The sequence below is a fragment of the Parasteatoda tepidariorum genome, chromosome 1 (genome assembly GCF_982258835.1).
Source record: "Parasteatoda tepidariorum strain Cologne lab strain chromosome 1, Ptep-v5.0, whole genome shotgun sequence".
Taxonomy (NCBI): domain Eukaryota; kingdom Metazoa; phylum Arthropoda; class Arachnida; order Araneae; family Theridiidae; genus Parasteatoda; species Parasteatoda tepidariorum.
Genome location: NC_141755.1, coordinates 32254302 through 32358079, shown reverse-complemented (window position 1 = coordinate 32358079; position 103778 = coordinate 32254302). Strand labels below are relative to the sequence as shown.

Below are 103778 nucleotides of genomic sequence, written 5' to 3'. Positions count from 1 at the left end.
CGGGCTGCTTCGCTCGATCTCGATGAGTCTTCTAGAGCTTTGGTGGATGAGCCCTACGTCATCGTAAAGCAGCGCTTCTCCACTGTGTATAAAATTCTTCTCAAAATGCTCCTTTCGAAGATTAGATTCGTTCTTTATTTGTTACAGTCTAAGTTCCACTACCATACGTAACTATAAGCCTGATAACTGTTTTATAGATCTTTAACTTGATTTCGTAAATTTGAAGTTTGATATTGAGTAAGTATTGGCATAAGTAAAAACATTTATTTCTTTTTAGTATCCTGGAGACGAGCACAGTACATAATTGATTGAAAGTTTGATATCCTTAAAACGTTCTGGAGGTTAGCCGCAATCTGGAAAATATGGTTCAAATAATTTAGGTAGGTTGTTCAAGTTCATTCACGTCGCACTAGAGTGGCACAATGGGCTATTGGCGACGCTCTGGGAAGCATCCCTGAGGATGATCCGAAGACATGCCATCACAATTTTGATCCTCTGCAGAGGGGATGGCATCCCCGCTTCGGTAGCCCGACGACCTGCACGCGAAATCGAGCACTCTACGGTAGAACAGTTTAACGAGGGCCAATACCGCACATCCTCGGTCTCAACGCAGACTAAAATAAGTGGTCACCCACCAACACACTGACCGCAGACAGTGATGCTTGACTTCGGTGATCTGCTTGGAGCCGTGTCTTAAAGATCAGTCCACTGCGGGACATAATTTAGGTAGGAGAGTGGCTGAAGGTTAGGGACACTTGAAAGCAATTTCACTTCCTGCTCATTTCGCGAACTTAGAGAAGCTGAATTTTTAAGTTTTAGTTTCTATATAACTATTATTCAGACGATATTCCTCAAATTTTGGATTTTATCATTTAAAATTAGATTGATTACATTTGTGTAAAAGTTTTTAAACCTTACAATTCGAAATTTTTCGTCCATTAAATTATATAAAAAATAATTATAATCTTTGGTTTTGATTCCCTTCAAAATTTCTGAAGATATGGCGAAATACTTAAAAACGAAATTAAAGACATTTTCCAGATTGTGGCTACCCCTTATTTCTAAGTGAGTGTCTAAAATTCAATTTATTAAAAAAGGTGTGTTTATCCAGATAAAATCTAATTCTGAAACAAAACCGTTTTCATTATTTAATTGACATATTGCTAGTTAGACCCTTGTGCCATTGAGTCTTAGATCAAAAGTTGCGTAACTGTTAGCGTGTATTTTTTTTTTCGGGCACTGTACTTATATGATGTTTTATAAATGTTTTCAATTAATTACTCACTAATGTTTCTTCAGATGTATTACATCTCCTACCCACTTTCTCCTGACGTTATTGGTCACGATTCGCTCTCCAACCTAAACCACTGGGACCATATTTTCCCGCCAGTGACTAACCTCCATAGTTTGAAGTACAGCTGTAGCCAGGGGATGGAATATAGGGGTTCAATTACCCCCAAAATGTTTAATTTTATTCTAATAGAAATATAAATTTTTCCTTAAGATTTTTAGAAGTAATACTTATTATTTATTTTTTAAATAATAATAAGTATATTTAATAAAATTATTATTTGTTAATTATCTATTAAATTATATCAATTTTGAGAGAAGGTTTATAATTTACTTCAAAAAACGTCTCTCTTCTTATTCAGGAAGAAACAAAAATTCAGAAACAATGTAACATCTGACTTTCTGCTCGTCCATTTCATGTACGGAAACGCGTGCCTTACTTTTTTCCCCCTTAGAAACCTGCGAGGGACGACAACATTCCTCAATTTTAAGAAAAAGGGGAGAGGTTCCTGCTATAACACGAATTTAAAAAAAACTTGAATTTTCGTCATTTTCCTTGAAAGTTGCTCTTTACTATAAACAGTTTGTAAAGAAGTAAACCTGTGGTGATAGGTTTTATACCACCTTCTGAAAGGGATAAGTACCCTAATATCACTATACTTCACATTCATAATCAGCTAATATAATTAAATACTTCACATAATATCGGTACTTATTTCGAAGGTACTACAAAGAAAGAGTAAAGTTTGCCTAGTTAGTTTGAAAGTTGGTATAAATCGTTTAATCCATTTTACTGTCAAAAGGTCAAGTATATTAAACAAAGCTGCAAGTTCTCCAAATTTATTGATAACAAATGATTTTATTTATTAAGTTATTTTCGAAGGTCGTATATGTAAAATTATATTTATTTTACTAAAAACTAATTAAAAATGTATTTTTGCAATAGATGTTTAAGTGTTAAAAGTATTGAAAATATTCCTTTAAGAAGTAGTTTTTTTTAAAACTTTTTAATAGTTTTTGAAAATTATTGCTCTTGTCCTTATTATTTTTTTTTAATTACCTTTTTTTTCAAATTATTTTTAAATGTAATTATCTTTTTTTAATACCTGTTTTTAATTTTTTTAAAAACTTTTATTTTATTACAGATTACAAAAAAGGAGAAAAAGAATTAGTAGTGCATCTTAGTTCCGATAATTTTTAACATGTAAATTTAACCTTAGATGCGATTATAATTGAAACAATTATTTTTAAAAAAACACTGTTTTCAGTTAATATTTTTCCTTTTTTCGTAGATATTTTTCTTGTAGTAAGTTATTTATTGTAATTTTTTCCAGTTACTTAGAAATCTAAAAGGAAAATAAATAGAGGTGTTAAGACTTATAAAAGTATATATATAATATAGTGATATTTCCCCCGAAAAAAGAAGGTGAAGAATCTAAATCCACCGGAAATAAAGTATGTTCAGAAAAATATGTTTTGTGTCCGATTTCGTAATTTAAATTACCTTCCGCAGTCTGCACTATTTAATAAGCATGTTTCAGGTTAGACCCTTGAACAATTCGGTTCATGTCCTAACTTGAAAATTCAATCTTTGGGTGTAAAGTTATGATTTTTATTATTCATTTATTTTACACCATCTACAAATGGTGCAGTCACATAGGAAAACCATCCAAAGTCAGTAGAAGGAAAAGCAAATTATAAGTAACATACAAAGACAAAACTCAGTCGACGCACCATTTTATTTATATTGCATTTTCACACAATTTACGTTTACTATCTTTTTTAACTTTATGCAACATTCCTCTATGTTACTAACCAAACTGCATTGATTTATTCACTATTAAACTTTTGGAATTATTATAATTTTTTTCCATAAAAGAAGGGTGAGGGGGATCATTGAAGATAGTTAATTGGCGTCTTATCTCTCGATTTCTGATGATATTGGCGATACAGATGATACAGTGAAGTCTATTCTACAAAACACTATCATTACCAGGGACTCTGAGGTTCTGTTGAGCTTTGAATTGTGATGAATGTGATAAAAATGCACATTACGATTTCATAAATGTGGAACGATAGTTAGTTAACAGATATACAAATCAAACAGTAATGCAATTAACAGAATAAAAGAATATTAAGAGGATCCATAAAATAATTTAATTTAATAAAATCTAATGTACAAAAATAATTTAAAATTTGCTATGTTCTAGCAGGAAATGGATCAACCCAAGGTTTTAATTTTTGTGTCACTTTTTCAGCAAGGCTTCTGTATATTTGTACCTATAAAAAAAGAATATTTTTTTAAAAAATTTCAGACAAATTTTTCTAAAAATAGAGTTATTTTAAATCATGAAATACATCTTTCAACTTCGAATCAATATTTTTTTCCGTAATTTTTAAGTAGGAATATTTTTTACAAATAGAAAAAGTTTTCTTATAATCAACAGGGAATCTAAAATAAAGATAAACACTAAGAACTTCAAACTAGTGCCCATGCTTTAAAAAAAAAAGCTTAAGCTTACTGACATTCACGATATTTTTTTATACATTATTTTCAAGAATTAATTTAATCAACGTATAAATCATTAGACCACAATGTATTCATTTTTATTTTTAAGTTCATCTAAAGTAATTTTCTCAAATATATATAAAATTAAAGGCAATAGTTTCACTAAAAATTTATTAACTGATTTAGTCCGAGCAAATATTACTGTAGATACAAGGGGAAAAATACTCGTTTTATTAGAACCTCACAGCTTAGATAAAGAGTTTTTGACTTAAAAAATACATTTTTGCAGAATGACAGAGCTTTGATTTTTTAAATAAGTGTTTTTCTTTTAAATGTTTACAAATATCAGCGTTCAAATATAATTTTGTGGATCAGTACAGGATACTTAAATTTTAAATCCCAAATTATCAAATACGTTTGCATATCACCATGCAAAAATAATGGTTCATTCAAGTATAACTTAAAAAAAAAATTTCAAGCAGTAAATCAAAAGAAAGAAAAAAAGTGAAATGAAACTTACCACACTATTATCAGGATCAGATACAACAATAGGCTGCCCATTATCACTAGTTTTGCGGATCGAAGCATTAAGTGGCACATCAGCTTAAAGAAAAATACTTTTTAATAACTTTTTATTACAGATATATGGTGAGACCTGTCAGGAGCGACTATTCTCTGTTCCACAGCAAAATGGTCGTAATGGTTAGAAGTTACCTCCATAGACTTCAAAATGTTATCAAAAATACATGATTTTTAGCAAATGATTTTAATTTTAGTCAATGTCATTTTCTTGGTGTAGAAATGCCACTTCTGTGGCGTCATGAAAACCGGATCTATGAATAAAATTTAGCGTTAATAAAAATGATCCCTACTGATATAATTATGAGTATAAACAAATTTACCAATTATGAATGATGGAACTATTTTAAATAAATGAACAATTATGTTTTTTGTTTAAGTTGAATTTTATGCCATAAAAATTAGTTAGCTTTAAAAAATGAGAAGTTTGTTTGTTTGAGATGTTTAGTTTTTTGTTAAATTAATTTTTAAAAAATTTAACTTTGAACTTTTTTTAACAAATTTTTTTCGAGATTCCTTATTTGAACGTTTCCGCTTTTAGTGCAGAGGTTTTCCCAGTTGCTAAAAGGTTTATCATAAAGGTTTTCTTCAACACAAAGTATATGGGAAAAATGCTGTGCCTCCCAAAAATGGTCGCAAATAGAGGAAGTCGCTACCTGGAGGTTTCAGTAGATTTCACTAGATATAGAAATTAAAGACAAACAGATCAGAAATAAACGTTTTAAAAGTGGCACTGAATTTTTTTTTTTTGCTTTGTCTTAATTTGAAAATTAAATTTTAGTTAAGAGTTAAGTTTATGGCTTACTTTATGAAGAAAAATGTAAAAAAATTCCGTTTTTTCTTTTCTTTCAAAAGCAATACTAATTTATAATGTAAATAGATTTACAATATAAATTATTCATTTAAAAATAACTACATTCTTATAATTTGAGCAAAATTTATTTTAGCAGTTTATCATTTATTAATTTGAATCTTGGTACTTAATCATTTAACTAATGACAAAAATTTTTAGTCATCACACAATTTAACACTTAAAATAGCCGAACAGAACATCAGAAAGATTTATGGGTCATAGATATCCGATTTCTGACCTATAATTGCAGATTAATTTGTAAAAAGCGTTTTAATATAAAAACTATAAATTTTTTCTTCTTTTTTTTCCCTTTCTACATATATCTGTTTTTTAAAGGGGTGAATTTGAAAATTGCAAGCGACTTATTTTAGAGGAGCTCTTTTACTTAACTGAAAATAAGTGACTCATTAAGTATTCTATAAAATAACGAATGAGCTATAATTTTTTGGTTATCGAAAAAAAGCTGCTTTTCAATTGGATTAGAGAATGAAAAAAAGGTTATATTTAATAACTGAATGTGTGAAGTATTTATTAACTGAAAAACAAACCATTTTCAAGATCACAAATATTTAGTTTGTGTTGATAATTGTTTAATGATAACTATGCAAGAGCACAGTGCTTTCATTTTCCTAAGCATAAAGAGCTACAATTGTGCTGAAAACTTTAAAGACAGCAATTACTGAGTAAATTTGCTTATATAACCTTAAAAAAATAATTTAATATAAATTTATGTAACATAAATTTGAAATGTAGTAACGATTATTCTAAATATTTCTGATTTTATTGAAGTGATAAATTTTATATATCAATTTAGAAAGATAAAACATTTACCTAATACTTCAATGTCAAGTTCAGAAGCTAGTTTTGAAGCTCCATCCTGACCAAAAATGTGAGTTATTTCGCCACACTTTGGGCAAATGAAAGAACTCATATTTTGAACAATTCCAAGAACAGGAATATCCACTTTCTGAAACATGGCAGCACCCTTTCTAGCATCCAGTAAAGCTATATCTTGAGGTGTTGTAACAATCACGGCACCTAACAATAATGCAATGCAATATGAAAAAATATTCAAAGAAATTAAATTTATAATTGTCATAAATGTAACCAAACATTTTATTAAGTACAATAAAAGTTTTTAAAGAAAAAGTTTTTAACTTTTGCTAAGAGCAAATGCATTTCTAATAAGAGAGTAAAATTTTGAAGAAGAATTTAAATAGAACAGTATTTTTTAATACATTAATAATATATTAAAAGAGAAATGAAAATTAATAATTTTTTTTTATTTAATTTAAAAATGACTACAAAATGTTAGAAATAAGTAGATTTTGTTTTTAAAACATCATAAGAAATCTAATAATCATTTCTTTTTAAAGTGCAATAAAAGTTTTTATAGAAAAAGCTTTTAATTTTTACTTTTGAGAACAAACACATTTAAACAAAAATGCAAAAAAATTGCTTGGAATTTTAATTAACTCCAAACATATAGCCACCACACAGAAATTCTGAAACTATACTTTTGTTGTATATTTGTAGATCTATTTCTGTTATTACTTATTAGAATAAGAGTTTAATATATTTTCCTTTAATGATATGAAATAGAAAATAGAAAGTGACTTTTACGTTAATTAATAAATATAGAAAAATCAAATTGCTGTCAGGTAGTGGGTAAAGTTTTCTTTTTTGTTTACTTTAGAATATTTATTAACTTGCTTTTTTGTAATCAAAATAAATCTTGTTAATGCATGCATAATTAGTTTCAAGTAAATATCAATATTTATATGTTGAATTATAAGCTATTACAAGTTAAATATTTAATTAACATAAAAATTCAACAGATGCCCACCTTCAGTGAATTTTTTTCACAGCAACGACAAAATTTTTTTATTAATGAAATAAAAAGCAAAATGGAAACATTTTGCTGATATATTATACATTATATTTTCCCCAAAGAATGAAATGAGATTGCATATTATTTGTATAACTATTAAGAATTGGAGATTTTAAGAAAATTAAATAATGACTTAAAATTTAATAGGTTTGTCTAGAGGTGAAAACAAAGAAATTGTCTCCTAACTTGAAAAAAAAAATTACTGAAAGCAGAGGATAATAAAATTAATTTCCTGCATAAAGATAAAGAGCTGAAAGTTTTTTTTATACCTGATACTGGAACTGTTTGAGCAATAGAGATTTGGGTGTCACCAGTACCAGGAGGCATATCAACTATTAAATAATCTAGAGGACCCCAAGAAACCTATATTTTTGGAATATCATTATCAATAGGACAGATCATTTGAAATAAAAGAAAGCAACAAAATTTAAAATATTTTACAATTAAGTAATAGGAATTCATTTTGAGCTTCTTTGAGTCAGGAGACACCAATTTTTAAAAGCGTGTTGTGAATAATTATTAGAAAATACCGAATAGTAAAATAAAATTTTCAATTGATGTTAGGTTTATGAGAAACTAAAAATAAAATTACAAAATTATTGAATAGCAACAACTTAATGGTTTATTAGTTTAAAGTTTTGACGTTCTGAAGTTTATACTTGCATTAGTTGTATGCTTACAGATCTATTAAATGCTATAGGTAGATGAGAGAAATTCAGAAAAGAAATTAAAATTTCTAAAATATTTCACATTTTTATTCTTTTTGCAAGAGTTATCTGAGACCTTTTTTGAGTAAAATCAGTAATATAAAACTTACAATTTATTTTACAAATTCGTAATTTATTTTTGCTGAGATTTCAAACTTTTACTGAGGGTGGTTAAATAATGGGGCACACATTGCATTGCAATAAGCATTGGTTAGTTGGAAGTCAATTGATAATAGCAACTATTAACAGCTATTGTATGATAAACATACACAAAGATAAGTGTAGCTGATTTTTGATAATTAAGGTGCTCTTCTAAAGTATAATTTTTAGTAATTCATGAAAAAAAATATATTCTTGCCTGACGAAAAAGTTTCTGAATTGCTGACATGACCATAGGTCCTCTCCAAACAATAGGTGACTTCTCCTCCACCAAAAATCCCATACTCATACTAAAAAGGACAAAACCGTTTTTAATCAAGATAAATGAGCCATAATTATTTACATTTAAATCCATAAGATTTATCAAAAAATAACAAAAACATTATATAACAAAAAGAATGCATTACATTAGAAAATTTGGTTTAGAGAAAATTTCATTACTGGTTGATTTCGGCAAGTAAGTAAATGTTGCAGTAAAATCAGAGTGATAAGTACAAAACCATATAGTTAAGACTTTAAATTAAAAGCAATAAACATTATACATTTATTAAAATCATTAATTTTTATATGTTCTTCTATTTATTTTACTTGAAAATTCCTAAATTTTAAATTGTTTTGCATTTATGCTAATTTTACACATTTTAGGAGAGAAATAAGTCTGAAAATAGGTTAGCTTAGAAACCTCTTTTAATGGTTTTGAATGATTATAGTACTTTAGCACAATTTTTTTTTTTTAAACTATCTTATGCATTCATTTTCTAAGCCTTTATCATTATCTATTACTCTATTCAAAATATCTCCATCTGCAAGATAGATCTGAAAATAACCAATTGCTACATGGCAAGTCAACAAAAAAGAGTGGCGATTTAAATTAAATAAGAAACCCGCCAATTTTCCCCATCATTTTCTTTCTTTTTCTGAAAATTGTTTAATGATAAAAATACATCAATGCAGAAAGAGACCCAGGAAAGCTAAATTTTCATTAAATGTCCAATTGCTTCATTTAAAATGCTGATCCTTCAGAATCCATCAATTTGTGATGGAAAGATTAATTAATAATTTACATATTTAAAAATTGTAAGGAATACATTAAATGTATTTTGCCTCCCCAAGTATTTTTTAAAGTCAGTATGTTTAACTAAATTTTGTCACATATTTATATTATTTTTATTGTTGAATTAACTTTCCATAGCCATAAATCATTTCTATTATGAGTTAAAGTGGTTATTAAATTAAAAGGATCTACTAATATCAGTCATCAACTCATTAGGTTTGAGGAAAAAGTGGCAATTAGATTATTAGAGTCAACTGGCCACTAGCTACTAAGTAATAATTTAAATTTTAAAGTGTGCTTTAAGATAGGAAGCAGTTAACACTTCATTTGCTTCTAAAAGATTGGACAGAGTTACATAATCTGTTAATTTTCTGATCCCTTTTAATAATTCACAGAATTCCATAATTATAACTTTTATTGCAACTTTGAAAATCGCATTATTGAGGGAGAATTACTTTGTTATAAGGAAAATATTCTGAATGTTATTTAATATTTAGATTAAAAATTTCACTATAAAGAGAAATTTGCTGTAGGGAGATTTTACTATATATTCAAATACAATAAGCAGGGTTGCCACAGAAAAAAAATGAACAAAATAGTTGCTTTTAGTAGCCTAAAGCATGAAAATAGTTGCCTAATAAGAACAAAAATTCATCAAAAATATGACTAAAATTTTGTTAATGACTTAATAGTCATATACCATCATCCATTCAGTCAAGTTGGTGGCAAATATGATAATTTTCATATAAATGTTTATATATATATATATATGAAAAGTGATTACTGAAATTCAAAATTCATGCATTGTAATACCGTATTTTTTTTTTTAAAAAAAATAAAAAAAATTATGCAGAATTTTTTAGCAATAATCATTGAAAAGGGTGATCGAGAAATGAAATAGACTTACAATGGAATTTGTGCAGATTGAACGAATTAAAAAGTGAAGACTGAAATTTGCAATTCAAAATTTTTAAAATTTTTTAAGAAAAAAAAGGTTCAGTGTGTTCAGGAACTATCTAGCTGGGTGCAGATTTTTCATCAATTTATGCTTGGAAAAAAAAAACATCTCTAGGAGTACAGAAAAGTCTCCCAATAGTCTCCTTTTCTTGAAAATAGTTGCTTTTTTAGCCTTTTCAGGCAAAAAAAAGTTGCCATAGTCGCCTCATGCCAAAAATAGTTGCATTTTAGTCGCCTGTGGCAACCCTGAATAAGGAATTTATTCAAAAGTTTGACCTACTGTTATTTTTTGCTTTTATCTTCAAAATTATTATTGGGTATTATAATAAATACTTATTAATTACAGATTTTTTTCAAAAACTTTTGTAACAGCTAATAAAAAATCTATACAAACAAAGTGGATCTCAGTTGGAGAAAGATATACATCTGATTGTGAGAAATCATCTTTGTTGTGAATTTCTATGTGAAATCCTTTATAGTTTCAGTTAATTTCTTTTGCTTTTTAAAATTGAGTAATCAAGTTTATCAAGTAAAAATTGAGTTATACTTGAAAAAATTCAGTTTATGGGGTTAAAAATCAAGAAAAATCAACATGAAGATAAAGATAAAAGAATCAGGATTGCACATAAAAATTAAGTTTTAGTAATAATCATAGCTGCCAACAATGATAGGAAAAAATCCAGTAGATTTTACGAAACAATATAAATTTCATGATAATTGTTGCAAAATGTACTAAATATTTTACACATAGGGAATTTGATAGCAATCAAAATAGAAATACTGCAATAGTTTCCAGTTATGATTAACATTAAATGAACTTGAAATGTTATGAATTATGTTTATTTGTAATTTTGAATAGTAATAGGCATTTAATTCATCAAAGATTTTTATAAATGAGGCTCACTTCATTACGTATTAGTAACACTTATTTAAATATTCAAGCAAGATGCACAAATTTTATTTCAATAGGGATTTTTTAAGGAAATCTACTCTAGTTTAGGAAATTTTCTGAAATGCAAAAAAAACAAGGAGAATTTTTAATAAACCAGTAGACAAGGAGAATCTGGCAAAATCCGGTAGAGTTGGCAGCTATGAATAATCAATTAAGAAGGAAATGATTGTTTATATAATAATTCAATAAAATTTTGAAAATTAAAGGGGTATTATAAAACTGACATAGCTCAACATTTATATTTTACATTAAAGAGCTGAAAACTTTCTGTCTCTTTTTTGTAATAGAACAGGGTGTAGGAGAACTGTATGATTATACATTTAAGCCTGATAACTGAATGTGAACCTGTACAGATTATTACGAAAAAAAAATGCTACAATGTCATAAGAAACAAATCCTAAAAATTTAATGAGGAAAAACACAAATTGTATTTCAAATAAAGGTTTAATAATAATAACTGATAATAGCATAATAATATATATAGCATAGACATTTATTCCAATTTCATTTCAGTTGTAGACTAATCTGTAACATAAAATAAATTTTATTTTGATAAACATTCCTAAAAGGAACACACGTGTGACAATCAAGCTAAAGCAAGAATACCACAAGCAACACTATTTAAATAAAGTTACCAAATTTATTTATTTTGAAAAGTTATATATTTAAAGGAATTTTCACTTGGAATTTGTAAGAACCAAATGAAGGAACAAACAATTATTAGATGAAAATTAATTTAATTTCTTACCTCTCTTTACTTTAGTTTAATAAAAAAATAAATTGCTTAAAAATATTGCTTTATAGGATAATAAGCTAAAAGGAGATATACAAGATCATATTTCTTTATCTATTGATGACTATTTTTGGATTGAAAACACTAATAATTTGTAAAAGATATTGGAAAGTTAAAAAAACAACACATTTTAGTTAAAATGCTAATATATGTGGGGCCAAGGATATAAAATTTGAAAAGAATTAAATCTTAAACATCTGATGAAAATATAATAATAAATTTTAAAAAATAAATTTAATAGAAAGAAGCAAGATACCCACACACAGCTTTAAAAAAAAGGAAAAATGTCTGGATTTTTTTTTATTTTAAAGTATATAAAAGTTAAAAGAAGAGAAATTAACAGTTACAGGGAAATTCATGCCTCAACACTTTGGCACCAATACTGTTAAGTGTACAAGGAAATTGAAAATTTTTTCAAGGATGGAGGAATTTCTCAGACCTCAGCTGACTTGAATGAGTAAAGATCTACAAATACCATGGCCAACAGCTATTACACCATTAGATTACATTATTAGAAAACATCAACAAAAACAATTACTCCATTAAAAATCATTAAAATCAAATTACTGATTCATTTAGACAAAATGATTTATCACAACATTAAAACAAATAATTAAATATAACAGAGTCGATAAAACTAGGTAACAGATAGAATTTATGAAATGATTTCTTACCATTTTATTCCATAGTTTATTAGAGGCTTCATCAAGTTATCTAAAAAAAGCAAAGTTATCTTAATTCATGTTTAAAGTAACTATACTTTTATGTTACATTCGGACAAGAACAAACAATTTAAATTAACTAGCAATTATGAAGTAAATATTAAAAATCATTGCTATTTTATTACTTCAGGGTCCTAAGAAATAAACATTACCTAAATTCTAAAAATATGTTTTACGAGAATTTTTTTTAAACGCTAAATATGAAATCGTATTGAACATTTAAATAACTAATTGTAGTTCAGGTTTAAAGTATACTTTTTGTTAATTCCGGGAGTCCATTTAAATTCATCATAAGTGGAATGGATGGACCATATACATCTGCATCAAGTAATCCAACAAGTTTGTCCTGAGGAAAGAAATGGCACTATAATATATGTAAACAAATAACAGGGAGAAAATTGCATTACAATATAAAACATTAACTAAAGAGACAAAACAAAGCTATTTTAATTGTTTTATAAATCACAGATAAAGCAAGAATGAAAAATAAGGTGAAAGTTTAAGAGATCATTAAGTTTTTTTCTTTTTTTAAATAATAAAAAAAACCCATCATTGTAGGTAATGGGTTATTCTCCACAAATAGGCTGTTTTCAGGTATTGACAACAACAAGAAAAAAAATTCTGCAGTATTTGTAAATTTTTTTTGGAATAAGATATGGGGAAGGTGCTAGACAAGAAAAACATAGCAAACACGGCCAATACTAAAAGGATAATTTTTTTATATTTTTTATTAAAGTGAAGAAATGATAACATGGTGATGGAACAATAACTTCAGTTAGCAAGTAAGCATCTAGTAATAACTTAATGTTTAAAATTATAATTTTAATGAATGAATTAATTTTCTCACAGTGCAGGAATTCATAGCTAAAAATAAAATTAAAATAACAATATTCTTAAACTATCCCATAAAAAGAGATTAGAACACTTATTAATGCATAAATTACAAATGTGCCATTCTCTCAGAATGAGGGAATAAGTTATGAATGAGAAAATAAGCATTATTTGCGTCTGAAGTTTATTCCTAAAAATAAAAATAACGCTGTATATTCTTTAATTATTCTATTAGAGGAAATTAAAAGACTTATTAATACAATTTTAGAAAATAAATTAACTTCATAAACTTAAATGAGGGAATGAGAATGTCATCTTAACACATATACAATTTACTCATTTAGTTTCTTTTTACACACTGGAGAACTATAGAGCTTTGATGTGACTTGTGGTTTTGATAAACTAACATTGGTTAAACCTAGTTTTGGTCATCAAAAATAGAAGCGCAGAAGGTTCTTTTGACTTTAACTGATTAGGACAGGCATTCCCCAATTTAATATATTAAACAGCACCAGCCCAACAAAGGTGGGGATAAGGCAAAGCATTTGCCTGAGTGGTAACATAAAAAAACTTTAACACAAAAATGATGCATGTTATTTTCAGAGTGATATGTCTGTTCTTTATCTAATGAGAAGTAATAAAATGAATAACATATGGTTATTTTGTCCATCCTATGCCGCCCCCGATGCCACAATATATATATATATATATATATATATATATATATATATATATATATATATATATATATATATATATGGTAGGCCAAAACTCATGGTACATGCCTTAGGGGGGTGATCGAAGAAGACAACTAGACATGCACAAATCCCCATACAAGCCATGGTTGGAACACAAGTCGTAAAGCATTAGAGCACGCAACATGTTGTATCACGACATGATGGGAAACAAAACAGATAGAGATTTAATAAAAAGAAACAAATAAAATGAAGAAATACCTTTTATTTAACAAAATGAAATTGAACTCCAAGTTCCCCATCACGGGAACTGCTCAAAATCGGGGCAGCCAACATTAACACAGACTTCACACAGTCAAAGGTGTGACCGCCGTACATTGGCAAAACATGAGGCATCTCTATTATGGTGTCAGCAGCTATGGAAATCAAGACAGTAAGGTCTTCAGCAGAATCTATAAAACCATCGTCGTAGATTAGGCTCTTTATATGACGACCCCAGAAGAAAAGTCAGCGTTCTTAAGTGTGTTACAAATTGCATTAGAACCATGGATTGTATGGTGATTTGATCTTGTCTAGTTGTCATTTATATTCCCTGTATCGTATGTACCATGAGTTTTGGGACACCCTGTATACATATATATGACCTAAAATTATTATTTCAAGCTAAATTTTTAAAATTATTTATCCATTTTTTTTCTAAACAACATCACTGATTGAGAAGAGACCATATAGGTATGGTGCAGGACCCACATCAAATGTGTTATCCTGTGACAGCATTGAAAATGGTGCTTTATTTCTATTTTAGTTACAAAAATTGTACATGCTTTAAGGCAGCAGTATGGTATTGAATCCCTTTAAATTATTTCACGGGCATATTTTACTCATAAATTATAGAAAAGATATTTCAACATAGAAATTTCATTGAAAAAACTAACTATTTTTAAAACACAACTGAAAAAAAATATTGAAAAAGCTCACAATTTCCAAATACAAGTACAGGGCCTCAAGAGGCACAAGGTGAAAGCCAATGCCTTGGACCTTTTGCACTTGGGCCAACCCTGAGATTAAACATAGATTTTTCTTCCATTCTTACTTTATCTATAACATATATATTAGATAAAGAGGCAAAACAAATTACCTTTTGATTGATACTAATAGCAAGAGCTAAGTTTACTGAAATTAAAGAAAAATAATTAAAAGAATAAAACAAATAAAGAAAAAGTATTTTAAAACATTGCTATTGGAACATTATTAAGTATTATGTTAAAGAAAGAATTATTTCCAAAGAAAATTATACACTCAAACACATATTCAAGAAAATTATTTATATAAAGTAAGATTTTTTATACAGTTGAACCTTGATCTATTGTCCATGTCTATTGTATTGTATTCTACCTGATCTATTGTATTGTTCAGAAAGTCTTACTACATTTAAAAAAAAAAAAAAAAAAAAAAAAAAAAATTGAAATTATTTCATTTTGAGATGAAAAGCTGTATCTCCTGAATGCTAAAATGAAGAAAATGATGATTTGTTACAGCTTGAGGAAAACTTTTCATGTTCGTGTATCGGTTGATGAAAAGGAAAAAACTTTGTTGTTTAATGTAGAGGTTGCAGAAGCAGAAGAAGTGATAAGATCACAACCAATTCCAACATTGCCTTTGGAACAATGAGAAACGCTTTGCATTGTCTCAAACTTACAGAAAATAAACAGCAATTTGTTACAAATGTCAAAAACTTATTGCTTCTGTTAAGAAAAGAGAGCATTCAAATAAATAAATTTTAAATAAATAAATGTCTTTTTTGATTTTTCTATTACATCCTAAATGTTTCCGCATAAATTTTTCAATTTAACTTCTTCATACCTATTGTACAGTTATTAATTTCAAGATCATATTTCATGCAGACATCTGTCCTTTTCTTGTATGTATCGCTCGTAATGAATGGTTTTTTGAGAAACGATCGATTGATGTTCTACTGTATTTAAAACTATTGAGTAAATGTGTTATCATAATCATTAGCTGCTATCATATATTTAGTGTTGCTTACTACCTAAATATTTTAGTGTTTCTTAAAATAAGAAGTAAGTTCTAAAATGCTGTTTTACATTTTTAAAAAAAATATTGTTTTTTATTAAATATATGAGATATTTAATAAGTCATAGAATTACGATTAATAGGTCAGAGTGAATACAACAATAACCTGATGATATTGAAGACTGAATTGTGTTTAATTTGCAGTTTTTCGGAGATCAAATAACCAGTTTTAATATGACTTTTAACTCTCATAAGATTTTTTTTCTCTCATCCTTAATTTTTTAATTACTTTTGATCTAATATTTAGATTTTCACATACTAGGACTCAATCTTAATGGCTCAAGAGGGTGACCTCAAATATGCTAATCAATAAGTGCAGACGATATTTTAAGTTAGGAAATCAGGCACAAAAACTTACTTTCTCTGAATAAACATAAATTTTTTTTGGTGATGGATTTGGATTATTAACCTCCAAAGTACAAAGCCGTAATCTAGGAAATATGGGACATATAGTTCATTCAGGGGAGCAATCCAAATTTTGAACCTGTTAATGTTAATTTTACTTTTTGCGTATTTCGCTATACTTTGAGAAATTTTCAAGCGAATTCTTGTAAATTGAAAAAATTTTACACGCAATTATAAAGTCTGTTTAATGAAAGATAATTCCACGCACAAAATAACTATTAGTAAATATTAATTATTTTTATTTAAGAATGGTAAAAAATTTTTTTAACTGTAAGGTATACAATTTTTTGCATCATTAAAAATAATGTAATTTTTTATAGCAAAATACAAAATTTGAGCGAAATTAGTTGAATAGTTTCTGAAAAATTGAATTTTAAAAAAGTCAGATACTTAAAAATAAACAGTAAATAAAATAATAAATTATCAGGACAACAAAATTAGAGAAAAAGTTTACCAGCAGTTGTTGATTTGCCAACACCTCCCTTACCAGAAGCAACAGTAATTATATCTTTCACGCCAGCAACTGGAAACTTTTTAAATGCCCCTTTTGCTTGAGGTGTTGAATTTGTCTGTAAAATGTTCAATTAGTTTAATTCATTTCAATTAATTTTTAAACAATTCTGAAAAATTCTTTATGAATTGCACACAAAGAATTATAAGGTTTTAATTGGTATTCCAAGGCTAAAAAATATTTTACTTAACTTAGAGTAATAAATTAACTTAAAAATTCTTAAAATTTACATCATTTTTACTATCAAGAATGAAAAAAAAAACATTTTATACGAAGATATTCTTATATTAAATATAGACTCAAGATAATTGAAAGCATTTATTATCAGGTTGTTTTTATCAATTTAAAAGAAAAGTTTATGACATTTTTATTTTTGTTGTTAGGAACAGGCATATTTATAAAATATAGGTTATGCTTATATTTAAACTTTTACTCAATTGTTGAAACCCACATAAATCATTCTGGAGTAATTTTTTAAATATGTTATAGAAAAAAAAGCTGAATTAAATTACGTGCATGTAGAAGATTATTATATGTATAGCAAAGAAAAAGAAAGTATAGAATTAAAACACACATAAAAAAGAAAACTTTTAAATATTCAAAAATGCTAATTATTATAATTCAAATTATACTAATTATGTATAAAAAACATAAAAGTTCAGAGTTCCTACTTAATGTGATGTTAACTCCTACCATTTCATTAAAATAAGACTTTAACTTAAATAAATGTAATTTTTTAAGACCAAACTATATAAGCAGAATGTACATGCATAAAAAATAAATAAATTATTAATAAACTTGATAAAAAATCATAATTTATGTTTTAAGATTTAGTTAGTTTAAAAATAAATGGGAAAATAGCTAAGAAAATGTCTGAGTCTCCTTAAAATTTAAATTGTCAGTTTAAAAGGCTATAATAAAATTATATATTGTTAGTTTTTTTTCAATTTCTAACTAATTAGTTTTTTTAGGAACTAATTAATTTAAAATAACAATAGAGGCCCCCAATAGGGGATTTGCTTTATATAAACATTTGTAAGGAAATAAAATTCACAGCCAATTTTTTGAATGCAAAAATTACAATATAGTTTTTACTTATTTTATTAATTGGATATTTTCTGTCATTAATGATGAAGGTATTGTAATTTATTTAACGTAAATGATATTTAACAATTTTTCAATATAACTGTAAAAATAATTTATTAGTTCCTAGACAATTAAGCTCTTAAATCAATAATGATGTTGCTCTTTAATTCTAATATCACTCACTGAATAAAATGCCAAATATTGCACATTGTAACAATAAGTAGGAAGCTTTATTCTTAACACCATTGCAAATGTAATGAGTTCTTCATAACAGGTGAGGGGATGCAAACAATTTTGATTAAACGCTTAAATTTAAATAATATTCAAGTTTTCGTCGTTTTTCAAAAACATTCTAGCTCAAGAGCAATCAAACGCGAAATCGTACTGTAGATAGATTAAAACCGTTTAAAATGTTTCAGTTTAAAACGTTTAAACATATGAAATATCTGTATTTAATTTCATTTTTACGAATTTAATCGGAAAAATCAGTTTCAACGTATTACTCTGATCAAAAGTTTCAAGATCAAGTTGTGCATTTCGCACGCGACTCTTATTTCGATAGGAATAGCAATTCTGTTTGTAAACAAATAAGGACGTGAGGAAATCAAATGACAGAAGATAAAATTCGCCTTGACATTGCGCTCAAAATACTTAAAATGGCGAATTATAAAATGATTAATATGTGTCTTAAGAAAGAAAACTCGAAGAATCAGTAAATTGTTGGGATTGAAAAATTACAAAAAATACTGTAAATTGTATATGTAAATTGATTAGTTTTACTAAAACAATGTATTAATTTTATACCTTTAAAAAAAAACTTTTTTTTAAAAAGTTTTTAAAACTGATTTATTGTTAGTAACTATTGTCAGAAAATGTTGAGGCTTTATCTTATGTTTGTTTATTTTTACTTTTGATTACAATTGCATTATGAGCTCTAGGTTTGTGATAAAATGATATGTAATCTAGCAGATAAGATTATGTAGGTGGATAGTTAATGGAATGCGAAAAGAATTGTTCTGTTTAATTTCGAGTTCTAATGCATTTCATTTGTTTTGAGATTAGATTTACTTAATTCCACATCAATTTAACTTAAATTATTTGCCTTTACAAATGTCTTCAAAGGCTGAAAATGAAAATCTTTTATCTTTAGAATTAATAAAAGGCGTGGACAAAAATGGAATATCATTTACAGCTTATGTATTATGCAATGCTACTCAGAAATTAATTCTTCAATCTCAAAGCTCAGTTGATTTAACTGGGTTTGAGATAGTTTATAAAAAAATTGGTGATCTCACTGATCAGGAACATCAAGATGTCTTAGAATATTTTGAAAAATCCTACCTGAAAGCACCCTTAAATAAAAATACTACAAAAAATGAATAATTATATAGTAAAGAGATAGAAGTGTTAAATTTTATTTATTTTATTTAATGAAATGTGATTCTCAGTCATATTACTTAGTCAGCATTACTTCTAATTAATTACTATTATCATTTAAAAAAAGAAAAATTGTGTTATTTTTCTGTAATATCCCTATTAAGATGAAACTAATTTTGATACTGACACTGATAAGTATCGTTGGGGTTTACAAGTGTAAGTATTATTCTCTTTATTTATTTGCTACAGGATTGGCAGGTTTTTGACATGTGACAGTTTTTGACAGTTTAAACCATGGTTTAATCCGTCACGTCAAAAACCTCACTGTCGAAAATGTCAAAAACCTATATTCATATGTGAAATTTAATTAATGCATAAAATTTATATATTTTTTTATAAAGGATAGTGTTTCTAAATGTGTTCTAGAAAAAATAAATTTTAAATTTTGAAGAGACACTTATATTTTGAATAGTAACCAAAATCTTGTACTTTTGAAAGCTCACATCTTTTGTAATATTATGTATTCATTTTCATGTGTTATTGAAAATCTGCAGTGATATTATTAAGAAACTTATTTATAACCAAATTTAGTGTATAGTATAGATTATACTAAAAATTAGACATTTTTAAAGATAAACATTAGCAGTTTTGTACATTAGACATCTTTTAAAGAAAAATCTTTTTAATATTCTTTTAAATCTTCTTAATAATCTTTTTAACATAAGACATTACAAATTTAAGTGCTTTCTGTTAAATACACAGAGTAGTTAGTGTCGATTTACAGTATATTCAGCTTATTCATTTACTATGCTGAAAATTTAGTTTATCCAAATACTTGTGAATTTCATTTTGCTGAATACTATATAGTTTTGTTGAATATCTAAATATTCAGCTGTTGAATAATTACTTCTTGCTTTCAAGATATGCATTATTTGTATTCTTAATACAAGAGGAGAAAAAGAAAATTAAGAGGTAAAAATTGTTTTAAAATGATAAGTGTAATAATTATAAATAAATATAATAAACAATATGAATTATGTTTATCAATATTCACAAATATAACTACCTTTAAATTCAAATTAACATACTGGATAATAAAGATATTCGGTATAACATTAAAAAAAAATTTTTATACACTTGTATCAAGTTTGTATTTATACAACATAACTTGTAAGTTCCTTATAAACATTAGTTATATGTTCCTTATATGTCAAAAATGCATAGTAATAAACTTTTAATCTTCTTAAGTATCAAAAAAAAAATTTTTTTTTTTTCAAAATATAAATATTTAAAAAAATTTTGTGCAAAATTTTTCTGCACATGCATTTGAATATAAATTTTTGAGATTTTAAATCTGTTATTTTACCTTAATTTTAATTAAAAAATATTTTATAACCTGCTGATTACCTATAGTATAATTAAATTTCAATATAATGCATGGCAACTGTTGGTAGTTTTGAAGTTTATATATTTTCTTGGCAAACTTCAGTTTTTGACATTTTTGACAGGTTTTTGACGGTTTAAACCAGTATTATACCCTTGTCATGTCAAAAACCACTTTTTGACGTCAAAAACCCAACCCTGATTTGCTAAGAAATATTTTTATTTGTTTCATATTGAGTAATATTTATTTATAATGGCTAAAAGAAGTAGACGAGTACTGGTTGATTTTTTTTATTGATTTATGAATATCAATAATTTACCAGCTATTTTTATATTTTTTTACTTATTTTAATTTTTGAAGTGATTTGTTATTTATGGTAAAAACATATTGATAATTGTAAACATAATAATCACTTTTTATCTTCTCTTTTTATAAATTTAGAAAATGATTTTAATTTCAGTTGATTAAACAAGCTTTCAACAGTTTGCAAACTATATTTTGATTAAATCTAGTTTAAACATTGCAATATCTAGGTAATCTTTAGAAGTGTCGTACGAGTGGCCTTCATTTATTGCAATGCTTAATAGTTTTTTTTAAATTTAATTTTAGAAGATTTCCATATATTTATATATATATATATATTATTTCATTCCAAAATTAATTATATATATATATTTGAGATACTTGAAAACTTGTTATAGTTTAATTTTATTAAAACTATAGAAGCTGCCAAAATATCAATTTCTTTCATTCTCTCTTTTTCTTTTTTTATTTGGAAATATCATACAATACGTTTTAAATATTAAACCTAGTTTGCTGTACTTTAATTTAAGACAATTTGATATTGTTCTTATCACATAATTACATTGTTATCAATATAAATTGATATAAAATTTATACTCACTGTGGACCCCCAAAAATCTGAAAAATATTTTTCCTTGGTAAAAGGTTCTACATCTAGAGTATTTGAACTTTTATTTTTAGAATCATATGGTATAATATAGTCTCCAACAATTCCCAGGATCGCTAATCTACTTTACAAGTCTCAGCACCTATTTAAAAATTTTCTATTTACCATCTATTTACATTCCATTAAAATGGATAAATTCAGAATAACTATTTTTTAGCTGAAGAGCTTAGTGGAAGAAAATGTTAAGCATCACTTTGTTAATACTTATCTTTCCAAGTTTAAGTTATTGCGTTTAACTATATTTATTTCCCGAGTCCTTTTAATAAAACTGTTTTTGATTGAATATTTTTAAAAGCTTACTCTATTTTTTTTCTATAGAATCTAAGGCTCAGTTTTCTCTAAAATTTCCCTTCACCTGTTTTCTTTTATTAAGATATTCAATTTTTTAAATTATTTAATTTTACTGAAAATTGAGATTTTATTTTATTTACCCAACACTTGTTGAATATTTATAAATATTTTTTTTGTAGGTGCTTCACTTGCCTCTCTAAAATTTGGAGTACTGGCTGATTGGGGTGGACTGCCAATGTTCCCTTACAAAACATTTGTTGAATTGTCTGTTGGACGAGAAATGGATTACTTTGCCAGTACATTTGGAATGGATGCTATATTAGCTTTAGGAGATAATTTTTATTTTGATGGAGTGAAAGATGTTGCTGATCCAAGATTTAAGGTAATATGTCCTTGGAAATATTTCCTATAAAAAATGACCTTAATGCATGCATCAAAAATGACTGTAAGAATTACGTCTTGTCTTACAGATCGTCTTACTTAATTATTTGTAAGGGATTTTTCCCTTAAATTATGCTGTTGGAGCACATTGTTTTATTTTCTCAGTTAGTAGTGTCATCTGTTGATGAACTTCGTAACTGATTCTGAGAGTTAGTAAAATAAGGTTTCTAGTTTCTCTTGCAGAGCACAGCAAACAGTAGATTTTTATCTCCTTTTTTTTTTTTTTTTTTGAAATGATTTTTCAACTCATCAGTCATTTTTGAAATATAAAAAAGTATTAAAACTACTGAAATTTTATGACATTGCTTTTTGCGTACTAATGGATATTAAGGTCTATTGACCTGACTGTGTACCGATAAAACTGAAATCTGCTGCGGTGCAAATGATGAAGGAAAGAATTATTTAGAAATCATTAAGAATTGTTATCATTGAGCTAGTTGCTATTTTTTTACTGAACTTTTAAAGACGTAGAAATCACATTGTACTGACTACCGAGATAAATAAGTTTAGTTGTTTATACACAATATAAAAAGAAAATTGTTAAAATCTCAAAACTGTTTCTTAGCTTCAATTTTTACAGAATAAATTAGCACACCTTATAAAAGAATATATTTTAATAATTTAGAATGGCACAAACTGTTCAAAATGTATAGCATATTAATGTTATATACTAGCATTGAATGTAATTTATTTTTGATGGATATTTCATGAATTAAAGTGCTATAATTAAGGCAGACCACATACTGAAGATGCAGGCAGTAAGTAAGAGACATAAGTGAGGCATATTCCCATACATTTGCATTAGCTTGCACACATCCCCTGTGCACATTTTAATGCAAAAATATAAGAATTTGCCACATGTATGCCTCTTTTTTTATTTCTTGACTCCTCAGTGGCCTGCCTAACTCTATAGGTTTTGAAGCAATGCAAACCAGTTTTTTTTTTCCATTTTATTGTGTAGAGTATACAAGGAAAAATCATTTCCACAAATTTTTTAATTTCCGAAAATTTTAGAGTGATTAATAAATTTATTATTTTTTAATTCTGACCTTTTGAATGCATCTTTTACAGGAAACATTTGAATTAGCATTCAACTATAAGTCTCTTCACATGCCTTGGCTAGTAATTGCGGGTAATCATGATCATTACGGAAATGTTTCAGCACAAATAGCTTATTCTGCTCTGTCCGATCGATGGTAATTGCATTTATGTTATGATAATTGCATGGTCTTACGTTATTGCAAATATCTTGCAAAACCTCTTATTTTCAGTTTCTGAGTGCAGTGAAACCTATTAAGTTGACCACCTGTCAAAGTTTACATTTTTGCTAGGAGCCGAACATATACTATGCACTAAACTATGCTATATACTAAACAATACCGTAAAACTGTACAAAAAGAGAGCAGAAGCTTTGTAACCTCACAACCTGTCTCTGTTTTATTTTGATTGTTTCAAAACACTTTATAAGTTGACAACTATTAACATTCATAAAAAATACATTATTCTTATATTATGTACATTATCCATATAATATATGTTAGAATAACATGTTGAGAAAAGAAAAAAAAATTACTCACTTTCCTCGATAAGTTGACCATCTAATTAGGTTAGTTTTTGAAACAATGCACCATAATTGGTAAACTCACATAGGTTTCACAGAAGTATATGTTCTTATCATTTATTATTATTGAATAACAGACTATATGCCCCAAAATGACCAATGATTTGAAAATTTGAATAAAAGAAAGTAAAAGAGAAACGATTTGCTGATTTAGTTTGTTCTGTTTCAAAGTTTGCAGTATTTTGCATTTTATAACCTGGTTGTAAACAGAATGCAGCAAATCATAGATTTTTATCTTCATTTTTTTTTAAAAAGTTGATTTTTCAAATGTTTGGTCATTTTTGGAATTCCAGGTACATTTTTATGATTTATAATTATTGAATATGTCCCTATGATTGGTACAGTAAAACTCTGCTAAATGAAACCAGTATCTGTTCAGATTACAAAGTGATTTAATGACCAACTGGAAATGCAGTTATATGTATATAGAAAAGAAAGAAATGAGGGTTAAATGAAAATAAATGATTGTGCTATTGTATCTTGAATTTTTTGTTCAGAAGCAGTTGATTCAAACTTGCTCATTGAATTGTAGGATGGTCATTTTATGTGAGATGTTTCCTACATTAGGTAATCTTTTCTTAATTTTGATGCTAGAAGAGATTTTCAAACTTCAATTTAATATAATAGAATCAAATAATTAACCTTTTCTATCTTCTCTATTGCTTAATATTGTTTGCTTACTTGTCAAAAATATCATAACTAAGTCTGAATTTCTTTACTTCATAAAGCCTTCAATGTTCAAACACATTCATTAATATTATTTTATTTTATATATCATGTCCATGAATAATACTTTTTCATTTAACATAAATATGATTCCATTGGTTTCCTCAACATGTTTAGTTATGCACACAGAAAAAGATTTTTTATTTCTAAAATTTTCAAAATTTTTTAAAGATCTTATTATAAATAATAGAATGTTTAGCATAGTTTTTATGGTTTGTAACTATAAATCGGATAACGTTTGTTCTCATTTGCGATAATGATAATGAATATCGTGATGTTTTTGTTAAAATTTGTTACATTTGTTGCCCTTAAGGAAATTCTTTTTGTTCTGTTGTAGGTATTTTCCTCATTTATATTATATGAAGAGATTTCTTATACCATACTCTAATATTACCATGGAGTTAATCATGATTGACACAGTTATTTTGTGTGGAAACACAGATCCAGAGTATCCAGAGAAACAACCTGCTCTTGATTCATTTGGCTATGAAAGAAATAAGCATTGGCTGTGGTTAGAGGAGACTTTAAAAACATCAAAGTACTTATTTCATTCATTAATATTTTTCTCATTGTTAAATCATTTTAACCCGGTTTCTCATAATAATTTTTTAAGCTAATTATTAGTGATATTTTAAGCATATTTTCTTATCTGGGTATGTATTTTGTCTACTTTAAGAACTCCCCTTGCCATTCGTTTGGAGTGGTTGCAGTTTCTATAGTTATGAGGTTTAACCATTTCAAGTCAGGGTGTTGGGTCATTATTTAAGGCAGGTTTTTACTCTGGTCGGTAAGAGAAAGGGAATTGGGGAAGAAAGAAGCTCCCACTTTTGAAATGTGCTTTTTCTTGTTTCCATAGCAGTTTTTTCTATAGACAAAATATATTACTACTATATGGCTGAAAAAACATTTCAGTCAGTGGTAAAACTCTCATATTAACAAAAATAAGGAAAAGGATTGAGGTAGAATACCTTAGTTAAAATGCTGATATTGTGTAAGAGGTATATTTATAATCAAATTTGTAAAATGTAGATTCTATGCACGGGAAAACCCAAAATCTTGCATAAAATTTTAATTTTTTAAAAAAATCTCAGAAATTCTATTCTTACTTTGAAGAAACCCACTACAACTATTGCTTTTGAAGCAATGACTAAGTATTTTTACTAGCAGAGTGATAAGTCGTTTTGTTCAAAGAGGTCATAGTTCTAAAGGCTAAGCTGTTTTCAAATCTGTTAGTAAACTGATGCATAAGAAATCATTTGTTGATTTTAATAATAACTTTTCGTTTTCGCAATTTTTTTAAAAAGAATTCCCAATTCAGTAGGGGGAAAATGTCATTGTGTTAATAGAGTGATTTTATGCAGTATAAATATTATTTTGCTCTGAATTTTTTTTTTGTCAGTGATGATACACAGTGACTTTGTGTTGCAGAAATCATATGGTTTTACATAACACTTTACAGGGTGCGTAGCGTTTGTAATAGGTACTTAAAGGTGCTTTTTTGGGGATTTCGTTTTTAAAAAGTGCTTTTTTTTCCCAAATAATTTTTTCCCCCTTCAGTAATATCTGGTGGATCCCATGCATTTCACGAAAAATGGGGTGTTTGCTACATAATCATTCACGCGGACTTCATGTCGTACCCACGTTATGATTTGCGCATGCACGCACACTTGAAACCGAAACCCGAGTGCTCCAATTCGGATGGAGAATATCAGATCCTTATGAAATGTTTTTCTTTTTAATTTATTTTAATTTTATTATTGTTTATTTTATTTTACTTCTAACACTTTTTTGACTTAGGGGGTACGGGTACTTTTGTTCTGAGTTCAGGGTCAAGTTGAATTCACTCGATGATGTGGGAAAGTACTGATTGTTTCGATTTATGTCTGTTTCTTTTTGGGTTTTTTTAACGCTAAAACTGTTTATAAAAAGTTTTTGTTTTTCAATGATATCACTGATTGAATATGAATTTTTTGAGTGCTTGAAAATTTTTGTAAAGTGCTTGAAAAGTTTTTAAAAAATGCTTATTTTTGATTCAAAGATTTGGCTACGCACCTTGCTTTATAATATCTCATTAAATATTTTAAAGTTTAATACTATATAAGTTTTTGTTGTTTTATTAAATCTAAATTATTATACTTTTGTTAAAGAAAATACAAATCATTGATATCAATTAAAACCAATATTTTTTGCCAAGTTTAATAATTAAAATCAAACGACTCAGTGCAAATTCTACATATTAGCAAATAAAAAAAAATTAACGATTTTTCCTGGTTTTTTTCCTTAATAAAATATAATTGTAGCTTATATCTTGAAAAAAAAAACTATTTATTTGTATTTTTTGCTCTATTCAAATAATTTATTTATATTTTTTCATAAATCCTTGAGATATCGTTTTTCTTGAAAGATTTTTTTCTTTCTTTCAAATTGGTACTTCCACAATTAATGTTGTTATAATGTATAGGATTTTTAAGATTTTAATGAAATAGATTTAAAAATGTTTGTAATATTTTATCATGCAAATTATTAGATTTCAAATTATTTTCTAAGCTAGGAAGCAGGGGCTGTACATAGATCATTAAAGGATCTTAGCCAGCCCTCTACTGTGTAGAATTATAAAATTTGACTGTACCTATATATTAATACGAAAAACTAATTTTGTGTTAAAATTTTTGTAGATCAAACTATCTTCTTGTTGCTGGCCACTATCCTGTTTATTCCATTGGGACACATGGGCCAACCGATTGTTTAGTTAGTAATCTTAAACCTCTTCTTGAAAAATACAATGTTACAGTTTATTTGAGTGGTCATGATCATAGTATCCAAGTAAGTTATTAAAATTGTATACAAATAATTTCACATTAAATTTTTTGCCTTAACCAATGGACATAATCTTGAGCAAAAGTGTTGTAACCTTGACTGAAGGTGTTTCTTTGGAAGAAACATTTTTAGTCTATTTTCTAAGAGAGTATAAGCTAAATTGGTTAAAATAATTTGGTTAATATTTTGGTAATTATCATAGTTAAAGAATTCACCAGAAGAAAGTTCTGAGTGATAATTTTTGAAAAATTGAAGATCTTATTTTAGTCTTATTTAACTATATAACATTAACTCAGGGTTGTATTAAAGAGAGGCTAACAGTATCAGATCCTGGAAATGTTAAAGAATAAAACTGATTTTTTTAATTTTTTTTAATAATTGCATTCGATTTTTTAAATGGAAATTTCTTAACTTCTAGATTTCTTAATTTCTAACTATTTCTTAACTTTATTTCTTATTCTTCTAAGAAAAGAAAATGAAGTTTACATTTAATTTAAAGTATCCTTCAACAGGAACATTTTTGATAAATTTTCACAGCTGGCTTTTCGTAATTTTTCTATATTTTCAATTATCATATTTTGTTTTAAGTCTCAGGAGTTTGGACTTCACTATCTATAAAGACATAAAACAGGCTTGGATAGCTTGGTTGGTAGGGTGTTGGGCCCATGTCCAACAGGTTGTGAGTTCGAGTGCACATTAAATCTGTCCGGTCCTCCATGTTCCTATAATAAACCAATACCTCTAGGGGTGCTGAATTGGGAAGTGATAGCTCTCTGCAGGGTATCCGCGCACCTGGAAAGTCATGAAATGTCATGATTTTAACTATTTTTTTAAAGAAAATCATGGAAAGTCATGGATTTAGGTCCCTGAAAAATCTAATTTTTAAAATGGAATCTAAAAATAACCCTCCATTTCATGGTGTTCTGAATATCTGAATTTGTAATAAAATCCCCACTCACAGTCATATTTTATTAAAATATAAAATGTTTTTATCATGGTCTTTAAAAGTTATGGTGTTCTTTCAAAAAATGAAAGAAAAAACATCATTTCTAGAGCAAATTATCTTTTAAATTTCTGTGATTTCCGAATTTTTGTTATTATTTTTTTATTTTATCAATTTAAAATTCTAGCTAAAGCAAGCCAGTCATTAGCAAATTTTTTTTATTCTGAAATGAGAACAGAAAAATCAGAAGTATTTCTTCAGGGTGGCCACCCACCTGGAAAACCTGGAATTATCAGGGAATTTTTTTATACTGGAAAAAACCTGGAAATATCAGGGAAATTTGGATAAAAACCTGGAAAAATCAGGGAATTTTAAAGAAAAGATGGAAATTTTTTCTTTGATAATTTTTTTAATTTCACTTTTTTAAATTATTTACTAATTTTCTTAATTTAAATTATTTCATCCATTATATTCACTTTTTTTAACGGAAATGTATCGCCAAACAGTTGAAATATCATCAATTTAGCTATACTTTGCTTGCATCAAAATTTGCTCCATTACAGCTGTTAAACTAGAATGTCACATAAAATTCTCCTACTGTTGCTAAACGAATGCAGAAACCTTTGACCGCTATGGGACTGTGCAATTTAGGAAAGATTCTGGTGTAGGTGGAAAAAGATTTAGGATATTAGCTTCTATTTTTAAATGCTGTCTTTGGGCTGAATCCATTTATGGCTCAAGTTTGTTCCGATGCTTTGGTGTTAATTTTTTTTTCTATTTTGACAAAATGTTTTTGTATTTTTAACTTTATAAAATTCTCCAAAAATTAGTTGGTTATAATTTGATAATAGATTTTATATTGCACTCTTTTTCTGAAATTTTTTCTACTCCCATTCAAGGAAATCTGTGAATTATTTTTTCTCAGCAAGCCAACCAATCACACATTTTTTTACCATCGCTGACAGCAATGTTTGTCGATAAATCGTTACAATTGTTGCATTAATGCTAATTTTTTCTATTTCATTTTAACCTTTTATAACATATTTTTAAAAAATGGTTTTTTTAAGAACCAACTATATATTAATATTTAATTTTACTCTTTTGTTGGTCAATATTTTGTACCAAAACATTTGAAAAATAAATAAAAAATCTTGCCAAATTGTCAAAATAACATTTTGAATAAAATATTTTATAATATAGACACTTTTCTTGTACACATCCTACACTTAATAAGAAAAAAGAAACGAAAACCTGGAAATTTTAAGATTTTTATCTGGAAAACCTGGAAAAATCAGGGAAATTTGAAATCTGATTTGAGTGGCCACCCTGTTCTTTCCTTTCTGATGAACAAGAAAAGTATCTTCTTGTTCTTTATCTTTAAATAGTATCTTTAGAATACAATTCCTATCTTTAGAAGTATCTTTATCTTTATATACAATTCTATCTTTAGAATACAATTCTGCAAAAAAAAAAAAAAAAAAAAAAATTATTTGCTTTTGTATTTTTTCAGCTATTTTATTGCTTCAACTCTTTATTTACTCTGTTTTTTTAAATTTAAAATCTTTAAATATGAATATGCAAAGTATAACAGTTCTGGTTATACCTATCATTTCAATTTATGATGTTATAATGCGTTTTTGAATTTCTTGTTGTGTTAACTTCGTTAAGTCATGAAAAATTCTAGGAATTCATCATGAATTTAAAAATCTAAAATTTAGCAGATACCCTGTCTCTGGTTCAGGACAAAATTGTGATCTGTGGATGAATAAGTGGGTCCACTCTATTAACAGGCTGTGAAAGTCATATTCTTGGTTATAGCTGGCACCACTGAAAAACAAGAAATACACTCTTTGCCTTAAATTCACTCGGTCAAGTAAGCTTGCTCTGACACAGCCTTCCGAGTTGAATTTTGCAGCCTCTTAGAGAGCGCTTCATACCATGCATGTAGCAACTCTGATCTTTTCACCTTTCAATGTTACTTATCCATTAAGTTTTTAATTACTGTCATCTATTGTAACTTTCTTCAAAATTTTGTTTTTCATTTACACTTTCTTTATTCGTTTTTTTTTTTTTTAACTAATGTGATGCAGCTATGTATTATGTGAGCTAGACCTGTGGCCAGACGTGGACTATACGGTTAAGGGTTTTGCAAACCTAGAAACGTGTCCATGTCTGGAAGAAAAGAAAAAAAAGTAAGCTTGCTGGTATTTGGCAAGTGGCATTAGAAACAGCAACACTTATAAAACAATTACAATTTTATGGAAGTTGGTATTGCAACACTAGAACAAGTTCTAGAGTTCAAAACATTAATTTTTGTTTCCAAATTTATCACTTTTTCCTGCAAATGATAACCAACATTCCCACAAATGACCTTCATTTTTGATAATGTATAATAAAACTGTTGCAGCTTTAAAGTGTTTTTTTTAAAATTTATTTTGATCTATAATTCTTGACTCAATTCAGCTCAATCTAATTTTACTGTAATAGTTTAAATTTCGTTCTGAGTTGTAGTATTTTAAAGCTAAATTGCAATAAAATATGTTTATTTTGGCAATTAAACTGAATAAAAATAGTTCTACATAATAAATACCTAATTTCTTTTTTTTTAGTTTAAGTTATTGAGGATTCAACTACTATACTCTGCCTCATTTTCTTACGAGGGGAAAGGAAACACAATTGCATGTTTATACTTGTAAGTTTTAGTTTAGCTGTAAGGTCGGTTGGTGGATTTGTATTTTCCATTTTAGAATGGTTGTTTATATTGGACTTTTGAATGTTCTTATCCCTAAAAATTTTTTTTTTTTGAAATGAATTTTTTTTATAAAGTTAGAAAATTTCAATTACTTGAACTTTCAGGTTTGTCAAATTCCCAGAAAGCTCAAATAGCCGAAATTTTCGAAGCTTATAAAAAAAAATTTATGAATTTTTTTCTTTCAGAAAAAATCGATGGGAACATTAAAAAATATATCGTTAATATCTTCATTCTGAACAACGATTTTTGTATGGTAAATGTGCATCGCCCACCCAACCTTATTGCTAAACTAAAACTGCACAAGTAAAATACATATAATAAAATAAATAATTTGTGTGTCTATATACCAGATTGGGGATATACCATAAGCTCTAAAAATGCAACATTCAACATGAAACTAATTTAGTGCAATTTTAAACAAATTATGAAGCCTGCTTTTTTTTATTTAGAGACATATAAAGAATGATATTTTCTCATTGGCTTAGTGGAAGCCGTTGTTTTTTTTAAAAAAAACTATAGACGAGCCAGTTTTGTAAAATATTTTAAAGATAACATGAGTGACGTTTAGCTTATAGCTCTATCAAGAAATGTGAAATTTTTCCTTTCCCATCATAAGAAAATGAGGCAGAGAAAAATGTTGAATTCGCAATAACATAAACTAAAAAAAAGAGAAATTATTAGTATTGTGCCTATGTTTTTATTGATCATTTGGAATAATTTTATCTTTTTTTCATTTTAATATTTGTATTTCTTGTTATACTAGCTCTATTTGAACCAGGGTTAGGAGCCCATACAAAGTAACAGCTTATCTGAGTATGAGATTTCAAACATATGGGTTTCAAAGTCTAAGTTATTCTATTCTTGAATAATTTCTTCCTTTTATAAAAATAATTTACAAGTATATAACATTGTTGCATTCAATGATTTTGTGTTTGTTAATTTTAAGCACATTCAAGTAAAAAATGGTGGAAAAGTGATGGATTACGTCGTAACTGGAAGTGCTAACTTCATCGATCCCTCCAGAAAGAATCTGCATAAAATCCCACCCAATAGTTTACAGTTTCATTGGGGAGATCCTTTCTCTTTAGGAGCATTTACTTACATTGATGCAACTCCTTCAACTGTGAATATATCATTTTATCTTACATCTGGAAAACTCCTTCATAGCTTTACCAAAGAACCTAGATGGACATGATTTTGCTCAATTTTAAACATTGTTTAAATGCACATCATAATTCTAAGAAACAAGCTGGATGCTATTTTAACCAGTGATATTTTCTTAAATTCAAATAATATCTAAATGCACAATTACTTTACTTAATTTTTTTATATTGTTCAGAACATTGTATTATATACGTATATAGATATATTTTTTAAATAATTCTGAGTTTCATTGTACAATTTATACCTTTTTTAAAGAATTAATAAATAAAATTTTGATTCTATTTAAATGTGCATGACTAAATTTTTATTAAAATGGTTTGAATTTATTAACACTAGTTACATCCTTAGATGATTTAAGACAACTTCGTTCACTTTGGCTTTGAAATTATACATCATCTAACAAATTAGTTTTTTTTTTTTTATATATCTTAACTTTTCCCACTTCTTTAGTTCTAAATATTTAAATTTTTAGGGATTAATTATATTTTTATTAAATCAATTAAGATGGTATAATTACATGAATGAACATTTTACTAATGGTTCAGAAATTTATTAAAGCAAATACATTTCTATTGTTTGATTACAATGTCCTGTGTATATAAATTTTTTATAGAAATATTTTTAAAAGTAATAATGGTCATGTACATAAATGAAAAAAATTTTGCTGAAATGTTTCTTTTAGCTGTAAAAAAAAAAAACAAAAAACATTCATTTGTAAAAAAAAAGTAGTAGGTTACGTACAGTGCAAAAAAAAAAAGAGACCATCTTGAATAACTTTTGATCTAATGATCGGATCTTCACATTCTAAGACTTAAACTTAATGATTTGAGGGGACATAAATGCTAATTAATTAACGTTTTTGTGTCTTATTACGTAGCTTAAAATATCGTCTGCACTAATTAATTTGCTTACTTGAGGTCACTCCCTTAAAATATTGATGGAGTCCTAGAACGTGAAGATCCGATCATTTGATCAAAAGTTATTCAGGAAGGTTCTTTTTTGTCGCTCTGAACATATTTGTAAAGATAATGACACTTAAAATTCTAAATTAATGACCTTCAATAGGTTTAATATTTTTTTTCTTACCAAACCCAATCAAATTGTATGTGATTTTTTGATGCTAAGATTATGAGGACATTGGAATTGTAGAAAATATTAAAAATTATAATTGAAAGGATAGGCTGACGGGATGCACTTTTAAAAAAACATGAAATTATTTTCAAAAGAACTGAGTTGTCATACATAAAGAAAGTATGGCATGGCCTTCTTTTAAGGCATTGGCAACATTTAATAAATTTATATTTTTATCGCTTGTGTGATTGACTGCTTTATTTTGATTTCTTTACACATCAATTTTTGAGCCTCCTTTTAAATTAAAATGTATTTAAATGGAATAGTATGCTGTATATCAATATGTACGTAACTGGAATAAGGCATTGCAAAATTTAAATGTGTTTTTGTAGAGATAAGATTTTGTTCGTAAGTTATGATTATTTGTCAAATAAGGATCAATTTAAAGATTTTAAGCTTTAGTTACACACATCTTCTCTCATATCCAAGTAAAACTTCTCAAAATTCATCTTCACAAAATAGCACACATCAGTAATTTTCTAGTACTTATTCTGGATTTATAATTAATGGTCAAAAATAAATGTTGACAGAGAAAAAGTACACCGACAATGAGCTAAAGTTGTTTATTTTCTAAATTATATATATAGCTTAGATTTATGTAGTTATTAAATGAAACCATCTATTTAAATTGTCAAAGAAATCACATACCTATTACAAAAATTTTCAAAAAAAGAGAAGAAAAGGTATTTAAAACTACTCAAGTTCAGAAACTAAAAGTAGGATTTTTACGGAAGTGAAATTTTTGACACCTAATGAACCAGAATAATTTTTGTTATTAACACATATAATGCTCTTTGTAGATGATTAATAACCTAGAAATTATTTTCTCACCAATTATTAAGAACTCCCTTTTTTTAAAAATTTCAGTATCGACACAATGTTTCTTTTTATCCATGGCAGCACATATCAAGCATTCTGTCGCTAACGTCGCCATTCAGTTGATAATGTTACCATTTTTAATTAAAATTTATCACAGCAGATAAAGCATTCAGTTGATAATACTGCCTTTAAAAATTATAAAATACTTTAACAATGACAACATGTCAAAGGTTGAATTGTTAATTAATATAGCCTTTTTTACTTTCAAATTTAATTTGAAAGTATATTTTCGTAATGTATAAAAAACTAATTTTGTTAAATCATTTATCAATTATATTCTTTCAAGAAATATCTTACTAAATACTATTGTAGAAATGTTTCTTTTTTTTAGAATCTAACATAATTTGGATTTTAATATTTTTTTTTTTTTTTTTTTTTTGCTTAGCAATTTTTAATCTGATAATCATGTTAGTTTTCAATAAAAAAAAATCAAACACTATGATATTCTTGCTTTATTTTGCTGATACATATTACAGAGCTAATAGAAACAACATGTTGAATTAGGATGACTAGAGATGAAATGTAAGTAATTTCAGTAGTGATCAAAGTACTATGCACACTATCTATGACAATAATAAATTCATAGTCATCTTAGCTTGAATGCTTAATTTAAGTTTAAAAAGCATGAATCTTTTTGCTAAGCTCATATATAATAAGAGTACTGATAAAAAAGGAAATAAAATGTACTTTTAATGTTTAAACACTTAACTAATTAGGGTTAAATAGCTGTATTTTACTTTTTATGAGCTATATGTAATTATCACAGAAAACATGATCCTATATATTTACTGGTGTATTTATTACTGGATAAATTCTTTCATCAAAATATACATATATTTAACTAGAACAATACAGTTTAGCAGTGCTCCAATAATATTGAAAGGAAAAAAAATTAAATCAAAAATGAGAAAGTGGAACACTAATTTTCAGATTACATAAAACAAATAACATAGAAATAATAATTTATCCATTGCCAACACGAGAATTCTTGTTTTCATATTACAAATGTAATTGAATGAAAGCAAATTTTCCCGTTTTTGTTGTTATTCCTTATGGTTACAGATAAGTTTTTTCACAATTACCTGTGCAACGTACTTGATGAAATTATACTCTCCTTTTGAACTTATTTTTTGCAAATAACATATTTTTAGTTTTAAATATTTCACTGGGTAAATTTATTTTCGTAACCTTTGGATTTTGTTATGGTTTTGGTTATAATAATAATAATTTGAGATGGCTTGAAAAATGTTTAAACACTGAATTGCGAATTTCAACAAAATGTTTAAAATATTTTGCTATCTTCTACTCTATCCAGTTTATGAAAACAAAAATTCTCATTTAAGGCTTTTTTGGTCAGTCTCACAGCACATTTTAGCAAAGAATCCGCAATCAGTAATGTGTTAATTTACAGGAAAATGTTAAAAAAACAAACAAACAAAAAGACACTTCAATGTTAAATAAAAATGATAATTAAGTTGAATAACAGGAAGGGTAAATTGTAGAAGTTTTTTGTTCTACTGTAACTGATATAATTTTCTGCAATAAAATATAAAGCAAAAAATTTAATAGTCGTTCCAAAGATTAAAATTATTCTAAGCAATAAAATAAGTTTACATAAATTTATTAATATAAAGAACAACTCTTAGAGTTAACAAAAGTGTCTGAAGATTTAATTTTAATTATCAAACAAATATCTTTGTTTACGAGGGATAAAGTAAGTGTTAGTCACCAAATAAAAAATAAAAAAACCTATTTCAAGTAAGGAGTCATTCACAAATTAAATCCCTTTTTCCAGATTGTTAAAAAAAAAAAGTGGAAAATGATAATTTTACAGTTTTTTAAATAGCTTTCACTACTTCTGTTGTTCGAATCCAAACTCACAGTAGTTGCTCTCCCTTGAAATAAAACCCCATTTATTTAAAATAAAACAACTTAAAGTTGTTTAAATAAAGGAAAATAAAATTGCATAAATACTTTTTTAAAATCCCAATTCTGAGCACTGCATTATTAATAACAAGAAAAAGACATGGTTATACCAAACATTTTACACACATACTAACAATTCTACAACATTTTTTTTATAAAGAACTTTTATACATATATCATGGAAGTAAACAATTTTACAAAAAACAAATCAAATGATAAATACTGTAAGTAATCACAATAAAATAAAAAAAAAAAAAGAAGGTAAAATGATTATTGTGTATAGAATAAAATGTTATATACAGAGATTTTCAGGTATGGGGAAAGTATGCAAGTAAATAATTCTGTACAAATTCTCTAACAGTTTGAGAGTTCTTTTAAGTAACTATATAATTAAGTATGTAATGTTTTAACCTTGTCAAATTAATGAATGACAATCCAATATCAACAGTATATACTTTTGGTTTACATTAGAATTCAGGGCTGAAAATTTTCTAATAATAAGCAAAGAGTGGCAGCGATGCAATTAGGGCAAGAAATTATTCCTCTTTCTGACTATCACTTTAATCTCAAATACAACACAGTTTAAGTTTAAATAATTCTTAATATATAGTGGCTGTCACACTTAGTTTATTGTGTTTAATTGCCCTTGAAAGACAGGTAATAAAATTGTTTTACACCCACTTTTTACTAATTATTTGAAAAATTTCAGTAAGAAAATTTCCTTTTACTTCAATTCAAAAAAGAAAAAAAGTTTACTTTTTTAAGTAAAAAAATTAAATAGAAAAATTTAATGTGTGTTTATAAAAAATAAAAAAATTATTCTTATAAAACATAATGAAAAATCTAAGTATGTTTTTAAAAAGTTAATTCGATCATATCAGCTAGGCTTACTGACACCAGAAAGCAGTTTAATTTATTTCATTGGAAAGCTGAAAACGACCAAAAAAATTATAGAAATAATAATTCATTAAGGATAGTGAAATCTTATAAAAATATGATCTTAAAATAAAACAACAGCTCTCTAAAAATATTGCCTTATAAAAGAATTTCAGTAAAATAAAATATGGATCACAAATAAATTTCTATAATATAGAAATAAGTTATACTATAAATAAAATCACTCAATTTATCCTCTAAGTTAGTCCCAGTTTTTAATGGAGTTAACGCAAGGCAAATTGATTAAAGTGATCATGTTCAGCTTCCTAGTGCTTAATATGAAAGTAAAATTTCTCATGTGTTCTTATCTTCTCAACTTAAGTACTGGTATAATTCCAGATTAATAGTAATCTGTCCATATACATGAAAAAAAAAGCACTTTTCAAAATACTGATTTCTAATTGAGCATAAACATGATTTATGATAAAATATCTACTTATATTTTTAGACACTGAGTATTATTAAATGCTAAATAGGGTTTTTGACACTACTACTTTTAAAGTTAGTAATATTAATACAATATATTTATAATGTATATTTTCATAGGCAGAAACTGCATCTTTTATTTAGATCTACACAAACGACGCTGCCTCCAAATACGGGTTTAAAAACCAAAATATTATTTTATTAATTGAGACTAGACTTCAAACAAAATTATTATGTCACACTATGTTTTTAAATTTTTTATTGACATAAATTTTTTTTGTTTAAAAGGAAAAAAAAACTTATTTAAATCAAGGCTCTCTTTAAGACTTAACCCGTTGATGGTTCTGCACGTAAAAAGTCTTATTTTAACCTGTAGTCTTTTCTGCATAGCAAGCCTGGTTTTTCCATGTTATTAGATAGGGAAATAGTGTATTGGGGAGAAACATTCTTTCAATTTTGCCCGTTCGCTTAATCGCCAGTGGGTTAAAGCCACACCGACATTTTCACCAAGTCCAGGGGAAGGATTAATTTCTTCTTATTCTTTAGTTTCCTCCCCAGTAAAGCAATTTAATTATTTTTTTTATTCATTCACCAGTTAGCCCATCCTAACAGCACACTGTAGTTATATAAAATATGTCTACATTTACATTTTGGAATTAGCCAGATCTATGGCGCCAAGTTCGAGAGTACGTTACTTGCAGTAAGATTTCAGGACAAAATTTATGAGATTAATCTCACTAAGCCAATCAGTTATATGATTTCTTTGATTATTATTTTGTAAAATGTATGTTCTAAATTTAAGTAAAAAAAGTGTGGAGGACCAGATGGATAAAAGGTGAGTCCTGTTTACCCCGGAATGGGCACTTAAAAGAATCCTGTTTTAAAAATAATTAGAATGAGCTCTAATTTCACAATGCTCAGCTTCGAGAAGCTTTTTTCCGATAAAAGTTTTTGTCATTGGAATTCCTGTTTCACTATGTAATAAAAATATCAACAGTAAATCGTTGGAGAATAAACATCACTATTTTAAACAAAAAAATAAGATGGAAAAACTGCCAAGATTTTGCCGTGTTCATAACAAAATATTAATTTTATTATTAATTTTATATTAATTTTATTTAAAGGAAAAAAATACTTTTAAAGGAGGCCGGGCCCACAAAGGGCTGTGACATCAATCCTGATGATAAAAAAGTCATCTAAAGTTTTGGGATAAATTCCATAATTTTAGAATTAATTTTTACGCTAATTTTTATAATAAAATATTTTATCAACATTTATGACAACATCTTCAGATGCACATGCCTATGTATATTTTCCCTCATAAGTATTCAATTAAACTAGGAAAAATTGTAATTTTAAATGCTAGCTATACATTTGATATAAAAAAATATTTATGTAAAAAACATCTCTATAATAATTGCTGAAAATCTAGACGCTGAATTAATAAATCTAGACATTTAACTATTGTCTAGGCATAATATTGATAAAATTAAGCTTTTTAACATGAAAAGAATACAATTTGATAACATAAAAAAGATAGCAATTTCACATCCACAGTACAAAAATTTAACTAGATTTAAACTAGACATCATTCAATTCTTGAACTATTTGTTACAAACATATACTCCATTAATGAATGTATGAAAGGTGAAAACCATAGCTATGATTATAAACTTAACTCAAAAATTTTGATCAGGCACACATGGTACAGATTTTATTAAACAATATTTGGATTTATTATAAAAGCAAAAAAATATTAATATTATTGAATGTAAAATAAATTTTTTTAAGGCTTTGCAAGATACATAATTAAAAATTCAAGTAGGAATGTAAAAGTTCAAGACATTCTAGATTTTCTTTTAACATTCATTGTTAGTAATTATAAGGAAAAATTACATTTAAAAAAAATGTTTGTCAGAAGTTTGTTTTCACAATGCAAACTTGTAAATAATTGTGTTTCCTTTTCTATGAAATATAATTGGTATAATACATTTATCTAAATGTACAAACTTTACATAGTTTTCTCCTTTGCCTCTAGCATCTCCTGCAGATTCAATGCTACAGTTTCACATTTGATGCAATGTATAATGTAATTTTCGCATAAAATATATTTTAGAATTTTTAATAACCTAACAAACAACCAAATAAAATCCTCCTTTACTCACCTCTAAGAAAATTAATAAGTCTTAGCAAAGAGGAAATGACTTTAAAACATCCAATTTTTTTTATACGAAAATATTAAAATTTTCATTATATATATGAATATAAAAACCGGAAGTAAACACAATGATAATTAAAGTCTAATAAATTTTTTTAAACACCTAGATATATTCTTTGAAGTCACAAGCATTCAAAAGCAATACAAATGACATAGATGTAAATAGTGTTTTTAACAACGTAGACCAATAGACAAAACTACAAAAAAGCTAAAATGTAGATTATTCAATCAACACTAACCCTAGTACTCATTTTTACAGTTTTGTGTATAATTTGTTACATTCAAAGATATAAAATAAAGTTTTTTTTCCACGCCTGTATATCAAAATATGAAAACTAAGAATTACTAGAGTTTTACTTCCTCGAAAATCATTGCTTATTGAAATTTACTTTAAACCAGGTTATTATTATTATAGATAATAGTACTAGTACAAATTATTAAGAAAGAATGAAAATAATAAGTTTAATAAGATACCATATTGTGCTCTTGATTTGATAAAATTTGTAATTGATAACAAAGTTTCTTTCTTTTAGATACATCGAGTCTCAAGGTAAGATTCCTTGATATTTATATTATCATTAACAAACAACTTTTTTTTATTTTATATAATACCAAAACATAAAAACAAGAGAATGAAATAACAAATGTAATAAAGTTTTTTTCCTTGCAACAGATCAATATTAAAATTATTTTTCTTAATGTATACACAAATTTATGGTAATAATGTAAGATAATTAATGTCAGTGATAAATTAATGTTAGAAAACTTTGTATTTGAGTACAGGTCAACAAATCCTAAAACAAGATTCCAAAAGATGGACAATTCCAAGAGTGACAAAAGAACAATTATTAAAATTAAAAAAAAAAATCCCAGAGTAGGGGAAATTTGATTTTTATTTGAGCATTATTGATTTTTCTGATATGGAAGTTGAAATATGTTATCATTGATGCACAGTATTCTTCACTTCTTTAAAATTTATACCGAAATGGAAAATTTTATTTCAAAAGATTTTTACACTTAAAAACAAACTTATTACTTAAGATTTATACTGACAATTACATTTATAAATGAATGACATAATAGTTCCACTTTTTATTTACTATGTTTGTGGCAAAAAGCAACCACCGTTTCGGGTTTATAACAACAATTATAAACATGACAAAAACTCAAACAAAGTTTGCAATTATTGCATGCCTAGCATTAATTATACAATTAAAGTTGAGTTCTAAATAAAACTACATGACCTGAAGCATTAACAGCGCAATGAAAATTGCGTGTTGCCATGCAAAGAAAAATTTAAATTAATCTAATTAATACAAGTTAAACCACTAACTATTTTTTTTCTTAAAACAAAATAGGCAGCTAATATCACATTGTTTAAAATCTAGAAAAATGATTAAACTAGAATTAATTTGACACTAATAGTTAGCACTGAAAATGTGAAATGAATGTTAAAGTGCAGTATTTTTAAGGTATGATCAAGCATTTTTAAATTACTAATTTAAATCCCTGCAAATACATTTAGTTTAGGTACAAACTAAACAAACTTCTATTTAATGTGTACTTATTTTTTTGCTTGGATTCATTCGGTTTAATTTTTAGAATGAATCCTTTTGCAGATATCTTAAAGGGTGTTCAATTAGCTAAACTAGAATTTGCTTCATTACGTGAATAACTTAAGAATCTGACTCATTTTCTTCAAAGAAAATGGAGTTGTTTACTATCTAGCTCAATTTAAGTCTTACTTTAAGACTTTACAACATCAAACTAACTTCAACTCATTTGTAATAGTATTGAAGCTGTTTTAACGTTAAAGAAACTATTGCAGGGATGCCAATCTACTGCAGTGTTTTTCGGCAGTAACAGGACTATTTTCAATTTTTTTTTAATAGGAAGATTTTTTTGCAGCCACAGGCCTAGAGTTCCATAGTTTTTGCAGTAACAAATATATTTTTCCATTATTTTATTAATTTATTTTTTTTTGTAGTGAGAGAAATAATTTTTAGTAGTACTTACAATTGTACTATTAAACTGTGAGATACGACACAGCTATAGTTTCCTAAATAAAAATAAGTTTAAAAAAATAATCAGATTAATAATATTATCGAAAACATTGTTTAGAACTTAATTGCGGGACAAATGAAACATTTCACGCAGACAGAAAAATAAAGAAATGGCTAAAAATTTAAAAAACAATAATAACTCACAAATAAAAAACATACAAAAAAAAATTCATGAAACTGAACTTTCCAGTAGTTTTCAAGCCTTTTTCAAACTCAAATTTATTTGTGAGAATTAAAATTTATAAAATGTGGCATCCCTGCTACTCTGTTATATCAACTCTAATGAATAATCTTTAAACCACTGAGCATGTAAATACAATTATTCAACAGACCCAAATACATTTTTAGATACTAGACAAATTCTAGACATTTTTCACAGTAATTTTGAAAGTAATTATTTTCATGATTCAGTAAAATACAACATTAACTTATTTGCATCATAAGCACACATATGCGAACTCACGTATTTCGCTCCTTCGTGGGATGCAAAGGGGTTAAGCACCACTTTAAAAAGAGATCGAATCAGTTACACAAGGGTTATATTAACCCATTTGCATCTTAAGCACATATATGCGAACTCATGGTTTTCGCTCTCCCGTGTAACGCAAATAGGTTAAGCACCACAATAGAAAAAAAATAAATAATTTTCACAAAAAGCTTTTTAAAATTAACTATACAGGGTTCCCACTTTTTTATCAAAGCAAAAATTAAGGTTTTTTAAGGACTTTTTTATAAAAATAATGAACCTTAAAATAGTAGTTTTTGTTTATCCCTCAAATAACAGTCCCATTTATTTTTCTAAAAAAAAATTTATATTGTAGTTACTGATATAATTGTACGATCTTCCTCTCTCCCACACCCATTTTTTTTTTCTTGCAGAATTTCTCATTTTAGGAGAAAGGATGAATATTTTTTTTTAACATTATTAGAACTAGAAAAGATAGGCCTTTTTCCCCTTGAATGTAGTCCCCCTCACACACATCCCTTATTGTCTCTTAAAAGGCTCTACCATCTGTGCAAAGTCTCAATCTTAAGTTAAAGAAAGACAGACTTTTTGTTTCAAAATATATTTGTAAGATCAAATTGTTTAAATCAACTATAAGTTAAGGACTTTTAAAGATCTCAAACTAAAATTAAGTATTTTAAGGGCCCTTATTTTCCAAAATAAAAATTCAGCAGTTTTTAAGGACTTTTAAGAACCGTGGGAACCCTGATATTTAAAGCACAATTTTCGTGTAAAGGAAATATAAGGAATCTATGAAAAAGTGTTTTCAGTTTAATCGAAATCTATTTTACAAAACATGTTATAAATTACTATATATTTCTTGACTATTATAAATGCATTGATTACATATCCCAACAGTCAGAGTGGAAAAAGTAGTGTGCTGCACTAACAATCTATCAGTGGCTAATTATCACATTACTCAAGTTGCCAGCTGTTAAAAAATTTGCCCCCAAAAGCTTAAAAAGCTACCGAAGTAAAAACATCCTTTATGTGGGTGTAAATATGTACACAAGTATGAAGGACATACATATGTGCATATGTTACGTAGATAATTTGATAGGATAGAAACAAAGGAATGAGAATGACTAGCTGAATACTGTACATAAAACTGGTCTAGAAGAAACATGCATATATGAATAGGATGTTTTAAAAACACACCAAAGTTTAGCTTGTGAGATCACGTAGATCGCTGAGGAATCCCTCTGGGGTAAGAAGGTGATCACTTCCTGAAATAAAAAAATCTCTTCAATAACGAAAATAACCATTGATAAATTACAGTAAAGCACCGTTTACACATTTTTTTTTATTTATATGCCTTTTTCATTTGTACATTGTTTCATTGCATTCCCAGTTTATTCCAAATATGCAATTTTAAAAATATAGTGAAACCTATAGTAAAGACCATCTCTACTTACGACCACTTTCGGGAGGCACAGAATTTTTTCCATAGACATTGACGATCTCTTAGAGAAATCTACCATCTCATGTTGCAGTCAGAGAGCACTAAAGACGATACTACCAATGATTTATTTTTAGAGTTCAAAGTTAAATTAGAAAAAGAAAGTTATTTTAGAAAAACTAAGCATCTTAAACAAAAAAACCCTCTTCTTATCTTCTAAAGCTAACTAATTTTTATGATATAAAATTGAATGCAAATTTAAACAAAAATATAATTGTTTATTTATTTAAAATAGTTTTATAATTCATAATTGGTAAATCTGCTTTTGCGCATAATTACATCAGTATTTATAATGTTTATTACCGCTCAATTTCATTCACCCATCTGGTTTTCATGATGCCAACACAAGTCGCATTTCCTCACTGAGAAAATGACAAAAACTAAAATTTAAAATCATTTGTGAAAAGTCCTGTACCTTCTATAACATTTTGAAGTCAATGGAGGTAACCTCTAAGAATGACATACCTTCACTAACGATCATTTTACTGCAGAACAGAGAGTGGTCGCTCCAGATAGGTTTCACTGTAGTTTGTAATTTAGATGACGGAAAATGCATTAATTCTGCTATACATCATTTTTGCCCATTTTATTTAAGTACATAAACATTTGGCCTGGATTCAAGAAAGTCTAAGTGAGGTTTTAAAAAGGAATTTTTATTTTAAATTAAAGCTGAATGATGACCATAAAAAAGTTAAGAAAGGATGGTCATTTCAGGGTCACTAAGACTGATAGTCAATAGCCTCTATTGACTTCTATATCAATATTATGTGCCAAATAAACAAGGCTATTGTGAATATAGCAAAATAATATGAATAAAGCACAAATAAAGAATAGAAATGGAAAAAAAAACTGATAAAAATTTTCCAGTCAATAAAAATGCTGTGATTTATTCATTTCTTTTTGCTTATACATTAGCACAAAGTATGCCTTATCCTTGCATACTTTGCTGTAAGATATACAATGCTGTCGTTTGTCTATAGTGGAGGAGTGTGTTACCAACAATGTCAACCTTCATCTATGAAAAGGCAACCAAACATAGAATCTAGTTAATATGTTTAAAACACAAGCTAATTGGAATTGAACAATTGTAGTGGTAGACACGTTACAGTACTCACCCACCAGAATTTTATCTGTGATAGAATTTGGTGAACGGATATCACTAGTTGATTCACTGCTGTTTTTGTGAGAATTCTGGAGAGCTGTATTAAGATCACCTGATTTTTTAGCGTTGATGTGAGAGTTGTATTAAGTTCATGGTCGCTCAACTGTATACAGGCTAGCGCCGTGTGTGATCGAGACTGAGTAGCAACGGTACAAGGAGTAGGTAAATGTCGCAGTCACAAGTATCAAGTCATTGTGGGCCATCTATCAAAGTAGGCATAGTCAAATCGAAGTGGGCATTTCTGTCAAGGTAGGGGTGGTTAGATCAGTTCCGAAAGTAACTAATCTGATGCTAGGCTATTGACAATGTAAACCATTATCTATCTAAAGGCACCTCCAGATAGAATTGAGTTAACATGTCTTTATACGAGTGAATCAGAAATGAATAATTGTAGTGGTAGACACGCTACAATAGAAAGAACATTCTTTTCCACTAAGTCTTAAGTCACCTTTTATTATGGAAACAAGAAATAGCACATTTAAGAGGGGCTTCTTACTCCCTCATTTCCCATTCTCTCGCCGACCCGAGTCCAAATCTATCTTAAATATTGACCCAACACCCCTATTTGAAATAGCTAAATCTCTAGATCATAGTCCCCACCACTGCTACAAGTGAATAGGGCTATTCCCATAGATAATAGTAGAAGTTATGCTTATAAAATTATTATTTTTTAATGAATTTCTATTCATTTGCAAACATGTCTTTTCATTTATTTTCCTATTATATTCTATTTATATTAGTCTGTTGAAAAATCTATAAGCAATGGTTGACTATTTAGTTTTAAAATCGGCTTAATACACTTTTAAAAATTATTAGGAATAGAAAAATATTTGTTACTGGTTCTTTTTAGGCAAGAAAGGATCCATTTTAGCCTAATGGGGAAAATAAATTTCTTTAGTTATTTAATAACTAAATATATGATAGGAATGACTTTTGTATCATTTTATTATTGATGCCATGTCAATAGATAAATTAGTAAATTGTGTTCATATAATACTCCTAAGGAAAACATGGAGAAAGTAGAAAATTTTTCTGACAGCAGAACAGGACCTTTAAGCTTTTAAATTATGAAAAAGTTTTTGAATTAGAATGAATGTTAAGTTTGATGGCATAAGAATCAGGTATGAGTATCCTATGCCAAATTCAAGGTAAAAAAAAAAAAAAAAAAATTCACCCAATACTCCGCTAGAATGATAAAATTAAATAGTATTAAAAAATATATTTTACTATATAGTACTAGAATTATATAGCACCAAACACTATATTTTACTATATAGTACTAGAACAATATAGTACTAAAAACTATATTGTCTTAAATCAAATGCTAGACACTTACCTATAATTACTTCCCAGTTTTTGTATTCTTTTGTTACTTCATAAGCAGCTCTGAGCTCTGAATAACAGCAACCTCCAACAATAAATACAATCATACGAGGTAAATTTTTTATATTTGGTGCATTTTTATCTTTGTGCCAGTGTCCATATCTTACACTGAAAAAAAATATTTATAAGTTAATGCAGTACTTTTCTCTATGTTTATTGATTAAAAAAATAATTCAGTTTACAACACATTTTTAAAAAATGGAATCTTCTTAGATTCAGTGAAAATTATATCTTTGTGCAAGCGTCCAAACCTTACACGGAAAGAAATATTATAAGTTAAGCAGTATTTTTTTGCATGTTAATTAATTAAAGAAACAATTAGTTCAATTTGCAACTCACTTTTCGAAAATGAGAAATAAAAGAAATAATCAACAAAAAATGTAACTTTTCAAGATTTGGTGAAATTATATCTTTTGATAGTATCTAAGCCTTAAACTGAGAGAAATGTTTATAATTAAGATTTATAAATTCTCAAACTACAGGGGAATAAATTGGTATACATCAATTAATTCAAAAATAAGTAATTTCAGAATACAATACGTTTTGTGTGCATTTGTTGTGTGTGCCTAGCGATTTCTCCTGATGTCTGACGTCTGCTCTTTCTAGCCTGTAGGACTATATACTGGTCATCCGCTGCCGTGGTTGCGCGAGGACGAATCCGATGAACTTCAGTTCCTGTTCTCTGATATGTGTTTCAAGCTCGCGAAACAATGCTGTGTGAGATCCTGAACTCCACAGCCACACTTCGATCTTCATCTTCCCAATAATTCAACCTCCCGTAACTCATCCAGATGTCGTCTTCTACGTTATTGGATAAGCATATCACATTGTGACAACAAATTCACTTCGTTTAAACTGTTATATACTGTGCAATACCATTCACAAAAAAACTGAGTTTGTTTTACTTGCCAGTTTGTTTTACTTCCTTACAAAACGTCCCCCCCCCTCTGAAACGTCATAGTGCATGCATGCAATTTTTTCACTTTACCTTACAGTGATTGGTCTTCTTAATGACCTTTCCTTACTTTGGAACTGTTTTGTTGTTATGCTAGTTTTTCCATTTTGTCCTCAATTGTTGCACACCAGCGTATTTATGTTAAATTAATAAATTTAAAAACTTTAATTTTAATTTAAAAAATAAGTAAGTTTATGTTATTCCACCAACAGTGACAATTAAGTCATTTTTTAAAATAGCATAAAATATAAAACTTTCTTTTATGCGAGAATAAGATTAATATGAAAGAGTTTAAACAGATTGTTTCATTGCAAAACAGTAAAGAATTGATGCATTCTGTCATTTATAAAAAAATGCCCAAAATGTATACCTTGTAGGTGTTGGCCGTCCATAATTGCTCTGTGCAACACGGCCTGCTAAAAATGGGAAGTGTTTGGCATCTAATTTATCGTCAATAGCATCCTGCAATTAAAGGAAAAAATAATATTTGATAAAAATGTAAAACATACAAAAAAATAACAAAGGGAAACAATATTTACATTTCTCTAGAGACTGGCATAAAATTTATAAATGAAAAGATACATAATCAAATAATATTAACTAGGCTTCATGTGGGTTGAAGAAAAAAATCCCAACAACGTTTTACAAAAAAAATAAAAAATAAATCAGGAAATTTTTTAGCTTAGAATACATACAACAGATTACTTTTTAAAAGCAAACTTTAAAAAAAAAAAAAAAAAAAAAGCATAATTTACTTAAAACTAAGCATAATAAAAGCAAATTTTACGGCAAGCAAATAATAAAATATACTATTTTTAATTTCAGAAATGCTTAACAGTTTCCAGTATAATTTAACCAATACTTAACAACTCATAATACATTCAAATCAATAAATAAATTTTTTTTAATGTTTCATTATAAAGTAATCAATATAAATTAGTTAATATTTGTGATTGAGCTTAATACTTTCTTAACCTTTTCACATGGGCTCGAAAAGAAGACATCGAGGTCTTTTGAGGGGCTCTTTTTGCCACTGGGGAAAGGAAGTATGAAATGGAACCGCACTTAAGAGTTTGTAACCAAAGAGAATGAATGTATTTATAATAAAAACAGCAGTAATAGTTATTTATCGTAAAAAGTATATTTATGTATTTAGATCTTGTACAAATATTGTACATTTAGATTACTTATACATGCATGTAAGCATTTCATTCAAAAAAATTTAATTATTCTCTGATGCTTAAATTATTTTTAAGTATTAAACAGAGTTCAATTTATTACACTTACCATAAAAATCAATTATTATAAATGATTTAAATATAAAATCAGTGTTAAATGTAAAATATAACACACTATTTAAAATAGCCATGCCATTTTTTATGGGATATCAAAAATGAAAATTGAACAAGATAACATATTGGGAAGCTGCTAAACTCCTAGCAAGATGCCTTTTTTCTGCAAATGAGGAAATTTCAATTTTTTATATAAATTATGTTTAAGGAAACTAAACATGAGAACTATTTTAATTACATTTCTATTTAAACTAGTTTTTAAATAAATTATGCCAGGCTTTTCAAACAGTGTAAGTCAACCTAAAAAGTTATATAGAAATGATGAACCACGTATAAGGACTTAATCGTTTAATTTTTCCCAAGAAGAATATTTAATAATAATAAACTCATTGTAGCAAAAGTTGGAAACACTAAGAAATCATTAACAATTAGCAGTAAAACATAAAAATCATTAGTAGTTTAAGAAAGTGTTAAAAAAAAAGAAAGAAAAAAAAATGATTAGAATATTAATTTAAGAATATACTAAAAAAACTACAACTAACATACTTCCATAACATCCTTGATTACTGGCGTCCACCTGGACATTTGGTAAGTTTGTTCAGTAATTCTTTCTTTTCTTGGTACTTGATAAGGCTTCTTTCTGCCACCCTAAAACAATGTGAAAATCAGATAATTTAATATTAAGAATAAGATTCAGTTCTGAAAATTCATAAATTAGCATAGTTATCAATTCCTACTAAAAATTCACATGTACTAACATAAATAAGTTGAAGGTATAAAAGAGATACAGAATTGAACTGCTACTTATTTTAGCCAAAAAGCTCACCAGTGAAATTATTAAATTACAGCAGATAAAAAAAATGAGTTTGAAGGTTTTAAAGCTGAAACTATTCGCTATGTTCTAAATATATGAATATTGTGTTAATATATATTCGTGAGTTACAAGCTTAAAAATAACAATAAAGGACACAAAGGAATAAAATTTTAATGCTAGTTTTTTGAATAAATTTGTAAAGATTAACTATAAAAGATTCTACTGAAGATTTATTTTGGTACTGGTCAAATTTTTATATTGTTTATAAGGAAAACAAATACATTCACTTATTCTACACAGGTGAATATATTAATTTTCTATTAAAAACAACAGGTACAGATTTGAAGAGTACCAAAAGAAAAAAACAAACTCTTTGCTATAATTCTGCATAGTTCTGTAAGAAGAGAATAAATCATGTCATAAAATTTTTGTGAATTCAAAGAACTTAAGTTACCATTTACCAGAAAACTGTTATGATTCTACAAATGATCAGAATAGGAAACAAATTGCAATATCCATTGAGGAAAAAAGAAAAAGAAAGAACTATACGCCATAAAGTCATGTTGTGAGAAAAACAGAAAGTAAATAGAAAATAACAGCACAACATAACAATTAAACAAGCTATCTATGAATGACAGTAAAAAATATTGAACAATTTAGAAATAAGTAGAAAAATGAGAAAAATCAAACCTTATAACTATGCATCACAAATGTGATATTAAATATAAGTTCAAATACTTACATCAGTTACTATGTTTACACCTAGCATAGCCATATTGGTTATCATTGCTTTTTCTGAAGGTGGGATCTGGGCATGCTGTATTAGTTTAGCAAGATTTTCTTCAGTTATGCCTACACAAACAAATATAAGATTTAAAAACACCTAATACAATGAAATATTTCAAAAAAGTTTAAACAGGATGTTTGTTAAAAAAATATCTGACCATAAGTTATATTGGCAATATAAAAAAAAGCTTGGGGAGTAGCATTTATGGACTACCAGTATACCCTAATGATGTTCAATTTTTTCATTGCACACTAGGGTATACTATATAAATTTCATACATAATTTTTAACCAGTGATATTTCAGTAACAAAAGCGCACATTGTTTCACAAAATACATCAGGACATACCTTATATCCCAGTGTACAAGTTGACTTTCTATTTTGATTGAAAATTTCTGGTATGATGGGTGTATAAGTTGACCACTGTTGATAAGTCAATGGTTATTCTAATAGACGACTTGTGTACCAAATGGTACTAGACACAAGACATTATGTTCATTCAAATGTTATAGTAAAATCTTTTAAACAGTGAGGAATTTCGAATCCTTTAGATCAGCTGAAGACTATTTTGAATGGGACTCAGCAGATAAGGGTGAAGTAGAATCTATTGCATAGTGGGATCTGTATGACGACACTGTTAGCATTCTTGTATCTGACACATATGACATTCTGGAATCTTTAGATTTGTAGCTTTGTGTATGTTCTAAGAGTCTTCACCGTGTTACATTTTTTGAAATATTTTTGAATAAATCAACTTTCTTAATTTGTTATTTTTTCTAAATGTGATTTAAAGAATCATTTCTAAAAAAACCCTTTTATATTTAAAGAAAATATGAGAGAAAATGAAAAATTAATAGTATACAACATATTGAAAGTAGTTTTTGAAAAAGGTGAATTGAATATTCATATCTTTCTCTTATTTAAAATACACTGATATTTCAAATAAATGAATAACAAACATTATTATCAGTTGTTTATAAGTCAACCTTCCGTTTTTTGAACAATTTTGGGCTTTGAAAGTAGACTTATACACCGGGATATACGGTAATCTTTTTTTCCCCATGATTTTCAAAATTAGTTACAAATACTGCCAACAGATTCCAACTAAACTTAATGTTAAATCAAGTTTGAAAACTGCGTCTTGTTGTCATAGGCTGTGATCTAACCAGTGATATTCCACGAAAACAAAGTGCACATTATTTCACAAAATACTTCAGGACATAACCTCTTTATATATTTAAAATGGCAATTTTTTTTAAATCTAGGCTTCAAAATGTTGTATGGACTCAAATACTGCTATTTCAGTTTCTACATCCTATCTAATCTGGTGGCAACTTTTGTAAATAATATAATGCAACAGTACAATGTATTCTTTTATGGGATGGGAAGGAAATTATGAAATAAATAAGAAGCATACCATTTTTGGATAATATGTATAAAAGAATTATCCGTATCTTATCAAACGTGCTGACTGCTCCATCAAGCAAAATAGGAACAATATTTCTCATAGGATCTTTAATTTTTTCACCTTCAGCATCTGTTCCCATTGCTAAGTCCTAGGTAGTTTAAAAAAAAAGTGAGAAGAAATAGATAAAACCATATTTTAAAATAAAATTCAATACAATAAATTTGAAAGAAAAATAGGAAATAAACATGCAGTCAAAAAATTAAAAAATATCAATAGGCAGTTAATTTTCACTTTTATTCAATGCAAGTAGAAGATGATATTTTCTACATTTTTATTTTTTTATTAATATCAGTTCAACAATATCATTCAAATATTATATAAGTATTTAGAGGGCGATTTCTACATTTTTGTTGACAAGGTTTTGTCTAACATATGATTTTAAAAATTGTTAAGGTGAAAAAAATGGTAAAAAAAATCAAGCTTTCTTGCAATAGATGATTGCAGGCCAGGATGCTCATGGAGGTTTAAGCTCCAAAATTTAGTGACTAATAGCATGATTGTGGCAATGTGTACAGCATTGTGCACAAGCTACCTTTACTTTTCAGACAAGCTAGTACCCTATAAATTGGAAGCTGGGGTTGCCATCACTGGGGATTAAACCCCAGTCCTTTGCTATGACTGCACAGTGTCTTTAACTACTGAGCCCTTGTGGCTAAGCAATTTCTTGAAATAAAATAATTTCTTCAGAAAAACTTTAGTGGTAAGAGTGACAGGTGGAAAACATTTCAGGTTGCAATCAACTCAGTTTTCTAACCAAAATCTAGAATGAACAATTATTCTAAATTTAGAAATTTATTATTAAACACTTAAACAATTAGGACTGAGCAAAATAAAATGAAAAAATTTATTACCCAGATCTTATTTTATAATAGGGCTATAGATCTAACAATATATAGTCATTTAAGTCAAACAATGAAAAATTTTTTTAAAATTTAATCACAAATTTTGAGAGATATATTACTTATCCAGATTGCTTCAATGCTATATTTGAAACAATGAGTGTTTTTTTTTGGGGGGGGGATCTCTAATTATTTCATACTTGCAAAATATATAATTACCAGAAAAATTTTCAAAATCATTATAAAAAATTATTACTCTCACACCCATCATGATTACTTTCACAATACCCATGAGTTATATTTTGCTTTGCCATCTTTTATAAATTAATAAAAATAAATTAAATGAAAAAAAAATCAATAAAGTAATATATAATAAAAAATACTTGTATTAATACTACTATATTTATTTCTAAATGCATTTTGACTATCTTAGATCCACTGTAGCAAAATTGGCAGATGTGTTTATGATCTGGATGTCACAAATATAAAAAGCAAATTAAGTATTATAAGTGGTAAGCAATTAAGTAGGATCACTAGTTGAACCTGCATTCACTTTAAGTCTGCAAGCACTCTTAGATCTTATAATGAGATTTTATCCAAAATATTTTGTATTTTCATTAGTGGTATGATGGCATAGTAGGAACATGGGTGCCACTCTAAAAAAAATTCAAGACTGAATTTATTTTTTGACCAATTAATATATAGTGTTCTTAACTAGAATTTACAGAAACTTGTAGCTCTCTGACTTCAAAACTTCTCTTTTCCTCAGAATAACTTACATATAATAAAAATGACTTGATTACTTTTTCTATTAAATATATATATATATATATATATATATATTCTTCTTCATTTTTTTTAGTTTATTTTTCACAGGAAACAAAACTAACATCTATTGTTGTATATTTTTTACTAATCACAGAATAATACTTTACTAACTTTCTCTTGGAACTATTTATATCTTTATTTTTCCCTCCATCAGTAATGTTTAATGTTCTAGCTCTATAAATTTCATTTTTAAAAAATAATCTTAAAGTAATTTTTACTAGCATTTCAAAATACCAAGAAATTTTTTTTTTTTTTAGTTCAGTCAATCCCATTCCTTAAATGGATTGTGACATCAGTACTTAATCATTTCACTAGGATTCTGAATAACAACAATGTTTTCATGAAAAAGTAATTTTAATTGACTATTTTTAACAGTGTTCTTACTAAACTTCAGAAAGAAAAAAAAATTCCCCGACTTTTCCAGATATACGAAGTAAATTGCAATGAAAATTAAGTCCATATTTTATCTATACAATGCAATTTGTTTTAACAGAGAATTTTGATTTCGTTTTATATTTGCAACACCAAATATTAGATTTCGCAAAAAAAAGATAAATAAAAAATAAATCATTGAATGAGGATAGGAACATGTCAGTTTGACTAAAATGAGAAATTTTAACAATAAATAATTGTAATGAATGTTAGAATTATTTAACTCCAACTGATTACTATCATAGACGATTCAAAGGCTGGTTATTTTCCAGGCAAGATGTAGGAATTTTCCAGGTTTTTGCAAAAATTAAAAATTTTCGTGATTTTTGGTGTTAAAATAAAATTCCCCGACAATCCCAGGTTTTCCTTGTTCTCCCTGATCCATGGGAGCCCTGATTTAACAGAAAATATTTAAGAAAAAAAAATGCAGAAATTTAATTTTTAGAAAAATTAATTAAAAAAAAATTAGGCAGAGAGATATAAATTAAGAGACAGTATTCAGTCCACTAAATTTTCCCGGAGATTGATTTTAGTCCCCAGGACTGAAGAGTGGCACCCATGTAGGAATAAGTAAAGTAAAGATAACAATTTTACATTATATATAGTATATAAATTAAGAGCATTACCTGTTCGACTTTGCACAATTTGTCAACATTTCCTTGATAGCATTTCATACAGTCTTCCGCCAAGTGCAGATAAACAGAATATTTGCTCAGTTCTTTCTGATATTGCGGCATTTTCTTAATCATAACTGACAAATCTTTAAAGCTGGCTTTATCAGCAGAAGCCGACATTCGTTTACTTTCAATAAATGTTTTGAGTTGTTTCGTAACACTCCTGTTGAATATCCAAAAGTAAAAATGAGTACAATTTAAAATTATATATACATACATTTAAGGATGACAGTCGTACGAGCAGGACAAACAGGCACAGGACTTAAAAATATCAAAATAATTTCATTTAACCAACATAATTAGAGAACAAATATCCAAGTGACACACAAATTGAAGTGCTCCCCGATAAAAATTAGGGAAAATCTTGTAAAATAAACTCGAAATATGTTTCGTCTTAGGGAATAAAGGAAATCTGAACAATTACAATTGGTATGTTAAATAGATCGAGGGAAAAAGTCTTTCTCACAGTTCAAGTAAAGGGAGAAATCAAAAATGTTAAATAACGCATAACTTGAAGCCAAAAATAGATTAAAAGACAGGATGTGAATATCAAAGTGTGAGAAAAAGCTTTTAGTTTAAAATAATGAATTAAGAAAAAGATTTGGATAAAGGAATAACATAAAAAGATTAGTTGAAGCTTTTTATGTTACATATATATATTTATGGTAAAATTTTTGTGGAGAAACTCCACTACAAAAATTATTGCTTGAGAGAGGTGGTTGACCAAAGAATTGTCAACATTTAATTAACTGTCCTTATAGATATTTATAAACTAAAAAAATATAATATATAAAAAAATAACATATTTACAAACTAAATATATTTATAAACTATAAAATGGATATAACAAAATTTTATCAAGCAACAATTTTAAAATTTTACCAGCTTTATATAAGGTTTTCACATCTTTGAAGTCTGGACTTATTATTTTTAACTTTATCACAGTAATAAATATAAAGAAAAGGTTTTAATCTGTCCTATTAATTCATTGATACAATGAAAAATTTAAATATTTGCACAGAAATACATCAAAACTGATGTCTAAAAACAGCATTTAAAGCATATAATTAGGTTCCCTAAGCCCTCAAGAAAAAAAAAAATAAATAAAATAAAGCTTATTATCTTTTTGAAGCAAAGAATTTTTCTGTTAGAAAATTTTTACTTAATTCAATCTTAACTTTTTAGACTGATTCACATTTTTTTTAAAAAAATATAAGCAGGTACCACAAAATTATAAGTTGATGCATGTTCACTTAAAGAAATGCTTATTAGCATAAAAAGATTACTATTTTCAGAATAACTGTTGTATAAAAATAAATACAGCCTTTATAGTAATCAAGCCTACTCTATTTAGTATTTTTTTATATAGTCAACATATACAACAATTAACTCGAATTTTCTGATATAAATATACATCTAGAAATGTTTTTTTAGAAAATCCAAATTTAACTTTAGGTCTTAATTATATAGGTTGAACAAAAACTACCTTAACTTAAGCTACAATAACATTGAATATCCATAAGAAAGATAATTTTTGTTGCTTGCAAATTAACTTGCTTTTACTTCATGAAAAAAAAAACTTTTCCTAAGAAACAAACTTTTTGATTTTATCTATAAGCAATTTACTTAAAACCAATGAGATCCTTAGTTAAATAAGAATCAACACATTTTATTCTTTCTTCTTTTTCTAGTTGAATGGTGAAAATAAAAATCTCAGATGAACTACGAAGTTTTTCCTTAGGTATGTTGGAGTGTTTCTATATAGATTTGGAGTACTGTTTAAATTTTTTCATATGTGAATAACATTAAAGCTGCATAATTAATATTTATTACTGAGATATGTACAACAGTACCAGCAAAAGGATACAACCATAATTTTATTTCATTAAAATTAGAAACATAATTTTGCTCCACCCTATCTTTATATATTAAAGTAGTGATAAACACAATTAACAGAGACGAAAATTATAAATATAGAAATAAAAAGTAAGAGAAAAATTTAGATATTAGATTGCAATAAAGTTGAATGAATAAGACAATTTTTTTTAACTTAGCAAGCTGATGCACATTCAAAATTTTAATACCATTATTATTAAACAAAAGTAAAAAGTACAGATTTAGAAAAAAGTTACTTTGGTAATTCATGATATTTCCCTTCCCTATTTATAAGCAAATACAGTAGAACCCTGATTATCCAACACCCACAAGACCAGGAGTATGCCTGAATCAGCGAATAAACAAGAGCTTTTTTTACAAAATTTTATAAGCATATCAACATTAAATTCAGTATATCAATATTATTACTTAAGACATTTAGTAACTACAATAAAGATTAATAAAAACCATTTCGTTTCTTTTACTTTTCTACCATAAAGAATGATACAATATCAGGAAACAAAAATCATTGATAAATTTTCATACTCAGCTTAATTGTTGTTTTGCAGCACTTAAACATTGGAATCATTGTCACACCAGTAAGTGGATTGAGCTGAATTGAATGCATGGGCAATGTAGGGGCCCAATTTTTAAGAAGGATGGAATTAAACTGCACACTCACAACGGATCTCTAAATTTCAAATAAGAAATTTTTTTTTTAAATGAGCTAAATAATTTTATCTTCTTTGTTTTTGTTTTTAACATTAAGGAATTTAGATCGACACTACTTCACGAATTTTCTTAAATTTCTCTGCAATATTAAGGGGAATTTTGTCGAGAAATTTAACTATTGAGTATTAATAATAAACTTACCATCACCCACAATGATTGAAAGTGCAGTTTAAAGGCACAAATCAAGAAAAGAAATAGTAATTGAATAACATGGGCTGTATCTATAATGAAATATGCGTCAAGACGATTTCAAGAGCATTGAAATGACTGTCAGATACCCGAAGGGTAGGATAATTAGGCATTGGATAATCAGGGATTTTACCGAATTAACAAAATGCAAGTTGAAAAAATGTAGCTTCACATACGTTGATACTATAGCAATATGTTGATGTCTCAATTCTACCCAAAGTTCATCATTTTCATCTAGTAAGACTTCTTTTTCTTTAACATTAACATCAGGACCAGTTGATGTTTCAAATTTGTAAACATCATTGTGAATAGGGAGAAGATCATATGACATAGCTTGAAAAGTCAATTCATGTAATAGAGGTGAAACACAATCAAAGCCTCTATCTAATATTAAAAGTTGAGATCTCATTTTTTCTGGACCCTGCAATATAAGATAGAAATTTATTAGTTGAACTATAACAGGTTCACTATCAATGTTTCTCACATAATGAAGCATATATCTCATTCCTCATAATCATTTATTTATATATACAAAATCCTTTCATTTTGTTTAATTTCACCTATAATTGCTCAAACATTAATAAAAGGCAATTTAAACACAATGGAAAATAACTTATGAGAACAAAAGTAAATCACAAAAGTGTAACATATTTTTGGGCAAGTCTCAACAGATTTTTTTAAATTCTGAAAAATGCAATTTATCTGTTACGGAAAATACTAATTATTTATAATAGCATTGCATGAAAGACTAATTTTCAGGAATTTTATGATTTTAACAAAATAACTTTACTAAAAAAAACTTAAAATTGAAATATTTGCTTTATATTTTAATCAATCCATTTTTTACTATTATTATGTGCCATTTAAAAATCATTTTGGGCTATTAAACATTCATTTTGAAATTAAAAATATTTGGTTTATAATGAAAAAATTATTTAATTTTGCTATTCAAACAGAAGGTAGAATTTTCGTTTATTATTACATTTTATCATTGGTAGTTTTCCATGGTTCTAAATCTCTAGTTAATTGAGTATTTTGATCATAATTTAATTAATTATAGACATCAGTAAGTATGATATATGTTAATTATGGTTATTGATATGTTTAAATTTTGAATTTATTATTCAAATACCAGGAGAAAAGTAACCTCTGTATTGTGCTCGATTTGTTTTTAAATAAACACAGGATTTCATTACTTTGTTTCCTTTTTAAGTTAAAAGAATTAACTTTTTAATTTTTTTTTTAAAGTTTGAAAACATTTTTTGTGCAATTAATGATTTTTAAAACAGTGAAGGAACTGAGAAAATAAAAGATTTCTTTTTGTCAATATTAATCATACAAATAATGATTCAAATGAATAGAGAAATAAATATCAATTATTGTAAAAATTGACTAAAATATGCTGCACAAATAGTATTAATCATGCATTGAGTGAAGATGAAATTTATCAAATAGGAAAATTTAAATCAAATGTAAATTAAATCAATGTTAGAAAATTATTACAGTTTGAATTAGAATGACAATGAACATTCTTTAGATATAAAGCTTTAATTCTTTAAAATCATATACTTAGTCACATTTAGACCTGCAATCATTGTAAAATAATTTCCCCAAGTTATTACTTAGATTATACACATTGAAATAGTCTGAATTTGTATTACTTTGTTTAGATTTTTATGTGACTTTATAAAATTCATTAATGTTGAAATGATAAATCAACAGTTTTTATATGAAAAAAAAAAAAGCAATTCACATACTTCTCCCATGGTTGGTTCATCAGCTTTATAAGCATCTAGCTTTTGTTGAATCAGTTGTGCAAGCTCAACATTTCTATCAAAATCACTAAAATAGGAATTAGTTACTTTATTTTTAAGAACCAATGAACATACTTAAGGATAAAAATCTCTTGCAATTATATTAGAGTAAGCAACGGTGATATCAGATAGAAATCCAATTTACAAAAAAAAAAAAAAAAAAAAAAAAAAAAAAAAAAAAAACACTTTTAACAGACTTTTTTAAAATTATTAACAAAAACTTTTTTTAACAATATTTTATATATAAAAAAAAATTCAATGAATGCACTTCTATTGATTCTTAAACATTTCTATACCCCATAAAAATACCAATGCAAGCTTAAATATATAAATTTTGTCAGTCAAATTTTTAGTAAAATCCGATCCTTAAAATGTTGGCAAAAAATAATAGCATAGTAATTTAGGGCAGTTTTGACTGAAAAACAGGGGTTAAATTATTTAGTGTTTTTCAATTCTCAAAATCATTTTGCTTTATAAAATGAAGATCCCACAAAAACAAATTTAGTAAACTAAAGAAACAAAGAAAATTAAAAAAAAAAAGAGAAAAAAGAATTATATAAGGATTTGCTACAGTTTATGCTATTTGACATGGATCATACAGTAAATGATTCAAGATAGCGGAACAGGATGATTCTTCTTCTCATTGGCACAACAGCCCAGGATGGGCCCTGGCCTTCTCAACAAGCCTATGCCAAGACATTCTTCCCTTAGCCAAGGTTCTCCAGTTTATTATCTTTAAAACTTGTAGGTCCGTTTCAAGGCAGTCTAAAAATCTTAGGTCGTCCTCTTTTTCCTGTCCCTGTTGGCCTGGCACTGAAAACTTTTTTGGTTGTCCTGCTATCCTCCATTCTCACAATGTGGCCTGCCCATTTAATCCTTTGAATTTAGATAAATTTAATGACATCAGGTTCTTTATATGCTTTGTAAAGTTCCATGTTTGATACCAGGTACCGTTTTTACTTATTCCATCAAAAATGCTTCGCAGTATTTTTCTCTCAAATCTAGTTATCATATTTTCATCTCCATGGGTCATAGTCCAGGTCTCAAATGCGTATGTAAGCACTGATCGTATAAGACATTTATGGAGTAACTTTTGTTTTTCTTTTTATTAGGCTTGACTTAAGATATTTTCTTAGACCATAAAAACACTTATTGGCTATCGTGATTCTCGTGTGTATTTTTTGTGTAGTGTCGTTTTTGTTGTTAATCTTAGACCCCAAATAGGTAAAGCTATCAATGGCTTCGAATCTGTATGGTCTAATTTCAAACTGTGTTTCTTCATAGCCAGCTTTTGTACAGAGCATATATTTACTTTTTTTCCATTAATTCTTAATCCCATCTTAATGGCTTCTTCTCCAGACATAAAATGGATTGTGATAGCGCTGTCTGCGTTTTAGCGATAATATCTAAATCATCAGCAAAAGCCAATATTTGAACTGATTTGTTGAAGATATTTCCTCGGGTGTTGATGCTTGAGTCCCTTACTATTTTTTCTAATGCTAGATTAAAGAGGAGACATGCCAAGGCATCTGTCGTACACCATTTTTAATTTCTATTGGATGGGAAAGACTATTCTGTATCTTGAAGTGGAACAAGATTGGCTTTTAAAAAATAAGGTGAAATTTTGAAATAGTAGTTGCTGACAGTTGAAGAGAAAAAGTTTTGAGTTGCATAGAATGAGATTGTCATTGAAATTTTGAATAAAAGTTTTATCAAAATAAATTGTATTGTTCATCTATCAAATTAAATATTTTTTAAAAATATTTTAGCATAAATTATTCATTTCTAACATAATAAATTAGAAATTGCTAAGACAGAAAGATTATGACACCAGTTACATTGGTGTCAGGAGTGAGAAAAGAATTTAAGTTCAGAAACTTTAATGTAATAAAAGATATATTACACTGATAGAAGCTTTAAAATTGTACTTACAATCTGTATCTTAAATTGGGATACTCTCCAAGCGTAGCACAAACTGTTGCGATCTGTTCAGCAATACGCTCTAAATTTACTGAGTGAGACGCTTTTGCTGGATTATAATAGAGAGCAAATGTTTCAGGGAGGTCGAGAGAGAAAACCTAAATAATATATAAAAAATAGTTAATAATGAATATCAACTTCAATATTTTAAGATTAATTTTTAGCCACTGTAGTTGATGGGCTACTTTAATTTATAATATCAAAGTAAAGAGATCTAATCAAAGCACTTGAAAATACTCACAAAACCTGAATATTTAGAGATTTTTATAATGAACATTAGTAGAGCTGTGGTGGCTCAAGTGATAGAGAGTTCACCTTCCATTGAGGTGAGCCGGGTTTCAATTCCAGCGATGGCGGGTCATTACAAATTCCGCACCTGGCTTGCACCGACCACACAAAATGTTACAGATTATGGGTAAGAGCCCCCTTGTGGTCAGACTAACTGTGGGAGGCTTTCGTGGTTCTCCTTGCGGGGTAGTTCCACCAAAAAGTTCTTCACGAAGGCAAATATCTCCTAATACTTGATCCAGCAGTTCCCTTGTCTTCTGTATTGGGTTCAAAATTACAAGGCAGCGGAGTTGAACCTTGGTAGTTTTAGACCCAAAATTGGGACGGCTGTTCAATGACAGTTATAAAATTAAATAAACATTAGTAGTCATAAACCTGAAATTGGGTCGGCTGTTCAATGACTGTTACAAAAAAATGTACAATATATATATACGAATGATTAACAACCATATTTTAAAACATTAATGCTGCTAAAATCACTTTGCTTTCTAATATGTACTTAAGGGTGATAAACCTTATTTACAAAAAAATAAATAACAAATCTTAAGATTCGGTAAACGTTGTGAATTTTTCTAACAATATATAACTCATAATTTTTATTTATAAACAGTTAGCTATAAAGAGTTCAATACAACTATATCAAAAATACTTATTTTGAAAAATAAAAACCATAGTACCTGAGATTCGTACGGCAAGAATGCGATGTTGATCTCCTTCAACGTTTTTATGTATTTTGCAGCAGGAGACTTACACAGCTCATTGAATAATTCTTCACCACAGGCTAGTAAACAATTTAAGAATATTAGAAATACTGGACTTTTATTCCAGTAACACATCAACTTTCAAGACATTTTGAAAGATTATAAAAAACTTTTTTAACAAACTATATTTCTAGTACAATGTTTTCAGACTAATGCTACTGCATACCAAAATTAAAGCAATAAATTATCAGAAAACCATTAGTTTATGGTGTATTTACTATTAGATAATCTTCCTTTATCTATTACTGTACTATTAACATAAATATAAGCGAAAATTTATTAGTTTTATTACTTATTTCCAGAACTAATGTAATGTAAAATAACTAATCTGTAAAAAATGGCTTGAACTAATAAACTGGCTTATGTAAACATGAAGAAATATTTCTTAATATTTCCTCATGTTTAAATAAGTCAATTTCTTTTTTTTAAAATTCAAAACCATTTTGAATATGAATGTAAATTAAGTTCTCTAGCAACTATTGAACTTAATAATATAGCATTTCAAAAGTAATTCATAGTCAATACATTTAAAAAATATAGTTGTTGTTAACTACATTTGTAATAAATTAGTTTCAGTTGTACTCATGGTATCAGAAACCCTCCTAATCAGCTGTAACAATCTGCAGATTATTACAGCATCTGCAGATTATTTTTCATCTTAGTTTTCTTCTGTTAACTTGTTTCTAATAAAAATTAAAAAGCTGAATTGAGATAAGACTGTTAAGAAAAAAAAATAAAAAAATAAATAAATAAAATAAAATTCTGCTACCTATTTACAGACTTAATTGTATAGGAATTTATGCCATTCATTTATTATAATTTATAAAATTATTTAAGCAACATAAAACAATATGGGGATCTTATATTTGCAAAGTTTGCTACAGGTGTGTTAGATAAAGCTTAATTTTTATAATATTAAACTCTGCCTGATTACTTTTGAAGTTGCAGACAAATTCAGATGCATACCTGCCAACTTTTACGCATTTGGCGTAACATTTTATTTTTATATTTAAAGTGGTAGTAAATATATATTTTCTTTACTTTTATAAACTTAATTTTAAAATGATTTTGATCACCACTATTCTTAAAATAATTAAGCATATATATTAATATGTGTTACTACCACGGTCGTCAGCTTAAGCTTTTTCAAATACAACATATTTTTTTTTTTGCTTAACATTGAAATTTTAATTCCATTTCAATACCACTGTGAAAAATCATGATGGAAGGGATTAAAAGTTGGCAGGTATGCAGATGTATAAAGATAGTGCTGCAGATTCTCTCCATAAATTCTGAAATGGGGTTGTAGTAACAAAAATAACGTAATCTTACTGACCACAACTTATTTACTTACTAATTTTCATATTTGCAAAAATATGTTAATAAAAAAATTAAAAAATATAAGACAAAAAATAATTAACACACACATGAAATAATATAGCTTTTAAAATAAATCAGACTTACCTTCTGTAAAAAAGACATGGGCATAACGGTACATATTGCGATTAAGTGGAAAGTCTCTTATTAGCAGACTGACAGACTGAAAAAAAAATTACTAGATATTAATTTGAGCATGAATTAGAAATAATACAGCATAATGCAAAGTTTTAAAGGGTGACAGCGGAAATCATTTCAATAATGTAAAATAATGTCAAACTGGTTACAGTACAAAATTCATTTATTGCTGTAATTTGAAGCTATTAATGTGTGTCTTAATGTACTAACTTGTGTCACAAACACTTTTGAAAAGAAAAAATAAAATTAAGCAGAGACACTACTTGAAATATTTTTTCTTGTCAATGTTATAAAAATCATAACAATCATTAGAAGTTCTGAACTTTTAAATTTTAATAGTGCTATAGCTGTGCAGACGAGTGTTTAATTTGAACCTAGACTACATTTTCAATCAGATTAACCATAGACAGTTATAATGTCATGAGATGGAGTTTAGTGTCAAATAAAGAATCATTCATGAAGGTTAATTAATTCAAAAACTTGCATAAAGAGTTCATTTGGCTTTTAGAAGAAAAAAAAAATTGATTAAAGCAGCAAAAATATCGCACATATATAAAAATATATGAAACAAAATTTAGGAATCAGTTATACTCATTAAATATGGGAGTAACAATAAAGGCTAGAGTTTTATGACACAGAGTGATTATAATTTATTAATAAAAAAGGAGAAAAAGAAAAACCCATAAGAAAATATATATATATATATATATATATATATATATATATATATATATATATATATATATATATATATATATATATATATATATATATACATACATAATACAGTGAAACCTGTCAAGGGCGACCACTTTCTGTTTCACAGTAAAATAGCAGTTAATGAAAGTTGGTTGTTCTTAAGGGTTATGTCCATTAACTTCAAAATCTTATCGAAAGTACATGATTTATCGCAAATGATTGTAATTTTACGTATTTTCTTTTCCTTGGTGAGGAAATGCCACCTGATCCCTACAAATATAATTATGCGCAAAAATAAACTTACCAATTTTGAGAGGATAGAACTATTTTAAATAAATAAACAATAAAGTTTTTTCTTTAATTAATTTGTTTGCAATAATTTTATATCATAAAAATTAGTTAGCTTTAAAAAATGAGAAGAGATTTGTTAGTTTGAGATGCTCAGTTTTTTTCTAAATTAAATTTCAACTCTAAAATTGAATCACTGAAATTGTCTTAAGTGTACTGTGAATGTAGATCTCTTTCAGAGATCGTCAAAAAAAGCTCTCTGAATATAAGCCTCACTCAAATGTTTTGAACATATTTTAATCTACATATTTGTTTTGTCAATATTTTTCCACGCTTCCTTATTTGTCCTTTCTGACATTTTGGTTTGGAGGTTTGCAGGTACAGTTCCTATATATACACTTTCATACATATAGGACTATATATAGTTCCTACATATATTCACATTTTATATATATAGGACTTTTAAATTTCTGGATCTCTTTTTATTAAAACTGGAATCCAATTTAAAATATGAATTCCTTACTTCTTTAATGTGCACAATCATAATTATTCTATCTATTGGTAGATGAAAACACAAATTTCAAAACAAGAAAAGAGTTATATTTTCGAGCTATCAAGGCTTTTAATTAGGACTGATCAATCTCCTGTGTCAAGGAAAGGAAACAATATAATTTAAAACTCAGAATTATTTTAATTTTGTCCTTCAGCTATTAAAGAAGAGAAAGACATTTTTTAGATTTAAGTTTGGTTATAATTGTGCTTACATAAATCTGCTGGCAAGGTATTTTTTTTTTACTAGAATATCTCCCGTATTTGACAGGCTATAAGGATATCACTGAGGACAAGTTATAAAACTATAATTTTATAAAAAATTGACAGAAATAATTTATAGGAAAATTTAATAAAAATAAAAGTTATCAATTATTACCTTATCAGTCGGTGTGATTAGATATACAGCCTCCATATTTGGTAAAGGTTCGCGAGCTCTTTCAATGTCTTCAACAACTATAAATATTAGAAGTAACACAATTTTAAAAGTACATATTGAAATAAAACTACACTGGGATCACGTATCAATAAAGTCTTATTACAGATAAGAAAAATGCTAAGTTATAAACATTGTACAGGGTGTGTAGTCAAATTTCAACAAAAAATAAGCACATTTCAAGCACTCAAAAATTATTTTTAAGCACTTTAAAAAAATATAATTAGGATATGCACACTAATAAAAAGTTTTTCTTATTATTGTTGAAAGTTTATATATACATTAACAAAATGCAAAATAATTTTCAAAGACTTAACATGATCGGGATAAAATAACTAGTTCCCAACAAAGAACTTTTTTTTGTTGACTATATTAGCCACCATAAAAACAATTTATATACAAATTTAAAATATTGAGCGGCACATTCTATTTTTCAAATTAATAATTACTTAATTTAATCATGTAAAAAAATTAAACTAAAAAAATTAATTTTACTATTATTTAAAAAGGTTATCAAGTGTATTTTTTAGATTTAAATTAAAGTTATTTATAAAAGCATATTCAAAAAAATATTAACAAGATTAATATTATTGATCCTATAGAATTTATAAAAATATTTAAAGAATAAAACAAACTTTAACAAATTCATATTACAAATATAATTAGTGAATGGCCACTAATAAATTTTTTTTTCAAAATTTATTACTGGTTCAGTCCTTTTATGATATGATTGAAATAATTTTTAAACGTGAATACAATGAGTTAAAGCTCAACGTATTTGTCAGAAATAAATTATTATATGGTTTATGAAGCCTTTGAAAAGCAATTTTAAAGGCCTTAAAAAAACAAAAATAAGTATCTTTAAACACTTTTTAAAAACACCAAGCACCCTATTATAATATGATAATAATCCAATATAAAATCAACAATTAACTGACTACTCTCATGGCTTGCTTAGGTTTCTTAACAAAACTTTCAATGTCTTTTTTTTTAAACATTTTTTACATTGATGGGATTAAAGGAAAGGAAACTAAGTAATCTTTGAGTGTCTCAGGAATTATATTTTAGAATTATGTACAGAAAAAGCTTTACTGCGAATGTTGCGAAGTGTTAAATCAGGGCTCTAAACTAAGAATGAACTGTTGACTGAGACTTCTAAAATTTGATTCCGACCATCATAAAATAATTATCTATAGTCCCCTGGACCAGCAAGCAATGTAAATGGATAGTATACAATTTTGGGTTCATGTTTCAGGATCTGTTTTTGTCACAAAAGGGTTTATTTCATCATAATTGTGATATTAAAAATTTTTGGTATTATATGCTTTTTTTTTATTTAAATTAACTTTATTAACTTTTTATTTAAAAAAAAATTTAATAAATAGAGGCATAGAAATAGACAAGATATTAAATTTTCTTAATTTGTACCCTTAAGTTAAGTACAATGTGGCATTAAATTCTAATAAAGTGTCAACTCTATATTAACTGTAAAATTTTTGATTTGTTAAGAGATTTTTTTGTGTGACATTTCTTCTATATTTTATGTTGACAAAAAAAATCCAATCTTTTAGTGACCTAGAAATTATGCAATAAAACTCTATTATCGCAAAAACAGACTTTTTAATGGAAAAAAGGTTTAAAGGCTTCTGTAATCAGAGGCAGATTTAGCAATGGTTTTTATCGGCTGTAGCCCAAGGCTCTAATTAATTAAAGACCTTTGAATGACCAAAAATATATTAATAAAAAAAAAAAAAACACTTTAAGTCAAATTTAAACATAATTAGTAAAAATATTTTCAAAAAAATCAATAAATGACACATTAAAAAAAAGGCTAGAGAGAGAACTCGACTGATTGAATTCAAATTACAGTGGACAGATTTGCATTAGAAAATCAATATTTTCTAGACATCAATTTCATGAAATCAATATATTCTAGACATCATTAAATTAATTATTTTAAAACTTCTGCCTATAACACAGAAGTACCAATTATTGGAGAAATAATTCATGCTTATAAAGTAAAGGTGTGTGTTAAATATCTAAATCCAATATGAAAATAAAAGATTTGTTTCCTTGCAAAAAAAAAAAAAAAAAAAATGAATATTAAGAACTCATATTGAAAATAATTGAGATATTTCTTGTAGATAACTTTTGATTAATTTACTTTCTGGAAATGTAATGGTAAAAGTTTCTAAATATATATAAAGAAATTATGTTTTCTTTTTAACAATTCTTCCACTTATTAATAAAAAACAAATGCTGCACTTTGTTAATTGCTTTTACAAAATATAATAAACATTTTAGAATCTTCCGTTCTTTTCTAGTTTAGTTAACAGAATTTAGATAACAAAAAAGATTGATGCTGATTGGTGGTAAACAGATTCTTAAATAATTTTTTCAACAAATAACTATAAATAAATATTTATAATCATACAAGTTCATCTATATAATCTGATTCTATATTTTTATCGCTTTGGATAGATCAAAATATTTTTAATATAAATTGTAGAAAAATGGTTAGAAATACTAAAATAAAATTAGTTAATTAGCAGAAATAGTCAAAATTTCTCACAACTGTCAGAACTCTTCAGAGTTGCATTTATAAACAAATAAAAGTATACTTAAATTAAATAGAAATATGATGGACAGAAATACCTATTCAAAAGAACTGAAACAGCTGTCTATATTAGTCAATGTATTTTAGAATTGTCAAAGTAAACTTTTGTCCTTGAATAAATATATACTAACAAATAAAAAAAAATCATTAAGAAACACAATTAAGGCAAAATATGATTTTTAATAATAATGCTTATTCCGAGAATAAAATCGGTAATAATCAATATAGACAGAATTGAAACAGCTGTCTATATTCCTCAATGTCTTTTACAACTGTCAAAAGTAATCCTAGTCCTTGTATTAATATATACTAACAAATAAAAATAATAAAACAAAATAAGCATTAAATAATGTCATTAAGGCATAATTTCATTTTTAATAATTATATTTTTTCCAAGAATAAAATTTGTGAAAATTTAAATGAAATGAGGACAAAGGACATTTTATTACTTGTCATCAATCACATTAAGTATGTTGCGTTTATATGTGACACATTGGTAAAGATCTTATACTTACTGGTGATACCTTCTTGTGCTATTCTATGCATTTTACAACATGCAGATATCATCCGCATTCCTAATTTATCAACTACTAAGACTTTCCAATCACCTTTTTTCTTTACAGCTCGTATAACGTCGTTCATGATTTCTAAAAATATATAAATAAAATCAGAAATGGTATACACAGTGATATTAAAATTTCTAAACTTAAGAAAAATTTTGATGTTTGGAATAAATCATTTCTTTATTTTAAGAGATAAACGTAAACATTGACAATAACACACCCCTTTAAATGTCTATTAGGGTGTAGGGCATATAAATACCATATTGAAGGGATTGTTATGAATAAAAACATTAGATGGTATATTAGAGTTAGAATATATACTTACTTGCTCCAACAACGCTCTTTAAAGCCATTTTGAAACGAATTTACACAATTGTAGAGGCTAGTGATCACAACACCGAAACTACAGAAGTTCTATGATTTTCCAAAACTACAGACTGACAAATGCAGCAAAAACCTATGCATGCGCATTGGAGCTCTCGTCTGTTTTCCACATAAATAAAGAAAAATAATTAAATTTTTTTTAAAAAAATTGGATGTGAATGCATAGTTTATTCTGAAATTCACTAGTAAATACAAAAGAGAAATCCAATCAACTTTGTTTTTGAAAAATAATTTCAAATAATAAATTATCTGAAATACAATTTTTACTGTTTTGGCATCACTGACAGTTTCTTTTCTTTGTTTATATTTTGCAGTGTTCCGTTTTTCCATTCTTAATGATTACAAACTGCTTAAAATAGCCCTGTGGCAAATATTTTTAATTCATGACTGTTCATAAATAGTTAAAGAATGGAAAATCAAAGATTTGTCCCGGGTGATCCAATATTAATTGAAAATATTGTAAGCTATTTGAAGGCTAAAGGATTATTTGATGAATTTCGTCATGAATGTTTAGCTGATGTAGATACTAAGGTATACTATTTTCACGAATGTTATATTTATGCTCTATAATTGATACCAATCTTCTTTTTTAATTTTAATTTAAAGGATTCTGTAAGTATATTCTATTTTTGTGTTCACGAATATTGCCAAGTTAACTTAAAATGCGAATAAGAACGAATATACTTAAAATGTTAACTAGTAAATACTTTGTGGAGCACTTTCGTTGTACTAGGATCTCAATGTTATGTAGAACCAAGCTTAAATTTAAAAAAGAAAGAAATTTGCATTTGTAAATCAAATTGTCATTAATTGCTTATGCTCGTTATTTTCATAAATATATCGTTTTATTAAGTTTCGGTGAAGTCCTAGAATAGCACACCTCTTGACTCCTTTTTGAAGTCTCGCCAAGTTGGTAATTATTACTTGGATCAACCTTGTTTTTTTATTAAAACTACTACTCTGCTGTTCGCACCGGTTCTGAACAATACTGATAAATAAGGAGGCTAGATAACAAGGACCTATGATCAAAATAATGAAAGATCAAGGAAAAAAAGTGAAACGGATTTTATTCAAAATGGCAAAAGACGAAATTTTTTCCGAAATTCGTGCATTTTGAAATTGATTAATAGAGTGCTCGAACTTCTCGTGTTAAGCGTTTTTTATTGCGAGAAAAGAAAAATATTGGCCAGGCTCTCACGCTGTATTGAAAACACTGATATATTTAATAAAATAGAATAAAAAATTAACTGATGATATTAGGAGAACTAACTTCTGATGGCTCATCTTTTGACACTCTGACAAAAATCATGCTCAACTAGGTTCAATCCACGATTTCAACATCTCCATTCGAAACCACCCACCTTATCCTTTCGCTCAATCTAACTCATTAGTTCTCCTCACTCAGGGCATTCATACATTTTTGAAATTAAAATTTGATTCATACACCATTCAATCATCGCTCTCTTGTATTCAATAAAGTTAAAAATTCACTCGTCAATTCGATCGTCATTTTCAACTGGTACAGCACAAAAAAGAATTAAATAATAACGGTAACTCAATAAAAGATCAGGAGCATAAATGGCAAAAGAATAAACCTTTTAACCTGTATTTTAGCGAAATCTAACTTTTGTGTAGGTATACATATCAATTAACCAATCAGATTTACGATTTTTGGAGCAGACTCCAAGAAGTTTAGGCGAAAAGTAGTTGGTTGACATATCTCCCCAGAATATCTCCCAGAAACCTAGTTTGACAAAATTTCAAAAAATCATCTGGAGAGGTTTCAAAAAATCACCACGGGGTGGGCTATTCTAGAATCAACCCTAAGTTTTTAATGACTTTTTAAAAAAATGTATAATTTTTATTTTCTAGTCTTCTTATCAAAACATGAGTCAAAGAGTTGATGGATACACTTCAAAGTTCTTAGTAGGTCAAACTTGGAATCCAGATATGAACAAAAATGAATTACGGAACAAGCTTCGTAAAAACATTGATGAGTATGAACATTTTCTATATTTTTTTTAAAAATAACTATTGATATTAAATTCATGATATTAAACTCTTTGTTGAACTTTTTTATTAGTACCATTGTAATTTATTTATTCTTCAAACTTTTTTAAGTGCTAGGGGATATCTTCATATTGTGATCTGCCACATCAACTACAATCTCCAAGGTGCCAAATTGATTTTGAAAGAGGAAAAAAATGTAGATTTTTTTTCTGGGTGGTGGCTATGAGCAATGCCCGTTGAGTTCCTTTCTGGGATGTTTTTTTAGTTTCTCGCAGGCCTCTGCCCGGAAGTTGCCAACACTTGGAGATAATTCTGCTACAGATCATAATACAGAAATCTCCTCCAAGTGTTATGATGTTATTTATCCATTAATTGAGTACCATGCAAAAATCCTTTCTCCAAAATGGTCACCAAGTTCTTAAATGACAAGTTACTTTTCTAAAACTAAGTTATTTTCATTAATATATGATTTATAAGGAAAATTCTTGTACATTGATATTTTTCATTATTATGCTTTTTCTGTTCATTTTATTTCATTTGTCGTAATTGAGTGTAAAAGTCCTCTATACTCAAATAAATAACTGACTGATGTGTTGCAAATGAAACTTGTTGATTTTCTTCAAGTTTTGTTTGGTATCTAGCTAATGGATAAATGCTATCTTTTTAAAAAATGTTTTTTGTTATTAGTAAAATTTCTTTAGCTATTTTTATTTATTATGGTGAAGTAATATTTTTTCCCTTTATTTTTAATTTTATATAACATTACAGTGGTTGATATCGTTATTACTTGGATTATAAAATGTATTACTTTGGCCCCTGTGGCAGAATTTCTTTGGGCTTTCTGCGACAAACGTTTCTAGCACTAATGTCTTTTTGCAAGATACTTTAATAACAAATATACACATTACTAATTAAATTTAAAGTAACAGAAACGTTGTGTTTCCACAAAAAAAAACCCTATTTGTATAAAAAGAAATTGTATATATATTTTTTGAAAGAATATGTTATATTCGTTTTTATTCTAATATCATGGCGATATTCTCATATTTTGTTAGTGGAAAATACTCTAATTATTTCCTTTTTTGCATTTTGTAAATCATCATCACATCAAGAAATTAATAATATTTAAAAATAGTGAAATCCGTAGTATTAACTACCAAAAAAAAAGACATACGGCAAAATCATGCGATTCGGGTTCTTAAAAAAGAGGGTACTAAATGCGTGTTTCATTTTGAGATTCCGTTGTTGTAATAAATAATATCATATTAAAAATATGGGATTTTAAAAACTGTGTCGAAATAATTGCCCCCACTCCAAAAAAGTGATAAAATGATTGTTTCATAAGTTAAGTTTTGTAAGTTTTTACGCATGAAAATAATAATATTTCACTGTCTTTTTCACATTTAGTTAAGATTTCTGTGCAAAATGGATAACTTTAGCTTTAACTATTAAAACTAAATTGCATTAATGCTGTATATAATTTCTATCATTTTCTCAATTAGGTCTGGAATGTTAGGTCTTGGATCTGACCATGTTGTTGAGCAAGTAATAAATCCAAAAATCGGACAGTTATTTTTGCCAAAAATAATTGAGGTTGTTCATCAATATGTAAAAGAAGAAAATGAAAAATTGAATAAAAGACTACAAATCAATGATATTTCTTCTTCTTCAGAAAATAATGATGGAATATCAGTCAAGACAAAAACTCCAGTACTTGGTAATAGCATTTTAACTAGATTTCATTTTTTCAACTTTGTGAAATTCACTTATAAACTAAGAAACAAAATGTTTACTTAAAAATTTTATGAAACTAGTATATAACTATAATGATGTATTTTGAAATAATTTTATTAAAAATTGCTTAAGTGTTTATGTGGTTTAATCTTGAGTAATATTGTGTGAGGCAGTGTATTTGTTATCATAAATAAGGGTATGGAAGATAATTTTTAATGGTTTTCTAATGTTTCTACTCATTTTAAAGCTGTTTTTTTCCAAATTCACTGAAAAGAAACTTAAAATGTGTTTCCTCCCCCCCCCCATTAAGCATTTTGATAAGCCTCTACTACTAAAAGGAACTAAATTAAGCGATATTTGTTTTGTAATTGGAAGTTTTAGTGACTTAAAACATGGAACAGTTTTAAATTTGTATCCTGAAATATAAAAGTTTGATATTTTGTGAGAATTTATTTATAATTAATTAAATATAGCATAATTAAAAATAGATTACAAATAGTCAAAATCTGTTTACCTTTATTTTTAAAAGATCTCAATTTTTTGAATTTTGTTAAATTTTTCACAAAGTATTTTTACTTCAAATATAAACATTTAAATAAATAATAATACCACAAACAGAAAATGTTTAAAATAGTCATATATTTTATTTGTGACTCTCTCTGTAAATATACTAAGTGACCTATTAGTAAATTGAAAAGAGTTTATTACAAAAATACTTGATTTTAATTAAGCTAAATTTAATTCTAGTATTGTTTTAAAATGAAATGAAATTTTTTATTTTTATTTTGTACCGGTGTATAGTTTTATTGAAGAATCATAGTTTATTTTCTCATGACCTGCATTAGTTCTGTGAAGGACACTTTCTCATGTTTAAAGTGTTCAGTTTTATAGTCGTAATTTTATTAAACTTCCCATTTCAATTTAAATTAAAATAATTGTATTACTTTGAACAATTCTTCAGTAGTAATTAGATGAAAACACATTTTGTTCCATTACTGATGAAATTTTTTACTGGTAATTTTATACATTGTCATCACATCAAAATCCTGGATTCACATAAAATTACTTTTGAGATAGACATTTTTAAAAATTTACTGCTCTATGTATTATTCTTGACTACTTTGATGTGTTAATTAAGAAATGAGACAGTTACATTCTTCTCTTTGGTGTAGTGTAGTTGACCCAGATTCAAATAAAAAGATGCAGTTATGTTAAGTTTAGATTGCCAAATCTGCAGATTCTTGGTTTGGGCTTGGTGCCAACAAGATATCCATTTGTCCTTAAATAATTATTTTATAAGAATTATTAATAAGCTTTGATGCATCGAAGTGTGTTTTTATTTTCCTAATTTACAGTTGTCAATTTTTTTAATAATAGTGCTTTTATTTATTTTATGTTAATAGGTTCCAAGCTTTATTTTTCTTAATATGTATTTATACATTCTCAAGTTTGATTGAATATCAAACTTAAAACAAACTTCATATTTGCTTATTTAAGCATTTGCTTATTTAAGCATTAAGCATTATATATGATTGCTTTAATAATTATTATTTCTTTCAGACCCTATTGCTGATATTCTTTCTTTTACTTGTTCTAAACCAAAATCCAATCCTCAAAGTACTATCCAAAAATCTGAAACTGTTCACAGGAAAGCAGCAGAGGTATCTCAAAGAATTGATAAGAAAAAGGAAGATGCCAATTTTTCTGCTAAGTCAACTGAAATCTTACCTAAACCTGAAAAGAAAGAAGAAGAAAATGCTCAACTAGTGAAAAATATAGAAGTTTCTGTTAAAAGTGAACAAGTCTCAGAAGACAATGTCTTAGATTCCTCAGAGGTATCAGAAAAAGTATCTGAAGATATTGAAGTGAAACTTGAAGTAGTTGAATCAACAGACAGTGATGAAACAGGATTAAAACCTGCAACTGATTTAAAGGAAACAAAATTAAAAAAGGATCTTAAACCTGAAGAAATGGATTCACCAGGTGATACTGCTAAGAAACCTGTTAAAGATGATGTCAAGGTAGAAAAAAAGAAATTGGAAGACACAAAACCGATTGAGGGCATAAATACCTGTGAAGATAATAAAACTAACAATATAACTTCCAAATCTATCAGTCATAATAAACCAAAGCACGAACCAGAAAAATCCAAGAAATTAAAAATACATTCTTCTCAAAAACATCCTAGTTCTTCCTCTGATCTACGTAAACCAAAGATTAAAGAAACTTCTGAAACTAAACTACAGTCTGATAAGCATTCCAAGAGCGCTTCATCAAAATTATCCAAACCCCCAAAAGAGTCTAGTTCCTTTTCTAAGGGTACTTCATCAAAACCTGTTAAAAAAGAGAAATCTGAAGCTGACAGCATTAAAATAAAGTCTTCTGATTCTCAATCAAGTAAATCTTCTATAAAGAAATCTTCTTCGAAACCAAGCTCATCAAAGACTGAACTAACTAAAAGCAAATCATCTGATAAACCTGATAAGGAAAAACATTCCAAGGTGCAAATTTCAAAACCAAAAGAATCATCCACTAATGTTGATAAAGGAAATAAAGTTGTGCATCAGTCTTCTTCTTCCTATGATTCATCTCAAAGTAGTGACTTCGATAAAAGTCAGCAAATAACCAATGAGGATCAGAAAAAACAGAAACATTACAGTAAACACAATAAGCGGGATAGCTCTGCTGAAAATTCCAGTGCAAAAGATACCAAGAAATCGTCCGACTTGAAACGGTCGTTCAAAAAAACTGATCAAACTGCTGTTAAAAAGCATAAAAATGAAAATTCATCAAAATTATCTTTTAAAGATAAATTGAAAGAAGATATGGTTCTGCATAATTCTGCCAAAACTATTTCTCGTTCTAATAGTTTATCTGGGTCTACGTCTTCCTCTATGAGTAAAGATACCCAATCCGATGATGCTAGTGAAAGTTCTTCAAAACAGTCAGAGAAAAAGAAAAAGTCTGAAAAAGAGCGATGCTCGACTCCACAAAACATACCCCGTCCACCCCCACCTCCACCACCTTCATCTGATTTAGTTGTTACGGAAACAACGTCGTCATCACAAGACGATACAACACAAGAAGAGTCTGGTACACTATCATCAGAAGATGAGAGTTTTTCTGAAGGAGAGAGTAGTGATGAAGGCAGCAGTGATTCTGATGATTCTGATTCTCACACACAAGCATCAGACCACAATAGTGTAGTAGAGCCTGCTGATTTAAGCGAGATTTACGATAGTTTCTTGTACTCATCATCCTCATCAGACTTTGAAGGATTTTGCTCATCTCCCGAAAGAAATAAAGAAGGATCGTCTGATCTTAGTGTGAGCTCTGTGCATACGAGTGATCTGTCGTCATATGAGGATGAAGTCAGTGTTGAGGATCTCTCTAGTGAAGATGGGTCCGAGCCAGGTGATCAGAAAGTTAAGAAAAAGCTCACAGTAAAAGAAGGTTAGTGTGCTTTTATTTTCGTACTAGTTTAGAATTTCCCACCCCTTTTCTCTTTTTCCAATTTCTCTTATTTTTAATTCAGATTATGTAATGACTTAAAATTTTTGAAAACTACAAGTTCTTATTAAATCTACTATTTTCCAGATTATTTTATTGACTCTTTATTTTCTGGTACTTTTTTTTTCAATTTGTGAAATATTAATTCTTTGTAATATTTTTTTTCATTTTAGATACAAACTTTAATTTCTTTGCTAGAACAAACTTGTTTATTTGTTTCATAATAGTTCTTCATCAAAAATGCATTTCACAGGAAAAATGACCACTGTATGCAAATGTGCAATACGCCTAAACTAAGTTCATTGTAAAATTAAGCAAAGCAATTATGTTCAAGCATAGTCGACCGACTTTATTAAGTAAGACAAATTACAATAAACAATAACCTTTATATTGCTGCTTACAAAATTTAACTAGAAAAGAATAATATTCTTGTATCACCCAAAAGTTGGCTTATTATTTATCATCTTATTCATTATTTATTGTAATAAAAATTAGTTTTTCATTCTTTTTTTTCTTCTTTTCTATTAAATTTTTTTTCTATCAATAGTTTCTTTATGCAATTCTCTATCATCATTATTAAGATTACACAAAGATTCAAGATTATTAAGATTACTCAGACTTTCTAAAACATTGGAATAAGTTTGTATTCTAAAGCTAATTTAAGGCTATTTTATATATTCCGACTTCTTTTTCAACTGTGTCATTAAAACATATTGCCATTCTTTGGATGTCGCTGTTGTTTAGAGGTAGATGTTAAAAAAAGGTTTTTCTATGAAATAGATTTTTGAAAGAAAAAAAAATAATATGTTTGTAGTTAAAATCACGATTTTATTCATTATTTTTTGCTGAGAATGTTTTTAGATTTCCCTTTTCCTTCCAAATAAAGAATTTTTAGATTAAAGAATGTTACATAAAGGGAAATTTATATAACATTAGAATGAACAATTTATTAAAGATATTTTAAGCATTTGAGTAAATTCCACTAGAATATATTTTTTTCATCAAATATAATTGGATTAATTTCGGTATCAAAGGTAAATATAAAAGTTTTCTTTTATAATAAACTGAAAAAATTCTGATTATAGAGAATTTTTTTGTTATGTTATCTTTCCAAGATTACATTTCTTTATACTGTGTATTTGAACAAAGCTTGCCTTTTTTTTTTTTTTTTTTTTTTTTTTTGATGAGCCATTCATTAGCTTTGACTCTTATTTTACATTTATAACTTTGATTATAGTTATGTATTATATCTATAATTCTTTGTTAAAAAAGTGCTTTTCTTTTCTATAAAAAGGAACCATTAAACATAACCTGTGTTTAAAATATTTGAATGCTTTCATTATTTCTTCTAATTATGTTATCAATCGCTTTTGTATTTGCTTTTAAGTATATGAACTTCATTCTATAGCTATTAGCTCTCTGCTGTTTGTAAAAATGTGTTGCATATTAACTTTATTCTGCTATTTTGTGTAGAATTTATTAATTTCTTATTTTATTTTTTATTTATTTCTAAGCTTTTATGTTTTGCACACCTAGTCGCAAAGTCTTAGATGTTTTATGTTTATTTTTTCCCTTCTCTCTCTCTATAATGTTTAATGTGTAAATAAGATGTTTACAGCATGCTTACTTTACTAAAACTTGAACTTAGCACTTGGGATGTATAGTTTTTTATTTGAATCTCTAAGCATTTAAAAATCTATCTTGGCTGTTTTTTTAATTTTATATATTCTTTTCCCCACATTTTTCTTGGTCTCTTTAACAGATATGCTATTTCAATTGTTAGATTGAGCTGCAAATGTAGCATCAGTTTAATTATAAACTCCTATATATTTAAGTCTAACAAACAATTAGTGTTGTTTATTATTAATCTGTCAATTCAGGTAATTTTGAAATGTATTTATTACATCATTTTGTAAAAATGATTAAGTTTTTCAATTTATAAGTTTGAATTTTATTTTTGTTCACTTACAATATCCTGACTTAACTTATATCCTTCTTTTTATTTGGACCTCAGGATTATAAGTATATATTAAGTATTGACTAAATGCTAAGTAGTTAAATTTTTTAATGTGCATAGTTTATTTATTTAATGATTCTGTCAATTTTTCTTCAAGCACAAGAACTCTTAAGAAGTAAAGAAGCTGAGAAAAGTTCAGATTCTATCAAGGTAAATTACTTTTTAAGAAAAAGTTACCCTGCTGGCAAACATAGGCGATAATTATAAAATATGCATATTTCTTTTGAATTCCTTTAACTTTGATAGCTGTAAAAGAACATTTATGGTGTGGACTGTTAAGAAAATTTGAATTTTATGTTGAAAGAAAAAAACTTTAATATTCATCGTTTGTAAGATTTAAGATCTCTTGTAAATTTTATGAAATTTGTTAACATTGATATATAGCTTCACTTTTTCTCGAAACAATTGTGAAACAAATATTGTTCTAAATTAAAGTTTAATTCTTCTTTGAGAAAAAAATTTAAATTAAATAGCATATTTTAATTACTCTGAAACATTTATATTCCTTTGCATGAGTATAATTTTTAAATACAATTTTTATGCATTTCTTTAGATAACTTTAACTTCAGTGACTTTGCATAAGAATTATTTATGATGTTGTCCTTTGAAACTTTAAATTTTCATTCTTGGGGAATAAAAACTATTTATGCTTTAAAAGGGACGGAGAATAAAATGGAAAATATATTTCCCTCAATGGCTGTAATTTATATCTATAATTGTAATATTCTTTCAAATAACTATATTTCAGTAACTATGGTTAAATATTTGTGGTGTTGCTGTTTGAAATTTTCAATTTCATATGGGAGGCTGTAGAAAGAACTGTTTATGTTAACTGTTCATTTTTTTAATGCTTTAATTAACTGTTCATTTTTTTAATGCTTTAAATTTTATATTTCTGCCTTTTGTAACAAGGTAGCTGTAAAATATATTTTTAAACAAGTATTGAAGGAGCTATGTTTAAAACAAGTCAAATGGTAAAAATATATTACTCAAAGTTTAAAAGTTAAAAAAATCTGTCCAGATGCTTATGGCTGTAGCAGCATTGTTAATATAATTTCCTGCATGAAATCATATTCGACAAAAAATTGAGACTTTTATTTCTATTTCAGAAATAATGTAGCCATTATTTATAGCAAAATGCCTAGTATTATGTTTTTAATACAAATACTACTTATTAATGGACAAACTTAATTTCAATTATTTTATTTTCATGTTTTGTTATGTATATTTTGCTATGCATATCACTTTGTACTGCTTTCTTTGAGATATCACTAAAGATTAATTGTTAAAAATAGTGCTAATATTTTCGCTTTAAGTGTTTTAAATGGATATTTATTAATGTTGATAAAATTGCATGTAAATAAATGTATAATTGCTCTTGCTCTGAGTCTTTGTTGTTTGTCCATTTGTTGTTGTCTCCTTTTGTTTGTCTTAGCATGTTTTTCTGCACTTTCTTTAAATTACTACTTATTGTTTCTCTAAGTATTTGGTCTCTGCATGATTTTTTTTTACATATCCTTTTAATTCCCCTATTTCCGTCATCTTATAAGCGTTATTTGTTGATGTCATATTTTCATTTCAGTTAAAATATATTAAAAAGTAGAAATTAATAAGCAGTTAAAAGAAAGAGAAAACTAAATTATGCAAACATACATTTCAACTTTTTCATAAAATGCTTTTATTCTGCAACTGGTCAACATTCATTAAAATTTCCAAAAATATGCTTTGTTTTCAATAAAAAAGATCAATAGTAGCTTTTATAATTCATTTGTAATTGTATAGCCAATATCCAGTTTAAAACACACATTACAAAGGGCATTTCATACTTCATTAGATTAAACTCCTTATTTTCAGTAAAAAGTGAGCAATAGATTTTTCACTCCTTATAAAAGTGTATATGTGTTGTTAATATCCAATTTTAAGCCCCACTTCATCAATGTGATTCCGTTAAAATACTGCATTCAACATATCTTGCAAATATACCGAATCTGTAACAATATGTTACGGTTGTTTGACAACAGATTCTGCTTGAAATTTCATGCTGAAGCGTATAACAAAAAATTTTAATATTAAACAAGCAATAAAATAACATTTATTTTTAATAATCATATTAAGGAAATTTATTAACAAAAGCACTATTGTAATTTTTATGACTTAAATTATAATACAAAAACAGTAATTACTCATCATTTTTTGGCAGAATTAGTTTTCCCTTTTTCTTAGCACTGATTCTGAGAATAATCTCTAAATGCATGTATATAAACAAAGAAAATATCTAAATATATATTTTTTTATTATATTAGCTGAAAGGCTAACAACACTATTAATGAATTAAAAAAAAATAATAAAATATTGAGAACTAAAAATTAAACTTTAGCTAATTTCATGTTCAGTTTCATGCAGGGCTCTCACTTTTTTCAACGCAAACTAGTTTTTTCCATTTCACTTAACTAGGGTAATAATATCTAAACTTATGTTTATGTTCTTTTACTGAACTTATTTTTTTAGTACATTAGTGTGGTTAATAGAATTTTTGTTTTCTATAATGTTCACGTTTGTGTATTATTTTACCTACTTCAGCTAATTTTAAGTTTGATTTCAAGTTCAGTTTCATGTAGGACTCTCACTTTTTTCAATGCAAACTATTTTTTTCCATTTAGCTTAATTAGGGTAGTAATAGTTAAACTTAAGCTTTTGTTAATGTTAATGTAGTTAATAGAAGTTCAGGTTTTACTTTACTATAGTTAATTTCAAGGCTGATTTGAAGTTCAGTTTCATGTAGGGCTCCTACTTTTTTCAATGCAAACTAATTATTTTTTCCATTTCAATTAACTAGGGTAATAATAGCTAAACTTATGCTTATGTTCTCTTAATGTACTTATTTTTTTATTACATTAGTGTAATTAATAGAATTTTTGTTTTCTATAATGTTCACATTTGTATATTTTATTATCTACTTTAGCTAATTTCAAGGCTGATTTCAAGTTCAGTTCCATGTAGGGCTCCCATTTTTTCAATGCAAACCAGATTTTTTTTCTTTTTCACTTAACTAGGGTGGTACAAATAATCATTGCAGTAGTTAAATTTAAGCTTATGTTTGTGTGCTATTAATATACTTGTTTGATTGGTTATCTAGTCAAGTGTTTAAAAAATTTTTTATTTACTATCATTGATTCCATTTGTTTATTTTTTACTAACTTAAGCTATATGATCGCCGATTTCAAGTTCATTTCAAGTATGATTTCAAGTATATTCTTTTTTCAATACAAACCAGTTTTTTTCCTTTTCCCTTAACTAGGGTGGTACAAATAATCATTGCAATAGTTTAATTTAAGCTTTGGTTTGTGTGCTATTAATATGCTTGTTTGGTTGGTTAACTAGTCTAGCGTTAAACAAAGTTTTGTTTTACTACCATTGATAAACTTCTATGGCGGCCTAACATTTCACGCAACTGGGTCAAGGTTCACATTAGAATTCTTGGCAACGAGGAGGCGGATCAAGCAGCTAAGGAAGCTATCAGTCTCTGCCAAATCGAATTAGAGTTCTCAAGCACAAAGACCCAGATCAAATCTATTATCAAGTTACACAATCTGAAGCAATGGAAATGGGAGTGGCGGGGTTCCGAGACGGGCCTACAGACTTTCAATTTTTTTAAAGATCCAACTACTACAAGAGTACAGGCTGGCTTCTATCTAAACCAATTTCTCACTGGGTACAGAGTGTTTGGAGAATTCCAACATAAAATGTTTAATAAGAATCCAAACTGTATTTACTGTGGGGGAGTATCAAACTATTGAACCAAGTATTGAATCCAGTTCCAGCCACTCCGTGGAACCCATTTAAATGACCAAGATCAACACCAGTGCTTTACAAAGCTGGTCTGTAGAGACATCTTAAAAAAAATTATTAAAACTACATTGGAAGATGTGCTGGCAGATTCTTAGGCCCTGGCTCGGAACCTGACGTCCATTTCAATAGTGTCCTAAAGTTTTAACTCATTGAACTTTTAACTTCTTTTGAACTTTTAAATATTACCTCGAACTTTAAACTATTTAATTGTGTACACCTAATTTTAACTTGTATTTTTATCTTCTCAGGTGACTTTTTAGTTTCCCCTATTGGGATTGATTTTATTGTTTTAAGGATGTTCCTTTGTATTGTTTTTATGTCTTAGTCTTGTTTAATTATCTTCTAATTTTAGGATTTTAATTAATCTTATACTTCTTTTATGGGTTATTTCACTTGGGGACTAATTTTAAATGACTTTACTTTAAAACTTTTGTTTTTTATAATAATGACTTGTTTTTTTAACTTGTCTTCCTTCTATTTTTAAATCTACTGAGTTTTAGGCTGTCCTGCACTGTTTTAGTTCCCTTTTTAGCAACGATAGTTCTGCTCTTTGTGCAATATTTACTCTAACTCTTGTGATTTATTATGAGGGTCGTTTGGCCTGACTGAAGGGTAGTCACTTAAATTTTATAAGGGCCTGTTGGCCTTAACCTAATTTTCTTAATTTTGTTTTCTGTGCTACTTTTGTAATTTGTGCTACTGGTGCTATTTTGGCTTTTAATAGCTCTTTTATTATAAGTTATACCATTAAATTTGTAATTCATAACTTTTTTTTCATTCATTAGTTATTTAAATTGAGCAAATAGCTGACAAAAGTTTTTGATGTATTTTCTACATTGATTCCAACTACCTTTGTTCTGTGGGGCTGTTGCCAGACCAATACTGTAAATTTTGTAACTCTTGAATTTTTAAATAAAAGCCATGATGGGGCTTCACCAGTACGAACCTGTGCCCCCTCTCCTGAGCAGGTCTGCCGTGGCGACGAGTCAGAATTTTTTCTCGCATGTCCTTAATAGGTCAGGTCGAGGTAAATTTTAACCATTACTATCATTGATTCCATTTTTTATTTTTTACTAACTTAAGCTATATGATCGCCGATTTTAAGTTCATTACAAATATGATTTAAAGTATATTCTTTTTTCAATACAAACCAGTTTTTTTTCAATGTCGTTTTTTCTTTGAAATGTTGATTGTAGTAATAAATTACAAAAAAGCATGATTTTCACTATTTTCTCTGCAATATTTATCATAAGCTAGTTATTTTATCATGATTATGTAAAGTATTTAAAAATGTTTTTGTATTTTGTTGATTTATGTTCATAAAATAAGAATTTTAAACAATAGAAAGAAATAATTTTTATTACTGCACATATTCTAATTATGATTTTTTTTTTGGAAAGTGATTAAAAATATTTCTTGAGAGCTTAAAAAGTACTTATTTTTTGCTGAAAAATCTGGCTATGCACCCTGTGTAAACAGAATAAAATAAGAGAAAGTTTAAGGTAAATGAGTTGTTAGATTGAAAACAATATGTAAGTATGAATTCTCAAATATTGCCAGAGCTTCCTTATTCAGTCTTGACTCAATAGAAAGTTTTTGTATTTGGCAGTTGAACTGATAAAAGGCTTCAACCAAATATTTGTTGCATTTTATCTTATTGTGATATAAAACTTTTTCTTTCAATTACACTTTAATCTTTGGACAAATAGAAAAACTTGTATATTTGTGGAAGCAGTTTAATTTTAGGGCTTAAAAAAGTTTCAAAGGTTAATGAAGAAAAAATGACTTGAAGGTTAACTATTATGTAATTTAATTCCTTAGTTAACATGTTAATTTCGTTTAATTTTGTTCATTAAATTCTTACACTTTTTCTTTTTAGATTTTTTTAAAAGTTATTAAAAAAACAATTTTTTTTATGCATTTTTCTAAAGCATTTATTTCGCAGATAACTTGTTGCCATTAATTTGAGAATAAACTATTGAAAAATATGTAAGAAAATAAATAAAACACTAAATAAGTTTTAATTAATGGCAGTTCTTTACGGAGGAAAATTATATTACTTTTTTTATTATTGTTAGTGAAGACATTTCAACTTGTGCAAAAGTTCTCACAAAATCTTCAAATAATAATAGTACTGATTTTATAATCTGATTTTTTTTTTAAAAGCTGCAAAAAATTATAGATATCCCCCAGTTATATTGATATTTAAGCATTCAACAGTGTACAGTTTATTGATACACTATCGGATATTTTAACATAGTTTTAAGAACAAAGCTGTTTTATCAACAAAAGAAAATAAGAACTTATACAACGATAAAGGATGGAAAAACAGTTTATATGTAACAATATCTAATACAAAATAAAATTTTTTTATTTTGATTTAGATTTTCTTCATTTAATAATAGGCTGATTTTTGAAAATTTCTGAAAGATAAGGAATGTCCAATTTTTATTAGAAATTGTATGCAATTAATTAAATATTCATTATTGTACTTAAGAGATGTTAAAGTTGTAAGATTGTGTTAAGTTGTAAGATTTTCATAAGTCTTCAAAAAATAGCTTTTATTGTCATTATACTTATTTATCATACTGCCAAATTTAAATGCTGCTCATTAAAAAAGGATGTCTTTTTCCAGGATGTTCCTTACGAAGGCACACTAATGAAAGAAAAATCATCCGAAATATCTTTGCCTGCGTCCACATCTATTTTATCATGTAAGTATTATAACTCATATGGGAAATTATAGTACTAGCATTTCATTTAAAGCAAAATAAAATTTTATTTATTAAATCACATGATTTTTCGAAACAAAATTATTGATAGCTTTATTTAATTTGCAAATACATTTTCAATTTAGTGATTTTTTGCAACTTAACTTTATTGATTATATAGCTTTAATCTTGATCAGCACTTCTTAAACTGTAGGTCGCGATCCTAATTGGGGTCGCAGGACTAATTTGGGTCGCTCTGATCAAAATTGTAACAAAAAACATCAATTATAATGTTTGTTGAAAATGGAATTTCTGATAAAAAAAATTTAAGATAGTTCTGCACTTTTATTTTAAGAGATTTCTTTTATAATCCATAATAATGTAGAAAGATCATGTCTTTTTTTCATAACTTACCCTATTTAGCGTATAATTTTATTTTATTTACTTATTTATCTATCCTTATTTCAGCTGAAGAAGAAAATTCCCCTCGCCAGGAACCGAGACGAGAATTGAGAAGGGAACGCAAGCTGAATCCAAAATATGCATCAAATGAGTACACATCAATTTTCAATTCTAAAAGAACATCATTCATCACAAAGCAAATGAATTTGAGTCCACAGAAATCACCATCGAGTTCTTCTTCAGCTAGCTCTAATAAAGTGGCGGAAGTCAAATCAAAGGAAAAATCTGTTGCTAGTAAAAATTCTGCAGCAACTGAAACAAATCCTGATATTGCTACTTCAAATGACATCCCTTCTTCAGCACCAAATGAAACGAACAATAAGACTGTGAAAAAAGTCGACAAGAAACGTGCATTTGAAGCTGAATCTGTTGATGATTCAAGTTGTAACGAAAACAATTTAGAAAGCAGTTCTCTTAATAAACTTTCACCAAATATTAAAAATCCATCCATGAAAACCATCGAAAACAAAATTGCTAAAGACTTGAATCCAAATGGTATGAAACGTAAATTTGATGGCTCTGATAAAACCGAAAATAAAAGATTGTGTATCCGCAATTCAATTGACAAAGATAATTCAAATGAAAATAAAACATTCAATAATCAAAACATTAAAAAATCAGTTCTTTCTAGTAATAATCTTCATAAACAGAAAGCTAATGGAGATGTGTTAAAAAAAGTGGACCACATGAGAAAAAGCTCTCAGTCTTAAACCAAACTGTGCTTTTGATAAAAACAAATAAAGGTTAATAGTTTCTGGAAATTTTGAGGAAATTATTTTCTATGGAAAATTGAACCTTTCAATAGGTTTATTTTTGTATAATAATGACTTTTTTTTTATACTTAACGAATTGCAAGGTAAAACCTTAAATAATTTCAAGACTGAAAGGCTTGTAAGAATAAGATTCAATTAGATTTTAGAAATTTGATTTTCAAATGGTTTTCTTTACATAGGGATAGATTTTAAAAATTAGAAGAAAATATAATTTTTGAAAATATTTTATGATGTAAGCAAACCATAACTAGTACAAAAGAACCTCAATAATCCTACTTGGTATCCTGGAAAAGACCAACAATTTGGAAAAAAAAAAAAAGCAATGAAAGAATACTAGAAGTCAGTAAAAATGCATGGTTTCTGTGTTTGCTTAGGAAGCAAGGTTACTTATTTTTGCCAAGTTTTATAATTTTTCGCAGCCTTTTTAGTGTTTTTTAATTGAAGTATATCATTTGAAAACTTTTATAACTAATTCATTATTAATTTTTTTCAAAATGAGTGCATTCTAAACTGTAAAGTGTTCTTGAATGTGTTCTTTCTTGAATGAGTTTATTCTAAATTGTAATTGTCATTGTTTAAAAAAGGTTGTATTTTTCATCCCAACTGTGTATCATTTCTCAAAAACATATTTAATTTAAATTTAATCTGTTTACAGTTCCTGCCAAATTATCATCGTAATTTATTTTGGGATATGACAATAGTTTATTGAACCCAATAACAAGAAAACTAGCAGCCATTAATTTTTATGCATGGTTTATAAACATTTTCGCGTTATATGACCATTTTAGTATTTGGATGGAACTCCTAGACCTTATGTCTAAGTTAAGGCATGGATTTGACACTGTCCTGGTAGCAGAATTCATTGAGTCAATCTGCAGCATAATCTTCATAGATTCATATATATCTGCAACTCCAACTCAGTTAGGTATTTTGAGACAAAAAATCTGCAGATGCCATGATGATCAGCAGTAGCCACTGCTGAGCTGCGAGGATTCTGCTACCAGGGAAACAGAATTTATTCAATTTATTTTTATTTGTTTAGATTAATACGGAAAAAAAAAATAGTGCAAGGGAATATTTTTTATCATTATTTATTTTAAATTTCTCATACATAATTGTGCTATATACAATCTGAAAGATCATGTGTGGAAAGTTCTTGGTTGCTAACATATTTACTTCCCATTTTTTGTTTAATATTATATCAATGTTTTTTCTTTCATTCTTTTTTTCTATTTAATTAAAACAACTTTTGATTGAATATTTAATTTCATTATTTTTTTATGCGTGCATGTATAAATAAATATTCCTCAAAATATTTTGGTGATAAATTATGTAGCTCTCTTATTTGCAGTAATTATTAGCGCTGAAATAATTTCATCTTAAGTTTTATCCCCATCACCAGTCATTATTTTTTATTTTGTTTTGTTCACTGTAACTGTATTCATGAACATTAAAAAATACATGAAACAAACTGCATTTATGTAAGTACAATAAGTAAGTATAAATATAGTATCAATGTATCATCTCAGATATCTTAAAAAAATATTTAAAATATACGAGATGATTTTTTTTTTGTAATTAAATAAATACAGTAAGATTAATTGATTGATCAATTATTAAATAGAATTGCAGATTAATTATATACATTGTCAGATTTTCATTTCTTTTATGTGTACAAGTTTAAAGTTTTAAACTACTTAAACTGATTCTATTATATTTTGTTTGATTTTTATATATTGTTATTTGTAAAAACTGTACGAGTACTAATTAATTTCAGATGCACAGATACTTTTGTACATATCATGAATAACAAATCTGTGTTGAAATTGTATTTAATAAGTTCTATTTTTTTCTATTGTGATTTATGTATACATGAATAAAATTATTTTATGTAATTGTGTGAATTCTGTAAAAATTATCTGCATAATTTTGAATGTTAAAACTTATTTTGTGTGTCTAATTGTAGGCCAAATTCTTTTGTTTGAGAATTTGCAATATTGAAAAGGAACATTCCAGTCTTGCTAACTACTTAGACGCTTGCGAGCTTTGCCTGACTCTAAGATAACAATACAATTAATAACCTAATTTTTTTATTATAATTTTTTTTCAAAAGCTTTGAGTAAATGAGTCACTTGAAAATGAGTATTAATTTTTCATTATTCCTGTTTATTCTTTTCAATTATACTTGTGTAAAAAAGAACAGTTTAGACATTAAATAGCGTGATGTGTTTTAAATACCACAACATGCCATGTTTTGGGCAGAATGTAAAAAAGTTTTGGTATATATGGCTCAACGGTATTGGCAATTTAATTTTTTATATCAATCAATACTGAAAGTCTTCAATAGGGGAAAATTTGGTGCACAAGCATATAATATGTATAATAAATCAATATATATTTATTAATAATAAGCAGCATTTATTTATTTCTTTTTTCAAATGTTGCCACTCTGACTTCCATTCTGATAGTAACTACATTCTAAGTAAAAATTTTTAGCCAATTTTGCTATATAAATGGATTTCCTAAATATTCTAATTGTGTTATGCATCGTTTTTTTAAAAAATTTCATTTTTGTGTATTTTCCAGCAGATAAGAAAAAAAAAAAAGAACGCGGAGATAGCTTTAGTTTTCCCCCTGGTAGTCATTTTACCAATGGTCTTTCAATTTTAAGAAATTATTAACCACATGCTTGATCTTCCTGTTTTTATTGTATTAGTACGGCTACTCATTCCTGGTAAAGAAAAAGCTTCAATCTATCTTCTATTATGATCTCCTAACTTCTTACCATTCGGCATCTTTGCTGAAGCATCAAAACTTCGAAGTAAAGTTTGGTAAATTTGAAAACAATTTTCAAATTTGCAACAAGTGCTTTTACAAATTTTCGTAGTTGTGGTAATAAAGCTAATATTTATTTATAAAAAATTACTGAACTTAAGGATTTTACTCAGATTGAAATATTAATTTTGTGCATACCTTTTTTCCCCCTGATAATTCCATAATTAAAAAACTTGTTTGTTGCGGGCTTTCTTAGCAACATAGTTTCATAATTAAAAATAAAAGGAATTTAAATTTTGTATTTTTTGATTTTGTTCAATGTTTTCACTGGTTTTAAAGTTTTTACTCAGACTGTATTTCGAGTATATTATATTTGAAGCTCTAAATTTTTAGCTTTATTCCTTCGTTTTTCGCGTCTTTTAGTAATTTTTTTTCTCTATATATTTAAAATCGTAAGGGCCACCGTTGTTTGTGGTGTTTAACTTAATTTTACATTTCGTTTTGCTACGCAAAAACTTGAAATTGCGAAGATGTGTAAAGAAATGTGCACAAAGTTCAATGTAATTCGAAAAAAATTAACATTCGATAATTAGTTCGAGAATTATTAATTGTTAAACTTGCAGCAAGAAACACCATGCGGGCCGCTCTACAGGCCACAGGTATGCAACTATAGAATTAAAATTTGGCACGCTGAAAGATCCATATTTATTTATAAACTTCAGCTTTATTTTAAAATTTTTTAAATTTGTTTAAAAGTTCTTACAATTTTAAGTGCTTATTTTGCGAATTTTTCTCGCTTTATTTTGCTTTGCTGTACAGTTTATTGTTTTGCTGCGCAAAATCTATAAGATTTAGGAACTTTAAATTACGATAGTTTGTAGAAAAATATACTAGGAATCCGATGTTATAAAAAAAAAGTTTTTGTTTGAGAATTATCATCTGTTAAACTTAAGCTTTAAAAAAAATTGCCGGACGATCTACTGCCCTCTAAAATACAACTAGAGTTGGCCTGCAGAGAGTATGTATTAAAAAGGTCTTTTTTCAATTAAGAGCTTAATGTGAGTTGTTATCGAAGTCCCAATAGTTCTAAAGTTATTTCAATTTTAAATGCTTTATTAACATACGCTTGAATTGATGTCAAATGTAATTAAAACAAAATGGATAAATAAAACGAAAGAAATAAGAGACAGCGAGTAGATGTTGCATATATAAATCATTACATTTATATCAAAATTAATTAAAAATATCTAAGAGAGTAAGAGAGAAAAAAACCGTTTGCAGTTTGAACTGTTATGCAGTATAAAGTAATTGTTATAGATTGTTAACAAGTAAAATTACTGTTCTTTTTTATTTCTTTTTATTGTGTCACACATTCTATGATTTTAATATTTTTTTCCAGTAGAGTTGATTATTTTTTCAAATCCAAGTTATCGTTTATTTTGTTATGAACAACATATTTCCAAAATGTTCTTATATGAAATTATGATAATTATATATTTTATAAAAATTTGATATTTATATAAAAAATATCGAATTTTAAGGAAAATCCTCCTTGACCATTTTTTGGAAGGCTCCGTCTTAACATGAAATGATGTTTTTTTGCGGATAATATGCTATTTTTGTAACTGCTTTGAGTTAGCAACTGTTAGTCGTGACTGTTTGGTCAAGTTTAACCTATCTAAAGCCAGCGATGTCAACGCTTAATTTGAAAATGGCGCAATATGAAGAAAAACACAGTTTTATAAAAATGAAAAGCGTTTGGAGTCTAATTTTTTGATTTTTAAAAACTTACTCCAATGCTGCAATATTTGGCCTCATAAAAATTTGAAAAAGAAAACTGAGAATAAGGCAATGATATCGATAATTTTTACCTTGGTAGAAAAATGTCGCCAAATTAGCAATTTTTAAAAATTTTTATTAGCTTTTAAAATCTTTAAATTATTTGTCTGCTCTAAAGCCCAGATAATTCTTCGCGCCAAGATTTTTCTATAGATTAAAACCACAGCATTGTTTCAAGTGTAATGCGCTTAAACTATGGCTTTATTTTAATTTTTCCTTGGCGAGAGAGCTTTGAAAAACAGCATTAAAAACGCGCACTCTGCTGAACGCGTACGCCAAATTTTTTTTTATTTATTTTTTTAATTTTTTTTTTACATTTCGCGCAGCAAAACATGCGTTGTTGGGCTCTAAAGACTTTATGTGCTCCCTTTATTTTATTAAAAATTGAAATGAAATTTGGTCACAATATCAGTTTTTGAAAATATCTCAATTTTCCTAAAATTTCTTACTTTATTACGCCTTGTCATTCTTTCCTTACATTTTTTGGCTATTACCAATATTAATTTTTTCCTTGGTAGGTCACAGCAGATTAGGATGATGCTATGGATCTTAAATCTCCTCTACAAAATTAAAAGAAATTAAAATGTTAGCCATAGCGCAATTATTCAACCAATTAAGAGATCACTCGCTAAATTTCCTAGAAACAAAGATTACAAATTTTAAGTTACGCCGTATTTTATTTCGAAATTTGTGCGTGACTTCATTAGATTTTACGTTGGGCTACCGAAGCGGGGGTGCCACCCCCTCTGCAGAGGATCAAAATTGTGATGGCATGTCTTCGGATCATCCTCAGGGATGTTTCCCAGACCGTCGCCAATAGCCCATTGTGCAGCTCTAGTGCGACGTAAAGGAACTACAACAACCGTGTCCAATGACGTGAAATTTTCATTCATTTCTTGATCTCTACCTGCAAAATTTATAGTTAATCGAAATTTAATTTCGAATTTCGTTTAGAAATTTCAATTTATACGTTACATTAGCTACATAGGTTCATCCAAATTTAAGTGCTCTTTCATGAACTTTTGAAGTTTTTAGGTTTTAAATATTGACTATATATCGAATGTTTTGAGATAGAGAGAGGATTTTTTTTTGTTCTGTTACGGAAAAAGATTATAAGTAATTGATATAGCAAATTCGGGAAAAATTATTATTGCTTAGTTATTAAAGGAATTAATAAAAGAATATGGTTTAAAGAGTGATTATTTTAATTTCCTGCCAAAATGTTCTTCTAAATTTTAATTATTTACTGCCAAAATGTATTTTCTAAATGTTTAATTAGCTACATAATAATGAAAATATTCATATATGATTCTTTACGTAATGTAAAGTGTAATATGGTAAAATATCATTTTTAAATTTAAAAAAATGCATCATTATCTTAAGTGTGGAATTACGCATATTAGGTCTTTATAATACATTGCACTTTTCAATGAAAAAATTCTCCACGCGTTTTATATGAGCAAAAAATTATCAAATTTTATATCTTATTATATTTTATGTTTTTAAAACAAATAAAAAAAGCAATTTGTTTAGTTTTCATTTTCTAAACATTGCAAATATATAAGTTAATCTTTAAAACGGGCTTCCATAACTGCCCATTAAATTTATTTGAAAAATATAATTTGTTTTATTTATGGGAAGAATATTTATGAACATACTATGTTCTACCAATACTTACTATGAACATCTACATTCCAAAAATATTTATTTAATCCACGTTCTAGAAATTTTCTTTTTAAACTTTAAAGCAAATATGTATTCGCTTTTGAGAGTTTAAAACTTTGCGTGCTTAAAATTCTGTAAATATAATCCCTCCTGCAATTTTATTATTTAAGCCGGTCTATTATACAAATAAAGGAGGTAAATATAATAAGCCAATATAATATTAACTAAACTATTTCAAAATAAAAAACGAACCAAATAAGAAGATTACGCGGAGAGTAAAAATAAAACTTTTAAAATAAATCGAATTAATCATTATACTTACGATAAGTTATTAAGCTTGTGATTGCATCATTATTTATAAATATTCTATTTGAATAAAGGGTAGAAAATATGTAATTTTAATTTGTGGTTGTATCAGATAGAGGTGGCGAACTATGGCACGCATGCCACTAGGTGGCACGGGACAGATATTTCGGTAGCACGCGAAAAAAACATGTTAAACTACTCTTATCAACTGAAAACATCATTTAAAAAACATAAAGACGTTATCAAGATCGGATGAATCATTATTGAGGACAATCACAGATAAAAATATATAAACGATTACTTACAAAAGCGAGAAAATTGTGATCGCTTTTTTTTACGATCACTATTTACTCATTTGCCAAATGTTTTCTTTTTTCTTTATTTTTCCTCGATGGACTTTTAGAAACGTCCCAACATTTCCAGTCATGGGTTGGGAAGCCTACCAAACCTCCAATGGGCTGAGTTGGTTTTCAATTCTAGGCAAAATACCTTTAAGACGTCACAAAATTCTTTTCCTTCTCAGGTATTCATATTTACGTTAAAATAACAGCCAAGACAGTAATTCTGAATAAGTTAATCATAAAAAGAATATAAAAATAATTTAAAATAATATTGAAAAAACAATAAAATACCCGTTTGTGAAAATAAATCGCCAGTGGAAAGTTGTGGAAAAAATCACTTCCAAAAAGTTTTAAAATTATCGTCTGCTTTTTGTTTTTTGATCTTTTTGTGCAGCCTTTTCGCCAATGCTTATGTTAGCTGGATTTTTTATAACTCTTACAGCTCTTTATTTATTATAATTGTGTAGAAGTTGATCAGGTCAAAAATTATGCGGTCATGAAAATCTAGACAACACACATTTTCTTGATGTGTAAAAACTAATCTTAAATATTAGCGATCATCATAGCTGGATTTAGAAATTATTACGATTTAAGCATTTTTCAGGACGTAAGGATACCCCCTCTACTATGAAAGCCCATGCTGTAAGGGATACTGTCTTTTCCTTGGGAAATACGTGAGTGCCCATATAGCACTCATCTTCCGAAAACATTCCCTAGGACCTCCCAAATGCGTCCCTTTCTTCCGAAGGAAGACGCGGATAAATAAAGGAACGCCGTGGGAAATTCCATTCTAACATTCCTACTGACAACGATACGTAGGAAGTCCTTCGGAAACATCGCCTACGGATATTCCTCCACCGGTCATCCGCAAGAAATCTATCCTATGGATTTTGCTCCCTCGTTATTCCATAGGAGCATCATAATTGATCTCATTCGTTCACCACTCCGACTTACGATTACTGGATGCTTGGCAAAGCTCTACGTATTAGAAATGAGTTTTGTGATCAACGTTCAATTGGGATTTGGGTTCTGTTGGATTTTCATTAGCAAGTAAGTATAAATATTAATTCTTACATTTTTAATATGATAAGATAAATCTTTAAATTCTTTGAAAAAACAGCAACAACGTCTTTTAATTAAAAATAAATATAAAATTATGGACAATTTTCGCATTTTGAGTGTTTGAAGTTCGATGTTCCATTGATTTAGGATTAGAATATCAGACCGCCATATTAACGTGTCATCCACCACAAGTGGAATCTTTCGCTAACTTTGGCTACTTATTTTAATATTTTTTCGAGCTCATTCTTGGTCAAAAACATTTTGTTGCAAACGCCTATGTGATTATCTATCGGAATTTATTAAGTTTCTAATTTCCGGTGGTGTGGTACTTTTATTATTTGTATCTTTTCAAAATATGTCGCGATTGGGTATAGGTTTTCGCTATGTTAAATTTTGCCGCTTGTTAACGCTGACTTTGTACACTTTATTAAAGTCTGAAAATATAAGAAAGATAATTGGTTTGCAAAGGTATGAATAAAAGTAAAAATATTTAAAAAAAAATAGGGCTGGCAAAAGCATAAATAAAATAAAAGAAGCATATAAAAAGATAAATTTAAAAAAATAAAAGCAGACGATAAAATTAGAACACCAGAAAGTTGTTCATTTTTTAAAATTAGTTTTGTGTGGAATTTAGGTTCTCATCTATCCCGCTACGGGTAAGTTTCCTTATATCCCGTTACGGGTTTTTCTTGTTGTTTTATTATCTTTTCACTATCCCGTTACGGGTACTTTATATTCGTTACTGTATGTGTTGTGGTGTGAAATAAACGTTTTTTTTAATAAAACATAGAACTGTTTCTTAATATAGCTTGATACGTTACAACTTTAATTAATATCTTGCAGTTTATATTTTTATCTAAAATTTTTATATTTCTTTTTCCCAACTGTTTCTGATGAAACGACATCTTGCTTTTTATTTTATACCCTCCCTCTGATTTTATATAAATTTTTAAAGTCACATAACTTTTCCATTATTAATGGAGTTCTATTCCCCATAATAATTTGTAAACAATCTCATGATGAAAAACGCAGTTAAGTGCTTATCATTAAACCAGATCCATCATTTCTTTAATAATTAAAATTTTTTAATTCTTTTAACTTTTTCGGTGACAATTTCATTTTATTGCTGTCATATATCAATATCAAAGTCAGTGTTTACATTCTCATTAGTTTTTGATTTTAATTCCACTTAGGTTATTGCAATGCTTTTTAAACAGCGAACGTGTTAAAAAGAATTTAAACTTGGTGAATAAACAATTGTTGAAGTAATAAAATTTATATACACATTCAAATCCTATTATATTTTATTTAGAGATACAGTTATTTTTAAAAATTCAATAAATACAAATACAATAGCTTGGTTTTTTACTATCCTCTACTAAGAAATAATGTAAATACTCTGCTCTTTATCCCATTTTGAATTTTAGTCGTATTTTGTAATTACAGTGGCTATTAAAAATGTATAAAAAATCTTTTTGCACAGATATTAAATAATTTTTTCTTTAATAATGAGTAATTTCATTTTGTTTTCCAGATATCTGATCTGCGAAAAATAGAAGGAAATACTGTACCAAATATAATATATCGTCTCCTCCAACATATAATCACCCCACAGCTAGCTGCTAATTTCAGTTATTTTGGCACCAACAAAAAACGACCATTTGCTGAATTGGAACTATGCAGTGTTTTAGCAGGTATTTAATTCTAATGTAGTATTTCGTTTTAATACCTTTAAAATATAATTATTTATACTTTTATTTATTTTTCTAATTTTCTGCTGTTTTAACTATCAATAAGAAGCAGTTTTATTGAGAAAAAAGCTATATGAATGCTACAAACTGATTAGTTAGTCAGTGAAAGGGATGTATGTATTTAAACCTTTTTTGAAATGTTTTATTTAAAAACCTTTCTAGTTAATATTTACAATGTAAATACAAAAAAGTTTTAAAAATTCTGAAAAATTAAATATAAAAAATTCATCCTGAAGATGTATCTTATCACCCTTATTAAATTAATAATAAAAAGATAAAGCCTCTTGTCTTCTAAATTTACACTTTCCTATGATTTTAAGAATGGTGTCTAAATCTTATGTTTTTCAGGATTAGAAAAAACATTTAAAACCTTATGAGCTACTTCTCACATCTTCAGTTTGTTTTTCCTAATAGAGCTTATAGTAGCTACATATTTCATCAAAATATTAATTTGAAAGTTCCATCAGGCTTCCCACGCACCTTAAAAAGACCTTATTTGAAGGAGAGAAGATTAAGGGCCCATAAAAAGGCCTTAATTTTATATTGAAGCCTTATAAAGGCCTTATGTTTATTTTTCAAATTCTTAAATTATAACTGCATTTCTTTTCAAACGTCAAAAAAAAGCTGAAAATCACATCGCTGAAAGTTAGTAAACATTTCTAATTTCAACATGGGGCAAAGCATTCCTTCTGTGGCGACTGAACCTGGAAATCAGTGAAGAATCAGAAAATTCAGAAAAATTTGTGAAGATATCACAAAAACCTAGAAATGTCTTCACCAAACCTGGAAATTTGCAATAAATTCCGCGAAATCAGAACTTCTCAATTCTTGTGGGACAACATGACAGAAAAAAGTTTGACTGCCAGACGAATTGTGTTTGCCAGTTTAACTGTTCAAGGTAAGCAAGTGACTTCATAATCAGCAAGCAGTTAATTCTGAGTATCCGAAATTCACCTGGGAGGTAGGTGGAAGATAAAGAAAAAAGGCACCAACAGGAGAAAGAAGACTTCGGCAAAGGAAAAAGGGAAGCCGAAAGTCAAATGGAGGAACTAAATGCAAAAAAAAAGTAATATTTTAGATGAAGCTCAGGAGGAGTCTCTGAAAATAGATGAAGAAATTACTAGCTTCAGTCTATTAAAAACAAAACTATAAATTTTCACCTGTGAGATCTCAAGCTCCCAAAATTATGGGAATTTTTATTTATTTTTTTTTCTAATCAAGGAGGGATATTTTAAAGGAAAGGTATTACGTTATTGTGAATTCTTGTACCCAGACTTTTTTTTAAATATTGTTTTATATTTATAAAAAACATTAAATGCAAAAATTTCAAGTAAAATTCAGCGCTTAATATGCAGCTTAAATACCATTCGAAATTAATAAAAAAAAATACATATAAATTTTTCCAGTGTATAAAAAACAAATATAAAGTTTTTATTCTACCTCTCAGTAGTTCTTTTTTCCTTTCAATTGTAATTAAAATAAAAAATTTCTGTTTTTATATTTTAGATGTTGTACGAATTCATCACAGCGATATTACGAATGCTAACATGAAGGAACCCATCCAGAGTTGGCTGCGCCATGGTAAAGAGAAATGTAGCAAACTGTAAAAAAATTTTAAAAAAACTTTCTTAATTTTAATAAATTTAAAAAAATATTTCTAATTAACATTTGTTTTGTGTTTTTTTTTCCAATTTAAGCTTTTATTTTTATCCTAGAGTGAAAGTTAATGCAATGTTTACTGTGATATCTAAAGTTTATCTTTAAAAGGTAACATATTGGTGAAGTAGAGTTTCAAATACTAAAAAAATTATCAATTGACATATAAATGCTTTCAGTTGGAAAACAGGACTTAGAAGTGATTACTGGTATGAATTTATTCCTCTTTGAACTTTTTAATATTTTTAATCCTAGAGTAAATTAAAGAACATTTTAGATATTGCAGTAAACATTACGTTAAGTTTAATTTTCGAAAAGTAACAATTACTTAAAATGAATAACATATGTCATAAGTGACAATAAATGTCACTTTTGTATATTAAAAAAAATTTTAAGCAACATGTACGCAATTTTTTTTTTAACTGTCAGCAGCTCTATATTAAACGCAATATTCTTCATTTGAAATTTCCGTTAACTAATAAAATAAGTTGCAATGCACATTGTTTTTATTAAATATGTTATATGCAGTGTTTTTCATGCTAATGAATTAAGTTTCCAATTGAGAATCATTGTTTTTAGTAGAAGTTTGCTGCTACAATTTTTGTAGCAGTAATTTTCAAGTTTTCTTTTTCAATTTAAAAATCTATTTTTAAATAAAATATTTAAAGACAATAAGACTGAGGAGGTATGTAATGAAAATAATCAAAAATTCAATATTATTTCACTTGAGCATCAGTGTTACAAATGGGCTATAATTTGAAAAAAGAAATATAACTAAAAAGCTATATTTACTTGTATAGCCGGAGTACGGATTTACTAAAAATTTTGCCCTGTGGAAACTTCCTCAGTACTTCCTTAGGAGAATGCCCGAGGAAAGCCGTCGGAAAGTATGTGACCTTGAAACTTCCTAACCGTTCTTCCTCGGCTGCTCCAATGGAGTGACTTTCGGGAAGCCCGTCGGAGGGACTGAGGAATTGAAAGGTGCGGACATTTTGCATTACTGAGGAGCTCCGCGGGAGGAATTCTGGAAAAGTCGGGATCTCCGGGGGAGGGTGAGCGATTCCTCCGTGGGAGCTACTACGGAAGAATTTTTGCTATATGGGTGCGATGAGGTGTTAAGAGATGACCCTAATTAAATTGTAAATTATGGAAAAAAAATTTATAATGTTGCGATCGTAAAGATGGAAGAGTAAGTGCGCGCATCATTAAAATGTTTGTCCTCAGAATGAAACCATGTGATAAAGGGCAAACCGAGAGAGAAATTTTTTAGCCGTTTCTCCTTGTTATTTCAAGGAAAGAAAATCGATGCGGGAATTTTAAAGTCAAAATCTTAAAATACAGTGATGCGCTGCCTTTTGTTGTACAAAAATTTTTTTTAATGGAGAACCTTATGTCCCAGAGGGGAGTTAATTTATCACATTTTGGTATTAAAATTGATATATGAAATAAATATCGTTTCGGTGCATTTGATATTTGTTATCAAGATTTTATTTTTAACCAATAATGTTATATTTTTTTAAACATCATATGAATCCCCATGTTTATTTCCTTCTTTGTCATTGACGTTTTTTTTTTCTTACTCTCTATAATTCTTTCGAAAGATTACATTTTTGAATATTTTTTAATTTCATCCGTTTGTTATAAATTAATTTCGTTAATTAAATGCATAGGTTCAGCTCAGAGAGAAGAGGGTTATGAAAGATTATAAAACTATTTGATAAATAGGGCAAAGTTTTTTTTAACACAAGCTCTTTAATGAAATCGTCAGATCTTTTTAAATTGAAATCGTTTGCTCTATTTTGATTGGATGCCTGCAAGCAAGCGACGTCATCTTGGGTGAATAGTATCATTGATTTATGCCATGATTTAGAAATCAATCAGAATCGGCACACACGCTTAGCGTCGCTTTACAGGTATCCAATTAAATCTAAACCGAAAATTAATTTTGAGTGATAGTAAACCAAACCTAATTGTTGTAATGCTAACCCGCTTAGCTCAACTACTTGAACTGCCTTAACATTTAATTTAAATCACATGGTTGAGCCTAATCATCACGCATTCTTTGAATTGTTGGAAGTACCCAATTGCATGAAATAAATACATACTATAATACGAAATAATGCATGAAAAAAAACTAAGAATACTAGTAGTGGTATTAAAGCTATTTAACCTTATCATCACAGGTGCAAAATATCTAATTAATATCAGTTTTAGAAATGAAACGGATTTTTATATATATAATTAATCTGTGGGGAGACTTGTTGTCGACAATGTCAACTTTCATCTATGAAAAGGTACCCCACCATAGAATCGAGTTAACATGTCTTATATACTAGTGAATTGGAATTATATTTTTGTAGTGGTAGATACACTACAGTACTCCCCCACCAGAATTATATCTGTGATAGAATTCGATGAACGGATGCCATTAGTTGATTCATTGCTGTTTTGTGAGAAGCCAGGTGATCACCGTACTTTTTGAGTACTGATCGTGAGAGTTGTATTGAGTTCACGGTCGTGGTCGTTCCTGTGTTGCCCTGAGCAGTCGAGTGTATACGTTTTACGTTGTGTGTGATCGAAACTGAGAAGCAACAGCGTGAGGAAGATAATGTCGCAAGTAGCAAGTCAATTGTTCAGTATGGACCATCCATCGAAGTAGGCGTGTTCAAATCGTTGTGAGCATTTTTGCCAAGGTAGGCGTGTTCACATCACGTCCGGGTCACCAATGTGGGGAGAGTTGTTGTCGACAATGTCAACTTTCATCTATGAAAAGGTTTCATCCATGAAAGGTATGACTTGTAGTGGTAAATACACTGCAAACCGAAATATTATTTATTGAAAGTTTTTTGAACTCTTTGAAACTCTTTTTTATTCCCAATTTTGTTAAAGTGCAAACAGTTTTATATACTTTATGCATACTAACAAATTGAAATTCTGAAATATTTTTTAATCGGAAAATGATCTAATATTTAACTGTTTCGCTAATCTTAATGTTCCTGAAGCTTTTAATTTCCATTCATTGCTTTTATAAGTACTTATCTCAAATCTCTCGCGAGGGCCTTCCTGCCCCGTCAAATTCGTCGAAAAAGAGGGAACACGTAGCAGCGAAAAGACTATGATGTTGGAAGAGAAATGGGGAAATAAAACAGACGACTTACTCTACTTCCATTTCATCTCTATGGTTGCGAGCAGTTGCTTTTAGAATGATTTCTGTTTAATTGACTGTAAAATCAAATTTAAGTGAATCTTATTGAGTGTTAAAGGCAACAAGTTAAGCAAAAGTGTCGCACTAAATGAGATTATTTTGAATGTAATAGTGTAGTAAATGATCACAACTTTAAATGAATGTACAGTCAAACCCCGCTATAGTGAACACGGTTTATACTGAACTCCCGGATATAGTGAACGAAATGTTCGGTCCCGTACCTTGCTATACAAGTATAATGTTATTTTTTGTGGATATAGTGAACTAAAAAAGTGAGGAAGTTGAATATTGTGAAATTTTTTCTGTCTTCGACTGAACTTTTTTTCTTTACTTTTCTTAAAATAATTATTGAAATGTGTGCTTCAAAAAAAAAAAAAAAATACCTATACTGATTTTTAAAACCATCTATAGAGTGGAATGTTGTGATAAACATTATCTCTTATTTGCTTCTTTTATCACACTTTTCCATCCCTAAGCAAAGGCCAACCCAGGCAGATGTATGGACAAATTTTTCACTGCATCAGCTAATGATTACTAATTTTTTTTTCTTCCTACATAAGATGAAGAGTAATAAGAAATAAAAGCAAGTTAACACATTTTTTGTTACTACGTATTATTTTTCAGTCATTTTTGTATTTCATTTTAATGGTCATTTATTTAAAATTAATCTATTAAAATATGTCATTTTCGGAACCATTGGTTAAAATTGTTTGCAGAACTGATATAGTGAGCTCCCGGTTATAGTGAACCGAAATTTCTGTCCTTTGAAATTTCACTATAGTGGGGTTTGACTGTGTTTTGAAAAGTAAAAGTCTTATTAAATTAAATCTTATTGCGTGTTAAACAGAGGATACCATTTCTTCAGTGAAAAAATCTAGTCAATTAATAATATGCTCTGAGTTGTATTTATACATTAAATTTTTCATATTATAAAAAATTAAAAATAACTAAAATAGATTACATCGATTTTATTTTATTGCTAGTCACAGAGAGTGCCCGCTTTAAAATATTTTACCTTAGCTTAATGCTAAACTGAAATATAATTTTTTAAAAATAATTTATTCGATATCTATTTGAAGATTTTAGATATTTATTAAATTAAGATTCAATATCTATTTAATAAATTAAACTGCAAATATAATCGCGCAATGTAATCTATAGTTTAAAATCAAAATACTTATCGAAAAGAAAAATAACATGTGACACAATAACCTCAAAATAATAAACGGTAATTTAACTGGTACATTAAACAAGAAAGATTCGCCATCGTTGTATTAGATATTATTTAAAATGCTTTCAAGAGTAATTTATTTTATTGACAATATTTTACTTTTGATATCAATAAAAAATTCTAAGCACTTTCATAAATAGTATTCCCTTTTCATAAAAGGCACTGAATAATGCACAATGCGCAAAATAAAAAACGGACCACCCAAAATAACTTTTGATCTCAATCTTCATGGTTTGAAGGGGTGTACTCAAATATGTTAATTAATTAATGCAGACGATATTTTAAGTTACGAAATCAGACACAAAAACGTACTTAATTTGAATAAAGATACCTTTTTATAGACGGATTTGGATTTCTGACCCCTAAGATTTAGGGGATAGACGCAATCTGAGAAATATGGTTCCAAGAATTTGGTCAGGAGAGCAGTTCAGAATTTGAATCCCTTAAGGTTAATTTCACTCATTGCGTATTTCACCATTTCTCGGGAAATTTTTAGATCGAATTGAAAATTTTCTTAAGCCCAATTATAAAATTCGTTTATCCAAAGTTAGTTGCTGGAGAAAAAAAACTTTTAGTAAATATTTATTATTTTTCATTCTTTTATTTAATAATAGTCGAAAAATTTTTGATTTTTAAGGTACTACACAAAGTTTAACATCATTTTAAAGGGCAAAATACGAAATTTTAACGAGATCAGTCTATTAGTTCATGAGTAATCGAATTTTAAAAATACGACTTTTTTAAAATTTGATTTCTCGGGATCTATTCAATCGATTTCGCTCAAGTTTTGTATTTTGATATATAAAATTGCATTCGTTAAAATGATGTAAAAATTCTTAAAAATGCTTGTTAAAATAACCCACCTGAAGAGAGTCTAAGGATGGGCTTTTCCAAGACAATCCAATCTGAAAAAACCTACTTAGTTTTTCTGAACTTTGCCCACTCAGAACAGGATAGGCGAGATTTTTGTTTAAAAAAATGAAAAAATTACTATTATCTATAATTATCACTAAATCTATAGCTACAAACTATAGCCATGAGATATACTTCATTACGTCGTATTTGAATAATCATTTTTAATTAGTTAGAAAGTTTGAATCCCTTAATGTTAGTTTCGGTTTTTGTATATTTAATCGTTCTGAAACTATTCAAGCGAATAAATTTTTTCTCACTCTTAAATATAAATTTCTCTATCCAAAGAAAAAAAAAAGTAAAAAAAAAAAGAAGTAATTGCTTGGCCCTAATATTTTCAGGGATTTGTCGAAATACTCTAAACGTAAGTTTAATCTTAAGGGTTTCTGATTTCGATCAAATTTTACAGATGATTGCTGTTTGATATTTTAACACAGTTAAGTCATGACTATACTATAAGATAAGAGTAAAAATTCCAAATTGTTCTTTTTTTCTAAAAAAATGATGTGTTTATTCAGAAGTACATTTT

At 27.5% G+C, this 103778-nt stretch overlaps 4 protein-coding genes and 1 long non-coding RNA gene across 11 annotated transcripts; 3 read left to right on the top strand and 2 right to left on the bottom strand.

The window, feature by feature from the left end:
* Positions 1–3424: 3424 nt before the first annotated feature.
* On the bottom strand, positions 3425–18605 carry Nubpl (NUBP iron-sulfur cluster assembly factor, mitochondrial). Of its 2 annotated transcripts, XM_016052307.3 has the most exons (10): positions 18272–18605; positions 16946–17060; positions 15131–15165; positions 12722–12812; positions 12419–12458; positions 8188–8278; positions 7392–7485; positions 6063–6269; positions 4320–4402; positions 3425–3570 (listed from the first exon to the last, which is right to left on the bottom strand). In XM_016052307.3, the coding sequence occupies exons 1-10, from the start codon at positions 18332–18334 to the stop codon at positions 3490–3492; spliced, it is 900 nt and encodes a 299-aa protein (XP_015907793.3). In that variant the 5' UTR covers positions 18335–18605; the 3' UTR covers positions 3425–3489. The 2 variants fall into 2 exon arrangements, with proteins under 2 accessions (XP_015907793.3, XP_042896041.1); XM_043040107.3 differs by lacking the exons at positions 3425–3570; positions 4320–4402 and adding an exon at positions 4435–4632 and having other exon boundaries at positions 18272–18474.
* LOC107439640 (tartrate-resistant acid phosphatase type 5) lies at positions 18215–32861 on the top strand. 5 transcript variants are annotated; one of them, XM_071180041.2, is made up of 6 exons: positions 18215–18362; positions 22290–22492; positions 23623–23747; positions 25236–25436; positions 27574–27721; positions 32357–32861. In XM_071180041.2, exons 2-6 carry the CDS (start codon positions 22346–22348, stop codon positions 32603–32605), a joined length of 870 nt encoding a protein of 289 aa, XP_071036142.2. In that variant the 5' UTR covers positions 18215–18362; positions 22290–22345; the 3' UTR covers positions 32606–32861. The 5 variants fall into 5 exon arrangements, with proteins under 5 accessions (XP_071036142.2, XP_071036143.2, XP_071036141.2 ...); XM_071180042.2 differs by lacking the exon at positions 18215–18362 and adding an exon at positions 18664–18843; XM_071180040.2 differs by lacking the exon at positions 18215–18362 and adding an exon at positions 18698–18836.
* Positions 32862–42060: 9199 nt separating this feature from the next.
* On the bottom strand, positions 42061–69550 carry Rop (Syntaxin-binding protein Rop). The gene is made up of 15 exons (XM_043040101.3): positions 69382–69550; positions 69009–69140; positions 65820–65896; positions 63854–63929; positions 62306–62409; positions 61293–61438; positions 59304–59388; positions 57723–57967; positions 54703–54913; positions 51927–52065; positions 50466–50575; positions 49456–49557; positions 47988–48079; positions 46616–46770; positions 42061–43884 (listed from the first exon to the last, which is right to left on the bottom strand). The coding sequence occupies exons 1-15, from the start codon at positions 69407–69409 to the stop codon at positions 43823–43825; spliced, it is 1764 nt and encodes a 587-aa protein (XP_042896035.1). The 5' UTR covers positions 69410–69550; the 3' UTR covers positions 42061–43822.
* Positions 69424–88401, top strand: LOC107439638 (uncharacterized). The gene is made up of 7 exons (XM_016052304.5): positions 69424–69971; positions 71313–71437; positions 72953–73167; positions 74745–76637; positions 78809–78861; positions 85196–85274; positions 85740–88401. Exons 1-7 carry the CDS (start codon positions 69849–69851, stop codon positions 86441–86443), a joined length of 3192 nt encoding a protein of 1063 aa, XP_015907790.3. The 5' UTR covers positions 69424–69848; the 3' UTR covers positions 86444–88401.
* A 5691-nt stretch (positions 88402–94092) lies between these two features.
* Positions 94093–97904, top strand: LOC147816368 (uncharacterized). 2 transcript variants are annotated; one of them, XR_015434073.1, is made up of 3 exons: positions 94093–94482; positions 96029–96188; positions 97752–97904. It is a non-coding gene; the product is annotated as an uncharacterized LOC147816368 (long non-coding RNA). The 2 variants fall into 2 exon arrangements; XR_015434064.1 differs by lacking the exon at positions 94093–94482 and adding an exon at positions 94560–95150.
* Positions 97905–103778: the final 5874 nt, after the last annotated feature.

Coding starts and splice junctions, on each gene's coding strand:
- Nubpl (XM_016052307.3), bottom strand. CDS start 18,334: ATGGTGTTAAGAATAAAGCTTCCTACTTATTGTTACAATGTGCAATAT. Junction 17,061..18,271: donor AATATTTGGCATTTTATTCA/GTGAGTGATATT, acceptor AACATTTTACAG/ACAAATTCAACACCTCAAGC. Junction 6,270..7,391: donor TCAAACAGTTCCAGTATCAG/GTATAAAAAAAA, acceptor CATTATTGTTAG/GTGCCGTGATTGTTACAACA.
- LOC107439640 (XM_071180038.2), top strand. CDS start 19,630: ATGAAACTAATTTTGATACTGACACTGATAAGTATCGTTGGGGTTTAC. Junction 23,748..25,235: donor TCTGCTCTGTCCGATCGATG/GTAATTGCATTT, acceptor GTTCTGTTGTAG/GTATTTTCCTCATTTATATT. Junction 27,722..32,356: donor GTCATGATCATAGTATCCAA/GTAAGTTATTAA, acceptor GTTAATTTTAAG/CACATTCAAGTAAAAAATGG.
- Rop (XM_043040101.3), bottom strand. CDS start 69,409: ATGGCTTTAAAGAGCGTTGTTGGAGCAA. Junction 65,897..69,008: donor AGCACAAGAAGGTATCACCA/GTAAGTATAAGA, acceptor TAATATTTATAG/TTGTTGAAGACATTGAAAGA. Junction 62,410..63,853: donor CCATGTCTTTTTTACAGAAG/GTAAGTCTGATT, acceptor ATTGTTTACTAG/CCTGTGGTGAAGAATTATTC.
- LOC107439638 (XM_016052304.5), top strand. CDS start 69,849: ATGGAAAATCAAAGATTTGTCCCGGGTGATCCAATATTAATTGAAAAT. Junction 69,972..71,312: donor TAGCTGATGTAGATACTAAG/GTATACTATTTT, acceptor TTTATTTTCTAG/TCTTCTTATCAAAACATGAG. Junction 73,168..74,744: donor GACAAAAACTCCAGTACTTG/GTAATAGCATTT, acceptor TATTTCTTTCAG/ACCCTATTGCTGATATTCTT.